General features: G+C 46.6%; 2 protein-coding genes and 2 long non-coding RNA genes across 12 annotated transcripts; 2 read left to right on the top strand and 2 right to left on the bottom strand.

Annotated features, from left to right (window-relative positions):
* The first annotated feature begins 5122 nt into the window (after positions 1-5122).
* Positions 5123-52563, top strand: CRHR2 (corticotropin releasing hormone receptor 2). Of its 6 annotated transcripts, XM_038557234.1 has the most exons (14): positions 5214-5232; positions 13976-14069; positions 17946-18130; positions 21209-21334; positions 35335-35420; positions 37283-37392; positions 37759-37876; positions 39661-39814; positions 40320-40380; positions 41842-41914; positions 48571-48656; positions 48838-48973; positions 49590-49631; positions 50934-52563. In XM_038557234.1, the coding sequence occupies exons 3-14, from the start codon at positions 17956-17958 to the stop codon at positions 51072-51074; spliced, it is 1308 nt and encodes a 435-aa protein (XP_038413162.1). In that variant the 5' UTR covers positions 5214-5232; positions 13976-14069; positions 17946-17955; the 3' UTR covers positions 51075-52563. The 6 variants fall into 6 exon arrangements, with proteins under 6 accessions (XP_038413161.1, XP_038413160.1, XP_038413165.1 ...); XM_038557233.1 differs by lacking the exon at positions 17946-18130 and having other exon boundaries at positions 5123-5232; positions 37286-37392; XM_038557232.1 differs by lacking the exon at positions 17946-18130 and having other exon boundaries at positions 5123-5232.
* Positions 23886-29165, bottom strand: LOC102153651. The gene is made up of 3 exons (XR_005369669.1): positions 28440-29165; positions 27297-27389; positions 23886-24818 (listed from the first exon to the last, which is right to left on the bottom strand). It is a non-coding gene; the product is annotated as an uncharacterized LOC102153651 (long non-coding RNA).
* A 14770-nt stretch (positions 52564-67333) lies between the features above and the next one.
* Positions 67334-111003, bottom strand: GARS1 (glycyl-tRNA synthetase 1). Of its 2 annotated transcripts, XR_005369665.1 has the most exons (18): positions 110776-110995; positions 101113-101214; positions 100239-100341; positions 99104-99245; positions 97289-97377; positions 96359-96435; positions 92788-92933; positions 90476-90625; positions 86364-86526; positions 84690-84854; positions 80191-80298; positions 79228-79373; positions 74714-74799; positions 72350-72459; positions 69865-69958; positions 68971-69161; positions 68165-68296; positions 67596-67613 (listed from the first exon to the last, which is right to left on the bottom strand). XR_005369665.1 is itself a non-coding variant. In XM_038557230.1 (17 exons), exons 1-17 carry the CDS (start codon positions 111001-111003, stop codon positions 67464-67466), a joined length of 2250 nt encoding a protein of 749 aa, XP_038413158.1. In that variant the 3' UTR covers positions 67334-67463. The 2 variants fall into 2 exon arrangements, 1 of the variants encoding a protein (XP_038413158.1); XM_038557230.1 differs by lacking the exon at positions 68165-68296 and having other exon boundaries at positions 67334-67613; positions 110776-111003.
* On the top strand, positions 110550-142498 carry LOC111098816. Of its 3 annotated transcripts, none has more exons than XR_005369668.1 (6): positions 110550-110715; positions 119778-119840; positions 127205-127359; positions 127452-127637; positions 137030-137219; positions 141293-142498. It is a non-coding gene; the product is annotated as an uncharacterized LOC111098816 (long non-coding RNA). The 3 variants fall into 3 exon arrangements; XR_005369666.1 differs by having other exon boundaries at positions 141840-142491; XR_005369667.1 differs by lacking the exon at positions 119778-119840 and having other exon boundaries at positions 141840-142490.
* The last annotated feature ends 304 nt before the right edge of the window (positions 142499-142802 follow it).

The raw sequence follows: 142802 nt of genomic DNA, 5'->3' as shown, positions 1-142802 counted from the left end.
CTAGCTTCTCAAGCAAGCCTTCTAGAACACAGACCCAACCCTGTCCCTCCCCTGCTCAACCCAAGTCCCTCTAAAAATGCCAGTCCTGGGTGACTCAGCACTTTGGTGCCTGCCTTTGACCCAGAGCATGATCCTGGAGTCCCAGGATCGAATCCCGCGTCAGGCTCCCTGCATGGAGCCTGCTTCTGCCTATGTCTCTGCCATTCTCTGTGTCTCTCATGAATAAATAAATAAGACCTTTAAAAATAAAATAAAATAAAATAAAATAAAATAAAATAAAATAAAATAAAATAAAATAAAATAATAAAATAAAACACCAATCCTCCAAAGTCACCCTTTCTTTTCATAGCTGCACACAATGACTTGACTGCCCCCAGCCCATCAGGCTTACAGAAAGTCTGGACTCCCTTCAACAGCTGTGGTTCCCACATATTTCCCTGGTTACATTTTACTCTGAATTCTACTCCTGTTCAATGTCTGACCCCTTCTGTGTTGGTTGGAATTCCTAGGGTAGTAAGTGACAGAGAGACCCCTGGAGCTAGCTCAAGCATCAGGGGAGAGCTGTCACAGAGTTCCCTCACTGGGGGCAGCAGCGAAGCAGGCTTCAGGCTGCACTAGCACCAGAGCCTGGAAGGCACCAGGACCTCTTCTCCCTCTCTCTTCCCTGCTCCCTGTGTCTGGAAGCTCATCCTCTCACTTGGCATCTCTTGGCGTCTCTCGCAGTTTCCAAGAGGAGCAGCCTCTCTTTGATGCAAACTTTTAAAGTCCCAGGGAAGGACAGTGATTGAGTCTGTTCAGATCATCTGTCCATTCCTGTACTAACCAACTGGGGTCAACTGGGAGGCCGCTCATTTAACTAGCCTGGTCAACGGCACTGGGCCAATCCACAGGGGCCCACTGCTGGTCAAATCACGCTTTTGGAGTAGAGCATGCACTCTCAGGGCAGACAAGAGTGCCCCCCCAAATTGCAAAGGCAATTTTTGGAGGACAGAACAACCCTGGATGTTATAATGCTTGGTGGCCCTCTAAAGAACCACAGTACATAACCAGACATCTAGCATGGCCAGAATATTAAAATTTCATAGTGGGGAAGGAAATTAAGGAAAAAGCCTAAAAAGGCTCCTTTCAGGAGGGGAGGGGGGCTGATGATGAAAAAAAATTGAGCAAGACTGTAGTAGAGGATGACACACATCTGAGAAGGATGAGACCATTCTGGGCAAAACAAAGAAATGTCCAGTCGCGCATCCAACTTCCTGCGGCTGCTGACCTCTCTCCAACCCTTTACCCTCACACAGCGCAGCATCCCCTCCTCCTGCCCAAGCCACATGACACACACTGGTGTGCACAGTGCCCTTCTTCTGAAGATGGGGAATCGGGGGGCTCATCACAGCCCCGGTTACTAATGTTTGCTGACCATTCACACCTCGGGGAGGCCCTTCCTGCCCATTGCCCTTGGACAGACGTGGTCAGCCCCACAGTCTTTGTCCCCTCTTTTCTCTCTGAGTCCCTAGGATAATCCCTAGCCCAGATCCTTCTCCGTCTTGGATGCCAAGCTAAATCGAGGAATTTCCACTGTTTGACTTTACAGAGCAAACCACCCACCTTCCTTCCAGACTACCTGCATTCGTCTTTCATAATCAAAAAGAGCCTTGAAGGCATTTCAAAAATAAAAAGGCTCCTCTACCCTGGAGCCTGCCCCGAAGAATACAAAGCTCCCAAAAGACCGTCTTGTATTAGCTTGCCCAGATCTCCGTTGTGGGCAGGCTTTCTTCCACCAGCACAGCCTCCGGAAGCTTCTGGACAGCCCAGAGGCTCAAGGGTTTTGTTTGTTTTTAACCCATTACATTTAGAGAGGTCAAGTTCAGACGTCCATGACCTTCCAGGCTCCCTTCAGTACCCAGGGGTGTGATGACGATTCCTACGCAGGGAGGACTCATGGGAAGAACTCCCAGGAGAGACTGGGAAGAGATGGGACAAAGCAGGACAGAGAAGACAAGTCAGTCCCACAGCAGTGAGATGCCAGGTCGCGTCCCAGGCTCCCCAGCCCCCACAGAAGCTTCTAGGGTTATTTACACCTAGAGTTCATCTGCCTCCAGCCAAAGGAGCACCAGCCAGTCAATGACTAAGCATGCCTTTGAGGGTTGGTGGGTATAAACTCCTGGGTACCTGGGGATCCCCACTCCATATAAAACACGGTTCTAGTTTTCCCAAGAGCACTCCAAGTCGGAGCAGGGGATTGGTCTGGAAGCACAAGGAATGTCCTGCCAGGGAGGAATGCAGCTGAGCGCCTATGTGTCTGCTCTGCAGACCCTCCCGGAACCAGAGTGGATCTGTGGATCTGGCTTCCTCGCAGCCTGTCCCCCATGCCCTGGCCCTGCACTGTGCCCACCCCACCAGGCCCCCAGCCCAGCCCGCCTGCACTGGGCCAGCTCCTTGCTTTTGCTCACCTCGACTCCTGCATCTGGAGTAAAGGTCTGCCCTTCTCTTTTGGTTTAAATCACTCAAAGAGCTTCCACAGCACTTTCCCCTAAAGTTCCCTTTGTCACTCCCTGAGCTGCCCCACACCTTGTACCATCCTTCAGCTCCCATCACAGTTACTTCTGCCCAGACCTCACAGACTCCACAACCTTTCCCTCTCCTGGCACACTCCCCACACTCCCCAGGCTGCGAAGTTGGCCTTGAGGTCAGAGCCTCTGCTCTGCATTGACGGACCGTTGTGAGGCTGGCCATGGAGATGCCCAGTGACGGGTGCTGAAGAGCACTGGTGGGCCCCATGCCAATCCATCAGCAATCTTTCTGAGTCTGCCCACCTTTCCAAGTCCCGCCAAGCAATCATCTGCCAAGAGCCCTCTCTGACCAAACCCATCCGACTATATCCAGCAAAGCTACATCCTATCGCAAGACTTGGAATGGGATTTCCACCCTGTCTCACCTTCAAGTGAATGGGGAGATCTGGTCAACTCTTCCTCAGTTTCTCCCAAAAAGATGCCCCACCACCCCTGGGGCTAGGCTCTGTTCAACAGAGGAGGGAGGAGGGAAGAAATAAACAGAGGAGGGGAGATGGGGGATCCACAGGAAAGGATCCCTGCCTCCTCCCCAAGCTGGTGGAAGCCAGCCTCAACTGCCCCAGGAGCACTTAGAGACCAGTCCACATTGAAGAAGAGCCCAGGGCTGACTCTGGCCTGTGAGATTTCAGGGGAAGGTCAGACTCCAGGGCTGGCAGAGTCAGGTCAGGTTGCCCCAGGAAGTGGGTAGAGGGGAGGAGGGTCAGAAGTACTGAAAAGGGTCCTAGGCAAAGAGACCAGAGTGAACACAAAGTACCTAAGTTTCATGAACTCAGGCTGCGTTCTCCAGGGCCTGTTACTACCTTGTCTGCAACCTCCAGGAAAAGCTAAATGCCCCACTAATTACATTCCTCAAATGCTTTCCCCTCACATTCTAAGATGCTGGAATGGCTGCTTAAAGCTTTTAAATTCCCTACAGCAGGCCCACATTTAGAACAGTTCCAAGGACTGCTGCGGAAGCTTCCAGGCCTCACCTCTTAAGCCCTGACCCAGCTCCAGGCAGGACCTGTTCTCACCCAAGGCCAATGCCCCTCAGCCCTGCCTGACATCAGGATCCTTGAGCAATTTACTGAATCATACCAATGTCTGAGGTGTCCACTCCCACCCCTCAACCTATAATCAAAATCCCTGGGGGTGAGGGGACTGGCCACCATGCATTTGTTGTCATCGTTGTTTTTTTTGTTTTTTGTTTTTGTTTTTTTTTTTTAATTTAGCATTTTATTTCACATTTACAGAAAAGGCAAAAGAATGATCACATATAGGGGCCCCTGGGTGGTTCAGTGGTTTAGCGCCGCCTTCAGCCCAGGGTGTGATCCTGGAGACCCGGGATCGAGTCCCACTCAGGTTCCCTGCATGGAACCTGCTTCTTCTCCCTCTGCCTGCGTCTCTGCCTCTGTGTGTGTGTGTGTGTGTGTGTGTGTGTGTGTGTGTGTGTGTCTCATGAATAAATAAATAAAATCTTAAAAAAAAAGACCGATCAGAAGTATACCACAGACCCATTGCCTACATTTACCAATAATTTACACATTGCTTTATTGCTCTGTGTGTATTTCTGAACTATTTGAACATAAGTCAGAAACAATTTGCCATTTATCCCTAGATGCTTACTTGCAGAAAGCAAGGATATTCTTTTACCCACCGTGGGGTTACCAAAATCAGGAAGTTCAACACTGATACAGCCCTATGATTTAATCCAGACTCCAGGCTCGAATTTCAATCATCCCACTAGTCCCTGGAGCCTGGCACAACTCCACAGATAATCAGAAGATGCCTTCAGGCCCCGACAGACCCACCTAAGCCACCCTGCACTGTGGGCCCGCGCGCCAGCCCCGGGGGCCCCCTCCTCCCTTTCTCCGTCCCTCACTTTCCAAGTTGGGGAGCTACAGACCGAGAAGAAGGAGAAGGAGAAGGAGAAGGGGAAGGGGAAGGGGAAGGGGAAGGAGAAGGGGAAGGAGAATAAGAAGGAGTAGAAGGAGAAGGAGAAGGAGGAGAAGAAAGAGGAGGAGGAGAAGGAGAAGGAGAAGGAGAAGGAGAAGGAGGAGAAGGAGAAGGAGGAGAAGGAGAAGGAGTAGAAGGAGAAGGAGAAGGAGGAGAAGAAAGAGGAGGAGGAGAAGGAGAAGGAGAAGGAGAAGGAGAAGGAGGAGAAGGAGAAGGAGGAGAAGGAGAAGGAGGAGAAGGAGAAGGAGAAGGAGAAGAAGATGGAAAAGAAGGAGAAGAAGGAGGAGGAGAAGGAGGAGAAGGAGGAGGAGAAGAAGGAGGAGGAGAAGGAGGAGGAGAAGAAAAGAAAGAAGAAAGAAGAAAGAAGGAAGAAGAAGGGGGGGGGGGCTGATAAAAGGCATTGACCCCAGGTGGGCAGGTGGACCCAGAGGCCGCCCCGCCGCCCCGCCGCCCGCGGCCCAGCACCTGCTATAAATAACCTGGAGGGGCGGGCTCGGGGCGGGGTCAGCCGCGGGCCGGGGCGCGGGGACAAGGGCCGGCGCGCCTCACCTGGGCTGCGGGGTGCGCACCGAGGGCCCCTGCGCGCCGTGGGGGGGAGGGGGGCGCCGGGGGCGCGGGGGGGGCGCCTTCCCGGCCGCCGGGCATGGGGGGTCCCGGGGGTCCCGCGCGCCTCCTCCACGCCGCGCACCCGGTCCTCGGCTTGCTCTGCCTCCTTCCGCCGCTGCTCAGGGTAAGTGCGGGCGGTGGGGGTCGGTGTGGGGCGCCCCCCCCCCCCCCAGCCGGGAGCTCGGGGAGGCGGGTCCCAGGGCTGGGTTAGGAGCTGGGTGAGCGACGTCTCGGGACTTGGTGGCCGCGTTGAGGTCGGGGATCCGCGTGTGGGATGGAGCTCCTGTCGGGATGAGGGAGGCAGGAGAGGGGACAGGAACCTGACACCAGCTAGGATGGGACCCGGAGCCCCTTAGGGCTGAGCGCAGCCTTGTGACCGAATCCCCAGCGAGCGTCTAGGACCTGCCCCTCCTCAGCTCCAGAAATTCCCTATCCCATGTCCGCTTGGTCCCCTCCCCCGTGGACCCCTCTCCATCTCCCCATCACGCCCTCCCTCGTCCCACCCCCAAAAGGGAACACCAGAGACAGACGTGCCCATCCCCATCATCTACCACCCTGCCGCTACCTTCCTCTCAGTGCCTTAAACCAGGCAATCCCAGTTCCAATCGAGCAATGGGACGGAGGAGGCCCAGGGAGGACCAGCCTAGCTCAGGGGTTCCAGAGACTGTGGGCAGGCCCCCACCCCCGCCCTATGGCTAGAGTCAAGATGTGCAGGTGGATACCTGGGTGGAGGATGGATGGAAACTATATAGAAAGAGTGAGGGTGAGGGTGGGAGGGAATGGTTCCCAGAAACAGGTGCAGGAGGAACCCACCTCTAACCCTCTCCCCGTCTTCCAGAAGCTCAGAGGAGGGACATCTGTTCCAGGTCACACTTCTCATGAAGTGTGACAATGTTAAAAGGGTTCAGAGAGGCAAGAGGGGCCAGAGGCTGCACAATTCAGGGGAGAAGAACCAGGCTAGAAGCCAGGCAACTTGGTCTTGTCCCGACGCTACCACACACCAGCCTCTGGGACCCTTTCCTGGGCCTCGACGTGCTCGTGTCAACGCAGACGGCTCATTTAACACTCATTCAACAGATAGACAGTGAGCATCCACTGAGTGTGGCAAAGTGGCTTTGCCGGCACACCTGACTCAAATCCCTGCTTTGCGGCTTGTCATGTGACCTCGGATATATTTTACTCACATTTTCTGATCCTCAGTTTTCTTGTCAGTAAAAGGCAGGTGACATCAGTGCTTGTTACCGGATAGAGCTGTCATGAGCAATGGCTGAGATGATGTAAGGAAAGCTCTCAGCACTGTGCCTGGCGCAGTCAACAGTCGTACCTTCAGCTATGCTTTCGTGCCAGGCACTATAGACAGAGCATGACGGCAGTGGGGGCGCTGCCCTCCCCAGGGTCCAGTCAGGTCGAAGAGGGGGCAGTCACTGCCCCCTATAGGCCCTGACACCTGCCACGACCCTTTAATGACATTGAAGGCTGTACTTGGGATGAGTAGAGGTTGTGGAGTGGGTTCACTACCACCTGCGGCCCCAAAAGCCCTGAGCTTTGAGCTTTCTTTGCTTCCTGTCACTCATTCTCAAGACACATGCCATCCAAGGGAGCCAGATGTTAGGCCGGGTTGCCCCCAACCGTCCCTTCGGGGGCCATGATGCCAACTGTATAAGCTGGTGAGCCAGCGAGGGCTTCTGGCGGCTGCCCCAGAGCCAGGCCGAGTTAGGGGTGGGGTTGGCCTGAGAGAGGGTCCCTTGGCTTCCGGGGGTGTCAGAACCGGGAACCTCAGAGGCAGCAGTCTGCATCCCCTTAGAGCCCACCAGACCCTACCCCAGGAGAGCCCAGCCTGAGACTGAAGACTGATTGTAAGTAACCACCCGGAGAGGATCTGAACTGTGATCTCTCTGGCCCTGAAGTGCAGGCTTCCTTGTGGTAATGGCATTTATTTCTGGGTCCTCATCCAACTACTCGAGATTTCTGCTCCCCGTGAAAAGAGAACATGGGACCGGAGCGGGCGGTGGGGAGGGCAGGCACCGCAGGAAGGGCCTGGCTTCCAGCCCTCTTGCTGATTGAACTGGCATTTAAGGAGGACCGTTAAGCAGTAGGGACCTAAGGGGGAAAACACTGGCCCATGGCTCCTGCCCTATAGAGTTGATGGCCTAGGAGGAGGCCCTGCAGGAAGAAAATAATGGTGAAGCATTGAACATGCATTTACAAACTCTGGTCTCTGGAACTGAGAAAAGTATGTGCAGGTTCTGAAAAATTCTGCTGGGAGGTGGATAGGACAGGGGTAGGGACAGGGTGGCCCTGGAGGAGAGCCGCGGGGAGAGCAAACAGTGGGGGAAGGCCCAGGACAAGCCCCAACCCTGAGAAGAGATGGTGCCAAGCTTTGGGGGGTCTGGTGGACCCCAGGGGGATCAGATTTCTGTCCCGAAAGCACGGGGAGCTCTGGGAGCTTCCTGGATAGGGGAGAGGCCTGCCCTGATTTGCCATTATGGGATTCCAGCTAGTGATTTATGGGGAGGACACCCTGACCCGGCCTGCACTGCAAGAGCCCAGGGGAGCTGAGCTTTGACCTTGGTGCTCCCCATTGTCCTCCGAGGCCTTTGGGAAGTGGTTTTCAGGAGGCAGCATGGAATCATGAAGCCTGTCTCGTGCACTAGGCGCTGGGCTCAGGGTGGGAGATGAGCAGCTCTTCGCAAGAGGAAACACGTTGGGTGAGGCTAAGTAACATGGCCCCTGGATTCTACACCTCCCCAGTCTAACCCTGTGAGCTACTTACCTTCCCCTCTGTGAGGACCCCACAACTCTATCAGCCCCTCTTGGTGGAGTCCAGCCTCTGGGACCTTTAGGCAACAAAATACTGTCACCCCGCCTCCAGGGTCTCAGCACAGCCCCTCTGTGGCCTCTTGCTCCAGGTCCCGCCCTCCGGTGGGGCCATCTGTGGGAGAAGGCCCAGCAGCAGAGAAGTCCCCGGTTCCAGAAGCCTCCCTGCAGCAGGTCCCTCCCTGCTGCACAGCCCTCCCCAGACCAAGGCCAAGGTCCTGCACCCCTTCCCCACACACCCAGGGTCTGCAGCTCGTGGGCAGGGGGCTCCAGGGCCATGTGCCAGAAGCTAATACATCTAATGACTTTTCCTAAAAATTCAACTACTTTCTGAGTAGTTGGCTAAGCCAATCATCTAATTTAGTCTGTTTTTTGCCACTTTGTTGATGTTTATGTACTTTTTAGAAAACCATTTTGTCTGAGAACATTGCTAACTTGCTTTTGTATTCATGATAAGTCTTAAATTTACAGCACTTTACGAATTATAAAACTATTCTCTACCCTCTTAGCTGTTACTTTCTACTTTATTTGATTTTAGCCATTATTAGGAGTCCTCAGCCAGTTTGTCAAAAATCACTTTATTCAAAATTCTAATTTTTTTAGGATGTCATTTCAGATCCACCAGAGGGAAGGATAATTATTCAATAAGCTTATTTTCTTTATTCTATTTAGCATCTACGTGGGGTTTACCGCATGCTCAGCACTGTTGTACGCACTGATACGCATTGTGTATTTTAAGCTTCAGAATACCTCCAGAGGATAAGACCATCATTACACCCATTTTATGGATTGGGAAGCTGAGGCGAGGTCATTTGCCCAAGGTCACTCATCTGGTAGTGGCAGGGTCAGGATTTAAACCAAGCAGCCTGACTCCAGATTTTCTTCCCTTTATAAAAATTTGCTTGGGATACGCAGACAAATACCACGACAAATCAGAATGCAGTGACTTTTAGGTCAACTGGACATTAGATGAATCGATAATTAAGGAGGTAATTTTAGACCTAGTGACCTGTTCTAGGGCCTCTTGCTGGCAAGTCCCTCCCCGCTTTCCTGGGCCTCTCCCCTCCAGTGCTTCCCCCATCCTCAGACATCTGTGAGAGGGCCCAGGGCTTGGCACAGGCAAGGGGGAGGCACGGAGAAGAGAGAGCCACAGGCTGCCAAAGATGAGAAAGAGCACACGATAAGGAGGGGCCTAGAAGTTTCTCCAGGTGAGTTGTTGGCTGTTAGAAGTGGTTGGGAGAGTGGGTATCTTCGGAAGAGGCACCTGCTGGAGCCCTCAAGGATGGGAGGACCCAGGGGAAGCTGCTAGGGCCCTTGGGGTCCTCACTTGAAGTCCAGCACCTGAAAAGTTAGAATTGAGTATCTAGTCTAGAAACCAGTGGGGAGGAATCCTCCCCCTCCCAGAGGAGTCCTCTCTGACCTTGGGTAGAGAGGGAGGAGGCAGGAAGGGAGCTCACCCCATCCCCCTCTGGTGACCAGCGGCCTGGCCACAGGACCCGTGGTCCCGTAAATCCCCTAGGCTTAGACCAGGGGCTAAATTTAGACGGAGCTTTGCAGCCAGACCAAGAGGGAGCACTAGGGCTGGGCCGACACCCTGGCTCCAGGGAGGTGGCACCTTTGAGGCCTGCCTGGTCCTTGGGGCACAGTTTCTGCCTGGACAGGGCCCAAGGTGGAAGGGCAGCTGGCATCCTGCCCCTGGCCTGCAGCCTCCTCCTCCCACCAGGGCCTCTCCCCTGCCCTTTCTAACGTGAAGGCTTCCAATTCCCGGCACGCGGAAGCTGGAACCAGGAACCGGGCTGGCCTCACGGTGAAAATTGAGAAAGAAGGAATCTGACAAGCAGGAAGAGCCCAGAACCTGGGGATAGGGGTGCAGGACTGTGGCCTCATCCATCCATCCAGTCAGCCAACAAGCACTTATTGAGCACCTGCTGTGTGCCAGGCTCTGGACCAGGAACGGGGGACCCAGATGTGAACCAGACAGATGTGGATGGCCTAGAGTCTCCCTGGGTAGAGGTGAGGGGTGACGGGTGGCTCTCTGCCCCTAGGACATCCAAGAGTTGGGTGCGGAAGCATAAGGGGTCCCCTGCAGAAGAGAGATTAATGGGGAGAGGAGCCTCAGAATCAGTTGTAGAGCCCTGCCCAGCTGGCTGGGTCTGCCTCCCCTCCTGTGGCCCAGCTCTCTGCCTGCGGGCCCCACTGTCCTGGGGAGAGCAGCCTCTTACTACAGTGGCCTCCCGAGCCCCACAAACGCCCTGTTTGGGACTGACTGAGACGCGCAGCATCTGTGGACCACAGCCTTCACTTCCTCCCCCAGGACCAAGTCATCTGAGTCTCTGACCAAGCCACAACCTACCAGACTGTCTGTGCAGTCCTGCCTCCGCCCCTTAGCTGCTATGCAGCCTTGGCAGGTGACTTTGCCTCTCTGGGCCTCGGTTACCTCTTCTATAAAATGAGGTTATTTGCAGCCCCCCCAGAGGCTGTTGTGAGGCTTGAATGGAGCACTTAGAGCTGTGTCTAGCACATTGTAAGCGCTGACTGTGCATTAAAGGAGCCTCTCCCGGCCCCCCGCCCTCTGCCCTGTTAATGCCTCAGACCAGAGGCTGGCTGCCCCCTGAACAGGCCCTGAGTTTTCCTGCCTCCAGCCTTTGTTTGCTCAGCTCCTGCCCCAGGAACCTCTTTCTGCTCTTCTTATCCTTCCCCCTACCTTGAACACAGCTTCCGTCCTTTTAGACTGAGCTCCAGCACCCAGCCCTCCATGGAGCACTCAGTCTCCTCACCCAGCATGCATCGGGCACTGCTGACCCGTGTGCCCCATAAGGGGGCTTCAGGCTGCATCCTAAGGTGCCCAGTGCTGGGAGGGGTGCCGAGGGCTAAGGGGGATCCGTGCTGGCTAGAGAGTTGGGGAAGGGGGAACATGGGGTTCTAGGAAGCTTTTCTGGAGGAGAAGGATTTGAGTTGGACCTTGGGGCTCCCCACAATGAGGCTTGAACCCCACCTCCATCTCTGAGTTCCCTATGGGACCCCTCCAAAAGTCCTTGACGGAGGTCACCATTTGACACATGCCTTCTACTTGCCAGGCTCCTGACCTACAGTAACTTGTTTCAGGTGCTCCAAGACCTTATGGGGTTTGTACTATCTGCATCTTAAACATGAGGGGAGCGAGGCTCAGAGAAGTTAAGTCACTTGGCCAAGGCCACAGAGCTAGTAAGCAGCATGCTATGGCCCCAAACATGGGGACGTTTACAGTCTACTGGCTCTGGGAGCTCGTGGTCTAGGCCTCGGGGTGTGACTGTTCAGGGCCCTGTCTCTGCTTTCCTTTGGCCCACTGTGTGCTTTCAGAGAGCCCAGCCTCTTCTTCCTCCTCCCTGCCCACCCAGCACCAGCAGCAGCAGCGGCAGCTCTGCCCCAGATAGGCACCTCCAGGCTGTGTTGTGGGTTTGAACAGTCAAGTCCACCCAACCAGCCCCTTGAAGAGAACGAACATCTTTACTGTGCCAGCTTCTTGGGCCAGTGGAGAAGTTACAGAAGATGGAGCCCAGATCTGGGCAAACCTCCTCTGATGGGCGCGCCCGAGCCGCCCAGGGCTGGCCAGGACACATCAAGGCTGAGCACAGCGATCCGCGCCCCAGTGCTCTGCTCAGCAAGGAGCCTCGGCCACAGCCTCAGCCCGGGGCGTCTGATGCAGGGACAGCCCCGGGATGCCTGAGTCCTGGCGGAGAATGACCCCCCTCCCTCTGTGGGTTCTCATCCTTGGACTGCCTGCCCAAGGATGAACATGAGCCATGGGGCTGCCATGTGGCGGCTGGAGGCTTTGAGAGAGGGAGCTTGCATCTACCAGGCCGAGGGCCACCTGAACGGAAGGGGCCCGCCGGCCACACCATGTGCCTCTGGGTTGAGCATTGCCTCTGCTGTGCCCCCCTGATGATGCTGACTTGCTGGAACTTTTGTCCCCCTGGGGAGGGCAGTGTTAGCTGCCTCTCAAACAAGAAGGGGCAAGAAGAGGGAAGGGAAGTGTGCGATGGGTCAGGCCTAGGGCCCACACTCCTCACACCCAGCTGAGGGTGGGCCTCGGAATTCTTCTTGGAAGTCCCTAAAGAGTGTCCTCTCCTCTTCCTAATGCCCAAGAAGCTGAAGCTGAGGAGCTCCCAGGAGCCCCCAGATAGGTGAACAGCAAGACCACGGCCCATAGTGTCTGTCTGTCATGCTGGCCAAGAGCCCAGAGCTCATGGGAGCCCTTTATTCACACACACACACACACACACACACACACACACACACACACACACTATTCACACAGTCACACATGCCACACCTGCATAATACATATCCCCCTACACCTTACACACACACACAGGGCACACTATACCTATACTACTCACACAACCACACGTGCTACACAAGCACACACCTCACATACAACTTACACACACACCAAGCACACACACGACACACGCCTCTCTCCCCAGCACCTCTCTCTGTACCCAGCCTCGTGGGAGGGAGAGCCAGCTGGTCCTAGGAACGGTGCCCCTGCTGCCCTAAGCCCTCCCAGGAGCCACAGGCAGCGTCTGCCCATCTGGCCAGGTGGGGTCAGTTACTAGGAGCTCCCGGCCAGCATGTGGAGGCTGAATGAGCAGCCTCCAGCCCCAGCACAGGAAATGGACCGAGCCAGATGCGGGGAAGGTGATGTTGGAGGCCTGTGGGGCTCTAGCCCTGGGGATCTTCTGGGGCAAACATTGACCCAGCTACCCTGGAGGGAACCTGTGATGGACAAGGGAGAGGGGAGGGGCTGCCCACTAGTGGGTGGTACCTTCTAGAATCCTGGAATCAGGAATGTCAGGGTTGGGAGAGGCACAAGAGTCATTTGCATACGCACTTATACATGCACAAGCACACAAGTGCACTCAGACATGCGTACTGGCCACAGAGCAGGAAACATGGTGGCCTTGGGAGGAATGGGGGACAAGAGTTAGAATTCTGGAGTGCCGTGCCCTCATTCCATCTCACACCATGCATTCCCCAGCCTCTCTGCCTTTGCATACGCTATGCTCTCTACTTAGGATGTTCTTCCTGGCACCAGCCTCATCAGCTAGGCAAACTCCTACTCAATCTTCAAAGCCCACATCAGCATGTCCTCCTTCAAGATGCTACTCCTTTCCGCAGCAGCAAATTGTTGATGCTGTAACAACGTGGTCACCCATCCATCTTTCCCACTAGAAGATGATCCCTCAGGAACAAAACCACATTTGTTTTATTCCTCTATATCCAGCACCTGTTTTCATGGTTTTTCCAGGTTATGGCATCCTGGATGGTCTTTAATTTTTTAGATGGAATTGCCATGGCTGCCACAACCATGTCTGTTCCCCCGTGAGTGCCCACATTGGCACAATGATCCCTTCCTTTTTCCCTACTGATTCCTCTGCTTGGCCCCAAAGTGCCACCTCTTCCAGGAAGCCTACCCTGTCTTTCCAAGTCCAGGTGAGGTATCTCTCCCATGTGGAGACATCCTCTGTTGCAACTGCCCATTTACCTGTGTAACGGGGAAACAGAGTTACATTGTCTGTGCTCCTCCCCTCCCTTCCTTGCCTTCTGAGTTTAGGAGATCCCTCTCTTGCTGGGACCACCCCAAGGACACCCAATGGGTCTCCCAACCAGGGCCAGACACATAGTAGGCATTCTACAAATATCTGTTAGGGAAACAAACAGCTAGTGGACACCCACCTGACTTTGCCGACAGAAGGACAACCGAGCACATCTCATCCTGAGGAGGAGAGCTTTGGGGACCAGGGGATGGGCAGCACAGATTCCTGTCTTGGAGGTCAGACTGCACTGGACCACTCCTAAGGCCTGGTCAGGGTTCCAGGCTTGGCCAGGCTGCCATCCTGCTGCGTGGCCAGGCATTTCCCTCCTCAGTTTCTCCTTTCTATACAATAGAGGTAAGGGAGGTAAGGGAGGTAAGGGATGAGTGATGGAACAGGGTTGGGGGAGCAGACAGGTGCTGTCAGTGGCTGGCCAGGGCCTGACCTCTGACCCTCATCCTTCCTATCTTCTAGGCTGCTGGGCCGAGCCAGGCGCAGATACATCAGCCCCAGTGGGCACTGCTGGAGCAGTACTGCCGTGTGGTCACCACCGTCACCAACCTCTCAGGTATGCAAGTCCACCGCCACCACCTGGTGGCTGGCCCTAGGAGATGAGGGTGGACCTCAGGGCCAGGAGGAAGGAGACAGCTCTCCTGGACCAGCCCAAGCTCTGGGGTTGTGGATAGTGACTGGCCTCCCATCCTGGCTCTCCTCTGTCATTGGGCTGGCCCCTTCTCCATTTGGGGCACAGGCCCTTCACCAACGATGAAGGACTTGCCTGGAAGTCCTCCTCCAGCCCTCAGCTCCCAGCTCCCTGCATCTAAAGGCAGCTGGCTGGGCTGGTGTTTTAGAGCCCAAGGAGGGGGTGCCCGGCCTGCTTAGAAACTTGAGCAAGCCAGAAGGTGTAGACAGCACTCTCTGGTTGCCGTGACTACAGGTGTCGCCTCCTGGTAAGGACCTGCAAGGCAGGGCGGGGGGGGGGGGGGGGGGGGGCGGGGGGGGGTGCTGAATCCTGACCCTCGAGTCTTCCAGCAGCTGGCTCAGAGTCAGGGTCAGCCCCGCAGAGCTCAGAACAGCTGTAGGCGGTCCTGGGATCCCAAGAGGCCCCCAGGCCCCACCCAGGGTCCTGGCATTCTCGGTCGCACCCACAGGAGCAGCAGGGAAGGAGGAGGGACGGGTGGGGAGGGGAGCCCGGGGATCTGAGCTGCTGCCAAGGCCACAAGGAGGTAAGGGTGCTTCCAGCGGTGGGAACCAGCACCAAATGCAGCCTGACCCCGGCAAGTTGCCTGCCTTCCTGACAGTGGAGTGGTCTAGAGTTCAGGTGCTGGGGTCAGACAGACTCAAGCCCGGGTCTTACCTCCTCCACCTCGAAGCAGCATGGCCCTGATGGGTCACCTAGGCCTCCTGAGTTAGCTGGGGGGCTGCTGCAATGCACCACAGACTGGGTGGCTTACACCACAGAAATGTATTTTCTCACAGTCCTGGAGGCTACAAATACAAGATCAAGGAGTCAGCAGAGTTGGTTTCTTCTGAGGCCTCTCTCCTTGGCTTGTGGATGGCCGCCTGCCTTCTCCCCGTGTCTTCCCTCTGTGTCCTAGGCTCCTTTCTCATTTCTTTTTTTAAGATTTTTATTTATTTATTCATGAGATAGAGAGAGAGAGAGAGGCAGAGACACAGGCAGAGGGAGAAGCAGGCTCCCTGCAGGGAGCCCGACGCGGGACTCGATCCTGGGTCTCCAGGATCAGGCCCTGGGCTGAAGACGGCACTAAACTGCTGAGCCCCCCGGGCTGCCCCCTAGGCTCCTTTCTTACATGGGCTGTGGTCACACTGGATGAGGGCTGGCACTCATGTCCTCATTTTAATTTCATTACCTATCTCAGGTAATTAGGTATAAGGTCACAGCCTGAGGTATTGAGGGTTAGGACAGATGGATTTAGGGGGACACAATTCAGGCCCAGGAGACCACCCAAGCCTCAGTTTCCTCCTCTGTCAGAAACTGGTCTCAGAGGCTTACTGTGGAGTTCAAATGAGAGATCATGGAAACACCCAGCATGGGCCATGTCACCCATGAGCCAGGAAATGGGAGCCCTCCCATTTCAAGAGGGTCCCAGCCTTTCCTTCACCAGAGTCCTCTGCTCTCAGAGGCAACACTGGTTTATCAGCAGACCCACCACCTTCTTCCTGCCTTGCCCTCCAGCGCATGGCACAGACCCTCGCCTTCCCCGTGACCCCTGGCAGGATGGCACCCCACCCTCCCCTCCTCAACTTCCCCAAATATAAGGCCTCCCCTGCTTAACTTATAATATCATTCATCTGTTTGCAAATGGGACACATTACATTGATATACTTTGGAAAAAAAATTTTTTTTAAATCGAAGAAGACAGTAAGTGTTCGCTATTCCACAACCTGGGAATTTTTTTTTTTTTTTTTTAAATATTTTTTTTTCAACTTTTATTTATTTATGATAGTCACAGAGAGAGAGAGAGAGAGAGGCAGAGACACAGGCCGAGGGAGTTTTATAATGTTTATATCCCCCAGGAGTTTACCGATCTATAGAGCCTCATGTTTTTGTTGTTGTTGTTGTTTTTTCACAAAACTGGGATGATCCTGTGTCCACAATTTTTTAACCTGCTTTTACCTCTTATAACTCAGGGTGAACACTTCTCCATGTCATTAAATATGCATCTGCCATATCACAGATGATGCTGCCTAGCAGTGGTCATGGGGACACATCATCCCTCATTCACCATGCCCTTAAATTGGGGTGCATAGGCAATTAGGATGCCCTTGGACCTGAGGAATAGTTTCTCAGATCCCCACACGAAACTGATCTCATTTTAGGTGTCCACTGATTAAGAAAATGCATAATGATTAATGTAAAAGTTCAGAAACAAGTAAAACCAAAAATCTGTTGTTTAGACATACATACATATGATAAAACTGAAAAACTCAGAGCACGGAATGATAAATATTTAAGAGAATGTTCCCCCTGGGGAAGGAGTATTTAGATAAATATGTAAGTGATTGGCAAGGATCTGGGTTTCGATGTGGTGATAGATTCCTTATATTTAGTACTACATCCGAACTTCCATAAATAAAAAACTAAAATAAAATGAAGTTAGGCCATGTTTGGGCTAATGATGACAGGTGGTCATAAATCAAAGGCTATGACCAGTTAAACTGTATGCCTCTGAGGTCCAGATAAAGGAGAATCACACATAATCACAGGGGACTTCAGGCAGGCTTTAAATGGATTATTTCTGTTTTTTTTCATCACAGAGGCACCTAATGGGGCAGAGATGGTAATGCACATTATTTATTCAGTCCATAGGCAATATAAGGACCCAAATGGATTCCAGGATCCCTTGAAACAAAATAATTCCCCAATCCAACATGTGCATGCATGCATGCATGCACACATCTATACACACACACACACACACACACACACACACACCAGGGCTGGTCAAATGGGAAGAGAGCCTTGGCCAGGAAGACAGAGCTGCTGCCAAGGCCTGGAGCCTTCTGATGGGTGCCGGGAACTAGCTAGTGAACATGACCAGCCCCGCCCTCAGGGAGCCATGGGCTGGTAGAGGAGACAGTAGAAAACCCAACAACCTTGGTGTGACATAGACCAGCCCCAAAAGATGGAGACCCCTAGGAGGGCCACCCAACTCAGACCAGACAAAGGAGGGGAAGGCCACGCTGAACGTTTGAAGGGCAAGAGGGAGTCAGCTAGGCTAACTGGAGTGAAGAGTGGCTAAGGGCTTTCCTAGCAGAGGGAACAGCACATGCAGAGCTGCAGAGGTATAGAATGGTTCCGGGGAATGATGAGTTGGTCCAAAGAGCATCTGAAGTTGGCAAGAGGGAGAGCATGAAGGACGGAGAATCTGGGAGAGTGTTCTTCGCAGTGCATAAGAGCTGAGCTCCATCCTGAGGGCAATGGGGAGTCACTCGTAGAGGAAGAATACAGTAATCTTAATTGCAGAAAAATCACTTCATCTGCCTAGTGGAACAGACAGGGAGCCGAGTGTGACTGGTGCAGAGGGGAAGGTGGCCCAGGGGGGTGGGAGGCGGAAGTTCCCTTTGTCCATCTGTAAATGAGAATGTGGGCTTGGAAGGTTGCTGAGGACCCTGCCTGGTTCCACGGTTGAACTTGAAAGTATCATCTTCCCTTGGTCATCCTCCACTGTGCCAAGGTAGAGGGGGATGCGTAGGGGAGGACTGTCGGGCTCGGGGGCACTGTCTCCAGCGCCACCAGGCAAACGTGGGGCACCCTCTGGCCTCTCCCAAGACTCCACACCCTCCGCAACCCCATTATAATTCCCAGTAAACCCCACAACCTTGACCCATAACTGCCTGTTCCTCGTGTCTTCAATCTGACCGAGCACAGCCCTGTAGAGAGGCAGAGACAGACTCTGTCCCCTTAAACCCTATTTTCCAGCTGACATGTGATGGACGGTGGGATGACTGAGAGAATGTGTGTGATGCTGCAAAGACACGTGACAGCAAGACTCAGTGTGTGTTTCCAGCACGCTCGGCGTGCCTATTCAGCTCTGCGCCGAAGGACCACCGTGTGTGTCCAAGCTCGCCTGAAACCGTCCACTGCCACGGCAGCTGACGTGAGAGGTGGGCCAGGGGCACCTGCCTCACCCCATGCTGCTCCTGACCCATGGCTATCTTCCCCAGCACCTGTCACGCTTCCCCAGACCTACTTGCAGCCTGTCTCACTGGCCTGGGGGTACACAACTATCCCAATACCTTCCCCCCAGTGCCTGGCCTGCAAGCCTATCTCCGTCCCAGACACCTGCCATTCTCCACTGCTTCCTCAGTTAGCGTTCTTGCTGGCCCAGACTTTGTTTATTTGTAGTGGGATTTAATCTAATTGAGGACATTTTTAGCTCTCTACAATCTCATCCTCGGTTACCTATCTACGAACACTCAAGTGAGCTATAAAGTCAACTTGTTCCAAAGCTGCTCCTTCAGTCCCCTCTGTGTCACATCTAGAACAACAGACAGTTACGCTCATCATAATAGGATCCATGTAGAAATGGCCCTGCGTCCCAGAAACCCGGGCACCTTGGGTCTGTGGGTCTGTGTGCAGGCCCAGCCTTTGGTTCTGCCACTGGAATAGTCACTTCCCAGAGGAATCTTTTGGACATGCGCTCTCCCCGTTAGGAGCAATCCAAGTCTCCCAGGCCATCCTACTCTGCAGAAAGCTGCATGTGAGGCGAGAAGTCATCGGCCTCCGGTCATTGGGCCCTCGCCACCCCTGTGCAGTGGCTCTGATGATAAGCACATTAATAACTTAGCTTGGTTTCTCTCTTTTCCCCTGTACTGTGATCGGTGTGTGGAGGGCCCTCCTTTGAGCATGAATGAGACTATTTCCCAGTGAAGACATAGGCTGACCCTGCCAGTCACACTCTAGCCTATATGGGACCCTGCGTGGTAGGGCTCAGCCTGGACCGGGGGACAGGACTATGCAGAGGTCGGAAGCTGAGGCTGGGGCTCGACTTGTCCTCCCCTGCTCCTGGCACAGGCTATTATGAACACCAAGGGATCTTTGCCTCTGCTGCTGCCCAGAGCTGAGCCAAGGGCTCTAACTGTCCATTCAAGAGGCAGAGGACAGACCTGGCTGGGTGATCTGCACCTGGTACCTGCCAGTCAGCTAGCCCTGGAGAGAATCCAGGGCTCAACCCTAGGCTCAGTGCTCTCTGGCTCTCTGGCTCTGCCTTGGCAATGACAAAAGCATTCCTATGGAGGCTGGGGACACGGGAGCACACAAAGGCAGCCCAGCCCACCTCTTCCCCGCTGTCTGTTAGGGCATAGTGCTAGTACAGGGTGCTATCGGCCTTCTCTGGCAGCTTTGTTTCCGGTGGAGGCCAGCACAGGGGAGGACAAGACTAGTTCCCCTGGGACCTCCAGCCCAGCTGGGTCCGGGCCCCAGCTCCCCCTGCCCTCTGAAGATAGGGACAGGCAGCACACACTCACACACACTCGTACATCTTCCTCAGTCTCTGCATCTCATAACTCAGAGCCAGAGACTCTCAAGGCTGGCAGGAGCCTCAGAGAACATTTCACCCTTGGCCCCCCAAAGAGGGCAAGAATTGGGGTAACATGCAGGGAGAGTAGCCATAGAGGCAAGAGCAGAACCCAGCCTGAGTTTGAGGTGTACCACACATACCCAGGCCCTGTCTCCTGAGCCGGGACCTCTCCCCCACCCTCCCTGACCCTCCCCCAACTCAGCTGGCGTGAGCAGCTGGCCCACCTTGGGCAATCCCACTGGAGCCAGTACAAATTATGGAGCCAGCAGTCCTGAGTGGGCCTGGGCAGATTCCTTCTGATGATGTGTAGGTCCGGGATCCCTGGGTGGCTCAGTGGTTTAGTGCCTGCCTTTGGCCCAGGGCATGATCCTGGGGTCTTGGGATTGAGTCCCACGTCAGGCTCCCTGCATGGAGCCTGCTTCTCCCTCTGCCTGTGTCTCTGCCTCTCTCTCTCTCTCTCTCTCTGTGTGTCTCTCTCATGAATAAATAAAAATCTTAAAGAAAAAAAAAAGATGTGTAGGTCCTACACACACACACACACACACACACACACACACACACAGGCATGGAAAGCAGTTCAGGCGCCCAGGCCAAATCAAAAGGAACAGAAACAGGTTTTCACTTTACTTCCGCTCGAGCTCAGGGCAGTAAGACCAGGGTATTTGAAGTCCTCCAGATAATTCCAGCCAATTTCTCCCCTAGATCCCCCCCCCCCCCTTATTAAATGACAGCCCTGTCCGCTCCCCAGTCACCCGAGAGGGAGACCTGGTGCTCTGCCTGCCTCGGGCTTCCACTCGGCCTCTCCAGCCCCTCAGCGGGGCAGGTTGTGCTCGGGCCTCTCTCCCCCAGCCCCGCGGCCTGGTCCGCGCTCCCCGTCCAGGCCACGGGCTCTCACTAGACGCTCCACGGCCTCCCGCCGCCTCCAAGCCCCTCGGCTCCGATGCATTTCCGTCCCACAGGGCCACAGGGGCCTTTCTGGAGCAGGATCGGCACGCGGCCCCTCGGCCCCCAGCGCCCGGGCTCAGAGTGGAAGCTCGGCCCCGAGCCGCGGGCTGGGGCTCCGGGGTGGGGGGCGCTGCAGGGGCTCGTCGGCGCGCGCGGGGCGGGAGCGCAGTCGCGGCCCCTGGCGGCCCCGGGGACCTGCGAGCCTCGATCCTCGATCCTCCCTCGATCCTCGGACGAGCGGGCGCAGCGGACTGCGGGCGGGGCCGGGGTGGGGCCGGGGGGCCCCGGGGGCGCGGCGCGGGGGGGCGCGGGGGCGCGGGAGGCCGGGCCCCGCCCCCTGGCGCCGCCATTGGCCGCGGCCGAGAGCGGACCCGCGCTCCGCAGCTGCTCTCGGCGGGGTCCGCTGGGGCGCCCGGCGGTCGAGGCTGCGGGGCGGGCGGGCCGGGCGCGCACCCACGCTGGCTCCGGGTCGGCGCGCGGCTCCGGGGCGCGATGGACGCGGCGCTGCTGCACAGCCTGCTGGAGGCCAACTGCAGCCTGGCGCTGGCCGAGGAGCTGCTCCTGGACGGCTGGGGGCCGCCCGCAGAGCCCCAGGGTAGGCGCCCCGGCCCCGCCCGGCCCCGGCCCCGGCCCCGGCCCCGGCCCCGGCCCCGGCCCCGGCCCCGGCCCCGGCCCCGGCCGGCCCCGCTGAGCGCCTCTCCTCTGCGCCCCGCTCCAGGTCCCTACTCCTACTGCAACACGACCCTGGACCAGATCGGGACGTGCTGGCCCCGGAGCGCGGCGGGCGCGCTGGTGGAGAGGCCGTGTCCCGAGTACTTCAACGGCGTCAAGTACAACACGACCCGTGAGTGCCCCCCCCCCCCCCCCCACCCGCACCCCCGATCCTCGCGGCCCGACGCCCCCGGAAGAGCGGCTCAGCGAGCGGGACGGCTCGGGCCGGCGTCGGAGACCCCAGGGCGACCCCGGGGCGCAGGCGTCAAGGGCCGCTTCTCCGCGCGGGGCGCCCCCCGTGTCCCCGACCCCACCGCCGCTCCAGACCTCAGCCGGACGGGGACCGCCCCGAAGGGCAGAAGGGAGGGTTGCCTTCCCTTGAGGGCAAAGCGCTCTGCTCTACTCGGGGTGCCTGAAGTTCCACACCCCTTTGTTTAACCAGTGCTACTCACGCCACGGTTGGGGGCGCATATGCTCCGTTCCCACCCCCCCACCCCCCCACCCCCCACCGTGAGTGCCGCCATCAGACTCTACCAGAGAGGAAGGAGGGCAGGAGCCAGGAAAGATGGGGTGAGCCCTTGTGTTGGGTGGGCGCATGCAGAGCGTGGAGGGTTCTGGGCCAGAGCGTGTGGGTGTCACCGCATCCCTACCTGGATGTCCCAGACTGGCCCTCGGGGCTGTGAGTCAGGGCTCCTGGGCAGCGTTACTCCCACTGTCCAGGTAATGCGTCGTGTCTGAATCAGGACCACCCCCCATCTCCCAGAGAGCTGCGCCCTCCTTCCTCCTGGCACATCACTGGCTGCCTTGCCATTCTGGGGAAGGCGGTAGCAGGAGCTGCCGGAGTCACAGAGCATCCAGGTGGGGTAATTCAGTGGGGGTGGGGGTGGGGGAGAGTCTATGCCCCGTGGAAGGTCTGATGGGTGCTTATAAGTCTACAGGAGGCAGTATGCACTGGCCCACCTTGACCGGCCACTCACATCTCTAGCCCCACCCCACCAGCAGAGAGAGGTCCTCCCGAGACCCTCAGGCCGGTGGGGGCTGCTTATCTGAGGCCCCTCTTCCTGGAATCATCATAGCAACCTCTCTCGGCAGGTCTGTGTCTGAAGAGCAGCACAGCTCTCCCATCACGCGCGCGCGCGCGCACACACACACACACCCCTGTCCAAACTCTCAGAGCTGAGGCTTTCATTAAAAGTGATGGTTAGAGAGCAAAATAGCTGTGCCTGCATCTGATGCTAAGCAGCACTCCCTTGTCTGCATCAGTGGAGGACTCCGGTGAGCCCGGGGAAGAGCCCTGCTCTGAGGAGTCCAGCAGCAGAGGTGCTCCTATTGAAGTGGGTGGTAGAGGTAGGAGAACGGCTGAGGAAGATTTCTGCATTATCTGAGGATGTGCTTAGATTAAAACAGATCTCTCTGGGAGGAAGTGAGGTCCCTGATCCAGGACGTGGAAAAGCAGAAGGAATGGTTTCCATGCTCCTTTCCAGGCCTGAGATTATAAAACTTCACTTTTAGGGTCCCGTGAGCTGGATCACAAGATTATAGGATCTCTGGTTCAGACTGGGCCTGGGGACAAAGGGCCAAGTGAGGTGATGAGGCATCTCAACCCCATAGCCGTGGACCTAAGGGAACTCTGCTCTGGTTCCTACCTCAGCCTCCTGTTCTCCCCACCAACCTGGAGCTCCCCGAAGGCAGGGCCTGGGTCTCTTCTTCAGAGCAGAGCACAGTGTTTCTTTAATCAGTTTATTAATCAGCTACTATGTGCCAGCCACCCCACTGTCATTGAGGCCCTCTGGCTCATGATTGCAAGAGACAAGAGAAGTACAGAGTGATGAATGCCCCGATGCAGGAGAGCAAGGGGGTTGTAGGCTGGGGGAAGGGGTCAGGCGAGACAGGGAAGACTTCCCAAAGGCGGTGCTGGAGCACATACCAAATCATGTCATATCAAGCGAGAGGCTGAGGTCAGGGCGCCACTGAGGTTGGCAAATATAGTGCCAATTAACTCCTGGTATCTAATGAGCAATTTTCTTCATTTAGACCAAAGTGCTGCCCACACTATAGCTGCTGGGGAACAGGAGCATGGGGTGCTGGGAGCACTGCCATTAGCCAGTGCGGCCAACTCAGGTGGGAAGAGCAGAGAAGCTAATGGCAGCGGAAATGTGGTGATTGTTCCCCCTGCCCTGCCTCCTCCTGGCCACTGCTTCCTCTCGCCCTGTTTGTCTTTTTGGTGGGAGCACGCAGAGAGGAAGACAGCTCCTCTGAGAAGCCTTGGGGAAAAGGAGCAAGGGTCTGGCTCCTCTTCCAGTTTTGCTCTGCTACAGCCAAACCCCCACTGAAGCCTCATTCTTTAGAGGGCCGCATTCCCGGGGCTAGATAGCCCAAGTCGTTAGGCCCGTGAACTTTCTTCCACTCAGCTGAGCACAGAGAATCTGCCACAAAGCTACCAAGCGTGGATCATAGTCCGGGTGCCAGCTGCCACGGAGAGAGCCTTGCACACGTGGTCCCACTCATCCCCACCTCCTGAGATATATACTGCTTTTATGCCCATATCACGGACAGGAAAACTGAGGCTCGGGAATCCACAGCCCTCACTCTTAATCACAGGGCAATACTGTCCTCCAGAAGAGACTCTGCTTAGGGATAGTTTTTTTTAAAAAGATATTTTATATATTCATGAGAGACACACACACACTGAGGCAGAGACACAGGCAGAGGGAGAAGCAGGCTCCACGCAGGGAGCCCGACATAGGACTCCATCCCTGGTCCCCAGGATCACACCCTGGGCTGAAGGTGGCGCTAAACCGCTGAGCCACCGGGCTGCCCTTGGGGATAGTTTAAAGGGACAGAAGAAGGACTCGGTGCCTCCACCCTGCAGGATGGAGGGCGGGGCTGAGCCCCCTGAGCTGGACTTCTGGGGACAGGTGGGATTTTAGGTGGGGACAGGTGAAAGTGTTAACAGGCATATGGGAGAAGATGGAATCGTGCTTTGTGGCTCGGGACTGGTGAGTGTTGCAGGGCACGTAGGAGGAGAAAGAAACAGATGAGAGCACACGGGTGGATGTTGGTCAGATGGAGCAGGGCATTGCCGAGGACCTCGCCTCCGTGCGGGAGGGAGCCTGGGGCAGAGGGGTTCAGCTTTGGGGCGCAGGGCCTCTACAGACAGGAGGAGGGGTTAGGAGGCTACTGCTCCTGACCCAAGGCAAATGGAGATGGGGGGCGGGGGAGAGGGGGGTGGGCCAAGGAGGGGACAGATGCAGGAGACCTTGGGTACATGGAATGCACAGGACTGGGATGGGATGGGGACACGGGAGGAGTCCGGGATGACACCTGGAAAATGCTGAGCATAGGTGGGGATATGTCGTCCCTAGGGAAATGAAAGGGACGTCTGAGGGCAGATGTCCATCCAGCACGCAGTTGGCTGCAAGGGGAAAGCCCGGGAGCACCTCCTGCTAGGGGCAAGGCATCCTTCGGTGCCGTGCGTGGTCAGCTAGCTGCCGCAGGGGGCAGGTTTGGAGGCCTTCAGAGCCTTGATAAGTTCCATCCACCAATAGAGACTATTTCCAGATGCAGGACAGGCAAGGGAAGGGTTGGGACTTGTCCATGACCACACACGCTCGTCCCTGCAAAACCACGATCAATGTCAGTGTGTCCAAGTTCCCTCCAGGCTCTCCCCACCACCCACGCTTCTCTGGCCCAGGCTCCATGTGTCTGTGCTGTCCTTTGACCTGCATTAACGCATTGATCAGCGCGCTGACCGTTTAATGGAGACGTGGTATTTGTCCTCCTATTGCACGTGGGGAAATGGAGGCACAGAGAAAAATTGACTTTCTGAAAGTCACACAGCTTGTGACAGAGTAGGGATTCTGACTCTCAGAAAGCAAGTGTGCTGGCTTCAACAGAGAAGGGGTTAGCTGCAAGGATATCAAGGAGTTGTGGAATCACTAAGAGGGCTGGAGAACCGGGTCTGGGGCCCCCAGCCAAGGGCTCAGGGCAGAGCTGGCCCAGTGAGGGGACCTCAGTCCCCCTGAGTCAGACCTGGCTAATGGATGGGCCACAGTCCTGCTGCCCACACTGCCCAGGGTGCCGGAGCTTTCTTGCAGTGGCTGCCAGGAGGCTTTCTGCCTGTCTCCACTTTAGGGACCGCCCCCCCCCTCCCAGCTCACTCAGGCCCCTAGTGGAGGCAAGTGCATCTGACAGGGTGGGAAAATGTGGGGGGCTCTAGGTCACACACTCTGGGTGGGGACCTGGAAGCTGAGGACTTGGCAGTTCCGGGACAGGAGGGGGCATCTGCCTCCCCCCAGGTTTCTCTGAGCCCATAGAGGATGCAGGTGCAAATTCTGGGCCACTCCAAAACTATCATAATGAAAAAAACAAAACAAAACAAAAAAAAAAACAAAACTATCATAATGTCTGGAGCAAGTCTGATCCCCTTCCTGAGCCTCAGTCTCCCCGTCTGCAAGGAGAAGGGAAATGGATGAATCCAGAGTAGGCAATATACTCCATTTCCTCCCACCTCCCACTCCCCTGTGCAGGCTCTGAGCCCATGTCTGCGTGTGCCTGTCTGTGCGTCCCCGTGTCTGTCTCTGTCTGTCTCTCTGTATGGCTCCCTCCTTGTCTTTGGATGTATTTTCTGTTTCCTTCTACGTGTCTGTCTCTGTCCAGCTTCTCTCTTGTTTTCTATCTGCAGGCTCTCTCCCTCCTGCCCTCCCTCATTCCTCTTCTCCAGCTGTCTTCCTCCCTCCATTTCTCCCTTCCCCCTCTCCCTCCCCTCCCCTCCCTCCTCCCTCAATCCTTCCGTCTCTCCCTCCTCCCATCCCTCATTTGATCCTGCCTGCCCCAGCACCTCCTCCTGCCAGGCACCTCCTCCCACCCACTCCTGCAGGCCCTCCTGGCTGCAAGGGGAAGTCCTGCTCCCTCCTGGACATGGCTCATTTTCCTCCTGCGGAATTACTAAGCCCAGCGCAGTTCAGCCTCAGTCTCTGGCTCTCAGGCTCCCCCCTCCCCATATCCTGTTGGCAACTACTGGGCTCATGTGTACTGAGGCATCTGCCGGGACCAGGGGAAAAAAAGACACCCCACCTGACCTAACCCCTTGGAGAGGTCTGGGGGTGCCTACTTCTCAGAACCCCACTTTAGAAACATGCTGAAGCACTGTCTGTGTTGGAAACACAAACTGAGGGGTCCCCAGCCAGAGGTATCTTCCCATGGGGTCTGTCTGTGCAGAAATCCCCTCTTCAGCACTGAGGGGACCTGGTAATAGGAAGGGCTGAGCCCTCCCTTCAGAGAACCCCAGGCCTACTTCAAGACCAGACTCACCCAAACCAACAGTCAGGGATTGGAAAGAGGGGCTTGGTGGGCACTGGGACATTCCTGGAAAGCTTCCTGGGGGGAGGTGGGAGTGATTCTTGAAGGTCTTGAAGCGGTAGAGTCATATTTGTGTGGTATGAGGGCATGAGCCTCAGGGAGGGTTCCAAATAGAGCCTCCCCTCTGGGCTGAGGAAGTAGAAGCTGGGAATGTAGAAACTCAGGTCTACATTCTCAGTCCCCAGTGAGACCCGTTGGTATTCTGAGACCTTGCCCTGAGGCCCAGGGGCAAGGAGTTAATAACCCTGTGTCAGGGTGGTTTTGGTGCTGGGAGAGAGAGAAAGTGGGCTGTGCCTGGCCGTCACTCAGGGTTTGGCTACGAGGAGGAGGAGGGAAGAGAGAGTAGAGTGGATACTCCTCTGGCCATCTGCATGCTCCAGAGCTCCCCAGCTGCAGGGCTTTCTGTTGGAGTCCAGCCCTCCCCTCCCCTCTGCTCCCCTGCTGCTTAGGGGTGGAGGATGACTGGCCCAGAAAGGAAAAAATACTTGCCCAGGGTCCCTCAGAAAGCCAGAGCACAGAATGGCCTCTGCTGGCTGAGAGCTCTTGGCCCTTGCTCTAGGATTTCTCCGCCTCTGCAGGGATAGGCCTAGGCGGCCGAGAGGCATGATGGTCCACCTGCCTGAGGAGGACCCTTCATCTCAGAGAGGACCAGAGGTGCAACCACTCCTGATCCCCCTCCCTCTCTTACAGGAAACCTCCAGCTGCTTACTGGTCTGTTTCCTGCCCAGGCTTACCTCTTATTGGGTTGGTGAGAGGATTGCCCTCTTCTTACTGGAAACAAGCTCTTCAAACATGCGGAACACCTGAGCCGTCCCAGGGCTTCTGTTCTAGAGGGAAAGAGAGAAAGACACTTTTTTTTTAAGATTTTATTTACTTAGTGCACTAATGGGCAGAAGGCAGAGGGAGAGAGAGAATCCCAAGCAAGCTCACGCCCAGAGTAGAGCCCAACGCAGGGCTCGATCTCACAACCCTGAGATCAATCATGACCTGAGCTGAAATCAAGAGTCGAATGCTTAACCACCTGAGCCACCCAGGTGCCGAGAGAGAGAGAGAGAGAGAGAGAGAGACAGAGACAGAGACAGAGACAGAGACAGAGAGACAAAGAGACTCTTGAAAAGAGCTCTCTGATAATTGCTCTTAAGTGAAATAGCACAGTCAAGATTATAAGACACATGGGAGTAGGTTGATTCCAAGAGGAGGGAAAGTAAGCTGGGAAGACTTCCCAGAGGAAGTGTTGTTGTATAGGGCCTTATAAAATTGGACCAGTGAGCGATCGCTGGGTGGCGCAGCGGTTTAGTGCCTGCCTTTGGCCCAGGGCGCGATCCTGGAGATCCGGGATCGAATCCCACGTCGGGCTCTCGGAGCGTGGAGCCTGCTTCTCCCTCTGCCTGTGTCTCTGCCTCTCTCTCTCTCTCGCTCTCTCACTGTGTGCCTATCATAAATAAATTTTTAAAAAAATTGGACCAGTGATGTGCCCACTGGAGGGTAGAGGGAGTGGAGGCATGAAGGCTTTGAATGCCAGTCCAGGGCATGGGCCGCAATTCTGCTGGTGTTAGCGCTCCCAGCCGCTTATCCATAGCCCCGTGGTGCAGGAACAGATATTCTGGTGCAACGCTGCTTGATTTTCAGGATGGGCCTTTGAAATCTAAATCCAGGCTGGCTGAGAACTCTAACCTTCCCCTCCCCCTCTTCTCCCTCCTAGCTCAGTATAGTTAGAGCTGCAGCACTCTTTCCTGCCCTCCCCACCCCCAAGCAACCACCTGCGGAGTCTGGAACCCCACAGCAAAGCCCCACCCCCAGTGACTCTCAGGGACCATCCCCAAAGGCCCATCGAAACCAGGTGCTCCAGAGTCTGGTGGGGAGCTCCTGTCACACACCTGCAGGGGTGCAGGTTGGGGTGAGGGAGAGCAAGAGGAGCCCTGGTCCCTGGATCTAAGTCCTGGCTGTGCCCTGAGTCACTGAGTGATGGGAGAGGTCCCCCTCATCCAAGTCCCAGTGCTCTCATCTGTGTGAGGGGGACAGAAAATATGGTGTCCCCATGAGGTGCTGTGAGGCCTCGTGAGGTTCCTGTGGACAGCTGGAGTGTTGTCAGCAGGGGGAGTAAAGAATAAGGCCCAGAATAAGGATGATGATGATGATGAGATGATGATGATGATGTCTTTGAGGGTCCTGGTCATGCCAAGGATGGTTGGCCTCTTTCTGGGCGGTGTGCCCTCTGTCATCTCTGAGCCACTGCAAGTCTGTGGCCCTTGGATGGTAGTGTGGGAGGGAGCAGTCTGTCTACACCCGGAGGGTCTGATCCCCAAAGGCCTCTGGAGCGAGGTAAAGAGAAGATCTGCCAGCCAAAGATGTCTTCACCCCACATTACTTCACAGCAACTATGGTTGAAAGCCTGTTCTAATTCTGGCCAGGCCACTGACTGCTTATGTCACTGTTGGGCAGGCCTTTCTCTTCTTTGGGGCAGGTGGGGGGTGAGCTTGATGAGTCTCGTGGTCTCCCAACCCTGACGTTCCTCCACTCCACAGCAGTCTATGGCTCAGGGGTCCCCCATTTGTTCGCCTTCTCCTGTTTCCCTGTGCTGGCCACAGACCGGCGTCATGGCGACAAGCCCATTGAGCGTTGCTAGGGATGACTGGAAGGAGGAAGCCCCGCACAATAGAGGCTGGAGGTGGGGGGTGGTAGGCACCTCCTCCCACTTGCGCCAACCCTGGGGAGGGCCGTGATCTCACACTGTGAGTGGATTCCAGTCACACCTCTTCCTTGTTTCCTGGGCCCAGTATGGGCTAAATTAAACTGCTCTGTACCTCCTTGACTCAGTTTCCCCAGTGTCTACTGTAAGTATAGACATTTACCCCTGCCATGCCTCCTTGAGGATGATGGGAAGGCATCATGAGTGAAAAGTCCTTTGGAAATCAAGAACTGAGGGTTTTTGGAGGCCCCAGTGGACAGTTGGGGCCCCAAGAGCAGTGTCCACACAGCACTGAAGAAATGGTTAGGAGTTCCCTGTCTCTCATCCCAGATGTCATAAGCAGCTGGCTCTGGGAGGCCCTTCCCAACCTGATGTTTGTGTTGATGCTGGCAGATTTCCCATCTCTCAGCCCAGCATTCCTTCTAGGTCAAGGTGGTTCGAAGCTTGGAGGAGCATCACCAGCTGCCACCCCCACCACCAATGGGCTGGGATGGGACGAAGACAGGAAATGTTCCAGCTGGGCCCCGGAGCAGGCCAGCCCTAGTTAGCTGCAGCAGCATCTGAGCAATGCAGGAGTTTTAGCTCAGGGACAAGCACCTTGTTTGGGAAGCTCAGGGGAATGATGCTATTGGCACCATGACTGTGCCACGCTTCCCCAAGTGGTATCTTCACTGGAGGCAAAAAGCAATTCATCAGGCCCTACAGCATTCATGGCCTTGTCCAGGCAGGCGAGATTTTTTTTCCATAAAAGATAAGAAAGATGACCCAAGACGAAGGGCAAAGGTTTCCCAGCAAGGCCTCAAGCCAGACAGGAAGGACATGGCTGTATCTGGAGTAGCCCAGCTCCCAGGACAGGTTGGTGAGGGGACGGAGAGTGGGAGACCTGGCCCCTCAGGCATTTTCTGTCCTGGGGATCTGGACGTGAAGTGGCCAAGACACTGCGGAAGTGGCACAAGGTGTTGGGTCTTCTGGAACAGACTGTGGCCGGGTGACCCCCGACATGTCACAGTCCTTTTTGGGCCCCTGTGGACCAAATGAGGGAGAAGCTGCCTCGCCCTCTTAAATTCCCAAGAGGATGCCTGCTGATTCAGTTTCCAGCTTGCTTTCCTGGGAACAGTCAAGGCTTTCTTGCCTGGAATCTGTAGGATGCTTGCCCGCAGGTTTACTGTTTCATACTGACACCCCTACTTCATGTGGGGTTGTACTTACAGTGGCAGCCTCCCCGTGGCCTTTGTAGGAAGACCCTGGGTGCCTCCTGCCTGTGTGACTGTTGTGCATTTGCTGTGCAGCTTGGCAGAGCCTGGGTGCCTCAGGGTGGCAGACTGCCTTCTTGGCCCACTCTGTGCCTCTCTCCTCACTCAGAGTTCCCTAGTCGCGCAGCCAACAGCACCACCTCAGTCCGTCCTGAGCCCCTTGTCTGCTCCCCTCTGTGTAGCTCTCAGGGAAGGGCCAGAGGATAAGGCGACCTAAGCCTCCCACCCTCCCAAGGGTGGACTAGGAGCAGCGAGCAGTGGAACCCTCAGGGAACTGGAGCAGCCTTGGAAGCATCCAGAGGAGCTGGGCCTTGAAAGAGGGTCACAAATTAGTGTGATCTTCTTGGACTGGGTGCAGGGCCCTGGGCTGAATGCAGGGTGGGAAGGCGGTGTTTCAGGAGCTCTCCAAGGTGCCGGCAGGTGCACGCCCCGTGGGGAGCAGGGAGCCCTATCCTTCTGTCCGCAGTGCTGAAAGGTCCTGTCCCCCGCAGTGACCTCATTCCTTCAGTAAATATTGCTTCTGGTACCTTCCCACCTCCCTGCCAGCCAGCACCTCTTGCCCTAACTTCATGTCATTCCCCCCACCCCGCCCCAGATATCCAGTGACCATTCTGCTGCCCCTCCACCAGTCCCACTCACTCCCCATGCCCGACCTGGGTCTTACACTCTCCCCCGTAACGTCCATCCAAAAATGGTCCCTCCTGGTCCCTGTCTCCCAAGCCTTGTCAGTTCGACTATCAGAGAAAGAAGTGCCAACCCAGGGAGCACTTGGAAGTGATATAGGGATGTTTGGAGTTGTCACATGGAAGATTGAAAAGTCCTACACAGCAGCTACTTGACCTACGTGAGATGCCGATCACATCTTTGCAAAAGGATGTACATTACTCTTACTGAGAGGAGAAACTGAGGCCAAGAGAGAAGAGACTTCGCTAAGGTCACTTAGCCAGCCAGCCAGCCAGAGACAAGATTACAGCCAGAATATCAGTCCCCATCTTCTCCCAACCAGGCTTCTGAACCACTTAGGTGACTGCCTGAACCAGGAACTCCTATCAAGAAGGGGCATCCGAAAGAGGGAAAGACCATTGTAATGCGGACTTTGGACAGGACAGGGCCACTTTGGGGGAAGAGACCTGGCATGCTGCTGGGAAGAGGGACCAGGATTCCTAGGCCACAGAGCCCTGGAAGAAAGGATCCTGCTTGCATCATCCTGCCATCGTCATCCAGACCCTAATGCCCCCAGCAGGCCACACCGCACACCGTAGGCATCGATCTTCGGCAGGGGCACTTGTGTTGCTGTGGTAACAGGCACTCCCTTCACTGCATCCAGCCCTGCGATTCTGGTCTAGCCACCTGCCCTCAGACTTTCCCAGATGGGGGGGACTCCTCTGTCTTACTCTCTCCTGTCCAAAGCTGTGCTTGAGGGCACAGTGTCCTCATTAGCCAGCTCCCCCGAAGAGGTGGGCACATCTGTCTTCCAGTCCTCTGGTACCTACAGTTCTATAGCCAGAAACTCATCTCCAGGCACGACTGGGCCCCCAGAGGGAAGCCCCTTCCACCACCCATCCCACATCTCAGACCCTGCTTTCCAAGGTTTTGGCACATCTGAGTTGGTTTGATGCAGCCCATGAGTACCTGATGGCTAATTCCTAGGGAGGATTCAGAGACTCCCATATGGTCTCTGCCTATCTGTCTGTCCCCAGGAAGCTTAAATTCAGTAGCAAAGGGAAAAAAAAGAAAAAAAAAAAAAAAGATCAGGCCCCAAAAGATGGAACCCATAGTGAGTTAAGGCAAATGCTCTAAAATTGATTTTTGGTTTTCAGACTATGGGTCATAGCACAATAGTGGATTGCGAGGTCGGTTTAGTGAGTCATGACCAGCATTTATATATAAAATAAATAGAATTCATTAGAATAGAATAGGAAGAAAAATAACATAGCTGTGGTCAAGATAAGATTTGCTTTGTGACACTGGCCTCATTAATGTAGGGCGTGTGTGGGGTGGAGGTAGGGGGGGTGTTGGGGGGGTGTACTGGATTGTGACACCAAATGGATGTGTTGGTGTGGTTCAAGGACAGTAGAATGTGAAGGCCCATGTTTCAAGAGATGGCAAGACCTAGAGGAGGCATTTAGAGGAAAAAAAGAAGAGATTGCTTAAATGCCTAGGGTGCTGGGGAAGCCTTCCGGAGATGGCACTTGAGTTATGAGCTGTGGTTTAGAAGATAGGTAAGAGTTTGTCAGGAGCCATGGGTGAGAGCGAGGAGGGTGCTTCAAGGGGTGGTTCAGCACAGAGCCAGCTCTGAGCCAGGCCTGCTAGGGTCAATATCAAGTGCCGTGTGGAGTGATGGCAGGAGGCGGCTGGATTCCAGAAAAAGAAAGCCAGGAGACAGAATTCATATAATTTGGCACCCCCGAGGGCATTGACCTGAGGGACTAGAAAGGTCTCAGATTTGCAGCTTCTCTGTCCTGACTCCCTCCCATCCCCAAGCCCACTCCATGGTTGGTAGCATCACGGGAGATCATGCTTGGGAAAGTATTCGTGTCCTTGGGTAGCCCCGCACTGATCAGTGAGACCAGACTCATACACCTGAACAACTTAGGTCAGGTTATGAGCAAGGGATGAAGTGTGAGGCTTAGGCTAGCAGGGCTCCGGGGTGGGCTGAGGGAGTCATGAGAGAGAAATCTGTGAGATGGGAGCAATCAAAGAGGCCTTCCTGAAGGAAGGGGCTTAGCAATGAACTTCAGGAAAGCTGGATAACATCTATGAACACGTCCCTAGAAGGTAAATGTCCTGCCCTTTGAACCAGTCGGGATCAGGGGTCCAACTGGACCCTAAACCCCTATCAGTGATCCATTGTTCATTTTATAAAAGGTCCAGCCCTCCCAAAGTCCCTTTACGTGGGTCCTTTCGACTCACCCTGCACTCTGTCGTTTATCTCAGTAAATCACTAACCCTAAGCATCAAATTCTCCTAGCACATAATCTTTCTGTAGTGACACTGAAATGCACTTAGGTGACCTTCTCCTTCTGAGGAAGGAGAACACCTGAGCGGATGTGGGTGCCGTGGTGAAGGGCAGGGAGCCGGTGTGCTCACGTCGGGGTCTGAATCGCTAGGGCTCCCACCAACCAGGGCCAGGGCGGCAGCAACACGCCGGTTGACAACCCGGGATTTGAAAAATCGAGGAGCTCGGAGCACCAAATTAAAAAACAATTAAGCTAATAGAATCTCCCCCCCTTGTTTCTGCTCCTCAGCAAGTGCTCCCTTAATCCCATTGCTTTGAACTCACTGTCAGCGCAACAGAAGTGGGTTGTTGTTTTTTTTTTTTTTTTTTTTTTTTAAGTAACTTAATTATTTCAGAACACAACTGTTTCCAAAAGCAATCTAAGGCTCCCCCTCCAGCTCTGTGACTTTGTGCTCCGGGAGCTCTTTATTTTTATTAGCTTTGTATTATTATACATCTAACATCAACCAGAAGGAAAACCCACCAACAACCGCCCATTAGCCCAAAAGCCCAGTACCAATCACCCCCAAATCACGGATCTTTCAGAATTTGTAGTGAACTGGGGCAGGTCACCTAATGCGCTAATGGCACAAATCAGAGGCTGGCAAAGGCTCTGGAATTCTCAGGTGAGAAGGGTTCCTCCTGGCGAGAGCCTTGAGGGTGGGCCACCTGGAGGTGGTGGCCTAGGACCCTGGACTGACAGACAAGCTGGGATTTCAGGAAAGGTAAGCATGAGCCTTCTGTGACCCTCCTGCCTGCCCTGCCCAGGGGACCTGCGCTCCTGCATGTCCCACGTGGGTGCTCTGAAGCGTCTCGGTGCATACCCTGCTCCCATCAGACACCGAGAGACACCACACAGGCCCTCCCGGGCCGCCACAGCTCGAGGTTGGCACACACCCCGTTTCCCCGAGTGTCCCTCCTTCCTGTGTGCCACTGCTCAGGGGCCAGGGCTTACAACGCGCAGCCAGAAGCCAGACCTTCGGGATTTGCATCCTGCCTCTACTTCTTCTCACCTGTGTATCTTTTGACCAGTAGGTTAATCTCTTTGTGCCTCAGTTTCCCCTTCTGGAAAATGGGTTACTGTTAATCATGGGGTTGCTGGAGGGATGGAATGGACGAGCGTACCTAAAGGGTTTGAAAGTCTGGTCTGGTAAACACCCACTCTGAATGGTATAGCTGTTGTTAAAACAGAAGTGTTAATGCTGGTGGGGAAAAGTATGGATCGCATCGGTATAAAATGAGAGAAGAATGGAAATTATTCAGAGCGCCGAAGGCAGCAGATCTTCAGCCACAACCCAGGGCTCCAAGGCAGGTTCAGTTTCGAACAAAATTAAAGAAAGTACACAAATTGCTCATCAAAGATTGTATCCAAAATGGGTTTTATCATGCCTTTGAGCTACCATGTGCGGTAAGCCTTTTGCACTATTTTTTTTCTTTAAATATTTTATTTATTTATTCATGAGAGACAGAGAGAGAGAGAGAGAGAGAGGCAGAGGGAGAAGCAGGCTCCATGCAGGGAACCTGATGTGGGACTTGATCCCTGGTCTCCAGGATCACACCTTGGGCTGAAGGTGGCGTAAACCGCTGAGCCACCCCCAGGCTGCCCCATAATTTTCAAGTAAATGTCTTTCACATGAACTTTTATTTTTTTTTATTTTTGTTTTTTTTCTTTCTTTTTTTTTTTTTTTTCACATGAACTTTTAAATGTGTGTTGTGTTTCCTGGCCCAGAGAGGCTGAGAAGTATGAACCTTGTCCTGTGGGCACCAGGGAGCCAGAGAGTGATCTGGAGGAGGGGAGTGACCTGCCTCATGGTGCTTGGCCTCTTTTGTAGGGAATGCCTACCGGGAGTGCTTGGAGAATGGGACGTGGGCTTCACGGATCAACTACTCACAGTGTGAGCCCATTTTGGACGATAAGGTGAGTGGCCCCACCTGCCCCAGCTGTGGTCCTTGTACAGGTATCAGGCCTCAGGTCGAGCACAGAGGATCCCAAGAGTGACAGAACCAGGCCTCGTGCAACCCAACCACACCTTTTTGCACTGCTTCCCCTGCCTCCGTGTCCTGTCCTCTGCTCAGTGACACCACAGTAGAGAAGGGGGACTCACCTTTGGGAGAGCTCTGGCTAACAGAGGACACAGCCAAGATGGCATGTGACACAAGAAGGGGAAGACGGTATGACCGGTGTCCCAACATCGAACGGGCTGTGTGACTTCCTTCCTCCCCTGGGCCTCAGCTGCTCCATTGAGCTTTCTGATTCTATGAGTCCACATGGAAACAAGCACAGCCTCCAGAAGGGTGGGACCCGTGGGCATCTGGGTCCTGCTCGGACCTCAGCAGCACCCTTGCTCTGGAACTGGGCCCCACGCTGCCTGCAGTGCCAGCCTCCTCCCCGCTTTTAAAAATTTATTAAAGATTTTATTTATTCATGAGAGATGCAGAGAGAGAGGCAGAGACCCAAGCAGAGGGAGAAGCAGGCTCCTCACAGGTCTCCCGATGTGGGACTCGATCCCGGGACTCCAGGATCACTCCCTGAGCTGAAGGCAGGCGCTCAACCACTGAGCCACCCAGGCATCCCCAGCCTCCTGCCCCTTGAAGCTACACTTCATTCCTGACCCAAACTGCCATAGCCCACCTCTACCCTCCTCCCCATTCACCCATTACAGCCCCCAGTGAGGCTGCGACTTTCCCCCAGAAAGTCCAAGTTCAGAGGAAAAACGTGTAGCTACCCTGAGAAGGCGATGCTACAAAATGTGAGCCAGAGGGGGTCTGCAGTGGGGCCACAGCAGTGGCCAGTGGGATGGGCCATAAAGAAGGAGGCTCCCGCCAGACCGCTGCCCTCCCGTCTCCACCGACAGCCTCTCTGAGCAGTGGCAATCCGCAGTGGGCATGGGGTCGGGGGCAGCGTCGCGGAGATCACGAAAAGGAGACCAGCTTTTGTGTGGCGTTAATCTTGTTCTTAACTTCTCTACAGACATTGTGCCCCCTCGTTGCTCCCCGGGCACCCAGGGACCTCCCAGAGCTTGCTGCGTCTGCAGCAGGAGGGCAGGTTGGCTCCGTAATACAGATGTCAAAACTGAGGCCCAGAGATCTAAATCCACTTACCCTCAGTCACTCAGCCAGCGAGGGTCTGAGCAGAGATTAAACACAGGTGTGACAACTCCCCGTCCAGAATTAAAATGACAGTAGAATCTAGATAGCCACACCTCTGGCATATCCCAGAATGCGGTGTGTCCAAACCTGCCCCCAAATGGCATGTCAGGAGGCCTGAGTGCAGCCATTTAAATCTATCAAGAGAGATGGGGTGAGCACTGGGTATTATGCTATATGTTGGCAAATTGAACTCCAATTTAAAAAATGTAAAAAACAATAATAAAATATTTAACAACTTAAAAAAAAGCAATATATCAAGAGGGATCTCTGGCTGGCTCAGGGGTTGAGCATCTGATTTTGGCTCAGGGTGTGATCCCAGGGTCCCGGGATCGAGTCCCACAACGGGCTCCCTGCATGGAGCCTGCTTCTCCCTCTGCCTGTGTCTCTGCGCCTCTCTCTCTCTCTCTCTCTCTCTCTCTGTCTCTCATGAATAAATAAATAAAATCTTAAAAAAAAATCTATTAAGAGCTACCCATGGCCAACAGGAGTGAGCTCTAGGAGCCAGAACTGGTAATGACACTTGAAGCCACTTCTGCCTCCAGGGTCAGGCCGCTTAGGGTGGCCACAGCCCCACCCTCCATGTGCCTCATGCCTCCATCTACTTGTCTGCCTGCTTGTCTGTCTGTCCAGCAGAGGAAGTATGACCTGCACTACCGCATCGCCCTCGTTGTCAACTACCTGGGTCACTGCGTTTCAGTGGCTGCCCTTGTGGCCGCCTTCCTGCTTTTCCTGACCCTGCGGTGAGTCCACCCCACCCCCTGCTGCTCTTCCCTGGCCCTCTCCCCACAGCACCCCCTTCACCCCTCCCACACGTTCTTGCCTCCACTTGGGGGGGCCCTGAGGCCAACGGACAGAGGGGTCTGAGGAGGTGCCAGGGCACTGACCACTGGCAAGCATGCAGGATGCAAAGGGGGAGCTGGCTCTGAGAGAGCGCCCCAATGGCCACCCTAGGGGGAATGTGGCTCCTGCTGCAGCCCTGCCTTCACCGGAGGCTGAGTCTGTACCTGGCCTCAGGGGACTGGGTCCCAGCTGTTTCCTGACCCCAGGCAGGGCCCGTCTCAGCTAACTCCCGATCCTGGCTGACCCCTGACCTGGGCCTCCCACAGGAGTATCCGCTGTCTGCGGAACGTGATTCACTGGAATCTGATCACCACCTTTATCCTGCGAAATGTCATGTGGTTCCTGCTGCAGCTCATCGACCATGAAGTGCATGAGAGCAATGAGGTCACTGGGCCGAGGCTTGGGGCTGGGGGGCTCCGGGCTCTGGGGGCACCCACCTCTCTTGCCCAGTCCTCAGGTGTGGACCCGTGCCTGAGCTCACCTTTACCCCAATCATTGTCCGTCTGGGAAGGGCTGGGGGGCAGGGTACTGCTGGGCCTGGGTCTTGGGAGCTGCACAAACCTCAAACCAGATTGGTTTAGCCTGTCCCTCTCTCCTGGATCTTCTGAATCCAGGACTTCCCAAAGACCCCTTAGAGAAGAAGAGGCTGGAATTAAGCTCTGGTGAGCTTTATCTCGATTCCAAGGAGAGACTTATAAGGATTATTTTCCCCATTATATAGACGTGGAAACTGAGGCTCGGGGAGGTTATGTGACACTATAATGATCCCTCCACATCTAAGCCAGCAAGACCTTGAGCAGGCCATCCCGCGTGTTAGCTACCCACCCTGGATTTGTGTCAGCTGCTGTTGTAGTGTGTCCAGTCACTATAAACCCCGAGACTAATGAGGCCAAGCACAGAGTCCTGTGGCACACCACTAGAGACCTCTCAATACATTTTTCTTTGATGGACCCGAGCAGAGACCCAGCCTGGTTTGACCCTTAACCTGGCCCCACATTGAGCCCCGCTACAACATTAACTGAGTTCAATCCCATTTGGGGTGGGTGCCCTGCAGCCCAGTATTAGCTTGAACTGATAAAATTGTCGCTTAACTTGGAGAAAAGGCAGGGTTGGGAGGAGGGGATCTTTAGCTTTCCACCTCAGTAGGACTTTCTGAGAAGAGGAGACAGACAATCAGGTGGGGCCCAAGACCAGGGATGGGACCACAGGGGAAGCCCCAGAGGCAGAGACCAGCACAGCGCAGGAGCATCTGACAGCCAGGGCTGGATGGAGGGGAGCTGCGCTGCCCACGGGGCAGAGAACTCCCATCATAGGGCTCCCTTGACCATGTTCCCATATCCCAACTTCAGCTCTGAGGGTACCCTGGGGACGAAGCCTGGGGAGAGATGGGCAGGTCGGATCTGTTGCACAGAGTTCTGGCTTTAATGCAGCCCTGGCCAGGCTTTGCACTGCCCGCACCCCCATCTCCCCTCTGCAGGGTACTTGGGACGGCAGCCCTGCTCCAAGGACAGGGACAAAGACAACTGGCAACAACGCTGATTCTCTTGGTGCCTGCCTCAGCCAGCCTTCATCTCCCATAACCGCCCATAAGACGGCATTACTAGTTTCTCCGTGTCCCATTGAAGCTCAGAAGGGTATAGTGACTTGGCCCAGGGTTGGTGAGGCTCCATCCAGAGCCAGCAGTGATCATCCTAAGCCCAGAATCTTCCAAAACTAGAGAATTTGGAGAATCACCTCTCTGGCTGCAGCTCACCTTCGTAAACCCTGTGCTATTATTTATATAACACTTTTTTTTTAATGACCTGCTACTCTTTTTCTACATGAAATGTCATATTTCATCCCTAAATGGAAACCTGGCTATGGGTTGAAGGTGACTCAAAAAGTGGACAACGAAAACACAACAGTGTTTTTCGGTTCTAGCCTCTGCCTGCAGAAAGCTCAGAGCCAGATTCCCTCTTTATTAAAAAAGGAGATTAGAAAGGGCTGGGACGAAGCCAAAGGAGGGACCAGTGCAGGCTGGCGCCTTACGTTCATCCCAGACAGTGAGAGAATTGGTGGTGGACGAGGCTTCCCGGAGGGAAGTGGGAGGGTATGTAACGCGTGTCCATGAAGCGACTCCTGGCCGTTGCCCGTGCCAGGCAGCCCCTGACCCCCACTGCCCCATGCAGGTCTGGTGCCGCTGCGTCACGGCCATCTTCAACTACTTCGTGGTGACCAACTTCTTCTGGATGTTCGTAGAGGGCTGCTACCTGCACACGGCCATTGTCATGACGTACTCCACTGAGCGCCTGCGCAAGTGGCTCTTCCTCTTCATCGGATGGTGTGAGGGTCCCTGGGGGCCGCGGGGCCTAGTGGGGAGGGGGCACTGCTGACAAGGTCACCTCCCTCCCATCTTGGATCCAAGGATAGGTGCACAGCCCTGCTTACCATCCCCAGGACAGTCTGAGGATGCAGCCGCTCCTTTCCATTGCTGGTGAGGAAGAAGCAAGTAGTCCCTGCAAAAGAACTTTTACAAGTAGCCCTCCTGTCCTTGCCTGGAAAGACCAATCCAAAGACCTTTGTCTCTGGCTTTGAAAGAGAAGCTGGCCAGCTCCGCTTCTCTATCAAACAATCTCAGGAAATCATGCTGTCCCCTCATCTGACCTACTCAGAGGGTATTTCCTAGGTCGCGGGGTGGAGGGGGGCGGGTAGGATCAGGTTGGGGCCATGGAGAGCCTGCAGTTGGGTGATTGGTCCCAGGCTCCTTGTGGTCCCCTCACCTATGTTCTATAAGAGGGCTCTCATCCGTCTGTCTGTCCACGAAAGCCTGTGTCTGTCCTCCTTTCAGGCATCCCCTGCCCCATCATCATTGCCTGGGCCATTGGCAAACTGTACTATGAAAATGAACAGTAAGTAGGACCGGCCGGCTATGGGGGTCAGAGGGATGTTGGGAAAGGTCAGCCAAGGGCTCCAGCCAAGCCATGGACCAGGAATTGAAGCCCTACCTGGACAGATTTACTTTCCCGTTGTCCCTATACTGGAAAAATATCCCTGGAACTCAGAGATCCTCGTGTGGTAGGTGTCAACTTTGTTGACCTGAGTTAGGAATCATGGTTCTTTTAAGTCCCTTTAAGTGCCTTTGGCCTTCTGTAAGGCCTTCTCCTAGGTTGGAGTGGCAGGTCAGGCAGCCCAAAATGGCTGGAGGCTTTCAGCCTAGAGCACCTCCAGGGCTGTGTCAACGAGCCTTTCATAGACCCCTGGGCCAGGGCAGCGGGCCCGTGTTTTATTCTGGCATCCCAGTCTCTGTCCCATCCTGGGACCCTCCCTGCACCAGAGATGTTGACATTAAGGCACACCCAGATGATAGCAATTCTGGCCATGGGGGCGAACCAAAGAGTAGCTGGGCAGTTGGGTGCCACTAGCTGAAGAAAGAGGGGACGAGAATATCAGTCTCTGGATACAAATCTCCAAGGGATCTCCAAGGCTGGAGAGAGAGTGGATGAGATTTGGGAGCAGGGACAGAACTGGGGTGGACTCTAAGAGTTTGGCATTGGGAAGACCTCCTAATGATAAAGACTACCCAAGAATAAGAAGGCTACTGTGAAAGGTAGTGAGCTTCCTGTCAAAGGGGGTGTTCAAGCAAAGACCAGAAACCCTAGCGCTGGGAGGTGCCAGGAGAGATTCCTGTCTAAGGCAGTGTGCACTGGATGACCTCTAAAGTTCTGGAGGACTCGGTCAGAATTTCGCAAAGTCTACGTGGCCCTTCCTGAGTTGTTGACAGAGCCAGACTGTCCTGGCCCCCACCCTTCCCCTGGTCTCTGAAGCTTCTATACCCACCAGCATCCCCAAGAGAATAACCAGCCTCTGGCAGCCTCAGGCTCCCTTCACTAGGTGAATGAGGCTCAGCTCAGAGAAAGGGTTCAGGGCTGGAGAAGGCTCCTGCTTCTACACCTGCTGCTTTGTGCAGCTGAGTGCCTGACAATGCAGGAACAGGTGGTACAGGGTGGTTGGGCCCTGGGCCAGCAAGGGGGGAGCCTGGCTCTCCCTTGATTCATGAGCCTCCTGCATGCCCAGTACCTGGGTGCAATAGTCTGGAATGGGGTAGGGGAGTGAGGAGGAAGGGGGAGGAGACCCAGGGCCTGCCGTGAGTCCATCTGGGGAGACCAGACCTCCATGTAGGGCAAAAGGCAGCCCACGGGGGAGTCAGGATGGTCAGAGGGGCCTGGGCTGTCCACCCAGGCATTTGGGGAAGGCACAGCCCTAGAGATCAGGTCTGAGGGAGGGTCAAGCCGGAGAACCCTGGACCCAAGTCTCCTGGGGTGCCCAGACTGTGGCTCAGCAGGCCACTTACAGCCACCCCATCTTTGCAGGTGCTGGTTTGGCAAGGAGCCTGGCGACCTGGTGGACTACATTTACCAAGGCCCCATCATCCTCGTGCTCCTGGTAGGTCCTCAGTGGGGACTGGGATAGGACTAGGCAGCAGGAGGACAGAACAGGACCCACCCGGCAGAGATGCTGGGAAGAATGTGGCCCAGAGTGGTCCCCTTGCAACATTCTGGACACACCTTCCCCACTTCCTGGCACTACTGCCACCCGTCCCACTGTCCCTACTCTGCACCCCATGCCCTGGAGCAGCCCCCTCACCTCTGGCCTTTGGACCTTTCTCTGAGCAGAGAATGGGTCCGACAAGCAAATTTCTAGTGCCTCCCACATCTGATGTCCCCTTGCCAGGTGCTGAGACAGCCAGGCGAGGGCGCAGCTGATGGCAAGAGAAGGGTGTGTGGACTTCTGTCCGGCCCAGACCTACATCCCGCTTTGCCCCCAGTGACCCCCTCTGGGGCCTGGCCCACCGCCCCCAGCCTAGAGCAGGTGGTACCAGAATGAAGCGTAATGAGCAATTGTTCCTTGTCCAGCTCCCCGCCCTTTGCCAAATGTATTTGCGTTTAAGGTATAATTGCCATGGCGTCTTTAATCCACAACGAGCTTTAATTAAGGTAGAGTTTAAGTAGAGGCTGCATTCTGCAAAAATGAACCCATTATATATCATACATTTTAAAAAAGAGACATGCAAAAAAGCCCTGTAAGAAATTGGCATTTACGTAAGACTTATTTCAGGCTTGGTAATTTCAGGCTCCTGTATGCACCCGCTTCCTTAAAGGGCCACCCGCTCCTTGTGGTATACACAGGAGAGAGAGGGAGAGAGAGAGAGAGAGAGAGTGAGAGTGAGCGAGCACGCCATTCTCCTCTTGCACACAGCAGGTGCCTAATGGGGGTTCTGTGGTCTACCTTGGACACAATTACTGTTTATCTCTTTCATTTCCTGACTCCCCCTTTTAGTGCCTTTTTCTGGGATTCACTTGGTGTATATGGACTGGAGATGACCAGGGCGGGCTTTCTACCCACTGCCTGAAATTGCACATCAGAAACTCCCCCTCATTTCAGAGGCAGAAGCCTGTCCTTGTCAGCAGTCGGTGAAGGGCTGGGGGGTTCTGGGGTGGGGGGAGGTAGTGATCGTCCTTGGAATCCCAGCTGCAGTGAGTCACTCATCCCCACCCCCAGTGTGAACGGAAACCCCTTAAGACCCATCCCCTCCCAGCCAGCTGCTGAGAGCCCATCCTGCAGGGATAGGGCTTTTCATGAATCTGGGACCCGGCCAAGAAGGCCGGCCTGGGCGGGGCGGGGCGGGGCGCCCACCACCCCACAGTAGAAGGGAGGGAGCCGCTGGCTGCAAGGAAGTTGGGCAAAGTGAGGAAGTGAACAAGGGAGGCAGGAGCACTGGGTGTTATGCTATATGTTGGCAAATTGAACTCCAATAAAAAATAAATAAAAATAAATAAATTTAAAAATAAATTTAAAAAAAAAGAAAGGGAGGCAGGCATGGAGGGAGGGCTCCATGGGAGCACCCACTCCCTGCCTGCTCCTCCCTGCCCCTTTCTCTGCTGCCACCCGTACCTCTCGGCCCAAGCGCCCTTTGCAGTCCCCTTTGGGCCCACACCCGGCTCTCCTACCTACCAGGCTTCCAGGTCCCCACCTGAGCCTGCCCAGAAGCTCCATCTTCAAAACTTCCAAATCTCACAGCATCAATGCCTCGAAATAGGAATTATGATCCCCATTTTACGGCTGAAGAAACTGAGAGAGATGAAACTACCTGCCCACGGTCACCGCTAATAGCTCGCTAGCGGAGCTGAGACGCAGGGGCAGGTCACCCACCACCGGCCTGTCCTCTCGGTCGGGCACCTACTCAGTACCCGCCACCCGGCCCCTCCCCGATGGTTCACAGCTGCATTTCTGCTGCTGGAAGACACGAACGAGCTTATTTCTGGGTTCCAGGAAGTGAATTGGCTGGCTCAGTTTGCAGGAGGCTGTTGTCACTGTGTTGTCATGGGAAAGGCATGTGGCACTTACTGGGTCCCGCTCTGGACCAGGCGTGGGGCTCTGTGCTCTCCACGAGTATTTAACCTGTGCTCACCTTCTGAGTCGGGCCCTTTGGTGTCCCTCGTGGACCAGCGAGGGAGCAGCTCAGGTTGGTTAATGAAGCGGCTTGCCCAAGGCCACACGAGTGCCAGTGGCCCAGCCGGAATTAGAGCCGTGTGACAAGAACTTGGTGCCAGGCGTTCATTGGCAAGGTGGTCCCCAGAAGCAGGGTGAGGGATGGGAGTGGAAGCCAGGGCCCCCGGGGAGGAAACCAAGGTGAGGTGATGAGCTGGCTTCTGTGGGGACAACCCGGGAGAAGAGTCTCAGGATGGCTCCCTGCTGGAGGCCTGGGAGCTGGGTGACTCATCCACACACTTGATGCCTCATCAGTGGAGGTGGCCCTGGGGACACGAAACTCGCAGAGTTCCAGGTCCCCGTGTTGTGAGGCTGAGCTAGCTCTCTGGCACCAGAGGAAGCCTGAGGCTGAAAAGTGTCCCTGGCGGCTGCGGAGGACCATCAGGGGCCCCTCGGCCCTGGCTGGGCTCCTGCAGGTCTGCTTGACTGAAGTCTGCTCTGCTCCGAGCTTTCTCCCAGCAATGTTCCAGCAGCTCCTGCTCCACATGCAGATTCCAGGGTCCCCACCTGCAACTGGGAATGTCTAGGGTGCGCCCACAATCTGCATTTGGACCAAGGGCCCCAAGTGCCTGGGTTGTGCACACTCCATTGGAAGAACCGTGATGTCAGGGCCCTGCCAGACAGGGATGTGTGTTGTCTGGGCTTTCTCTGTGGCCCCCCACCCCCGCCCCAGGGCCCTGCACACAATAGGATTCGGGACCTGGGTGTGTGAGGCTTCACCTATCTAGAGCATGCCAACAGGAGGAGGAGGCCCAGGCACCCAGTGAGGACCAGCCCCCGGGGACCATGAACTGGTCTGGCTCCCAGGCTTCTGGAGTCACCCCCAAGTCCATCTGGTCAAGCCACTGGACTCCACAGAAGCCCGTGGGACAGACAGGCTGGCCATGTTTCCCTGAACTAGTGAATGTGCAGGACGGGAAGGTGCAGGAGGTGGGGAGCACTGAAAGGAGGGACCTGGGCTGGGTTGGCAGCACCCCAATAAACCTGTCCAGTACCCTGAACTGGAGGCAGCAGAGGGTGTTTCTGAGGCTGGGAACCATGTCTGAAGCCCAGGAGGCAGAAATAGCAGTCCCCTTTCCTTCTCCCTGCCTGCCTGCCTCTGCACAAGCCACAGTGAAGTTTGACGAGGGTCTCCCATGAGCACCATGACTTAGCAGGTTCCCTCACCCTCGCAAGGGTGAGGAGGACCCAGGGTGCTCGGGCGCTTGTGAGCTTGGTCTGTTTATTTTCTCTGCCTTCGTGGGAGGCGATGTGCCATGTGGCATCCTAGAATAAGCACTGGTTGCAGCCACCTGGGATTTATCCTGTGACCCTGGGGGACCTCCCTGCTTGGAGCCTTGGTTTCTCACCTATAACCCGAGGATGCCAGTCCCTGCCTCATGGGGTCACCTGGAGGACCGGTGGGCCCAGGACGTGTGCTGATAGCCCTGGAGCTCTGCCTCCGGCAGTTCCTCCTGGCACCTAGAGCCACAGGTTTGGATCCTGTGCTGATGGCCTTGCAATGCTCTCCTGAGCTCTGGTCACCCATCCCTGGCAGTATGGCCAATGCCTTCCCTCTGCTTCTTCCATCTGGCCCGGATTTCATGAAGTCCTGCAGGAGCAGCACAATGCCGGGGTTAGGAGAAGGACACTGAGGCCAGCTACCTCAGTTCAAATCCTGACACCAGTGCCTCCTACCTCTGTCGCATGGGCAAGTGACACAGCCCTGAACCCTAGTGTGGGAATCTGTAGAATGGGAATAATGGTCATTCCAACCGCATAAGGCTGCTGCTTGAGGAGTAGCCATGAGGTGGTTGGAACAAAACCTGGAGTGATGTGAGTCCAGGGCTGAGTTAGGCACCACTAAGCCTCTCATGTCTGTCCTGGTAGCAACCATAATGTCCAGATCCCCAGTCTGAGCTTGACACACACTGCCACCTGCCAGGCCAGGGCTCTGACCAAGCTGGGGTGCTCCTCCTCCACAGCCTTATTAGGAAAAAACGAGCTAGTGGGAACCCGAGCTGCCAGCATCAGAGCTCCAGGAAACATGGGGCAGGAGCATGGCTGGACTTCTCGGGAGAAGTTTGTCCAGGGGGTCTGGCCTTACCCTTTCACCCTGCACCCTCTCTCCTTGGCATTGCCAGAGCTCATGCTACTCGGGCTGCCCTGGGAACATTGCGGGCTGGGAGGGCCTGGAACTGCTATTCTAGAAGGAGGTAGATAGATATCACTGCTTGGGCTCATCTCAGCTCAAGGGCCATTTCTCTAGGCCTTTCTGGCTCTTCCCCCCAGACTACAAAATATCTGGGAGCAGGGACCTGACACATGGCAGGTCAGTTCACTGAATGGATGAACGGATGGCTGGCTGGCTGAAAGAACTAGGCTGGACAAGGCTAGGGTACAATAGCCAGTGCTTCCTGCAGAGCTGGGATTTGGGGTGGAGGATAGAGAGAGGTCCAAGAGCGGGGAGCTCAGTGTGGGCTGTGTGGCCCGAGGGTGCCCTCCCAGAAGGAGAGGGGAAGGCACCTATGGTAGGGTGAGGTGGAGAAGATGCTGTGAGGGGGCGGCTGAGGACCATGCTCATGAGGAAAGAGTGACTTCCAGGTGGCACAGACCCAGGCAGAGTCGGAGGGCGGGCAGCAATAGTGACTGCCTGCCTCACACGGGTAGAGGGGATAAGGCCTTGTCTCCCAGGTCCTCCGCACCAGCCCCTGTCCCTGCTCTTGCCTCAGCACATGGAACAGGACCCAGCAGCCAGGAGGTGCTCTGCAACTTATTGACAGAGTGGATGCCTGGGTGGTGGGTGGATGGGTGAGTAAATAAATCGATGAATGGATTGGGTTGTTTTTTTAAAATATTTTTTAAAAAAGGTTTTACTTATTTATTGATGAGAGACACAGAGAGAGAGAGAGGCAGAGGCACAGGCAGAGGGAGAAGCAGGCTCCACGCAGGGAGCCCGATGTGGGACTCGATCCCAGGACTCCAGGATCACGCCCTGGGCTGAAGACAGATGCTCAACCGTTGAGCCACCCAGGCGTCCCTGGATTGTTGAATAGATGTTTAGATGGATGGATGGTTGGATGGATGGATGGATGGATGGATGGATGGATGGATGGATGATTGAATGAATTGGTTAGTGGGTTGATGGATGATGAATAAATAGATTTAGTGCAGGGAACGTGGCAGAAATGAGAATACATTTTGATTCCAACCGATTCTACTCTCACAGAAGTCAGAAAGAATCAGAAAAGGTCAAGTATTTTGTACCACTGGCACAAGAAAATTAGGATTGACCTATGTGTTATGGTGACCTTGTGATCCACGGGAATGTACCAGAAACCCAGGAACTAGAAATTGGATGAGCCTTAAGAAGAAGCAGGGTGCAGCAGGCCGCCCGCCGCCCGAAGGCTTCCCGCCCACCCCTTACCCCGGGTTGCCCAGGCTGTGGTTGAGGAGAAGTCTGAGCCCTCCAGGCCCCCAGAGCATCCTCCCGCAGAGGCCACAGGGCCGTCTGCCCCATGATTAATGTCTGCCAGTGCCTGACCCCCCTTAGCGTGGGGTCCAGAACCTAGGAGGGCTTAAGAAGTGATGGATTCTTGGGACAGAGCCTCAGGAGGAATTTCTGTGTGTGTGTGTGTGTGCACATGTACTCGCATGTGTTCATATGCATGAGCCAGCAGACGCCCTCTGACCCACGGGCATTTCCTCGGCAGAGATTCCCAAGAAAGGAAATCTCACTTTCCTGTCCACTCACATTTGGTGATGGATGTAGAGAAACGCTGACGTGCCCGCCTCCCCAGATTCACGCTCACACACACTCACACAAGCACAGGGAACACCCCCCCCCCCCCCCGCCCCGAAGCATTTGGAGGGCAGCACACAGTCACACAGACAAGCCGACGCCGGCGGGCAGGACACTGGCAGGCCCTCCGTGACCGTACAGCAGGGAGCGACTCGGGGGGCCCCATGGGCGGGTCCCAGGAAGACACTGGGTGCATCGGCTCTGATACTGAGGAAAGGCTCAAAATGAAGATAAATGAGGCCCTTCCAGGAGCCTTGGAAGCAGCCCAGTGGCTCATCCATCTTCATTGGCTCAGACATGTCTACAAAGCATTTTCCTGGGTGCAAGGGAGGGATGGTGGGAGATTAGTCACTCCCTCTGGCCAGGCTCACTCCACCAGGGTGGAAGGGCCTCAGGCGACAGTGGGGACGGTGCAGCAGACAGGGCGAGGGGTGGTGTGGAGCCCCGGCCAGCTCCTGACGCAAGCCTGAGGGGGGCAGGGGGCGAAGTGGCCTTGGTGCCCTCGTTCACTGCCTCCTCGGAGGCTGCTATTCCCCCCTTGGGTCTGGAGGTGGAGAAGCAGGCCCTGGAGCCCTCAGGTGACCGGGAAGCCAGCAGTGTCTGCCCTCCTGGTGAGGCAGAAGCAGAGGCCTTGGGACCCCAGGCAGGGGTGGAGGGGACAGGTAGGACAGATGTCTCATGGGACATGGGGTTACAGGGGGAAGTGGCCGATTTTCAGCCCATTGCCCACCTCATGGTCCTTCCTTTTCCGCTGCCTCCCTCCCTCCAGATCAATTTTGTATTTCTCTTCAACATCGTCAGGATCCTAATGACAAAATTGCGAGCATCCACCACCTCAGAGACAATCCAGTACAGGTGAGTGATGGGGCCTTAACCCCCAGAGGACAGAAATGAGAGAGGGTATGGGGCGGGCCCTCTACATCCTCCCAGTCCTCACCCAGGGAGCTCGCTCGGGGTTCCAGAAGAAACGTCCCCCCGAGTGAGGCCCTGCCTGCAGGTGGACTCAGACCAGTCTTGTCACCCTCTCACCCCCCAGGAAGGCGGTAAAGGCCACCCTGGTCCTCCTGCCGCTCCTGGGCATCACCTACATGCTCTTCTTCGTCAACCCTGGGGAGGATGACCTGTCGCAGATCGTGTTCATCTATTTCAACTCCTTCCTACAGTCCTTCCAGGTGGGGCGTGCGACCAGAGGGGGCTCCTTCCTGACCTGGAATGCTCAGGCGCCAGTGTCTCAGGCACAGAGACCTCACACGGGACCATGTACACATGGTTCACCCTGAGATACAAGCGCGTGCTCACACTGAACCTGAGCCCTGGGCCCTGGTACCCGCACCCCAAGGTTCAGGTGGGATCGCCCCCTGACTGAGTCTCCGTCACCCTAGCCCACGCCTGCTGGTGGCCAGCACCTGTTCTGAGGATTCCTCTTTTTTTTGAAGATTTTATTTGAGAGAGAGGGAGAGAGAGAGTGAGCATAAGCAGGGGTAGGAGGAGAGGGAGAAGCAGACTCCCCACTGAGCAGGGAGCTTGACAAGGGGCTCTATCCCAGGATCCCGGCATCATGACCTGAGCCGAAGGCAGACGCTTCACTGACTGAGCCACCCAGGTGCCCCTATCCTGAGGATTTCTGACAGCCTGTCCCTCGAAGTGGGCCCTAGTACCCCCGCACCCTGAGGGGTGGCCTCTCCCTCCCCAGCTCTGAGCCTCTGGGATCCTGGTCCCACTTTCGCAGCAGTCCCTGCAGAGTGACTCCCCAAGCAGGTCACTGACTCCTCCCTCCTTCCTTTCCAGGGTTTCTTTGTGTCTGTCTTCTACTGCTTCTTCAATGGAGAGGTATGAGACCAGGCCCCAGGGCGGCCCTCGGTTTCCACTCCAGGGGAGCCGCCCAGCCTTTTGGGAGTACCTGGGTCCCTGGCCCTGCTCAGCTCTGCCCTGGACAGGGGAGGGGCAGGCCTGAGAAACCACCCACCCTCGGGAAACAGGAATCCTGCCTGTGGGTCTCACTCCAGTTTAGGTCACCTGTGCAGGCCGGGAACAATGTGCCAGCACTTCACAAATGCACTTGGAGAGCTGAGTGAGCAGGGGAGCCCGGGCTGCAGGGGCTCACAGGAGAGAGAAGCCAGAGCACAGGTGGTCACAGGGGAGAGCATTCCAGGAGCAAGTCAGGGATGAGCCGTGCGTCCAGGTCCTCGTGGACCTAGGGAGCAGGAAGGACACCAGCACATTCCCCCACCACAGAGAAGACCGCACACCTTGGGGCAGGTCCAGGGCACGAGGCACTGCCTGGTTAGCTCACCGAGCCCAGAATCTTAGTGTAACCAGCTTGGGAGAGACGCTCACACAGGCCGATGGTGGGTGAGGACACACAGTGGGTTATGGGGCAGAGAGTAGACACAGCCCCAGGTCCTGAAAGCTTCCAAACCCTCGAGAGGACCGTCATCCTGAGGCGCTTCCTCCACCTGTGCAGAGGGTGGCAGTGGGATGGATGTCTGCACACCTAGGTCTCTGTCAGTGAAAGCAGACCCCAGTGGGAAAGTCCAGCAGCGGAGACTGGCATGGGCTGGAGGGCAGGGAAAGGAAGAGCTGCTAAAGCAGACAGTGCCCTGGGGCATTTATTCTGCTCAGCCACGTGCCAGGCTAGCATGTGGGGAGGGCGATCCGTTTGCAGATGTCTTCAGTTGCGATACAGAGAGAATAGTATGGCACCAGCGACCAGCAGCGGTCAGGCTCTGACGGGAACGGAACTGTGCGCTCTCCGTCTAGCAGCGCGGACTGCGGCCAGGGAGGCAGGGCCTGGCAGCCGGGGCAGGGGGCTGGAGGAAGGGCTTTCGGGAGGGAGAGAGATGCCAAGTGTGCAGGAGGAGCACACAGTTCAGCACGTGCCCGGGAGAGCGAGAGGCAGATCTGCGAAGCTGGTGCTTCCGTCCCACCATAAAGAGGAGGTGCTGGAGGGATGAGGACGGAGGGCATGAGCTTCTGGGGAAGGACCTGCCTTGAGAACCAGCCAGTCCCTCTCTGGGCGGGAGGTGGAGGGCGGGAGGGCACCCCAGCCTCCCTTTGAGGGAGCAGGGGAGAAGGCTCCCAGTTCCCAGGACCGGCCCAGCAGGCCCAGCAGAGCCTCTGCCTCCCCTGCAGGTCCGCTCGGCCGTGAGGAAGAGGTGGCACCGCTGGCAGGACCATCACTCCCTCCGAGTGCCCGTGGCCCGGGCCATGTCCATCCCCACGTCGCCCACACGGATCAGCTTCCACAGCATCAAGCAGACGGCCGTCATGTGACCCCTCCGTCACCCTGCTCTCTCATCGCTCCACCATCAGGACAGCTTCCCGATCGATCGTCATGGGGTGGGGGCGCCTTTCCCTGGGTTCACCTTGCCACCTAGCGGCTCAGGCCCTGGTGGGGGCGGAAGGGAGGGGAGCGATCAGCTGGCCAGTCCTGCGGCTGGAAAGACGTGCGTGGCCGGCAGTGCAAGGGTCCCTCAGGAGCCAGGACCGGCTGGGCCCAGAGTGTCAGTGCAGAGGGAGCAGAGGGATGTCACAGGGACCGCCCCCAACAGAAGAGCAGGTCACAGGTCTTCAGGCATTTGCCCCACTGTAGGCCCATCCGCCGATGAGGAAACTGAGGCCCAGAGCCAGGAAACACCTGCCCAAGTCACATAGCTGATTCGAGGCAGAGCTGGGGCTCCCCTGCCCGACAATTTGTGGGGACCTTCCCACCAACAGGGGTGACGATTGGCCCTGCTCCCTGCTCAGGGCTGCCTCCTGCAGTTGTTGGGGCGCGGGTCACAGCAGCTGGAAGTAAAGGAGGAGTTTGGCTTCATCCCAGGGGCTCTCATCTACACCCCACCCTGGACCAGGCCATCTCTCTGCCCCTCCCCAGCCATCCACCTGTCCCTGGGGTCCTGGGAAGGATGCTGCTTCCCATCCCGGGAGACCTCGGCCTCCTCCACAGACTCGGGGCCTCGGGGAGGGGCACGTGTGGAGGAAGACACGGCTAGGCCAACCGTACGCTCTCAAACCAAGCAGCTACATAAGTGCAAGGTGAGGTGAGGAGGAGAAGCATGGTGGTTGGGGGCAAGGAGAAGGAAACCAGTTAGGTCTTTGGGGACTCCCAACTCCCACCCCAGACTGGGCTTCATTTCGGCCTCCCCTTCAGAAACATCTCTGCTCTCTGTGAAATAAACCATGCCTCTTTGGAAACAGCCTCCCCTCAGGTCAAGGCGACCAGGCATTCGAGGGGCTGCGGTGGCCAAGGGTGGGCTGGATCCGTTCTCCTTTGCAGAGCCCATGGCCCTGGCCTAGGTCTGGTTCTCCTCTCTGACCCGTGTGTCTGCAGGCCCGTCCCTGATTCCCCCAAGACAGTATCTGCCCCTCCACCCCAGCCTAGAGGGCTCTAATTCAGCATAGAGGAGAGGAGAAGTGCAGCTCACCCAGCACGCCACAGCCCACCCCAAAGGCCAATGCTCCGAAATCCAGAGGCCGGTGTAGACAAGGCCCCAAGGTGTCTAGGACCGACAAGCAAGACATTTCCAGGAGAGGGTGGGAGTAGAGGAGAGGCAGACTGCATCAAGTCAGGGTTCAAAGGGCTTTTGCTGCAAGGAATACCCTCAAAATACTCCTTTTTATAATCATGTATCCCATGTTGCATATTTTTCAGTTGACACCTAATTTTTTTTTCTTTACATTTTAAAATTGGCGAGAGAGGTGATTCCCGGCTCTTGGTAAATATTTACGTTTTAAAATAAAACTGCCACAACACTTTAAAATACATCATTCAGAAACCAAACACATCAGTGATTTAATAGCCACCTTCTTTGGTTTGAAAAAACGAGCTAACCAGCTCTTCCTCAACGGCTGGAAATCTTACATTGTTCCTTTTCTCTTTGAACCTGTATCTTCATTCCATTTCCCCCATCGAATTTTTATCCTAGTACAGTTTTTCTATGGCTGGAAGTCTGTCCCTGCTCACCTGATCATACATCTCTGCCACAAAATATGTTTAGAAATTGAAATGGAAATATTTAATTTTCTGTGACCAAAATTTATAAGTTTTTTTTAAATCTTCTGGATTGAATCATCACGATTATTTTTGATATAAAACATAGGGTACAATTAATTAATACAACACAGACATGAAAAGTTTTTGTAAGGCAAACGTTAAACCTAAAAAGGGAAATTTATTGAAAACACATCTTAATGGGTTGGATAGGTATTTGTTCACGAATCTGTGGGTGAATATTGCTGGAATGAGTCAGGACTCGGCATCTGGTGGTTTTGTTTTTTTCTCTTTTGTTTCCATTTTGATAGCTCCACTTGGTGACAAACGTTTTCATGTAAGTAAGTAGATGTCACTCAGGTCTCTGACCTCCTCCTGAGATATATGCCAAAAACTGCGTGGCGATCTGTCATCAAAATTTGTGGGTTAGCCCACCACTTGACTAAGTCCTCTGTAAATTTGCCTGAAAAAAAAAATTGAAAATGTAAAAAGAAATTGAAAACGTCAGAGGCTTGGCTGCCCCAGGCAGGCGCTCGTGCCGTCTTTCACTGCGGGCAGCTGGGTGCCACTGGCAGGGCTGAGCGGTGCACCTGAGGGTCACACTGCCCGGCCCCCCACTTTTCTTCTGTGGGCAGGAAGGCAGTGGGGCTCCCTGACTTTGTGCTTTCTTGAGACACGGAACTGACTCTCGTGTGTCTTGTAAAGCCTCCCTGTGCACTCAGAGGCGGCATTCTGGCTGCTTCCATTGGCATCATGGGGGATCTTGCAGAGCAAGGAGCTCAGGGCTCACCAGAGCAGGTCTGGGGCTTCGGCACCAGTCCCCCCCCCCCCCCCCCCCCCCCGTCACTGCTCCTCGCATGCGGCTCCTCACCCCACGGCCCTGTTTCCCGGCCTGCAGAGCATCAGAGTCCCTAGCCTTTGCTCAGCAGGCACTTTGGCCCCGTCCCTCTCTAGTGCAGAGAAGGCCCCCTTGGTCCTGTGCAGACTGACCATGCACACCCACCCCCCAATCCTGGGGCCCTCGGTCATGGGCTCGGGCTCTGAAATGCCACCAGAGCCATTAGGCCCTCTCGGGGGGCCGCACTGGTTAACCTCATTAGGCACCTGCTCCTCCCGGCCGTGCCAGCCCTGGCGAGCATCTGCTTCAGCGTGGCAGTCCCTCGCTGAGCTGTCTGTCCTGGAAGGTGGCCTCATTGGCAGACTCTCCTCCTTAGTAGGCAAGCTCTGGCACCCAGACCCCTTGGGGGGGTGAGGGGAGCCCTGGACCCTCCTGTTTAACCCTTTCACGGCCCAGATTTACAAAGCTGAGGAAGGCCTGACACCACAAGAGGATTCCTCGCCCCAGCCTTTTTTCTTTTTTTTAAAGATCTTATTTATTTACTCATGAGAGACAGAGAAGCAGAGACACAGGCAGAGGAAGAAGCAGGTTCCTTGCAGGGAGCCCGATGCGGGACCTTCGGCACTGGGCCGAAGGCAGGCGCTAAACCCCTGAGCCACCCGGGGATCCCCTCGCCCCAGCCTTCTGGCCCCACTCCCAGCGGGGCCCCGACCCCCTGGCCTGTCAGCCCAGTGCGCGGGGGATGAGCCGCGGCAGGTGCCGAGCATCTGTGGGGTGGGAAGTGGAAGGTGAGAAGGACGCGGCCCTGCTGGAGGGTCTGTGGTGCAGGCGCCACCCGAGGCCCGACGCCACGGGACCCCCGGTTTCCCGAGGAGGAGGCGGGCTAGCAGCGGAGAGGAACGTGGACGGAGAGAGGAATCCGGGGCTCCCGGACCCCGAGCACCGCGTGAGGACGGAGGTGGCAGAGACCCGCTCGGAGGCTCACAGACACGCAGGCAAGGGCTCCAGGGGCCGCAGCGGAGGCCCAGGGGACCGAGAGCCTGCTGGGCCCTGCCGAGGTGCACCCGGGCCCCACGATGGGCCACGCATGGAAATCGCAGCACAAATAACCATGACGGCCCTGTCCCGAGAAACGCAGGATCTACTTGAGAAGAAATAGCTCCCAAACGGTACCAGGTAAAAGCAGGAGAAAGGCTGGGTCTTCCAGCGTCCGCTTCCACCTGCTGTGGGGAGGAGGAGAGGGCCAGAAAGGACTAGAAACCCCTCAGCGGGGATCCCTGGGTGGTGCAGCGGTTTGGCGCCTGCCTTTGGCCCAGGGCGCGATCCTGGAGACCCTGGATCGAGTCCCACATCGGGCTCCTGGTGCATGGAGCCTGCTTCTCCCTCTGCCTGTGTCTCTGCCTCTCTCTCTCTCTGTGTGACTATCATAAATAAATAAAAATTAAAAAAAAAAAAAAAACCCTCAGCGTCTGCGCTGGGCCCCTTCCTCAGCTCCTGCGTCTTCCACATGGCCGAGACCACGCCCGTGGGGGCCTCCAGCCACACAAGTTTCGGGGCACCCAAGCACCCCTTGCCCGTTTGCCATAGTCCAGGGCATCTACACCGCCCTATGAGACAGGCAGACTGGAAAGGGGGCCCAGGGCCTACTGCTCTTCCTTCCTGAGCATCTCCAGGGCCCTGTGGGTGGAGGGGGCGCACAGGCAGGGAGGCAACTGGATGGGAAGGGGGGCTGTCCCACACCAGGTTGGCCCCTTCACAGGCCTAGGGCTGACGCGGGGCGTCCCGGAGCGGGGGGGCTGTGAGGCACACGGTGGGGGGGCCTTTCCTAGAGGGACACTTCCGCCAGGGTCAGGGAGACGTCTGTGGAAAGGATGGTGTCTGCAGCCAGGGAGCCTGGCCAGGGGCCTGCTGCTCTGAGAACACGCCTGCGGGGCTGCTCTGCGAGAGCGGATTTGGGGACCTTCATCTCCAGACTGGGTGGGATCTAGGGATCTGCACGTTAACAAGCCCCTCAGTTGCTTCCGTTGCTGTCTGGTGTGGGAGCCACTGAACAAGGGGACATCTCGTCTCTTCTTTCCAACACACACGTACTACTCTAGGAAGGGAAGGGGAGTGACCTGACCTGCTTTTCTGGAAACCTGTAATGGAAGGCCTCAAGGCGGTGGCCTCGGGTTTGAGTTTCCCCCAGATTTGTTAGTAGGGATCTCTTCTTCCTCCTCCTCCTCCTCCTCCTCCTCCTCTTCTTTCTTCTTCTTCTTCTTCTTCTTCTTCTTCTTCTTCTTCTTCTTCTTCTTCTTCTTCTTCTTCTTCTTCTTCTTCTTCTTTCTTCTTTCCTCTTCCTCCTCCTCCTCCTCCTCCTCCTCCTTCTTCTTCCTCCTCCTCCTCCTCCTCCTCCTCTTCTCCTCCTCCTCCTCCTCTTCCTTCCTTCCTTCCTTCTTCCTTCCTTCTTCCTTTCTTCTTCGATTTTATATATTTATTTGAGAGAGAGAGAGAGCAAGAGAGATGGAGTACGCAAGCAGGGGAAGGGCAGAGGCCCAGCCTGAGGGCATCTCTCCACATGTAAGCAGAAAATTGGAAGGTGAGGGCCTTTACATCCTTCTAAGGCTCCCCTGCAGGTGTCCACCTGTTAATATCACACTGCCATGGGGCCCATGCCTTGATGGGCCCTGACTTCCTACCGGGTGGAGCTAAGGAACCAGACCCGTGGCCTGGCTGTCCAGGGTTGTGCCCACGGTCCTGTCCCCAGGGGAGTGGAAGCACTCTCCCAACCGCATGTCCTGGCTTAGACAATTGACTTTAGGATCACCCTACTTAAACCTCACATTTGCCTAAGGACGAAGCAGGAGCCAAAAATGTTGCTTGGATAAATGACTGATGAAAGCCAGGGCCACAGGAACTCCAGAATGTTAACTACTGCACTTTGCAAAGAGAGCCCAAGCAGGGGGACCTTCCGAGGCAAAGTCTCTCATCCAGTCTTGATAACTGCTGCTTGGACAAATGAGTGAGCAGGAAGGGGCATCCATCCCTCTGCTTCTGCTGTGAAAACAAGAAAGTAATTAATTGTGCTTCCTAATTAGTTCTGCGGGGCACCAAGCGAAGCCTTCTCTGGCTCCCGAAGCCCAACCGCACTCACTAAACAATCCAGCATCACAGATCCCCATGGAGGCACCTCTGCCCAAGAAGATAGAGAAATTCAAAGACTCTTGTCCTTTCTTCTTTCCTCCCCCAGTTCTGGTCTCCAGGTCCTCTGGAAAAGGCTGGTGGTGGACCCATGAGCAACCCCGCAGCTGCCCCCTCTCTTTATTCTTCCAGCTTGGCCCAAATACCTTGTCCTTCTGGGGCTTTCCAAAGTGTGCATGATGGAGTCGGTGCCTCTAGTCCTTGTGCTGATGAACCCCCTCAGCCCTGTGTCTCCAAATCCATGTCAGTTCTCGGTTTGAACCAGATTTCAGGCTAACCTACACCCCACACCCTCAATGCGCCACACCTAAATGTTAAGGTCTTTATGACATGGGATCATTGCGCGTGAAGGTCAAGAAAGAATTCTTGAGATGTTTCCAAAAGGTGCTTTTATTAAAGCATGGGGACAGGGTGGTGGGCAGGAAGAGCTACATTTGTGAGTATGAGGAGTGATGGATTCTGTTCTCTGTAGTTAGTGGGGGTTAGGGATAAGTCTCTAAGGAATTTGTGCACATTAAAAGTGAGGTTTAGGGCATCTTGGAGATCCTGCTCTTGTCAAGAGAAGGTTACCCTGTCTCTTCTAGTAAAACACCTGTCACAAGAGCCTTTAAGAATGTCATGTTCTGGGATCCCTGGGTGGCGCAGCGGTTTGGCGCCTGCCTTTGGCCCGGGGCGCGATCCTGGAGACCCGGGATCGAATCCCACATCGGGCTCCCGGTGCATGGAGCCTGCTTCTCTCTCTGCCTGTGTCTCTGCCTCTCTCTCTTTCTGTAACTATCATAAATAAATAAAAATTAAAAAAAAAAGAATTATAAGAATGTCATGTTCTACATGTCTCAGTTGTGCATCCGTGGGCCGCATGCTGTATATGATTTATTCTTAGTTGTACTTCTCCTCCCTTTGTTTCCCTCAACGTTTACCATTGAAGGAATGAGGGGAAAAAAAGGGTCCTTCCTTGGAAATGTGATGCATTCTTTCCCCTACCTAGAAAAATACAAATATATAAAACATACTATGCATTAAATAGTGCAGAAGATTTCTTTGGAAATGCTCAAAAGAACCACAGACCCAAATTTAAAAGCCCATGACCTCAAGATAAAATAAAAGTGCTCTGAGGTAGCTGATGAGTTTCCTCCATTGGTGGTGCTCAGGCCTGCTTGTGTGTTAGAGGCGCTGGGGCATTGTGCGTCACACGGGTTTGTGAGCCCTCTCCAGACCTCCTGAAACACAATCCCAGGGGGTGTGAGTTCGCACTTTTAACAAGCACTCCAGGAGTGCTTCTCACATAGGAGGGCCCCAGGAGCCACCAGCACCCTCCTTCCTTCCCTGGCACACAAGGCCCTTGGCTCCCCGTGTCTCCTGCAGTGTGCATCCCTCCCCCGCAGGGCACAGCTCTCTACCATTCCCCGCACCACCTATTGTCCATAGGCTGGGTCTCCAGCCAGAGCCTTGTCAGCCCCAGCCCTGAATTGCCAGTACCCAGGAAATGTCAGGGTGCCCAGAGAGGTTTCATGTGAACAAAGGGTTCCAAAAACATGAATCTGAAAATCACTGAATTTACACAATCTTAGTCTCTTGGGCTCTCTCCTCTTGGCAGTACCCAGGATAGGAAGGAGCTTTCTAAGTGAGATTGCTAGAGGCAGCTTCTACCCAAGCACGATGGAATGAAACAAAGACAGTACACAAATGAGTGCAAACAGTAGGGCCAGATGTGCCAGGGCACTGGATTTGGAATTAGGGGGTAGACATTCCAGAATAAGCCAGCTTTTACACCAAAATACTAAAGGAGAAAGGAAAGAAGTGAACACTACCATGTGCCTCTGCATGGCAGACAGGACTAAATGTTTTTTCATGTACTTTCTCATTTAATCCTCTTAAAAATCCTGCAGTGTAGGGACGCCTGGGTGGCTCAGTGGTTGAGCATCTGCCTTCGGCCCAGGGCATGATCCTGGAGTCCTGGAATCAAGTCCTGCATGGGGCTCCCTGCGAGGAGCCTGCTTCTCCCTCTGCCTGTGTCTCTGCCTCTCTGTGTCTCTCATGAATAAATAAATAAAATCTTAAAAACAAAAATATTGCAATATAGAAAAACTCATCTTATAAAGAAAAAAAATACTAGCTACTCTAAGCTACCAGTTCTTTTCAGGACGTCTAACCCAGACCCAGGAACTCTTGTCTCTAAAGGGCCTTGAAGTCTCAGAGTTTCTCTGCCTCGAACCTCTTCTCAGAGTCTACGCATTTTATAAGAAATTTAAAATTTACTGCTTTCATTTTAGTTATAAAATGCTAGTGATACTCTTAAAAATTTAGTAATTGTCTTAAAAATATTTCACCTTAAAACACCCTTTTCATCACGTCAATGGAAAGATAGTTTGATAATACAAAGCATTAGCTGAAGTTCCTCTAACATATCCCACGGGGTTTTGAGATTGGAGTTTTGAGATTTTGTGTCCACTACCGGTTAATACTACATTTGTTAACCTGCCTTCGTACTATCTACTCGATGACTGTCGGGCTTTTAGACTTGGGGACCTGCATGTTGAGCCAAGAGTTGAGTTATGGATGTGCCTTAGGGTGCTTATTCCAAAATAAGCCAGCTTTTACACCAAAATACTAAATGTGGGAACTACCCTAGAGAACATTCTTTTTTTTTTTTTAACTTAAATTCAATTAGTCAACATATAGTGCATCATTAGTTACAGATGTACAGGTCAATGATCCATCAGTTGTGTGAGAATATTCATTCTTTAGTCAAATATTTATTGAACACCTACTGAGTGCTAGGCACTCCTCCGGGCATAATGGGCATATAGCCGTGAATAAAACAGATCCAAATCCCAGACCTCATGGAACCTACATTCTGACGGGGAGGGTGAAAATTAGACAAGATAAAGAAGGAAAACATACTATAAAACGTTAACCATGGGTGCCTGGGTGGTTTAGTTGGTTAAGTGTCTGCCTTCATCTCAGGCCCAGGGTCCTAGGATCGAGCCCCGTTTGGGGATCCCTGCTCAGTGGGAAATCTGTTTCTCCTTCTCCCCTGCCCCTCCCTCCCTGCTTGTGCTCTCTTGCTATGTCTGTCAAATAAATAAATAAAATCTTTTTAAAAAAAGTGTTAACCTTTAAAGAGGACAAAATAAACGAGGAATGGGATATAAAGTGCGTATGTGTCTGAATGCGAGGGGAGGAGGGCTTGGCTGGGGAGGCCCCATTAGGGTGACTGTTGGATCACCCCAGTGAGAGCGGAGGGAGTACCTGTGAGCATCTGGGGCCTGGCAGGAAGTGTTACAGATGGAAAAGCCAGTGCCAAGGTCCTGCTTCTGTGTGTGCATGCATGAGTGTGTATGTGTGTGTAGGAGGTTGGGGGGGGGGGACCACTGAATCTGGATTTGAAGGAGGAATGTGATCACTTCAGCCCCTATGTCAAAAATAGACTATGAGACAGAGTTCAGATAAGAGTCTTGCAATAAACCAGCAGGGAGATGATGGCCAGACCAGGGTGATGGCCCGATCTGAATACCCAGTGAGGATGGATTTGATGGCCTGGATGTGGCATATAAGAGAAAGAGCAGTCATGATGGGCATCGAGGAGCTGTTACTAACTGACAGGTCAGGTTTGCAAGCTTGTTTCAGAATTTCTTTCAGAAAAATGAAAGGTCTAGTCTCAATTTTTAAAAGAATGTTAATAATTTTTTTTTTAAAGCTTGTGGGTTTCTTTTTCCTTTCCCACAATTTCACTGTGCTTAATCTCACTATCAATTAACTTGCACTCAGATGCAGAACAGTGGGTTTTGATGAACTAAAAAAGGTTTTAATTAGCCTAAGTTGTTTTAGTTAGCATAATCGCTTTTGCGTTGATTGTTGATGATTGAGTTTTAAGACTTAAAAAATGCAGACATTGTCTGGAAAAATTCTACACAGGCTCACTTCTGTACCAAGTCCAGAACATTACATGAGGGGGCAGAGAGCTTTGGCTCCCAAAGAGAGAAGGGCTCTCTCTTTTCAGCCTCATGTTCATGAAACTTCCATTAGGTTCAGGCTCAGGCTCTGGCTTGGGACAGAGGCATGGAGGGTTACAGCAGGGCCATCACAGCTAGATTCTGGAAGATTCAGTTGGGACTGGAATGCACATTATATCTAGTACGGCCCTACCCACCCATATCCTGAAAGCTCATGGCTCCATGAGATCACCCATGGACACTGAAATCCCACTGCATACTTACTTGCCCGCCCCACTTATCTAATTGTCTCACCAGTATGGGTTCTTTTTTTTTTTTTTTTTTAAGATTTTACTTATTTACTCATGAGAGACACAGAGAGAAAGAAAGGCAGAGACACAGGCAGAGGGAGAAGCAGGCTCCATGCAGGGAGCTCGACATGGCACTCGATCCCTGGTCTCCAGGATCATACCTCAGGCTGCAGGCAGTGCTAAGCTGCTGCGCCACCGGGGCCGCCCCGGTATGGGTTCTTAATAAATTCGTATTTTCAAGGGAAAGTGTTTTTGGGGGAGTAATGGATCCAGCATTTCACATAGTAAGAAAGTTCACAACAGTAGGATAGTAGTGAAAACACCAAAAGGAACCACAATCTCTGCTGAGGGATCCCCCCCCCCCCCCCCCCCCCCCCCGCAGCTCATCTTGACTACATTGCCCTGCCCCAATACATACATTACAGAGTCTGGGCTCCCACAGAGTAGATGGACATTTGCTAATTCAAACAGACTCCTTTCTCTTTGAAATCCAATTGCACATGATGAGGACTGATGCCTCTCAAGTCAGTGTCCAGGGCTATAGGTCTGCAATCTCCTCTCTGCCTAGTTTGGATTGGCCTTAGATTTAAAAATCAAGGCAGAAATGGCTCACTCGTTGGCTTTTCCTCACTTAACACAAGTGCCAGCCACCCCACTGGGCTCTGCCTAGAGCTCTGCTGACAGAGAGCTTCTTTCTTTTTGAATGAGGATGTTGAGTTTCTCTAATGGTCAAGGCTTATTGGCTTTAGGTTATACAAATTGCTGGAGGTGACACTACCTGTATGTAGTATCAGAGCTCAATTCACATGTGGACACAAGAATTCAGGCCAAGGACAGAAACTTTCCTCTCAATCAGCTCGCATGGCAAACTTCAAGGAGTGAGGGAAATAGACATATACTCAGCTATTTCATGGGCACATTTGCTAAAAATGGAACCCATTCTGTTCAACCAGCTTTCAGAAAAGGAAATAAGCCTCAAGGATGGTAGCGAAAGGACCAACTGACAACTCAGCTCTCCCCTCTCCAAGCAAAGGCCCTCCCTCATCGTTCCCCTTATCATACTTCCCTTAGCACCCATCATAGCACTGTACACCACAGAGCTGTGTACAGGTTTGTGCCCTAACTGCCTGGGCCGCTGACTTGGTTCTTGGACACAAGCCCTAACCTGGGCAAAAGAATCTGAAATGGTTTCACAAATGATACCTAAATGGTTTTGGTAAATCTAGGTATCAAGGCAAACATGCTCTGAAAGAACCTCCCCATGCTGAGTAGAAACTGTGTGTCCTTCATGGTACATACCCCCAAATGGGCTAATGTCAAACAGCAGAAGAGATAAAAGCAGGAAGATGAGCAAGTGCCGAAGTGCCAGAGCAGAGAGAACAAAGCAGGGAGTGGTAACGGGAGCGGAGAGGAATGGGGGAGGACAGAAGAGGAAGATTAGCTAGCTAGGGGACTAAGCAAAGTCAGTGGTTGAGGACAGAAACTGAGGTGCATGGAGACAGAACGTAGTTCCGTAGCACACGGGGAGTATACTAATAGTCTTCTTACCCCTTCTCTCCTCTGTCAGCAGTATCTTCCTTAGGGAGATATCTACAGTTTTTCTTGAGTTAAGTCATGACTGATAAAACTAGACTTCTTAACCGGGCTGAGAATCAGCTCTTACAAACGCCAAAAGATTGGACAAGGAGGAAAGGTCTTCAGTTGTAGGGCAAAGTTATATACAAATAAGCGTTTCCAATAGCAAGAAACTATTTACACCTTGTAATATGGGGCTGAGTCCAACTCTGGTTTAGTTAGGATAATGACCAGCATGGGAAGTAAGTTAGTAGGCTTCTCCAGGAGCTCCATCCCTTACAGACCTACGAACCGATCCAGTTAGCCACAAAACCAACTTCTAGATTCCAAGACAGTGATCAAGCTGGCTCTAGGTCGAGCTCAGCCATGTTGATTCCAAGAGCTCAAGCTTTTCCGACCCTCGAGAAGGGAAGTTCCCACTGCTGTCAGAGAGCATGCAGATATCCCCATCCAGTGAGGCTGAATATCCTGAGACACTTTTCTAAAGGTAAGATTTTCTCAGACACTTCAAGACACTCTTTCTCAAGTTCTCTTCATCTCTAGTCACAAAAGGAGAAACTAGCAAAACACAGATGGCAGCATAATGTGTTTGACTTTGAACGTGGTTCAAAACTGGTCCTGCCCTCTACTACCTGAGTGAAACTGAAAACGTTTAGCTTTCTTTTACTTTTATGGAAAAGGACAATAATAATACTTAAGTTACTGGAGGGGTTAAAAGACATAACCCATAGGAACCCTCTTTGGACATGGCTTGTCACATGGTAGGCACCCTACAAACGTGCCCTTCCCTCTGTAAACACTGTTACAATTTCACTGAAGTCTCTGGACAGAACCAGAGCTGGCCGGGCAAATGGGTCAGTTGAGAGGAATTCATCCCCCAACACAAGGTAAGAGAAACAGAAATAAGCTGTAGAGATGCTCAGGGTTTGTGAGAGCACATTTAGAGACCTCTCAGTGGAGTACCACAAAATCAATGCCTGCTAAATTCACCTTTTTCTGGAAACTTTGATGTTGGCTTTACCCCTATTGTCAGAAGAAACCCTTTATTCAGGAGGCCCTTCCCCAATTTGGGTGGAAGTGGGGAGCAGTCCTCAGTCTCTTTATGGCTTGGGCTAAAGCATCCGTTACAGTGGTGGTTCTCAGCGTGCTTTCAAAATAATACCGATGCCCAGGGCCCATCTTGGAGAAACTCATTAAACTGGTTTGAAGGGTACATAGACATGGGTATTTTTTTTTTTTTAAAGCTCAAGTGATTCTAATGTGCAGCCAGGGTTAGTATCATTTACTGTGGCAACAGGTTTCCAAAGATGTGTCCTTGGGGCACCTAGGTGGCTCAGTGGTTGAGCATCTGCCTTTGGCTCAGGTTGTGATCCTGGAGTCGAGTCCCACATTGGACTCCCCGCGGGGAGCCTGCTTCTCCCTCTGCCTATGTCTCTGCCTTTCTCTCTGTGTCTCTCATGAATAAATAAATAAAATCTTAAAAGAAAAGATATGTCCTTTAACATGCTAAGAAGATACACCATCTCGCTGGGAGAATAGCATGTCACAAACACAGGAGAGCTCCTGGACAAGAGGACAGGGTCATGGGCTGCTTCCTTCCAACAACTCCTGTCAAAGCTCCCAAATTCTATCCCAATTTCCAAAAGAGACTTTAATTCCATCTGCAAGATTTTAACACAATTACTGCTTAGAGGCAGCCTGATAACCAAGAATTACTGAAGAGGCAACAAGAGTTGAATTCTGAAGCACAGCAAAATTGTTCATCCATTCACTTATTGAATCAACTAAATTTCTTTGTGGTGTTGGCCAAATGCCAAAATAAAACCTGCCTTAAACAGACTATCAGCAAAGATGCTGGTGCAAATTTCTTGAACATGAGCAATGCTATCAAAAACCTCTCCATCCTAGCCTCAGCCCAAATATACAGATTAATAGTTCTCTTTGGTGACAAAGGGTTAAGTGCAACTCTATCCAGAGATAATTTGTATTTATTTCCAGGGCACCTAGTTCTCTTATGAAAGATTCCATTAGCTGAAACAGTTGCTACCGTTACCCTATGTTTATATTGATTAAGGAAAAAGCAAAGGAAGGTCTAAAATGAGTGCATTTCAAGTGATTTATTGAACAAAATAATTTTGCAAGCTGTTGTCACAGAGATCATCTGACATCTCTAGTACCATCTCATGCAATTAGTAAGATCATTTCTATATTTATATGACTTAGCAATGAATTCCATTTCTGGAACATTCACCTATGTTCAGGATTTTACTGTTATGAGCTGTTAGGCAGTATTAAGATTCTGGACTCCTGCAAAAGTCAGGCACAGACCACTTCTCTGGACACACCTCCTCACTGTATTTGAATGCCCCGAATTCCAACCTAGGTTTTAAAGAAACTACTGTGTTCCTATGCACATTCCACAGAAACCAGTTTGAATCTGACCCTTCACCATCACTATTTTTGGAGAGTGAATAAAAAGGGGTAACTTCTCGGAGACAGTGCTATTTATCTAGCTCTTATAGAACTAGCCCACGGTCTGATACATACAAATACATAAATGCTATAAAGGCCTCATAGAGCATCAAGCCAGAAAGACCTTGGCTTCAAATACATATTGAGCTTGAACAGAAGAGAGGTGTATGTGTGAGCATGCACACACATGCACAAAACTCTTCATTCATAAGATAGTTCTTCACCTGCTTATGCTCAGCATCAAGCACATGTGGCACAAACAGAACCAGTGAGCTCTGCTTCTGGCTCCCATTCCCCACTCAGGTAATCAATCACTCTAGGGACAGCAGGTGTTCTCTCAGGAGAAATCATGCACTGGCCCTAGGGGAAGAATAGAGAAGAGGAAGGGAGGGCTCCCAGAATTAATATCCAGCACTGAACTCATGACAGATGTATTTGCCAATTTAAAGTGAAGACAGCTTTAGTTATAATCCCTTTATGATCCAAAGTAGGCAGTCACACTATGTATTAAATGTGTATCTTTACCGGTGCCTGGGTGGCTCAGATGATTAAGCCTTTGGCCCAGGTCATGATCCCAGGATCCTAGGATCAAGTCCTGCATCAGACTTCCTGTTCAGCAGGAAGCCTGCTTCTCCCTCTCCTGCTTGTCATTCCCCCTGTTTGTACTCTCTCTCTCTCATGCTATCTCAAATAAATTAAGTTTTAAAAAATGTATCTTTACTATTAATGAGCTCATAACAATGTGAGGTGGTGGTGACTGATTGGCTATGGAGGTACTGGCTGTAAAACGAAGTAAATGAGAATAAGCAAAGCCCAGCCCCAATGTGAGAATGCTAGACTATGCAAGTAAGGAGCTTTAAGAAATCTGAGGTGAGGGCACCTGGGTGGCTCAGTCAGTTAAGCATCTGCCTTCAACTCAGGTCATGATCGGGCATCCTAGATCAGCAGGGAGTCTGCTTGTCTCTCTTCCCTGCTGCTCTTGCTCTCTCTCTCTCTCAAATAAATAAAATCTTAAAAAAAAAAAAAAAAAAAGAACAAGGTGAAAGGAATCCCTAGAAAATGAACACTCAGTGTACTCAAAATCTAGTTCCTTATCAGTTAATAATGAATGCTTTAAAAAGGACCAGACAGAAGAGAAATAAGCTTCAGTAAAAAGCTTTCTTCCCCCAGAGATTCATTAAAAAATTCGACTCATCCAAAGTCTATGTATTGAATACCTACTACTGTGGCAGACACCATCAGAGAAGAGATAAAAATGAAGGGAATTCCTGGGAGATCCACTATTTCAATTGTTCTTCATTCCCAAGACAAAAGAAACATTCTGGATACTACCCTGCCCCTACCTTACGCTGTCTGAGAGGAGGCTGAGACACTAGATAAAGTCTTAACTCTAGAGAGTTGTTCAAATTTGCACATCCTTGAATGTTTTCCTAACAAGTAAATATATGTGTTTGAGTGTTCTATACAAAAACATAATAGAAGTAAAGTCCCTCAAATCTGAGCCCAAAACTTCTAGGCTAGAATCATGACACTGTGATGGTTGAGAATTACTAAGTCAGACAAGATGGGTGGCAAGTTCAACAACTGCCAGAGCTACTTGCAAAGCCAAGACAAGCATGCCCTAGGATAGCAGGCTTCTGCCAACGCGCACCCCCTCTTGGAGACTCAGAAGAGCAAAGTCCTCTGTTCACATAACATCATGGCTGCCAGCCCTAAGCCCCCACTGCAGCATGCTTCCTCCTCTTCCTCCTCCACTGCTCCTGCGCCACCCATCCCTACCTCAGCTTTTCCTAGAAGTGGTTCCAGCTGCTGAGAGAATGCTGTCTCTTTAACACAATGCATCACTTTTTTTTTTTCTTCAATGCATCACTTTCTCAGAAAAAGAGAAAGAATAGAAAAGGCAAATCTAGAGAGACAGAAAGTAGGTAAGTGGTTGTTTGGGGCTGGGGTTGGAACGGACAGTGATGCTAAGTGCACATGTGACTTCTTTCTGGAGTAATGGAAATGTTCTAAAATTGGATTGCAGTGATGGCTACACAATTCTGTAAATACAGTAACCATCACTGAATCACACTTAAAACTAGTGAGTTTTATGGTATGTAAATTTTACCCCAATACAGCTATTGATGAAAAAAACGTATTAACTGCATTTAACATTAAGCCATGAGTATGTCTACCCAAAGGTGGAAAAATACAGCTTTGCTGAAAATGCAGAAACATGAGCAAATGAATTACAAGTTTTTCAGAATTCCTTCAACTTTAATTATGGGGGTCAAATTAGGCAGCCACTGAGGATAAAATGCAGTCCTCAGGAGTAATTGCAATGCTGTTTGTAAAGTGGACATAAGAGCTACTTTTTCATTAGGGCAAGTGGTCGTCAGATGTCGCCAAATTCGTTATTCCTCGATTGCCAGTCTCTTGCCCTTCAAAGACAGGATACCTGGCCTCCACATCGGCCCACGTGATGCTGCCATTGGCCAGATCGCAGACCACACTGGGCAGTTCAGAGACCTGCGGGAAAGGAAAGAGAATTGCAAGAATCAACAAACTTAATTAGACTGCCAAAAAGAAGAGTCACTCTGAACTCAGGAGACCTTCTAGAGAGCCAAATCAGTGTGTAAATAATGACAAGATCCCTCTGTAAACTGGTCCCCACAGAATGTTTCCCATCACTCCTACTGAAGCCTCCTTACTTACTTATACTCACCTCTTTCCCAGTCCTGCGGTCATGCTTTACTTCCAGCCCAAAATATCTACCAGCAGCCCTGGATAACTTAATTCTCCCACAAAGCCCCTCCTAGTTATTCTAAATCTCTGTCACCTGAAGCTACTTCATGTGTGTTAAACTTTAACTCTTAGAAGAGGAGCTGGTCAAGTAACACGAGTGAGGGAAGGCTGGCAAACTGGAGAGCCCTGAGCAAGGGGACCAGCTGTTCCTTAGCCATAACCAAATATTGGTTACTACACAGCAGCAATTCTTAAACTTGTACATAATCATCCAGAGGTCTTGCTGAAACAGTCATGTCATGCCCACCCTCATGGGTCTCTAACCTCCCACCCACCTCTGTTTCTCATTCAGTAGGTGAAGATTTTGCTTGTTTGACAAAATCCCAGGTGATATGAATGCTGCTGGTTCAGGCACCACACTCTGAGAATCACTATCAAGTGGGTATGTAGGTTCAGAGTAGCCAGATCTGGGTTTGTAAAAAGAAAAACCAGAAATCTTTGACTTCCGAATTAGAATATAGACTCCTTTGGAAAAAAAGCATTCTTTCACTTCTGTTTTCCTATTATTAACTCTCTGTAGAAAGCTGAGCACATAAGAGGCACTCTAAATAAAACCTCTGCTCAAAATTAATAAATTAGTCAGGCAGTTGTCAATTAAAGTGGGTGTTCTTTCCTTTCCCATCTCCATTAACCCTCCCCATTAAGTAAAATTACTGAAACATTATTGGCTATTTTGAATGGATTAATAGGAAAAGCTTATACATACATATGTATACATTTGTATAGAAATATAAAGATAAATATGTCTAAGCCCACCAAAGCCTGCCAATAAAACTATGGCAGCAACCACTCAGAATTGTATTTCTCTTACCCAAGTAAACAAACAGCTATATAAAAGCAAACTGCTGGAGAATGAGCCCAGAGTGAGCCAAATGGTTATAAAACATTAGATAACTGTTAACGGGTATTTTCGTAATTAAACCAAGGGGATTTGGGAATCTGTGCTCTGATATCAGCCTATGATTAAAATTCAAAAGGGGAAAAAAAGGGAGGGTGCATACAAACAACAAAATCCGGGTCAAGTCAGAAGGAACCAGTAGACATTTCTAAGACTAAAAATGCTAAAGAAAACGCCAACCACCTCTGCTCTAATTTGCCGCATAGAGTCTCGGTCCCGCAGGGTTGCCGTGTGAGGGGTCTTGTTCACTGTATCGAAGTCAATGGTGATGCCAAAAGCCACGCCAATCTCATCAGTCCTGGCATAGCGTCTTCCAATAGACCCAGAGGAGTCGTCTACTTTATGAGAGACGCCGTTCCTGGTCAGGGCTTCAGCTATCCAAAACAAATTAAGTAAATTTAAAATAAAAAATGGAGAAAGTCCCAATGTCATTTAAATATTGTCACACAAGCTCAGGAAATTTGTAAAAGGGACCGAGACAAGAGAGCAATAAGTAACAACTGCAAAAGAAAGAAAAACCCCCAAAGTTTACTAAGTGCCTTGCTGGAGTCCAACCCCTCACTCCTACCACCATCTCACATAGGAGAATGAGTATCACACCAAGGGTCAAGGCCGGAAGGCCCTGTCCAGACTCCCTCACCTCTACTTGCATGACTCCAAGCAACTCAATGAACATCTCCCATTTCCCGATTCTGAAATAAGTGGGCCCCACCACACGACCACTAGAAGCCTGTTCAGTGCTGTGGGAACAGTGGATGTAGATCTACTAGGGTTGTTAACACTGTACTAGGATTCCCCCAATGAGGGGAGCAGTGCCAAGGTCAAGAGGAGAAGTGAGGATACTTTAAATCTGACCCTTGGTTCCTATCTTTGACTAATTCAAATGCTAGGAGAAAACATTCTGAACATGCATACTCTCTCTTTTAGAAATAAGAGCAGAGGCTAAAATCACTTAGATTTATTCTTTATTTAATATGTATTTCTATTGAAAAAAAAAAAGATACATTTCCTAAAATTCAGATTCAGTCTACTTGACAGTGTTCCCCTGGAGATTATTACCCAATTGGATTTGCTTACATAATTCCTTGACAAATGGCATGAACTCCTGGTTTTGACTCAGTGGCAGGACCGAACACTTGAATGGAGCTACTACAGCAGGGAAACTGAAGAACTGCATGTTTTTAAAAAGAAAGAAATCCAAAGGTGTTAGTTTATAAACATTTAAACATTATGTCCAAACTGTATTATCAAAATACCAAAACACATGATATGAAAAGCAGAGTAACAAAAGAGAAGAAACAAGATAATCAGGACCAGAAGGATCTGGTTTTCAGCTCTAAATTCAAACTGCCTTAGTGAACTCTGGATCTTAGTCTCTCCGTCTAAAAGCAGGTACCTACCATCTGCTCTACTTACTTCACACGTCTGCTGTAAAAAGCTGAATGATGTGAAAGCATTCAGAAAGCTACCATATAAGATGGTCATTTTCTGGTACCACTTAAAGCCTTACGTCTTTCTATGGAGACTGCTAAAGACCCTCTCTCCAAATCACCAAATAATAGGTGGCAATGCCAAAAAACAAAATCCCATTCTGTCCTTTAAGAAATTCAGCATAGCTGAAGGATCTGTGAGTCTTAGTGACCAGGTAAAATAAAAAACTTAAATAATTTGCAAATGCATATCCAAATAGTATGAAACAAAAAGAGATGCTTTATATACCTGCATTGAAAAGTACAACCCATCTAAACTGCTCCTGAAATAGGTTTCAGAGTTACTCAGAAATAAAGAAAGCAAAGGTACTCTGTGGAAGGCAAACTAGTCTTCCACTTTGAGTCAGAAATAAAAGTTGAAGCCAGTTTTTAAATAATATTTGTATAAAAGGTCCACAGGAAGGCAAGAATATGGAACTCAGAATGACAAAGTCCCATAAAAATCACTGACATGGGTTCTAGCTGAGTCCCTCAAAAGCCTCATTAGCCTTAAATGCCAAGCAATGGTGACTACCCACTGTGAGTAAACCCTAGAGTCCATGGCTTCCTGAATCATACAACATTCAGAATTCCACTCCTCTCTTCTATCTGGTGAGAGAGAAGCGAGGACCTACCTTTATAGAAAAATAAATTTTTTAAATGACTTTTTAAATCTCACTGACAATGTTTTTATACCAAATTTATAGGAAAATGGATTAAGGGACTAGGTAATAAAAAATTAGAAGCATTTTTTGGCTTCCAAGAGCCTAATCAAATTTCTCTTCATGAGGGTAATCTCTATACAATTCATAAAACACTGTCACTAATTTATTCTTGATTAGGCCTTATAAAATCTCTATTAACATTACAGTTATATCAATATTGTTAGATTCAAAGAAACTGCTAAAAGATTTTTAAAAGACCTTTTTATTAGAAAAATAAATAGAAAAGGTTCGAAGCAAACTTGGTATCTAAAAAGAATACTTTCGTATGCTGCCATTCCTCAGGAATAACCATGCCTATATTTATTTACATGTTTGGTGTCTAGACCAGGTTCTTACTGTCTGTTGAATGAATGAGGAGCTTATTCCTTAAATGTCAGGAAATAAAGATGCAATTAGGGTAGAGAATAAAACAGTAAGTTTATTAGCTACATTATTACCAAGAGTATATCAGATTTTTTAAAATACTGGCACCAAGAACGTATCAGTCTATTCTTCAAGGTTAAATGTCCTAGAAAGATCTACAGAGTTGATGTCTCACATCATATACACTCATCTGTAGAATGGTTGTGCAGATAAGAATGTTTCATTCACTTAATTTGGCGTATACAACCTCTCCACTCTAGCCAGTCTTCTGATTTTCCTGGAAATCTGTGCCTATAAATTAAAGGAGTATAATTTCTGCAGGCAGTGGCAAAGTGTGAAAGGTGGAATAAGACACAGTGAAGAGATAAAGTGGAAGGCAAGGAGCAGTGAGTCAGACGCATCAGAGCCAAAAAAAACAGTTTGTGGGAGTTAATGAAGACTTCTTAGAAACATTTATCTTTAGCAGTGCTTGAATGCTAGGAAAGGCTATACTCCAAGTACTACTGCCCAATTTACTATCTGTCGATCTCTCACTTGGTATTCTTATAAGAAAAAAATATAGATCCTTGGGTTCAGTCCTGTGAATCAGGATCTTTGGACTAAAACGTTTACCCCTAAAGTCCTTGAATTTTATGTAGTTTGAGAAAGTTCCCTTAAATGCTTCATCCTCTTCCTCCCAATTTTCTGAAAACATGAGTATATCCAGAAAGTGCCAGTATCTTTCATTGAGGCAATACAGATAGTTCCCCCAAAGTAGTATGTTCTGTCTCAGATAAAGAGCACCAGGCAACTGTATCTAGAAAAATCTACATATCCCAAAGCTCAAATGAGCTAACATAAGAATGTAAACAGCAAAGGAGAGAGGAGTGTTCATACCAGTAGCGCATGCAGTAACTAACCAATCACTAACTAACCAATCATTTCAGAGCCTTACTAATAATGTACTTCAGTAAATTTCATTCCCTGACACTATGAGAGAATAGTGCAATATCCAAGACAACTTACTGTTCTCTGCTCATCTCCCTCACGCACATGGAATGTATGTTCAAATACCGTATACATGATCCTGCCCAGTCCAAAGGAGGGTTCAATTACATTCGGAACAACCTCTTCCACTGAAAAAAAGATAGAAATCCAATTAACACGTTCTCTCAAACTCTACATAATGCATTGTGGGTCCTCTCTCAACAACTTATTAACACTAAAAAGATCTCTACATCTTTTTTTTTTTTTTTTTTAAAGATTTTATTTATTTATTCATGCGAGAGAGAAAGGCAGAGACACAGCCAGAGGGAGAAGCAGGCTCCATGCAGGGAGCCCAACGTGGGACTCAATCCCGGGTCTCCAGGATCAGGCTCTGGGCTGAAGGTGGCGCTAAACTGCTGAGCCACCCGGGCTGCCCCAAAGATCTCTGCTCTGCATGGACTTGATTGATCCTGTACATCAGGACAAAGAAGTGAGAACATTCCTTAAAACCGTCTGATAGGAAAAATGATGCCTTTAAAGAGAAAGTTGGAGTGAAAAGATTTTTCATCAAATGTTTGTTTATACAACATAAAAATGAAACAAGGTAGCAGAGCATTCCTTCCATAGTAGACCACATAATGTTATGTATACCAAGTATACCACAGTTGGTAAGCTATGAGCAGCAACAGCCAGTCCATCATCTGCCTTGCCTTGCAGAAAGCATTAAACCTCTCAAGCTTTTATAACACTTTGCTAGAACCAAAAATCTACCACCACAGCTGGCCAAATTAACAAAAACAATTCCTATACACAATAAATATCACATGCTTTGTGTTTAACTTTTTATCTTGCTATCCTGATGAGAACTCTTTAAGAGAGCCAAATTACTGCCATTGTACTTCCAAGGTTCTGGGGTCAAGAGGCCCTCAGAGAAGAGTTTGCTCGGGGATCTGCACTCAATCAAAGACATTTACCAGAGGCCTCACAGAGGAGAGGCTCCACCTCTGGTACACACAGGAAATGTATTAATTATTACTTATTATTTGGAAAGGAAGGAGTGCTAAGCACTAGGTCTAAGATAACTAAAATGATTTAACTTTGGACAGTTTGTTTCAAGGGAAATAAGATAAGTAGAATAAAAAATTCACATATGTGGAAGAAAAGAGCGGCTGTTTCCTTTGTCTGTGATATAGAGTAAGAATAACATCTTAAAAATACGGATCCCTGGGTGGCTCAGTGGTTTAGAGCCTGCCTTTGGCCCAGGGCGCAATCCTGGAGACCCAGGGTTGAGTCCCATGTCAGGCTCTCTGCATGGAGCCTGCTTCTCCCTCTGCCTGTGTCTCTGCCTCTTTCTCTATCATGAATAAATAAATAAAATCTTTAAAAAAAGAAAAAAAAAACATCTTAAAAATACAACCAAGGCATCCTCTGCCCATCCTTTTGGGTCACCCAAGCAACGGTTAAGTACAGTTCTGAACCAGCTGTCAGGATGGTGGTTAAAAGCCCCAGAGAGGGGCACTGGAGTGGCTCAGTGGTTGAGCATCTACCTTTGGCTCAGGTCATGATCCCAGGGTCCTGGGATTGAGTCCTGCATCAGGCTCACTGCAGGGAGCCTGCTTCTCCCTCTGCATATGTCTCTGCATCTCTTTCTGTGTCTCTCATGAATAAATAAATAAAATCTTAAAAAAAAAAAAAAAAAAAAAAAAGCCCCAGAGCAAGAAGGATCCCCTTGCTTACTCTGATCACTGCTCAGATTGTTTTTTACAGCTCCCTGAAGCCTGGCTATAGGGCAGACCAAAAACAAACAGAAAAGTAGGCATGCTCTCTCCATGAGCAGTAGCTTCTCAAATACCCACCTACTACCCCCAGTTTCCAGAAGCTTCCAGCCAGCCACAGTTAACCATAAGCATCCTCTGTATATTCTCTGAAACACTCATGTTCCAATTCATGTAATTTGTTCTTCAAAAAATAATCACCTCCTTATCTTTTAAAAAAGCATGAAAGATCACTAATCTAAATGACTTTTTAACAGATTAATTTGCCACAAAAGACAGAAGGGGTGAGTTCTCTCCTTTGCTTAAAAAACAAAAGGACATTTCCTTAAAATGGAAAAAAAAATGGTTTTAATCAAAGAGATATTCTTCATATGTACTTAGGGCCACAGGAAATATAAAGCTGGCATTATGAACTATCTTTCAGTATTAATACAATTAAGTTTTTAAAAAGGCAGAAGATAATGCCTTAAACATATTCATAAAATTTAGAGTTGTGGCACTGAAGATTTATTTTTCTTCTTCAAATTTTCTGTAAAATGGTTATGTCATTAAAAAAGAAAAAAAAAACAACAACTTTAAGGAGTAATGACCTTTTGTGTTTGTTTCTTAATTATTTTTACAAACTTACCATGTAGTGTTTTCTGGAATCTCTTCACACTGACCATGTCTTTTGTTAACTGAAATGTTTTCCCCTCAGTTTCAACAGTGAATTCCCTACAAAGAAAAACACATAATATATCAGTGAAACATGCATCCCTATGCCTTAATTTAAAGGAGTTTTTTTTACCAAATGCTAAACTGTTTTCATTTTAAGTGTAATACAGCTTGGTCAATATTTTTATCCGGATAAAAATAACTGAACTCAAATTTAAATTATTTGGAACACCAACTTAAGTATTATAAGGAACACTAAATTAAATATTATTTTAACAATGACATCAAACAGTATTCTGGGAAGCACCCAAAAATGTGACTAGTTTTATAAAGTTCCACAAGTGTCTCAATGATTAATTCCTTTGGTTTTGAGATCAAAGTAAAGTCGAAACCACTTTTTTAAAAAATTAAGTTTTAGAATAATTAACATAAATTTGTCAGAAACCGGTCTGCTGGCAAAAGGATCACCGTTTTCATTATTGTTCTAACAAATGTAAAAATGACCAGCTTGTCATCTTATAGAAAGTAATCTTAAAATCCCCAGACTAATTCAATGTAATTTGACACCTACATTGATAAAGAGCAGCTTGCAGAAGTTTAATGATTTGGGTTGATATGTCAATATAAAACATTATCCCTCTGAAAATCACGGACTATATTATGCTCATATCCTGAGATATGCCCATTTCATTTGTAAGAATTCACTTTTATCAAGTGCTTCATGTAATACCTGTATTTCAGTTTAGGAAGTATTTCCTTATGTTTTGATCTGTTTGGATTTGTCTTGGCTCACAAGCAGCTCAGTACCAGGAAAAGAGAGCCCTCGTGTGGTTGTCTTTAAGCTGTGTAGCTGGTACACTGCACTGCATTTTGCTAGTTTCTAGCACTGATAAGCTTGTGCATCATGAATGGTTCTCACTGATTTTGTCTATTTTTACTATTTTGTCTGAGGTTGTAAAGACATTAAAATTTACATAAACATTTTCATATATATTCTGTGAGTACAGTTTTAGAGTAGGTAATAGTCATAAAAAAGCTAAAATCAGTGAAGAGACGTTATTTGAGAATAAAGGTTTTTGACAGATAATGATATCTAACTAGTGCTCTAACTTGCCCATTTTAATGAGATTTGATGTTGTTTTAGCATAAATAGATGTTAATTCTGGGAGACCAGAATGCTTTAAAATTTTCCTACTTAAATGGCTGATTGTATCTTCAACTTGTTACAAACTTTCATATCACAGAAGTTCTTTTGACAAATGTATGTGCACATGCAACCATCACGCTCCATTTCAATCTTCTTCATTCCCAAACAGACGTGCTTCCTTCCACTATAACCTAGACTCATCTTTCCTAGTTTTACATATAATCTTTTCTGTCAGACTTCTTTCATTTTGGCCAGATATGAAGTACTTCATGGTTAGCAGGCCATATGCAGTCTCTCCCATGTTGTCTTTTTAAATAACACTTTGAAAACGCAAACCTCAGTTAGAGGGCTATTCAAAAATACAATATAAAAGACTTTACACATGCACTTAAAAAACTATACTCTTCGGCTATTAGATATTTTTTAAATGGCAATTAAGTTGGTTATAAATTTATACCTTCAAACTCCTATCATTTTGTTTTGTCGGCTTACTCTACCAATTACTGAGAAGGGTGTAGAAATCTCTGACTACAATTGTGGATTTGTTTATATTTTCTTCCAGTTCTGTCAAGTTTGCTTTATAGACTGAGGCTGTTTTTAGTTGCATAGTTAGAATATGCCTTCTTGATGAACTGATTTTTTTAAAAGACTTTTATTTGAGAGAGAGAGAGAGAGAGAGAGAGAGAGAGAGAGAGAGAGAGCAAACGAGCAAGCACACAAGAGGGGCAGAGGGAGAGGTAGAAGCAGACTTCCCACTGAGCAAGGAAGCTGAGCCAATGTGGGGCTCAATCCCAGGACTCCGGGATCATGACCCAAGCAGAAGGCAGATGCTTAACTGAGCCACCCGGGTGCTCCTGAGCTGATCCCTTTAACATTACGAAATGCAACCCTTGTCCCTAGCAATTTCCCTTGTTCTGAAGTTGACTTTGTTATTAATACAGCCACTCCTATTAATTAATGTAACACTCATCACTCATTTGTATGGGAAATATTTTTTGATTTTTTTACACTTAAACCTCTTTGTGTATTACAATTACAGTCAATTTCCTGTAAACAGCACTTAATTGGGTCTTGATTTTTTTAACTAGTCTGACAATTGATGGCTATTAATTCAAGTGTTTAAATAATTGCATTTAGGGCAGCCCCGGTGGCACCGCCTGCAGCCCAGGGTGTGATCCTGGAGACCCTGGATCCAGTCCCACATCAGGCTCTCTGTATGATGCCTGCTTCTCCCTCTGCCTGTGTCTTTGCCTCTCTCTCTCTATGAATATATAAATAAAATCTTTAAAATAAATAAATAATTGCATTTAATATAATTATTGACACTGCTGAGTTTAAATCTCCATCTCAGGAGTTACTATTTGTCTCATCTTTTCTTTGTGTTTTCCTTTCTCCTGCCTTCATCTGCAGTATTTTTTTATTATTCTATTTTATCTTCCTTATTGGTTTACTAGTTATAGCCCTTTGGTTTCCTTGTTTTTTCCAGGTAATTGCTCTGGAGTTTACTGTATATACTTTTTCAAACTTATCATAGTTTACCCCCCCCCCCAAAGAGTATCATGCCACTTCACATATAACGTATGCACCTTACAACAGTATGCTCTCTCAATTCTTTGCTCTCATTCTCTGAGCTGCTGATGGTGTATGTTTTACTTCTAGAAGTTTCACAATACATTGTTAGTTGTTTTTGCTTTCAACAGTCTACCATCTCTTAAAGAAATTAAGAGATGTCATTTTAAATAAATTAAAGAATGTTATTTATATTCACCCACATATTTATCATTTCTTTGAGTAGCTAGATTTCCACATTTCTGCCTGAAGAACTTCTAACAGTTCACCTAGTATAGGTCTGCTGGCAATGTATTCTCTCAGCTTTTATTTTATGAAAGTATTTTGCATGGTAGAGTGCTATGCACTTTAAAAGATCTCAATCTCTTGTACCATGGCTTGCACGTTTTTTGACAAGAACTCTAATCATTATTCTTATCTTTGCTCTTTTTATGTAATGAGTCTTTGTTCCCCTGGCTACTTTAAAAACTTTTCATTATTGGTTTTCAGCAATTCTTTTTAAAGATTTTATTTATTTATTCATTAGAGACAGAGAGAGAGAGAGAGAGAGAGAGGCAGAGACACAGGCAGAGGGAGAAGCAGGCTCCAGGCCCAACGTGGGAGTTGATTCCGGGACTCCAGGATGAGGCCCAGGATCGAAGGCAAGTGCTAAACCACTGAGCTACCCAGGGATCCTGGTTTTCAGCAATCTGATTCTAATGTACCTTTCAGGTGGTTTTGTGTTTATTCTGTTTGAGGTTGAACTTCTTGAATTGGCTTACAGATGTTATTACATTTGGAAAATTTTGACCTATTCTATGTATCTTTGGATATTTTCTCCATATGTCCTCTGTGACTCCCAATTACACATGTTAGATTGCCTTATATTGATCCAAAGGACATTTTTTTCCCACTCCCTTTTTTTCTATGCTTCCCTTTGGATAGTTTCTATTGCTATGTCTTCAAATTCAATGATCTTCCTTCTGCAATGTTTAATCTGCTGTTATCCCAGTTGGTGCATTTTTATTTGCAATACTGCCGCTAAATTTCTGCTGGTTCTTTTTTTTATATATATGTTTTAATTTGTCACTTCACATGTTCATGTTTTCCCTTACATCCTTGATCATATGAAGTATATTTATTACTGTTTTAACATCCTGTGTGTTTATTCCATCACGTTCGTCACTTCATGTTTCTTTTAACTGACGTCCTCAATACGGGTCAAATTTTTGTGCTTTTTCATATGTTTAGATTTTTTTAAGTAGGCTCCATGCCCAGCATGGAATCCAACATGGGGCTTGAACTCATGACCCTGAGATCAAGAGTCAGACACTTAACTGAGCCACCCAGGCACCCCTGTTGAGAATTTTACTGTTTGTCAGACAGTAAATTTTACATTGTTTAGTGCTGGATTTTGTCATATTCTAAGAATACAATATATCTCTATTGTTTTTATATTCACGCTTAAAATAATTAGAGACTACTCCAAAGCTCAAAAGAAGAACAATGACTGAGAGACGTGTCATTTTTAATTATTCTTCAGTCACTTCCTTAGACAAGTCCTCTCCTCTAAGAAAGTTATCACAGAAAAAAAAATATCATTATGGTTCATTTCAAATCTATTTCCAGGCTGTAATGCCAAAATTTCAGCAAACTGCTGAGATTTAAATATAGCCAAGAGATAATACTTACCTGGAAAAAATTTCTAAAGAAACTGATCTCACCCTTTCCAAACCTGCAGAGAGGACGTATCTAAATGGAGCCCACATAAAAGCACACATTTTAAATCTTACCCTTTTTCATTCAGTAGTTTCTCCATTTCTGTAATGTAACACTCATCACAAACAGCCAGGTACTCCAGCACCAGCTTTGCATCCTTCTTATACGCTTTACCAATTGCTCCCTTACTGGGTTCAAACTGAACAACATTGACAGTTTTGTATGAAGTAGTCAAGGAACCCAAAAATAGAGAATTGTCATGGTATTTTAGGAAACGATCTTGAGAACAATCCATCATCGAGTTAAAATGACTAGTTCTCTACTGGCATCCTAGATACTGTTTATAATGACTTCAAATGTAAGATTAAATAACTACTGACAAAAGCATTCAGACAAACCTCACTCAAAATAAGTAAATGCTGTCAACAAAGACTTCTTCAAAGTTACAGTGAGATAAAAGGGATATTATATCTAATCAGCAACATAACCCGAGACACAGCATAATTACCTCTGCTAACTATTGCTGATTTTTGAAATGTCCCAAACACAACAGGATCTACTTTCTGTCACTGGCCTAACCCTAAGATGAGCCTACAACATCACTGCCTGGTAAAGAATGGAAACTTCGACTTTGCTGATTTACAGATCAAGTGAGCTAAATTATTATGTCATCTACCATAGAATGGCACTTATCTTTTAGTAAAGAAAGGATTCACCAGGTGCCCTTTATTTAAAGAACATGTAGGTAGGTACAGGTGTGGAGAAATGCATTGTGGAAATAGTTAAGAATAACTGGCCAACACTCAGAAAGATGTTCAGGGCACTCTTCTGAACATGCTTCTTTTAAAAACCAAATATTGAGTGAGTGTGCCAGATTACAAAAAAAGAGACTCAGAAAGGAGCAATAAGATGGGTAGAATAATAGGTTTAAATAAGTATTACTACAATATCCCAAACATCTCAATAGACTTGGACTTAACCACTTTCAGGATGTTTGTACTTTAGTCCTAAGTTGCTGAAGTGACCAGAAAGGATATGGGCTCTTTCAGAGGTTTCTCAGCTACAAGTGGGACTTTGGTGGCTCGAGCATGACAAGAAAGGTCATAACAGGAACGATCAGCACATCCAACAATTTCAATCCAGCCCTAGGAAGACATAATACATAAAAGCACTTATTACTTATGATGGGCTCATTCATAGATGCATGCAGATTATAATTCAATTATAATATCTCCACTCAACTTTTGTAAATGTTTTAAATGGGAATAGTTCTATACATTAGGCAGCTAATAACCCTATAAAATATAATTCACACATGTACACAAAGTTGTCTTATTTTCTAGACTTATTTTGTCATATTGTGAATATGGGGGTAAGCTAATATATTCTAAGATTCAATTAAGGAAATAAAATGTGAACCTAGACAAACACTAGTAGATGCGTTTCAAATCTGTGACCATGATTCAAAATTAACCTGGCAAAAACCACCACTCCCTTTGGATGAAGCATCTATTGCATTCACAACTTGGCATCACCTGGTTGCGCTAAATACACACCTCAGTTGGCCATGAATAATGTGGGCTTTTGTGTTCAATTCCATTTCCTTCCCAACAAAAGAAATCTCAATAAAGAGCAGGTAACATTTAAGTCAGAATAAAACTTAACAGCATTACCACCACATAGATGTCAGGTTCCATTTCTCATATGATACTTTTCAAAAGCACAATCTAAACTTTTTTCTCTCTTTTTTTAAAGATTTTACTTATTTATTCAGGAGAGACACACAGAGAGGTTGAGATACAGGCAGAGGGAGAAGCACACTCCTCGCAGGGAGCCCGACGTGGCACTTGATTTCCAGACGCCGGGATCACGCCCTGAGCCAAAGGCAGATGCTCAACCACTGAGCCACCCAAGTGCCCCTAAATTGTTTTCAAAGACCTGTAAGAACCTGTTATTTGAGTAAGAATGAAAGAAATAAAAGGCTTATTTTAGTAGATATCTAGTTAGTCCTTCCCATGATTATTTGTATTTTGCCTTTGACCCAAAGGCATGTATGAAAAATTACAACTGTCACAACTACTAAGCTTTCCAAGCATGGTACCACATAGGGTGCATCGATGAAAGAGGGCAAATAAAAACCTCACAAGCTCAGAAACCCCAACACATAACAACAAAACAAGAATTAAAATTCAAGGCTAGGGATCCCTGGGTGGCGCAGCGGTTTAGCGCCTGCCTCTGGCCCAGGGCGCGATCCTGGAAACCCGGGATCGAATCCCACGTCAGGCTCCAGGTGCATGGAGCCTGCTTCTCCCTCTGCCTATGTCTCTGCCTCTCTCTTTCTCTCTCTCTCTCTCTGTGTGACTATCATGAATAATAAAAATTAAAAAAAAAATAAAAATAAAAAAAAATTAAAAAAAATAAAAAAAAATAAAATTCAAGGCTAAAAACATGTACCTTGATCATCTAACATTCACTGAAGATGTTAACATACTTATAAATTAAAAGGAAAAATTATAAAAACACATCCAAGAATGGCAAACAACTCTGGAAGAGTGGTTACCCCTAAGGAAGAAGAGAAGGGTGAAACATTACCTAACTTTTTTTCCATTAAAAGAATAACATATGGGGCAGCCCAGGTGGCTCAGCAGTTTAGTGCCACCTTCAGTCCAGGGCAGGATCCTGGAGACCCAGGCCTGAGTCCCATGTCAGGCTTCCTGCATGGAGCCTGCTTCTCCCTCTGCCTGTGTCTCTGCGTCTCTCATGAATAAATAGTCTTTAAAAAACAAACAAAAAGAATAACATATGAAGCACAGAGAAGTGTTCAAGTCCTTTTGTTGAATGCACAGACTGTCTAGTTTTATTCACCAGACACTGTTCTCTTGATGGAGTGCTTCAGATGGGGGAAGGAAGCTCTTTACCTGTTTCATTTCCCTGATTTAAATGAGTAAGAAACAATTCTCCTTTGCTCCCTTAGGCTGCGATGGAACAACTTTAACAGGGTTTTGGCATTTCATTTACTTCATAAAACATGCTCAGCAAACTGCACCAGTTGTTCACAGTTTGGTAAACTGTTAACAATTACAACATTTTATAAAGCAACTAGTTAAACTCAGTATTGTGAGGACTTAAATAATAAAAAGTCTTTAAAGAGACTTCTCCCCTCTCCTCAAAAATTCCTGCTATTTTTGAGCTTCTGGTTTTGTGTAGTTTTCTAGTGACCTTACATAAAATGCTGTAGCATAATCTCAATGCTGGGCCCACATTTTCTTTTTTTTTCAATTTTTTCTTTAATTAAAAAAAAAAAATTTACAACTGACATGAAACATCGTTAGTTTCAAGTATGCAATATAATGATTCAGTATTTGTATATATTGCAAAATGAGCGCCATAAGTCCACTTAACATCCAGCACCATATGTGGTTACAGAACTTATGGGATTTACTCTCTTAGTAGCTTTCAAATATATAATACAGCATTATTAACTATAGTCATCGGGCTGTTCTTCTCATCTCCAGGACTGAGGCATGGACTGGAGTCATTTCTGACTCCCATTACAGGACGATTTAGCCACAGCAAACCATGACACTCAGAAAGGATGAGCAGGAATGTAGCAGGTTCTATTAAAGCAACGTAGCACAATAGTTAGGAGCAAGGGCCTGGATGGAGACAGTCCTGGTTCATATCCCAGCTCTACCACTCACTGTGAGACTCAAGCAAATGTCTTACCTTCTCAGCACTTGTCTCCTCAGAAATAGGATCTAGGTTGAGGATTACATAAGATACTACATATGAAGCAATTAAAATGGTAAGCAGAGCCCCTACCAATTATACAGGATGAATGAACAAACAAATGAAATAAATAAAATGTAATCCAGGCCACATTCAGAATCTCAAATGAGATAGCAAGAATCTACACCTGCTTTAACCAAATTAGCGTCAAAGCAAACTAAGAAAGGGAACTGGTATGAAACAAAGAGAAAATAAATAATCTTTTCTCATACAGCACAGAGTATTTTATTGGTTTGACTTGCAAGTATGAAGAAATCCCAGAAAATCTAAAACAAGTGAAGAAATTAATAGTCATCTGTAATTAAAAAACTACTACTACTATCATTTTGGCATATATATATACGTCAAGCCAGCCTGTGAGGAAAAGAAAGTAACAAGAAAAACTTAACAGACTATAGAAATTCCTTCCTAAATCCACAAAAGAAAAAGAATACATTTAAAGCAACATCAATAAGAGCCACTACAGATATTTGCATACCATTATGCATGTATACATGAGTGCATGTTTATAATGCATGTAAAGCCATCTAGAACAGGGGCTGAAAAGCCCATGGGGCTACATTTTAAAGAGTTGTAAAAAAGAACTGACAAAAATCTGCAAAGCCTAAAATATTTTTACTATATTTACTATAGAAAACAGTTGCTGATCTAAAAGAGACATGAACCACTTTCGGGAAGATGTATATAACTGAATATATAACTGAAGTTTCACTTTCTACATAATCTTCAGAATAACTTTTTGCTTTTTATTTACAAAAATGAGTCCCTTTCTAAATGGCTGATTTTTAATTTTTAAAAGTGAATCTGTTAAAAGAAAGTCATTTTGAAAAGTAAAGAGTGAAACCAAGGGCATATAGGAATGAATGATTATTTTAAGTCATTGAGAAGCCTCTCTAGCATCAAATAAGGGAAATGCCAGAAGGCTCTCAGGCCCTTTGTTCCGATGCTACCTTATTCCCACTGCCACCAGGGCAGAAAGCATTTTCTACATCCAAATGTCTTTGTTTTTTTCTTCTTTTTACTTTTTTAAAAAAAAAAAGTTTATTTTTAGTAATCTCTATACCCAATATGGGGCTCAAATTCAGGACTCTGAGATCAAGAGTCACACACTTTTCTGACTGAGCCAGCCAGGTGCCCCTCCTATGCCCAAATATCTGTCAATCTTAAGGTCCGGTATGAATGTTCATGTTTGGGAGGTGGGGGGTGGTAAGGTATAGCGAAGTGGTAGCCTGGAGGTATTCTCTGAATTATTATTAAATACACAGAATTTGAGAAAAGGTAACTCCTAAACAAGAGATCATAATCTACTAGTCTATCGATAAAACCTAATAAAGAAGCTCTCCAAACGAAGAGCACCATGTCTGTCTTTACTCATCCCTACCACCATTTCCAACATTTGCTAGTGTCCTTGTCAGGAAGGAGGCTACACCATCTTAGCTGCACCTGGGGATACTACCCAAAACACTGCCTATCCCAGAAATGTACACACCAGCACTGCCCCATCACTGACCATCCCCCCCACCTTCGTTCTCTGTTTGTAAGTCTATAAAGGACTCTTGGGATGCAAAAGTAACCCCTTCCTTCTTAGAAGGCAGGCAGCAACTGCTTTTTCCATTTTGTTTGGGAAAAGACCTCTTTTCTCTTTGTTCCACTCTGACATAAAGCACACAAAAAGCAATTTTGATATCCATGCTCCTAAGTTAACAGTGTGAAGATCATATGCTCACAACCCTTCCATTCTCCTTACATAGGATGTTTTAGATTCGGCATCCCAACAGTCACAGGCATAGTGGGCCATCTCATTCTCCATGTGCTGGCGGAAGCGGAGCTTATCTGGAGATACTCCAACCTTCGTGAGGTAGAGGTAGATGCGGCCAATGAAGTAGCCTAATACTGAGTTGTTAATCACACCCTAAAAATCAACGAATAGACAAGTAAATAAGCAAGCAAACATGCAAGGACATAAAAAGGAAAAAACACATTCTCTCAAAGATCAATGTACCATTTTCAATTTACTCATAATCTATTGAAAAACACAAGGTAAGCTAATTTATCCAGCTTTGAGAACAATCTCAAATACCCAGAATGTGATTGTGGCTATTTTTAAAGAGGTTACTCTCAAGTAAACTAACTGATAAGAACAGAGTTATTCAACATCTTTCTGCCACACTCACTGGGTCAGCAAAATTTCAGCCCAATACTTCTTATCTTCTGAATCTATAGTACTAAAACTGACATTCATAATAATGACCCTACAAAGAGAGAGAGGCGGATTTATTTCTTCTGAATTAACAAAAGTAGTAATACATGTTGAGAGGAGTTCAATGTATCCTCATCCACTGAAGTTTGTGCACCTCATACTGTATGTCATTTTATGATTCCAGGACGAGAAGGATCTTAGAAATCATCGAGCCTCATCTCCAACCTGCTACAGGGTTGCATTTCATTTTTGCATTTCTGCAAAATGGCTGGCAAGTCATCATCCAGCCTCCAGTGGAATATTTTCAGGAGCAGGAAGTTCACTGTTCCCTGGGGCAATTCATTCCATTCTCAGACAGCAGCTACTATTAGAAAGTTTCACTCACTCATTTATCTAGACAAATGATTAGAGAAATTCTATTCTATGCAAGACTTAATCCCAACTGCTATGCGGAATACAGGAAAGATTAAAACCCAGAGGCCTTGCTTTCTAGGAGTCAAAATGTCTCCCCAAAAGTAATACATGTTGATAAAAGTTGGATTGACAGGGCACAGTTCAGACCAAGATCTTTTTTCCAAGTGATCTGCTAAATATTTTTTTCATGTTAGCTCCCTGGACTGCAAATTGGCATGTTCGGGTAATTTCTTCCCACTATATTAAAAAAAGGGGGGGGAGGGGGCGCCTGGGTGGCCCAGCGGTTGAGTGTCTACCTTTGGCTCAGGGTTATGATCCTGGAGTCCTGGGATCGAGTCCTGCATCAGGCTCCCTGCAAGGACCCTGCTTTTCCCTCTGCCTATCTCTCTGTCTCTCATGAATAAATAAATAAAATATTTTTAAAAAAATCTCCTCCCCCTATAATAATAGTGTAGGATAAATATGGTCTAAAAACAAATACTAGGGGATCCCTGGGTGGCTCAGCGGTTTAGCGCCCGTCTTCGGCTCAGGGCCTGATCCTGGAGACCTGGGATCGAGTCCCACATTGGGCTCCTGGCATGGAGCCTGCTTCTCCCTCTGCCTGTGTCTCTGTCTCTGTTTCTCTCTCTCTGTCTCTCCTGAATAAAAAGAATAAAATCTTAAAATAAATAAATATAAAAACAAATACTATATAAAAAATAAAATGATCACTAAAATAAATATTTTGTCATCCAGTACACAGAACTTGCTAAGTGCTGTAGGCCCTAATTAAGAATAATCTAAATGAAGTCACTGGTGGAATCTTACCTGATCAACAGCGTCTCCTAAGCGCATTTTTCGAGCAGATTGTCCACTGACTTGGGCTTTTGCTGAATACAAATAAAGGTGGAGGTCTGCCACATTCTGAAACTTAGGATGTTCCTTCTCACTGGGATCTACAAAGTGCTCAATTTCTGCCATTGTGAACTCCCTGGAAGCAAAAACATAAGGAATAAAAAATAAACAAGACCCTTATTTTCAACTTTACTCTACAATGATATAGGCCCTCATACTACAGGAATCTCTTATCACCAAACAAGAAAATTGTTTCCTAAGGGAATGGCAAAAAAAAAAAAAAAAAAGGTTGGATTAAGTTTGTCTGGGTGGCTATAATTTTAAACATATTAATGAAAACTTTACAACTCACTTGAACAGTATTTTAAATAAATGTAATACAATCAAGCGTCCCTCAAATATTAACTCTTGTCTAATGACAAAGATTCTTTACTTGCCCAAATGTCAGTCTCCTGAACCTTTCCTTCTAGGCCCATCTATATACTTCCTTGTAAAATTCAGTTTTAGCAAGAACCCTAATAAGTTATTTTATTTTTAGATTTTATTTTTTATTTATTCATGATAGACAGAGAGAGAGAGGCAGAGACACAGGCAGAGGAAGAAGCAGGCTCCACACTGGGAGCCCGACACAGGACTCGATCCCAGAACTCCAGGATCACGCCCTGGACCAAAGGCAGGGACTAAATCGCTGAGCCACCCAGAGATCCCGATAAGTTAAACTAGAAATCCCCTCTCACCCCCCCAACCCCCCCACCCCAGCTATGTGATCACCTCTGATATCTTTTTTGGGTCCGTCATCCTCCACCATCCCCTAGGTGGTATCTGATCACTCTGGCCTGTGTCCAGCAAGATCCTATTAGGTTGGTTTAGCCAAAAGCCCCCTTACCTTGGCCCTGATATTCCCTTTTAGTAATTTTCTAACCACTGACTCCACTCACCCTGAGCCTTGGCTATGAATCCTCTCTTGTCTATACTATATTCAAAATTGAGCCCTGTTCTATACCAATCTCTTCTCCCCTACTGCAATAGCATTAAATAAAATCTGTTTCTACCACCTTAACTATTGTCCATCTGTTTTTCCTTCCATACTAGTCACAACAACAAAAGATTATTACTTTAAATGGAAAATAATTTTTATGGGCACCTGGGTGGCTTAGTTGGTTAAGAATCTGCCTTCAGTTCAGGTCATGATCCCAGGGTCCTGGGATCGAGCCCCAACATCAGGCTCTCTGCTCAGTGGAGAGCCTGCTTCTCCCTCTCCCTCTGTCCCTTCCTCATCCCTTCTGTGTTCTTTCTCTCGGTTGCTCTATCTCAAATAAAATTTTTTTAAAATAAAGAAAATAATTTTTAAAGAAAAGCCTGATACAGTTTTTAAATATTAGGGAAACTTAAATGTTAGACACAAAAAAGAAAAGACATACTGGATAGTGACTTCCAAATAAAATGATTTTCTTTTATAGCACTAGCAAGTCTTTATAAATACATACTAAGTGAAGTTCCTGATATTTCCTTTTCAAAGAATGGGAAATTAAAAGTGAAGTGAAATTGTTCTTTAGAGCTTTTATAGTAGTTTGGTTTCTTACTTTTTATTGCTCTGAACAAGTAAATGACTGATAATGGCACCATACAGCTGGCTTCTTTAGAGTAACAGCTTTTTGAATAAAATGTTATTCAAGGCAGAGGACATAAGACATGAATTGAACAGGCTTGCATCAAGCTAACTGCATAATGATGAAATAAATATGCATATAGTAATGGTTTCCCAAAGAGATTTCTCTGAATGGCAATTAAGTAGCTATTGGGGGAAAAGTATTTTAAGTTAATTTTATGAGTCAAAATCAAATCTCTCTTCTTTTAACGCACTCCTCCACACACATTTACTAGTGCACTTTCATGATTATCTCAGATGTTTTAGAAGTAATGAAAAATTGCTTAAATGGATTCTAAAAATACATGAAATGCATTGCAAAAGAACTCTGATTTTTAAAATTTTTAATAGTATTTCTTCTTTGGTCCTATAGCACCTACGTCTTGTCTTTCAACCACTACCAAACATCATATGTGTGCAGAGAAATATGATAGAGACAAAGAAGCACAATGTCTGTCCTCACATAACTTATAGCCTGGCTGATAGCAAAAGAACATCTAAAATGCAAGATATCAAATCAAAATAAGGGCCCTGCCCAGAATCCCCAGATAATCTGCTGCCAAAGCCTTTCCATCTGTTCTGTCAAATAATCCCAGCTCACAGACAGGAGATGGAAATCAACACCAATGGTGATTTTACCAGCGGTCTCTTGTCTTTAGTTCAGAGACTATACCTGAGCTGTGGAGAACTACAATACATATAGTCTATAAGACAGAAACAGCCAATCAAAATAAAAATAGATTTTTAAAAATTTCACATGAACAGTCTAATACTCCCAACCTAAATAAAAGAAATCATAGCCATGCAAAGACTAATCACTGGACAACTCTAGAAATCAAGAAAGAAATCACAACACTAAACAAATCCTAGCCTTATCTGTGGAACAAAAACCATGGGCATACTAGCTCATGGAAATGAGTGGACTTCTAGTCAGGATCTTACAGATGTATGTAACAAAAAACCAGCCAGAATCCAGACAGGATGCTTTAAAGTGAAAATGGCCAAGGAATAAAATATCAAGAAGCTCCACAGACCTTTTACCAGTTACCTCCTAGAATCACTCCTCAATTCTGAGCTGCTTTGTCAATTTACCACTTTCTAATCCTCAGGCCCCAGGTTTTGCCTTACTTCATGGTCCTTCTGTAACTTCCAAGAGCTGCTCTATATTATATAAATCCTCTCCAAAACACTGGCTTTAGACAAAGTCAGCCTTACCGGGCTTCCTTGGTATTTTGAAAGCATGCTTGCAGACACTACTGGAACAGATGGAAAGCAAAAAACAAAAGGAAAAAGAGTGACAGAAAAACCCAGATGCCAGGAAGTAGAATAAGACTCAATCCTGACAAGTTTTTCATTGTTATTATAGCTGATTCAAGTTTTTGAATACCTCTTCCATCCGCATGAAGGCAGAATCACTCCCACCCCATTTCTCTAAGTCGTGTAAGGTCCTTCCTTCTCTGTGCAGTCTCCCCTTTCTTGACCAGAAAGCTGACCAATCACAGGCCTGAAGAAACAGTTTGGTCAACACATAGGGGTGTTTCCTCAGCAGGTGTCATGGGGATTAAAAGATGAAGCAGATGCTTTGGGTGCTTTGATGTAGAGTCAGTGGCTGGGATGTACTATGACAGAAGTCTGTGATTATACTGAGTAAGAAAAGAGAGGAGATGGGTGGGGTGATGGAGCTGTAGAAAATCCTTCTGGAGTCTAAGATAGTTAAATTTACCTATGTATCTTATTTTTTATATGGAATTTATTACATCAAGAGATGCTATCTGTAAGAAAATACAAAGAAATCACAAAAAGCTTAAGTCATAAGCAGCTAAATCATAGTAAATTTCTAAAGAAAACTATAACTTATTACTAATATGCCCTCCTACACATTCCTGGATACATCTGGCAAAGAGAGGTTATTAGAATAGAGACAGGTTTCTCGAGAAGCAAGCCTGCTAGCTGGCCTGCCACACAGGCACCTCAAGTATCTGGAGGAATGTCAACTGGTTATGGAAACACCCTTGGCCCAACTCCAACAGTACTGTTTGCCCTGGACACCCAGCTTGACTCTCCCCTCATGACCATCACCCTGTCCTCACCTCACCCTAGAGTTACATACATCACCACTGCCAGAAAATGCCTTGGTTTAGACAATCAAGATCTTGCCATCCTCCAAACATGTGATGAACAAGGGTGAAAGATCATTTTGAAGCAGGTGAGAAACGTGATCTATTCTTTACCTTCCTTCCTTTCCCTCCAAGTTCTCATTAGTTACTCACAACTACCTGATGTCCCAGAGATTACAAACAAAACATAATCTTTTGGACCAAATAAATACATGGTCATGCAAAAATGAAGCAGAATTGTTTCAACATAGAAAGCTTCCCTTTTCCACTCAATGCCAAGCTCATTCAAGAATTTTACTGGAGAATCATATGGGCAGTACCTGACTCTGATCAGTCCAGATCGAGGGGAAATCTCATTTCTAAAAGAATTTCCAATCTGAGCAGCAGCAAAAGGCAACTTTCCTTGGTTGAATTCCAAAAGTCTCTTGAAATTCAGGAAAATCCCCTGTGCAGTTTCTGGTCTCAAGTACCTATAAATTTAAATAAATCAGACTGTTAGAAGGAAAGAAATTATGTTTTCCAAAAATCAGAAACTCTAGATACAAATCCTAAAAGTCCTAAATATACTAATTTCACACAAAACAGTACCTATACTTTCTAAAGAAAAGTTTTAAGAGTATTTTCCTTGGGAGCAAACATTCTCAAGCAAGTGTCAGAGCATGAATCAATCAACTGGTATGACAATACTACTATTAGAAATGTCTTTTATTTCATCAGTCCAGTTGAGTCAAAAGTCAAATACCTCTCTCTTAATGTCGCTAAAACCTAATTTATCATTTACATGGAGGCAGACAATAATTCAGATTCTTCTGAAAATAAGACTAAATATATGCCTTTTATAACCCACATATTAGAGAATAGGTGGGTGGCTACAAAGAAGCCAGTATAGGCTCACACTTAACATTAGAGCTCACTCATCACAATCATCACAACAGGCAAATTTCAACATTTTCCTTATCATTTTCTCCTTTGGTAATTCTACATTTCCAGCCAGAGGCTTCTTCTCTTTTTCTCCATGTTTTAAAGATACAACCAAGCAAATAAAACATGATAACCATTGCCCTCTTCTCAATTTTACAGGAAATATTCTGTGCAAAAATATCAATTAGGAAAGCTTTCCCAATAGCCTACTTCAAAATAAATATTTTATGAAAAGAATTTTAAAGAAAAAATAAAATATAGTTGTACCCTCTTCTCACTCTAACACACCAACTCCTCATTCTGGTGGCCCTTTCCAGATTTCATCCAAAAGAAGTATAACTACAGTTTATATACAATTTTTTTTTTAAAAAAAGCTGTGAGATTTTCAATTTTTATTTATTTATAAGTAGACTCTACACCCAACATGGGATTTGAACTCATGACCCTGAGATCAAGAGTCGTATGTGCTATCAATTAGCCAGGTACCCCTATGTGCATGATTTATAAGAAGAATGTATAAAATTATGTATTCTTTATTTTTCCATTTTTGAAATAATCACAAAAATTTCTCATATTTAACAGTTGCAGAGTATTCTACTAAAATGATCCACTTTACTATAACTTATTTACTCATCTCAAGTTTTTGGACAGATAGGTTATTTGTACTTTGAATCTATATAGTCTTGATAAACATAGCTTCCTTTCCTTTTGAATTATTTCCTTAGATAAATTTCCAGGAGTGGGATGATAGGTCAGAGGGTCTGGCCCACTTAATGACCTTCTGTATGTACTGCCAAAATGAAAGGCTTATCTTTGGACTCTTTCTATAAAATATCCCAAGTCAACACAGTGTGTGACTAAAATAATTCCAGTAATACATTCTGTCAAAATTTTTACCATTCTTCCATTTCTACTCCAGAAAACATAATCTATCTAGATTCATCTAACAAAAGCCTACCCCTACCCTCTACTACCCTACAATGAGACTGTAAGAAAAAGATCTCAAGTTATAAAGTGAAATACTTTGGCTAAGTTTGTTAACATGGAGAAGGAATCTGTAAATACACATTCTAGTTCTGGATCATACCGTAAACAGTTTAACAGCTTTCTTTACTGTTAAAACCACATCTTTTAAATAATAAGCTAAATCTAAGTTGTTCAATATGGTAGACCACTAGTGAAATGCCTGTTTAAATTTAATACACTTCAAAGTTGAGGTCCTCAGAAGCACTAACTCCATTTCAATGGCTCAACAGCCATATATGTCTAGTGGTTACCATACTGGATAGTACAGATTACAGAACATTTACACCACTGCAGAAAATTCTATTGGACAGTGTTGATCTATACTAAATGGTTCCTAAGTCTCCTTCAGCAACAAGTTCAGTGACTTTCAAATCATTCTTCAACTATCTCTCCTGCCCTATACAGCTATCACAAGACATAATTATCACAGACCTGTTTATTTTGTGGCAAAAAAAAAAAAAAAAAAATCACATACACACACACACACACAAATTTCATTCAGAAATAATCAGAAGGAATGCATTTAAGAATATATGTCATTATTTCTCCTTACTATACTTATCTATACTTTCTATATATATATATATAATTTTTCAAAAAATTTCCTTCATGACTGATTTGATGTTTACTTTTTATTACAAGCAATTTTAGTAATTTCATTACATAAAGAATAAGTGATACATACCCAGGCATGTTTCCTCCAGGCCCAATGAAGGTCTTGAACATTAAGTTAAAAGATACTGGAGGGGAGAGATCATTTCCAGTATTGGGGGATTTTACATTATAGTTCACAAAAAGATCCCCAAGTTCTTGCTGTCCATAGTTATCAAGCTAAAGGATAGGCAGAGAAAATAACGTAAAAGACAGGAAAAAACAGAGCATAAAAGTATTGTATATATAAAACCCATCCATCAAGTCACCCAAAGTAAGAACATCCAAGTTAATCTAACCTTCAAAAAACTCAAATTAAAACCATAACCAGCTCACACACACTTTTCACTTATCAGTTTTACCATTTACCACTCTAGAGAAATGGAGTATCTTTCTGGGACTGAATATAAAGCTACTAAATATAAAGCTCTTAGAGGTAAAAATTATTTCCTATTCGTGTCTACTTATTCCAGTGTATTTCAATTTTTATACAATGGTAATCATCGTGAAACCCTCTAAAATGGTGCATGACCTCCAAGTCAAAAATTTCAAATGATTATGACAAACCATTTAATACTGAACAATATTTAAAAGTTAAAAAACAATCTCCTAATAGAAACAAAATCGATAAATCAACTCAAGACCATAAGAATGGAGGCTCTGGAGTCAGAAAAATGTGGATAAACTGCCCAACTCTACCATTTACAGATTGCGTGACTCAAGAGTAAATTCTTACCTAACTACTCTGAGCCTCAATTTGCGTATCTGTGAAATAGGGAAATAGAATCTACTTTACTATGAAGATTAACTACATAAAGTACTTAGCATAGGGCCTGGCACACAGCACATGCTATACCACTTACTGTTTTGCCAAAATATCTGATTGGGCCTATACGCCTGACTACCAAATTATAAGTAATGTAGACATAAAGCAAAATTTACTGATGTAGAAACATCACTAAAATAATGCAGTCAGCTAAATCCAGATAGTAGAAAACACTAAAGAACAAATGTCTCAAAAAAAAAAAAGAACAAATGTCTCAACTTCAAAAAATAATTTTTTAAATGAAAATGAAGGAAAATTAGAGATGAAGAACCTACAGATTGCAAGAGATTTAAGAATTATACCAACCACTCATAAAGTATGGACTTAATGTGGATCCCAATTCAAACAGAAAAAAACTGGTTAACATTTGAGAAAATGTAATACAATGATGTTATAGATGTACTTCAAAATAATCCTGGAGAAAACGACAGGAAAGCAGGGAAGGATTCAACAAAATCTGATAAAACTGTAGCAGGTTCATGAGTATGTAAGTATTTAATAAACTATTTTCTATTTGTATATGTTTTGAATTTGTCATAACAAAAAGCTTAAAAAATGACTTAATAACTGGTACATGCAGAGATGGGTCAGCACAAATGGACAGAGAAGAAAAACAGTTCTGAGCTGCTGAATCCACATAAAGGAATAAATAAAGCTCTTCCTACCAGAGGGTGAATCAGTGCCTTTTAAGAAAACCATCATGCTGCATAAAGCTGAAAAGGAATCATAGGCACTAACAGGTGGAGAAAACACTATCATTTGATCAAGCAAACAGATGGGCCTTTGGCCATAAATCCACCAGGGCCATTACTGAGTACTAGACCACAGTCTCCAAATTTTCAATAAAAGTTAGTTACATTGACAGCTTGTACGTACATCTGATATGGCAAATCAAAAAACAGATTGCTCTCTGGGGCACCTGGGTGTCTCAGTTGGTTAAGCATCTGACTCTTGATTTCAGATCAGGTCATGATCTCAGGGTCATGAGATTGAGCCCTATTTTGGGCTCCTGCATTGGGCTACACACTGGGTGTGGAACCTACTTAAGAGTCTCTCTCCCTTTCCTTTTGCACCTTTCCACACCAGCACATGTGCATTTTCTCTAAAAAAATCAAAACCAAAAAAACAGATTGTTCTCCTAAGACCATGGATGTGTGATGAGACAGTCAGTGTTCAAACTATAAATGGCTTAATAAACCAGCTAATTACTTCCTGCTCTGACAACTGACTCAAAAATAAATGAAACTGTTAAGATCAAAAACACATATTCACAAAATCTTAGTAAGTCTAACATTATAAATGGGAAACAGTAATTTAGAGGTAATTAGCAGGGCTTTTCATTTCTTCTAATAAAGGTCATGCCTTTGGGAAAGAAAGGAAATGAGAAATGAATGTTCAGCTATAATGGTGTCAAAATCCAAGAATTAATTAACTAAACTATGAGCAACAATACTAAAGCAATGAGCTTCAAGCAAAGGAAAAATATACCTCACAAGACGAAAATAAATTGGTAGATGAGTCAACAGCCAAATTAAGAGTTTCTTTCAATTTAAATGAGGAAGGAGAAAATTTCTTAGCTACTGTTTGAAAGCCAGATATCACAGGGAGAAAAAAATCAGCATATTTTTAGAAAATAAGGCAGCAGCTGAAAAATACCCAATAAACTGTCATGAAAAAAAAAAAAAAAAAGCAGAGATAGGGATTCCTATATATAGCCTCACCTATTTATATACCAATATAAAGAAAATATTTATAAATACAGCACGGGTTTCTGTGTGTATGCATGTACATTTTTGCCCAAGTAAATAATATTTAAGAGGTGAGACTTGGTGGACCTCATGATCAAACATGGTGTTGAAGAAATGTACTTTGCTTAAACGGATACATGAGGTGACAATATATATACATGGACCTGTGCATCTTCCTGGGGAAAAGAGGTGCAGTTTTCATAATATTCTTTTTTTTTTTTTTAATTCATGAGAGACACAGAGAGAAAGAGAGAAGAGAAAGAGAAAGAGAAAGAGAGAGAGAAAGAGAAAGGGGGGGGGGGGCAGAGACACAGGCAGTGGGAGAAGCAGGCTTCCTGCTAGGAGCCTGATGTGGACTCGATCCCGGATCCCAGGATCACGCCCTGAGCTGAAGGCAGGCGCTCAACTGCTGAGCCACCCAGGCATTCCTCATGATATTCTTAAAATGACATGTGACCTAAAAAAGGATAAGAACTACTTCTGATATAGAGGGTATTCCTGCTCTTGGTAAAAATCAGAACATTATTTCTATGGTCTCTTTTAAGTCTTCCCTAAATTTTGCCAACTTAAACAGAAGTTAAAAAATTTTTAGTCTATAGGAAAAGCAGGGGGCCTGCTCATCATGTTCTAAGAATAATACCATGTAGCCAGGGTCAGTGCAACCAGAAGCAGACAAAGTGGCTGATGAGACAGTGCTCAAAAGAGATCTGCCCCAAAATCTCCACATCAAGACTAAACACTATTCATAGTGATGCCTCTGGTTTTTGCTATTAAATCCAGAAAATTGGTTTCCAAGGAGACAGAACAAATTTCATGCCTATTTACACTGAATTGCTAGTTTGGGGTAAAATAAAGTGTTAGTCACAAAAAGTAGAGAGAGAAGAAAACAAAAATTCAGAGAGAGACAGAAGGTAAATTCCCCTTCCTTACAATCGTGGCCTGGGTCAGCACAACGTGGAATTCAACAGTCACTAAACACTGAAAGACAACACCTACCTGAGTTGCTATGATAACATCTCTAAAGTACTCACCTGAGCCAAGACACTTTCCATCTCTGATTTCTTCTCAGCAGAACACTTCTTATCAGACATCAATTTCTGTAAATGAGCTATAAGAACAGTGTTGGTACATGTCAATTTCAATCAATGGATAAAAGGACAATGTACTTTGAGTTTCAGTGCTGGAAAGGTAAGAAAATGAATACAAGGATAATGTTCTTACTTTATATAAATTCCATGGCTGATTTTACAGGGAGAATCGTGATGCTACCTTGATTCTTTTGCTAACTTAGAATTTCTAATTATCATATACTACTTTTTGTTAAATAAGGGACTTGGGTTGTATAGGCATACCTTGGAGATAGTGTGGGTTCAGTTCTAAACCACCACAATACAGCAAATATTTCAATAAAGCAAATCAAACGAACATTTTGGTTTCCCAGTGCATATAAAAGTTGTTTGCACCATACTGTACTCTGTTAAATATGCAATAGCATTATATCTTTAAAAAATGTATACTTTTATTAAAATATATATTACTAAAAAAAATGCTAACCATCACCTGAGCTTTCAATGAGTCCTAATCACTGAACACCATAACAAATATAATAATAAAGTTTGAAATATTGCAAGAATTACCGAAACATGAGAGAGACAAAGTGAGCAAAAGCTGTTGGAAAAATAGCACTGATAGACTTGCTTGACAAATTGACCTTTCATTTGTAAAACACATAGTATTATAAAGCACAGTAAGTGGAGTGCAATATGAGGTCTGCTTGTATGTTTAATTACAATCTATGCACTTTACTCTGTGTTATGCCCAAAAAAAATTTTAATAGAAAAAATGAGTATACACTCTGCCAAAGCAAGCTCATAGAAAAAAATGAGAAAAGTTTAATCTAAACCCTTTGTTTTGATCATTTTTACTTGGAAGAACATTTATCTGAAGTGAAAAAACCATACCTTTTAAAAGATGGTCAGCACGAAAACACTCTCCATTTTTTACGTCTTTCACCATGAAGTCTGCAAATTTGTCTACATGGCCAGAGGTCCTAAGTTAACAAATGCCAAGCCAATTTGTTATTTTCATACAAATTAATACATACTTTACCTCCTAAGACAATAGTATACCATGTTTAAATAGTATATCATGCATCTGTGTATATCAAAGATGGAAGCTCATATATATATATATATATATATATATATATATATACACACACATATATATATAGTGATACATCCATGGTAGATAATAATTTAGGCCAGAGAAAATTCTTCCTCAAATCTATCCCCACCCTTTCCCCAAGCTCTTCCTTTCCACAGGAAAAAGACTTCAACTGGATTACACTCTTTTATAAGCTGTCATAAAGTACGTGCTATCTTACAGAATCAATTAATTCAAGAGTTAAATCAATTAATTCATTATGTAATGAATTAATTACTAATGCTTAGATCCCATTACTAGTGATCTAAGCAAAGGTCAAAATCATGGGGAACTTGACTAGGAAAGAATTCATGATAAATTCATGATAAATCTTAAGGAAAGCGTCTTCTGCCACTGAACACTATATGGACACTGGTATTATCTCTTACACAGTTCCTATTAGTGGAGCAAGTAGCTAAGGAAAAGGTTGTCTTGATCTTTTAGATCCATCATCAGGAATTCATCTTGTTTTTATTGGCTGAAATTACTGAGAGAGCCCAAAGGATCTAAACAGTGAAAATGGGCTCTTTACCAGGCAGCATTAAATGAAATGATGAGGAGCACCTGGGTGGCTCAATCAGTTAAGCGTCAGCCTTCAGCTCAGGCCATAATCTCAGGGTCCTGGGATCGAGCCAAGAATCAAGGTCCCTGCTCAGCAGGGAGTCTGCTTGTCCCTCTCCCTCTACCCTTCCTCCCCACTCATGAGCACACTTGTGGGCTCTGCCTGTCAAATAAATAAATAAAATATTTTAAAAAATACAATGAAGTGATGAGAGATACAAAATGTAAGAATTCTTCTTCTTTCGTTTTATATTCTACAAATCCTGCCCTGATTTCAATGTTAGTAGGAATGACCTAAATTTCTGCACTAACACTTCAGCACAAATAGTAATTATAAGTGTATACACACCTTTGCCCAGAACTTCTAAAAACTTAGAGTAAGGAAATAATCACATATACACAAAATCCATCAGGATGTTCAATGGACTCGAACATCAGAAACAAATTATTTTTAAGATTTGAGAGTGAGCACGCACATACATGAAAATGAGGGCAGGGGCGGGGGTGGGGGGAGAGAGACACACCTCACACAGGCTCCCTGCTGAGCACAGAGCCTGACGTGGGGCTCAATCCCAGGATCTTGAGATCATGACCTGAGCTGAAACTAAAGAGTTGGCCGCTTAACCAACTGAGCCACCCAGGTACCCAAGGAACAATTTAAATGCCTACAATATGGTACTAGCTAAAGAAACTGTGGTATATCTATGAGAAAATATTATGCTGTCATTAAAAATGCTTTAGAAGAATATTAATATTTAATGATATAAGTAAATGTTCACCTATATTACATTAAAAAAGCAGTGTGCTAACACTGATGTATATACAAGGACTTACAAAGAAAGAAGACAATAAGGATAAACACAATAATTTTGACATGGCTGTCTATAAACATTAGGTGTATATTTTGTTTTTCTTTATACTCTACATTTTTACAATGAATATGTTTAGTAATCAGAAGTTACTTAAATACACATATTAATGAATTTCAGCCGCCAAAGTAGAAATCTTACTTTAAAACTGGCTCAGGAGTGAGCATGGTACAATCAATCTCCAGGATCTGTTCCTCTTGGATAAAGTGCTGCCTCCAGGTCTGAATAATATTGTTCTTCAAAGCACATCCAACTGGCCCAAAATCATACAGACCACTAACACCTATAAAATATGAATAAGGAACTTTACCTTGTCACTGTCAGCAAATGAAAGCGAGGAGACATGAGAAACTGTAAAACTTCACATATTCCCTAAAAAGGTATTAAGGTCAATAATTCAAGCCCCTCAATATAGAAAAGCCTTACTTCCAGCTAGCTACAGAAGTAAAATTAAAAACTCTTGCTTCATTTACTATCTCCATATTAAGAATTTCAAGTAGGATTAGTAAAAAACTAAAGGGAAAAGATGTTCCTCCATATATGAGAAACAATGAAAAACAGACTACAGTTTTCTGCCATAGAACTAACTTGTTGCATCAGCTGATAACAATGATGAATTTTAGCACCCAATTCTCTAATTTATTCTTGGATATATGAGCCACTATATTTAAACCTCAAAAAGTTAAACATTTAGAGATCTGCTTAACCAAACTCGAATCAAGTTTCAATGGTAAAGTACTGAAAGTCTAACACCGGTATAATGATCTCCACTGACTATGAAAGATACTACTGCACATTTAATCAATGAATTATCTTTGCCTATACCTTCATACAGTGTTCAGAAGGATGCAGATTTACCTATATATCCATGAAGAATGTTTTCTCCTGACAGTTGCCATGAAGAATAATCTAGGGACCCTGGCTTATCACTCCCCTTGTGTGGAGAGGCACAGTATAGTAGTTCAGTGTTACAACGGCCCCTGACTGCTCCTAAGAAGAGTCTATCTGATAGGCACAGGAACATATTAAATGCTTACTACTTGGCCTCCTAACAATTCCCTACATCCTAATGGAAAAAAGCAGTCTTTGAGAATAAGTAGAGTAGAAAGAAATAAACAGATTTTACACCAAGTGGCCAATTTTAAACAAACAAGGGCAAAATACTCTGTTTTATGTGACCTGATACAATTAGGTATCAACTGAAAAGCCAAGTTTTTTTTTATTTAAGAATATTAAACCAACCAACAACATAACTGCTCTATCATTAATCCCCTACCTCCATAAATAGCAAAAGCTTGATCGTAGAAAAACCTCCTTTTCAGGGTATCTTCCATTTTTGCTCTGTCTACAATGTCATCTTTGGGTTGTAATGCTAGCTCCTGTAAGGGATTTTTAAATAGAAAACGTGTGATTAGGGATGAGAAGAAATATGAATTTATATATGTGAATTCCATTGATTCCATAGCCAAATTCAATATAAAATTTAACAGACAAAATTTTGATAACTTTAAAAAATAGAATCCTTAGGGTTTTTTCCCCTTTTAATTACAGAAAAGATACCTTTAATTATTTAGGAATAGGAAGACTAAGCTTACTTAGATGCAGATACTGATAAGCAGTATCTGAATTTTTAATGGATCACTGTAGTGAGACTTGGAACTCCAAACTATTTCAGTTTGGTGATGGGAGATTTATTGTTTGAAAGATTTGAGAAGAGGTATCAGATAGATACACCCTTTCCTTAAAAGAAAAAATATTTAATACATAACCATTATTTCCAAGCATAGAATTCATAAGGAAGGGCAAGAACAAAACAAAATGAAACAAAACGAAGAGCAAACACAATGCCTTCCAGGGAAATTCACGAAGTGTATCAAATCCAGGATTCTGGGGAGGGGTAGGTCAGAAGTCATAGAGGCTTCACAGACAACGTGATGTTGTAAGAGACGTGATGTTGTAAGAGACGGTGTGAAAGCATGAGAAATCTGCCAGGTAGAGGAGGAGAAGCCATGCTGGCTAAACAGAGATAAAGCAAATGATACTGATACTTGCTCAGAAACTTTTTTAGGTCTTTCCCACCTAAAGAGATTAAATAAAGATGAACAATCCTGTACCTATTTACATTCCCCTTTTAGGATCCCAAGACTCACCTTTGCTTCCAGAACCCTCTTCCGGGCTTTGAGCTCAGCTACAGCTCTGTCTACATCTACTTGGGGTGCTTTATCTTCTTTCAGTTTTCGTACAAGATCTCCCTAAGTCAACAAAGACAGTTTATATTCAGGATTGGTTTCAAAAGTCAAAAAAGTAATGAATGTGTTTTTAAGCATGTCTTTTTAAAAAGTATCTGTGTAAGAATGTTTATTATGTGAGATGTCATTATAAATAACTGAAGGTCTTTGCCCTTAGCATTTATAATCCAGCAAAATACACAAAGTATACAAATAACTATGTTCTAAGGGTGATTAGTACTAGTGTGCTTTTTTCTTTTTTCCTTTTGAGAGAGAAGACAGGTGGAAAAGGAGGAGAGGAAAGCATTGATAAAAACTATGAAACAAGGTTAGTACTGAGAACACAACCAATAAATAAACGACTCTCCCAGGCGGCCTGGGTGGCTCAGTGGTTTAGCGCCACCTTCAGTCCAAGGCATGATCCTGGAAACCCCGGGATAGAGTCCCACGTCGGGCTCCCTGCATGGAGCCTGCTTCTCCCTCTGCCTGTGTCTCTGCCTCTCTCTCTCTGTCTCTCAGGAATAAATAAATAAAATCTTTAAATAAATAAATCAATAAACAAACAAACAAACAAACGACTCTCCCCTCTCCTGAATCTCTCTCCTACCTACAAAAACAACCCTTTTGGTTTCCCACCTACTTTGACCATTTCTTCTTAGTCACAACTGACTCATTCCTCTGCTCTTTTCTTGGTAGAATTTTTCCTTGCTAATTACTCTAGAATACCGCATTCACTTCCAACAACCTACCACCTGTATACTGATTCCCATACTCATGGTAATGTGGTGAAATAAGTAATCTGAAAAAGCAAACAAACAGAACATTACCTACATGACCTAGGAAACTTCAAGTCGAGAAATTAAAGTTGTCAAATTGATAGAGCCTTTGAGTTCCCAAAGGAAGTAACTGCCCTCTAGAGAAGCAGACCTTCCACACAGGCCTTTTAGGATTGCCACAGATCAAGGTAACCAAAATAATAAGCACTCAATTCAAAATTTAAAAACCCATTGCAGAAAAAAGCCACTATAGGGGAGACTCACTGGAAATGACAACAGAATTAGACCCTCGAAAGTATTAAAATGATCAAATACAATTGTTAAATGCTCAGGACATTAAAAAAAAAAGTCAAAAACAGGAGCAAAGAACAGACTATAAGAAACAATCAGGAAACTTGCAAAAGAACTGCACAGGTTCAGGTCTAAAAGAGACAACAAAAGGGTGAGGAAGGGGCAAAATGGGGGAAAGGGAGTGGGAGATAGAGGCTTCTAGTTATGGAATGAATATGTCACAAGAAAAAAAGAGCATACAGAATACAATCAATTGTATTACAATAGCATTATATGGTGACAGATGGTAACTACACTTGCATAGCATAACGTATAAACTTGTCAAATTACTACTTTGTACACCTATATAACGTGTGTCACCTACACGTCAAAATAGGTAAATAAATAAATAAGCAAAGAGAAAACGAATCACGTAGATCATCTAGAAATAAATCACTGAAATTAAAAACTCACTGGACAGGTTAAATAGCAGATCAAGGTTTAAGAGAGAATTAGTGATTTACAGTACAGATCTAAAGAAATTATCCATGCGTAATCCATTTAATGGAGCAGAGAGACAAAGATTTAAAAATACAAACAGGGCAATGAGACAGAAAAAAGACAGTCTGACACTCATCCAACCAGAATTCTCAAAGAAAATAAAGAAAATCCATAAGAGGTTCTATTTGAAAAGATAATGAGGGATGCCTGGGTGGCTCAGTGGTTGAGCATCTGCCTTCAGCTCAGGGCGTGATCCTGGAGTGATCCTGGAGTCCCGGGATCAAGTCCCACATCAGGCCCCCTGCATGGAGCCTGCTTCTCCTCCCCCTGCCTAGGTCTCTGCCCCTCCCTCTGTTGTCTCTCGTGAACAAATAAAATCTTAAAAAAAAAAAAAAAAAAAAAAAGATAATGACTATGAATTTTTCTATAATTGCTCAAACACTTGAATTCTCAGATTTAGGAAGCACCATAAAATCCAAACAATATACAAAACAAAAACCTATATCTAGACAAGTCTGTAAAACATTGTATTTATGAGGAATTAAAGGCTTTTTAGAGGTTTTATGCCCTCTAGCTAATTGTGAAATCCTGAGCAAGCTGATACCTTTTTGAGCTTCTTTCCTCAACTGTTCAATACTCACTGAACTGATGACAATACTCACTGAACTGTTATAGAGTGAATAAAACAATTTAAGTACGATATTTTTAATAGTACCTAACAAACAGTAGACACAAAAAATTATAGTTATCATGCTATAAAACACCCCAACTTTGAAGTGGCTGAGTTACTTTTCAAATACTTCAAATCCAACTGGTTTATAACTAAATTATTTTTCTCTGCCCTACACTTGTTCCTTCTTTTCCTTCTTTTAAGTATTGCCTTCCATTTGTTAACAACAACCAAATCTACCATTTCCCAAACAAGAAACATCAAGTTATCCTTCTTTATCTCCAATATCTGGTCATTTTCAAATTTCAATCTACTCTCTCCCTTTTATACCCCAAAATGAGATTGCTAAAACATTATAAGGTTCTCATCCAAAAGTGTCTATGCTAAGATACACCGCAACCTACCCTAATTCATGTCATTTCTCTCCCACCTTTGTAAATCTTTTCACAAGCACAAAGCATTTCTAATTTCGTGACTGTTCCTACTCCCAAGCCTTCAATAATGTTTACTTTCAGGGTAGATATTTTGTATGAATTTCATTGTTGGAGAATAATGGGGAATTCCAAAATATCTGATGTAAAAGGGGACACTGCGTGTGTCAAATATTTGTTGACTGATATCACAACCTAAACCTAGCAAAGTACAAAGCACTTATGATGCAGTAAATATCTACTGACTTATTTCTTTACTCACTCAGTGGTTCTTTTCCTTTCCTCTACCTATCAGAACACCTATCTTACAAATGTTCACTAACAGAGCTTTTGATGAGGATAAGAACTCTGTGAGAGCCTTTGTTTTGAAAAGCAGCAAATGGTAGTTCTTTTTGAATGTCTGAAAGAAGCAAGTAGTTCTGAATATCTATCCTCCATGTGTCAAAGGTTAGCACTCCCACACACTTAATCTACCTTCTCTTTTGAAACTTCTAAGAGAACACTAGCAAGCAAAGCCACAAGGAAGGAAAATTTTTAAATAAATTTCCCTAAAACAATTTTTTGGGGGTCTTTTAAGGTTCCAGCACAGAATACATACAACAAAGAAAGTGTAGCTATTAAAAAACAAACAAACAAACAAACAAAAAAAGTACAAGTGTAGGAGTCCTCACTAAGTTAATCCTCTGTAAAACGCAGTAAAGAAAGGAAATAATAAAAAAAAAGAAAAGAAAAAAAGAAAGGAAATAATCATGCTTATCCTAAATAACAGAATAATTAAACCATGATTTATAATGATCCAATCCTGAAAACAGAAGAATTGGAGGTGATCTAAAGATGGAATACAGATAGAGTCCTATTTTCTAATTCTTTTTCTCCCTTCTCTGTTCACCACTCAATTATATTTTGGGTTGTGCTTGCATGCATGCATTGGGTGTGCTGAATGAAGGTGACATGAAATATCATGACTATCTCTAAACCACCCTTAAGATAAAGTTTAGTTCCTGGATAAATTCCTACCATAAAGACATATATTAGAACTAACAGCCTGCAATCATTAAACAGAATAGCTATTACATAAATCATTCCAAGGGATCTTCTTCACAGATCCTTCATATATATCATGGTACATATTCAGCCAGCCAAAAAAAATCAACAAGAAAACATTTCCTCATTAATTAGCTTTACTTACACATATGTAGGTAGAAAACTCTTGTTAAGATTGAGTTCATCTCAGATTCCCAAATGTTTTATAATCATTGGCAGAAACTTCATAAACTTTTCATTTTCCCTTTGTGGATTAAGCAAGAGGTTTAGTGGGCACTCTTAGTCTAGAAAATCAAAGCAGAGAAAAATCCAGGGTTCTTCACCCTAAGTCTTATTACTACTACAACAACGACGTGAGTTTCATCTGTCTTCCCAATCAGAGCAAAAGAAAATTTGAAATACTAAAACACAAGTAATATTATTCACACATCTATTCCTACCATTAGCGTGGAAGACAGTAAATCACTACAAAAGACCTCCCAAGAAAGCACTAAAAAGGCTTTTCTAGCATCCTATCTCACCAAATTCAGACATCAATCCTCCCCGAAAGGTGCAGAATGTTATCAAACTGGCAATCACAAGAAAATGTGAGCTCCATGCCAGCAATGTTTTGGTAAAACTAGCATCCCAATAAACTACAATCATCCCAGAGCAATACCTAAGTTAGCAAGAACTTACTCACTATATGTACTGTTGGCAGCATTCTCAGCACTTCACATGAACTATCTCATTTTAATGTTTTCCTGAACAGCTGAACATCAGCTAATAGATCCAAACTCTAGAAATACAACTACATTTTTTTTTAAAGATTTATTTACTTATTTGAGAGAGAGAAAGAGAGAGCTGGGGAAGTGGGGCAGAGACAGAAGAGGGAAGGAGATAATCTTAAGCAGACTCCCCACTGAGCCCGGAGCCTGACACAGGGCTTGATCCCAGGACCCTGAGATCATGAGCTGAAATCAAGAGTCAGACACTTAACCAACTGAGCCACCCTATAGCCTACACTTTTAGGGCTTATAGGTGCCCTGTAGGCTAGATTTTTATAACTAGACACAGCAACACAAAAATATACAATGGTATAAAGAGACCCAACCAGCAATTCTGCAAAAACGTTTATCTTGACAGTTTAAAAAAAAAAAAAAAAAAAAGGTTTACAACAAGTTAAAAAAAAAAACAAAGGTCCTTCTTGGCTGCTTTTCTCCACATTAATTACTATGGTAGAGCATCAAGCAATATCCACCAAAATCATTTGAGTGACCTCTTAATTCCAAGCAATGAAACTGAAACTATATCACCAAATCTCTACACCAGTTCCTCCCTAAATCTCCAGATCAAGTGAAAGTCATCTCAATAGATCCTGTTTGTATTGAGACTTGAGATACATATTTCTTCAGCTACAGAATCTCACTTCCTGTTTAGACAAAGCTGGGGGTGGGGAAGCATTCTTGACAGGAAAGTGTGATCAACACAATTAAATGCTGAAGATAGGTAAAATGATGATCATTGAAAAGTACCTGTTAGGGTTCCAGACAAAGGCAGTAGTAGAGCCAAAGGCAGAGAGCAGTGGAAAAAATGAATAAATGAGAAATGAGAAAGCGGAGACAATGAGAGGATAGGAGAAAACACTGAGCTGTAAAGGGAAAAACAGGCTGAGGGGAATGGGAGCTTGTGGGGGGCTGCATTCCAGACAAGGGCCCAAATCTGTCTTCATATAAATCAGATACTTCCATTCCTCTAAAACATCAGTTCCACAATTTCTTGGTCTTAGAACCTCTTTATACAGTTTAAAATTACTGAGGATCCCAAAAAGTTTTGTTGTTGTGGGCTATTTCTACCAATTTTTACTATATTAGAAATTAAAATGCAAATTTAAAATATTAATTCATTTAAATAATAAAAGCCCAATATGTGCCAATGTGCTAACAGTAACATTTCTGTGAAAATAATTGTATTTTCCAAAATGAAATAAAAAGTGAGAGTGGGTTTTATAATTTTGCAAATCTCTTTATTTCTAGCTTAACAGAAGATAGCTAGATTTGCATATCTGCCTCTCTTGCAATATACCATTTTAATGGTGAAGTATACAAAGAATATCTTAAGTTAGAAAAGGGAGAGTTTTAAAAGCTTTTTGAAATAACTGTGGATATTCTTCTTTTAGACTATACCAAAATTCTGACAAGTGGTAGTTTCTTAAAGGTTATTTCTAAAAGGTTACTAGCAATGTGAAATTGGAAGCTATACCAATGAACTTTTTATACTCTGTTATATTAAATCCATTAATGTATCTTAGACTCTGAATAAATCTTTTACCAATACTTGATTCTATAACATCATGCATTGATCATTTGGAAAATATTAGATAACTGAGTTATGTAGATCTTCTAGATACTGACCCATTTATTACACTATATCAAAAAAAGTACATTTGTTAATAACACTACTCATCCCATCAGAAAAGTCTGTTAAGTACTGTGAAGCTGCTAAGCTCATGCAGCAGCAGGTAAGGTTTCCAAAATTCTAAAATTAACCAAAAACCTGATTCAAGTATTGCCTACAAATACTATCAGTTGTTTTCTTGAAATCACAGGCACACTTCACTCATTTTTCAGAAAATGAATGCTTAGTATCCAAAGTGAATTAGACAAATAGTGTCCCATGAAAATAAGACAGTTGAGCTTGCAACTCAATCATACAAGTGTTTTTCCTCAATCATATTTCTGTATGCTTTATGCATATTTCCATTTTGTCACACAGAACACCAAAAAGGTGTATGAACAAAGGTCTGGATTTAATAAAATTAATAATTTTTGCTGCTCCATCAAAGACACTCTAAAGCAAAACAAAAAACAAATACTAAGGGATCCCTGGGTGGTTCAGCGGTTTAGTGCCTGCCTTTGGTTCATGGCGTGATCCTGGAGTCCCAGGATCGAGTCCCACATCAGGCTCCTGCATGGAGCCTGCTTCTCCCTCTGCCTGTGTCCCTGCCCCTCTCTCTGTCTCTCATGAATAAATAAATAAAATCTTAAAATAAATAAATAAATAAAACCTTAAAAAAAGACTGCTCCTTTTTTGAGTTATAATCTTTTTTGTATTAAAATACAATTTCTTTATAAAAAAGGGGGAAAGTAGATGGTAGTCTGAGGATTATACTAGTTTTTTTTTTTTTTAATTTTATTTGGTTAAAAAAAATCTTATTTGGCAAAATGAAGGCTGGCCACACTGCTAATTCTCAACTTTTTTAAAAATAACATTTTATTTTATTATTTAAAGATGTATTTATTTTAGAGCGAGAGTGAGAGCACAAGCCAAGAGAGGGGCAGAAGGAAAGGAAGAGGACCTTAAGCAGACTGAGCATCAAGGAGCCTGACAGAGGACTTGATTCCAAGACCTGAGCAGAAACCAACAGTCAGATGCTTAACCAACTGAGCCACCCAGGTGCCCTAATTCCCGACTTTTTTTTATAAATTCAGTTGCCCTGGGTGCCTGGCTGGCTCAGTTGGTGGACAATGCGACTCCTGATCTCAGGGTCCTGAGTTCCAGCCCTAAGTTGGGGATGGAGATTATATATAAATATATATAAATTATATATACCTTAAGTGCCCCAGGGCGCCCTTGATCAAACAACGAATGTGTTTTCTAGATGCTCTGAAGCCCTCCTACAAGTTCCACAACGAATTCTCCATGAAATAACTAAGAAAATGCCATGGGAAAATACATTTCGATCAATTAACAAGCCAAACCTTTAAAAAGCAACAGCATCCATGTAGTCAAGCAAATTTACATAAAACAGATGCCACTAAGAAGACCGGTTGTTAAGTGCCTTAAAAATCCCACTCCAAGAACATCTTCAATGGTGCAAACTTCACAAAGAATAGATGTCAAATGGATAGATGTGACAATGTCTCATTTCCTCATAAGCAACACAAAAAGAAAGAAAAGAAAGAAAGAAAGCTAGCTTTAATTAGATAATCTTTAAATTCTCTTCCAGGGCAGCCCGGTGGCTCAGCGGTTTAGCGCCGCCTTCAGCCCAGGGCCTGGTCCTGGAGACCCGGGATAGAGTCCCTCATTGGGCTCCCTGCATGGAGCCTGCTTCTCCCTCTGCCTGTGTCTCTCTGCCTCTCTCTCTGTGTGTGTCTCTCATGAATGAATAAATGAAATCTTTAAAAAGAAAAAAAAAAGAAAGAAAGAAAGAAAAAGTTAAATTCTCTTCCAGCTGACACTGGAATCTGCAATTCAATGTTCCAGGTAGCTAACCGATACACGTGTGGTCCTGGAGAAAGAGAAAAAGAACTCTAACTTACAAGAACTAACTTACATCTTCAGGGAAAAAAATCTGAAAAGTTCTCAAAACAAAACAAAAAACCGGAGCCAACATAAACAACACACTAAATAGTAATCACATCAGAAGGTCGTTGCAGGATCAAAGTTTACTTCAGTTAACTAGCTCCACAGTCTTACTACAACATGGTAAGGACACTTTTGCGCTGCAGTTTCAGGCTAACGTGGCAGAGGGAGGGGTTTGGGTGTGTGTTTTTCCAAATTAGATGTAGTCTCCCTCCTCAAGTAAAGGATATGGGGTGGGGGGGAGGACTGAGAGTTACAGAAAGGACAAAGGAACCACACCTCATTTTATTTGGGTAGATTGCCGTGGAGGGAAACAGAAAACAAGCATACACGGTAGTCTGATACCAACAACAAGGAAAAATTAAGCTTATAATGAAATTTCAAGACAAATACTTATTGGATCACAGGCTCTAAGTGGAGAGAAGTCGACATCACAAAGTGGCAGAAATCTGCTTAATTTTTGGCAACTCTGCTCAAAAAAAAAAAATCATTTCCGAGGCAGGGTTCCACCCTCCAGAGCTAAGGCAAGTTATTGCATCAGGCACTCGCGCGGAAGAAACCCCGTTTGGTATTTTACTACTAGGTCACCGACACCCGAGTCCTGTGCCAAGTTTTTGGCTTTTTTTGCCTCACTGGATGTGAGCATCCACTCGAGCTGATCTTTTCCCTCGTCCTCCCTACATTCCAATATTCACGCCGCGCCCTAGGAAAAGGAGGCCTGTATTCAATCATCAAGCCCTCCAGCTCACGAAACTTCCTCCCACCCAACCCCCCCCCAAAAAAAATCAAAACATTTCAAAATGTTGTATAAGGAGGATGGATGGCTGACTTCGCCCAGGTAACTCAGCAACATTTTACAGTCCTCCCAGGTTTGCGATGCGTAAAGCTCACTCAATCCCAAATCGTCTGTCCCTTGGGAACCCGGAGAAGATGACAGGAGCGAGCGAAGGGCGACCAACTCCCATCACGATCAGAGAGAGAAGTTGGGACACCTCCTCTCCACGTTTCAACTTATTTTCTCAGCCTCCTATGTGGCTGAGACCTAAGCACCGAGTGAAGGGAGATGTCAAGGAGGAAACGCTTGATCCAAAGCATCCTGACGATTTAAAAAAAAAAAAGGGGGGGGGGTGTCCAGCAATAAGAAGACAGAACCGACAGCTCCGCTGTGACCCGGGATGAATCAGGACCTCGCCCCCCGGGTGGCACAAAGGGTACCGCAGAGGCCGGAACCCTGGAGCGGGGGATACTGGGCTAGGCCGGGGGTGGGGGGAGCGCGCGGGCTGCGGCCCCGCCCGAGGCCGGAGGGGCGCACACGCGGCCGCGGGCCGGAAGGAGAGCCGAGGGCGAGCGGAGGGCCGCGGGGGGTCGGAGGACACCCCGAGGGGGCCCGCGAGGAAGGAGCCCGACGCACACGGGGACCCGAGTCCAGGGCGGCGGAGGCGACGAAGACCCTAGGGGACCAAGGGCCACCCGCGGATGAAGGAGAGAGGTACCTCGAGGGGGGGGGGGGGCAGAGCCCGGGCCCCGGGGAGCCGCGGAATGCCCGTACCTGCTGGCGCACCGCGAGCCTGAGAGGGGCCAGCACCTCCTCAGCCCCGGCGCCGTCCATGCTGCTGCTCCGGGCGGCGGCGGCGGGGAAGGAGGCCGCGGCGCGGGCGGGCGCGCTGAGCGGCCGGCAGGGCGGGAGAGGAGCGGGCCGGGCCGGCAGCCGGGACGGCAGGGACAGCAGCAGCGCGGCGCGGGCGGCTCGGAGCAGCGCCGAACGCGGAGAGGGCATGAGCCGGCGAGCCTGGGCGGTCCGGGGCGGGCGGGCGGGCGGAAGCGGTGCGCAGGCGCGCAGGAGCGCACGCGCGCAGGGCCCGCCCCCTCCCACGAGCATGATGAAATCGCCGCGTAAACGCCGCGGCGCGCGCGCAGCCGCACATTCCGCACCCCACGACGCGGCGCCGGCTCGGCCGCCCGCAGATTCGACACGGGATGCGCCACCCTCTCTACCTTGGGCGCGCTGGAGGGCGGCGGGACCTCAGGGGACACCCGGGCGACAGATCTGCACGAAGATGGGCCGGGCCCCTCGCCAGCCACTCCGGTAGAGCGGACCGAGACGCGCGAGGACCTTCGCAGCACATAGGCTTGGGGCGCGGATGCTGGGGCTCGCCCGCGGGAATACACACGTCTGCCCGCGTGAAGCCTCCTAACACATCAGGGACGGAGAGTCCATGTTGCTCAAGCCCTCATGCTCCTCGTGTGAAGGCACAAAAGACGTTAATGATTTGCCCATTTTAATACACACCCCACCCCTGCCTCGACCTCATGGGAAGGGCTTTTTGGAGGTGAGCCCTGAGCAACCTTTGCAGGGTGAGCAGGATTTGAACCAGCAGAGATGAGGAAAGGCAAGAGGCAAAGAGAGGAGGAAAGACCAAGAAACAAGATAATGCAGGGAGGGGAGTGGAGCTGAGCATCCAGGTGCCTGCGATTCCCTCCGCCCCCCTCCACCAGGCCTTGCCTCCGCACACCTGCCGCACCTGCCCCTGCCGCACCTGCCAGTCCTGTGCTCGGGGCTCCCCCACCCCAAGTCATGGATGACTTGCCAGACATGGCTTTCTTCCCTGGCTTCTGACCCCAAACGCGGGTCAGCAGGCAAAGCTGGAGTCCCTTTCCAGAGAGGGAATAGGAAATTAAAGAAAGGGTTGGTTTATGGAAATAGCATTGTGCACAACCACTAGGATGTCTAAAATGAAAGTGATAGAAAAATGCCAAGTGAGGCTCTGGGACTGTCCCACACTGCTGAGAGGACTGTGGACTGATACAGCCGCTCTAAGGAACTGTTTGATGGCGTCTACTAAAGCCAACCATACACACATTGCCTGTGACCAAAAGTTTCCAAATTCCCAGGAGTTTGGGAGAGAGTAGACAGGCTCACCAGAATGGGGTTGCCTGTTGCCTTTCCCAGTACTATCGAAGTCCATATTCTCTTCCTGTTCCCATTCGTGGTTCTGGAAAAGTACTGACAGTTGAGCATAAGCAGGGCAGGTGCAGGAGAACCTTCTGTAATATTAAGCAATTTGTACTTTTAAAACTTTTATGTCAAGATTTGATATTTATCACAATTATTTGGGTTTATTTTATTTTATTCTATTTTACTTTAAGACTTCGTAATTAATTATTCACAAGAGAGGCAGAGACATAAGTAGGCTCCCTGTGCAGAGCCTGATGCAGGACTTGATACCAGGACTATGGGATCAGGACCTGAGCCAAAGGCAGATGCTCAACCACTGAGCCACCCAGGCCAGGCGCCCCATATCTGGCTTCATTTTAATAGATAATTTTGAATTTAATGTTTTTAAAGTTGGAAAACAACTTTAACTTGTACATATACTTTTATTTACATTTTTATTAAAACGTATTCAAATTCTGTGTATTTTAAATATAATTCCATATGTATTTGTTGTACTTTAGATCAATAATGTCTCATGGGTTTTCTCGTGAGGACAGTCCCAGCTCTAGTCTCCAAATCTGTTTTCCCCCCTCCAGTGCATCTCCCTACTGCTGCCTCAGTGATTATTTCTAAAAGGCAAAGCTGTGCATCTTGCTCATCTGCTCAGGACACTTCAGTAGGTCCACATGGCCCTTAGCAGAATTCCCTAAGTGGTTTCCCATAGGAAGCTACATCTACAAGACAATAAAAATAGGTTATATTCACTGAAGGTGTACTATGTACAAATTAACATTCTAACTCACCTCTTGTAAATTTATTCACAATCTGATGAAATAGACTCTGTAGTAATTCCCATTTCATAGGTTCAAGATTCAGAGCACTAAGATATAAGTAACTTGGCCATGGTCATATAACTACTGAGTGGAGGACCAGAATGTGAGCTGGGAGCAGAGGCCGTTTTAACATGTAACTTAATGAAGTTCGGTTTGTCTCTTTTCTTTTCCTTTGCTCATTTATTTTGTTTCTTAAATTCCAAATATGAGTGAGACCATGTGGTATTTTCTTTCTCTGACTTATTTTACTTACCGTTATACTTTCTAGCTCTGTCCTTGTTGCAAATGACAAGATTTCATTCTTTTCTTTTTATAGCTGAATAATATTTCATTGTATATATATCCACCACATCTTCTTTATCCATTCACTTATTAAGGGACAATTAAGGGACACTTAGGCTGTTTCCCTAATTTGGTTATTATTAATAATGCTGTGATAAACATAGGAGTGCACATATCCCTTCGTATTAGTATTTTTATATTTTGGGGGTAAATACCCAATAGTGTGATTATTGGATCATAGAGTAGTTCTATTTTTAATTTTTTGAAGAACCTCCATACTATTTTTCACAGTGGCTACACCAGTTTGCATTCCCAACAGCAGTGCAAGAAGGTTCCTTTTTTTCCACATCCTCACCAACACTTGTTTCTGGTGTTTTTTATTTTAATCATTCGTCTGTTGGCCATCTGTATGTCTTCTTTGGAGAAGTGTCTATTCATGTCTTCTGCCCTTTTTTTAATTGCATTATTTGGTTTTGGGGTATTGAGTTGTATCAGTTCTTTTTTTTTTTTTTTTTTTTGTATTTTATGCTTTAGGGAGAAAGACTTTTTTTTTTTTATTGTAGCTCAGTTTGCCAGCATATAGCATAACACCCAGTGCTCATCCCATCAAGTGCCCCCTTCAGTGCCCGTCACCCCCGCCCACCTCCCTTTCCACCACCCCTTGTTCGTTTCCCAGAGTTAGGAGTCTCTCATGTTATGTCTCCCTCTCTGATATTTCCCACTCATTTTCTCTCCTTTCCCCTTTATTCCATTTCACTGTTTTTTATATTCCCCAAATAAACGAGACCATATAATGTTTGTCCTTCTCTGATTGACTTATTTCACTCAGCATAATACCCTCCAGTTCTATCCACCTCTGGAGGCAAATGATAGATAGTATCAGTTCTTTATATATTTTGGATACTAACCCTTCATTTGCGAATATCTTCTCCCATTCTGTAGGTTGCCTTTTAGGTTTGTTGATTGTTTCCTTAGCTGTGCAGAAGCTTTTTATTTTGATGTAGTCCCAATAGTTTATTTTTTCATTTATTTCCCTTGCCTCAGGAGGCATACCTAGAAAAATGTTGCTACAGCCAATTTCAGAGATTACTGCCTGTGCTGTCTTCTAGGATTTTTATGGTTTCCGGTCTCACATTTAGGTCTTTAATCCATTTTATTTTTTTTAAGATTTTATTTATTTATTAGCGAGAGAGAAAGAGGCAGACGGACTTGATCCCGGGTCTCCAGGATCAGGCCCTGGGCTGAAGACGGCGCTAAACTGCTGAGCCACCCGGGCTGCCCTCTTTAATCCATTTTAAATTTACTTGTAAGTCATCCAGTTTCATTCTTTTGCATATAGCTATTCAGTTTTCCCAACACCGTTTGTTGAAGAGACTGTCTTTTTCCCATTGTATATTCTTTTCTGCTTTGACCATATAATAGTGGGTTTATTTCTGGGTTTTCTATTTCTGTTCCATGGGTCTCACCCCGAGATTGTTTTCTTGATTTCACTTTCTGCTGCTTCATTGTTGGTATATAGGAATGCAACATGGGGCGCCTGGGTGGCTCAGTCGGTTAAGTGTCTGCCTTCGGTTCAGGTCATGATCCTGGGTCCTAAGATGGAGCCCTGCATCAGGCTCCTGCTCAGCAGGGAGTCTGCTTCTCCTTCTGTCCCTCCCCCCCACTCATGCTTGCACTTGCTCTCTCCCTCTCTGAAATAAATAAAACCTTAAAAAAAGGAATGCAACAGATTTCTGTACATTGGTTTTTATATCCTACAACTTTATTGAATTCACTTATTGGTAGTCTTTTGATGGACTCTTTAGTTTTCCTATAGGTGGATTTCTCAGATTTCACTACTGAGTGTGATGTTTGCTATGGGTTTTTCATGTAAAGACTTTATTATCTTTTTTTTTAAGATTTTACTTTTTTATTCATGAGAGACACAGAGAGAAGCAAAGACATAGGCAGAAGGAGAAGCAGACCCCTGTGGGAGCCTGATGTCAGACTTGATCCCAGGATCCTGGGATGATGACCTGATCCGAAGGCAGACACTCAACCACTGAGCTACCCAGGTGCCCCAGACTTTATTATCTTGAGATATGTTCCCACTAGACCTACTTTGCACAAGATTTTTTTTTGTCACAAATGGATATTTTACTTTGTGAAATGCTTTTTCTGCATCTATTGAAATGATCATATAGTTTTTATTCTTTTTCTTATTGATGTGACATGTCACACTGATTGTTTTGCAAGTATTAAACTACCTTTATCCCAGGAATAAATCCCACTTGATTGTGGTATATGTTTTTTTTTTTAAATATAATGTTGGATTCCCTTTGTTAATATTTTGTTGAGGATTTTTGGATCTATATTCATGGGAGATATTGGCCAGTAGTTCTCTTTTTTGTAGTATCTTTATCTGGTTTTGGTACCAGGGTGATACTGGCCTCATAGAATGAATTTGGAAGTTTTCCTTCTTCTTGTATTTTTTTGGAATAGTTTGAGAAGAATAGGTATTAACTCTTTAAATGTTTGATAGATTTCTCCTATGACGGTCTTCTGGTCCTGGACTTTTGTATTCTGGGAGTTTTTTTGATTACTGATTCAATTTCATTGCTGATAACTGGTCCATTCCAATTTGCTATTTCTTCCTGCTTTCATTTTGGTAGGTTATATGTTTCTAGGAATTTATCCATTTCTTCTAGATTGTCAGTTTGTTGGCCTATAGGTTTTCATAGTATTCTGTTACAATTGTTCATATTTCTTTGGTGTTGGTTGTTATTTCTCCTCTTTCATTAGTGATTTTGTCTATTTGGGTCCTCTCTCTCCTTCTCTCGCTCTCTCGCTCTTTTTTTTTTTTTTTTTTTTAATGAGTCTTGGTAGAGGTTTCTCAATTTTGTTAATCGTTTCAAAGAACCAGTTCCTGGTTTCTTTGATCTGTTGTATTTTTTTAGTTTCTATGTCATTTATTTTTGTTCTAAACTTCCTCTTGCTGGGTTTGGGTTTTGTTTGTTGTCGTTCCTGAAGACTATTCTCAGTTTACATGATTTTCTTTCCTCTCCTTTGCTCAGCTTGGTTACTTTCCAATACTCTGCCTTCCAGTTCATAAATTCATTCCTCTACTTCATTTAGCCTCCTACTTATTCCATCAAGTATATTTTTTATTTGATTTGCTGTGTTCTTGATCTCTGATTGGTTCTTTTTTATCTCTGTGTTAAGGGTCTCACTGATGTTTCCCTACTCTTTTCTCAAGTCCAGAGAGTATCTTTATGATCATTATTTTTAAATCTCTATCAGACATATTATTTACATCCATTTCACTTTGGTCTCTTGCTGTCGTTTGATCCTGTTCTTTTGCTTGGGAGATATTTCTCTGTCTCCTCATTTTGTCTTTTTCTTTTTGGTTGGTTTTGTGTGTGTGTGTGTGTGTGTGTGTGTGTGTGTGTGTGTGTGTGTTAGGAAAGTCAGCTACTTTTCTGGTTTTTAACAATAACAGCCTTATGAAGAAGAGGTCCTGTAGTGCCCTGCAGTGTGGTGTTCCAGTTCCCCAGGGCGTGGCACTTCAGGGAGTATCTCCTAAGTGTGTTGCCTGTGCTCTGCTGTTGAGTTTTCTCCTCTTTTTCCTTCATCCAGTTATTTGCAGAGGCTCTCTTTGCCTATTGTGGGGAGTGTTTGGTCCCCAGCAGGAATGGGTTGCATTTTATCAAGGTGTGGGGTGGTCTGCTTGTGAAACAAGATATACACCCACTGCAGCTGGAACTGAGATCTTGCAAAATGAACAAGTCTAGAGATGTGTTGTTAGCCGGATTTGCACAGGTCTGGTGAGCATAGATTAAGGTGAGCGTGACTGGAAAAGGCAGATCTGTTAGATGGTGTTGGGGGGTGCTGGTGCAAGCAGGTTAAGTAGAGAGTTTTGTTGAGGTTTTGCTGCCTGCAGGTAGCCATTGTTTATGCTGAGGGGCACAAGAGGAAAGTAATGCCTGCCAGCTCCTTTGTTCCTAGAGGGGTCTCCCTGTGACCCTTCTCTCTCTAGGCCACACTTTGAGATAAGCAAATCACTCTCCCTCTCATCTGCAATCACCTTCCCTCTCATCTACCCCTGGCATTTTTTAAACTGATAGGTCTATGCTGCATCTGCATAGGCTGTTGTCATACTATCTCTTTAAGGATAAGGAGTCCACTTCCTAACCCTCTCCAGGCTCCCCCAGAGCTGAGCCTGCAGATTTTTAATTTCTAGGCTTTAAATCCTGCTGGTTGTAAGAACCCATGAAACTGTCACCTCTGTCTTTCAAAAGCAAATGTTGTGGGGATTTATTCTTCCTGTTTATGGGCTCTCTGCTGTGATAGTCTGTTTTCCGTCCTTTTCCATGTCACTGACTTCTTCCCCGTCTCAGATGGCTATGGTCCGTTTTGCTTCCAGACTGCGTCTTTACCCTTCCTGCCTTCTTTGATGAGGCCTCTTCTCAACCTTTGGTTGTGGAGTTTGTCTGCCAGTCTTCAGATTGTTTTCAGGGTTATTTATGCTGCTGTGAGTGTTACCTAGTTGTATGCTTGGAACAGGGTAACCTTATGGTCCTCCTGCTCTACCATCTTCCCCAACACTAATTGTTAAATGGAAGAAAGCTCACAATATTTATTTCACCATTGATCAGATACAGTGCTTGTGTTGCAAATAAATTGACTATATTAGTGTAAGGCCATTTCTGTGATCCTTGTTCTATTCTAGTGATCCATCTGTCTGTCAACCTTTATGCCAATATCACACTTTCTTGACTGCTGTTGCTTTAGAGTAAGTCTTGAAGTCAGATAATATACATTTTCCATCTTTCTTTCTTTTTCAAAATTGTTTTTGACTATTCCAGGTCCTTTCCATTTTTGTATAAATTTTAGAATTGATTTGTCAATTAAAAAAATAATTCGGGAGAAATGACAGCTTAATACAGGCTTTGGGTGTCTTTTGTTAAACTTATTTTTAAGTGTTTTATTTGTTAGCTCTGAGTGTTAATTTTGTTTTTCAATGGTTTGTTACTAATGTTTAGAAATATAATTGATTTTGTATAGTGATCTTTCATTTACTAATTTTAGTAGTTGGGTTTTTTTTGGTAGATTCCTTGGGATTTTCTACATTAATGATCATGTCATTTGTATATAGAATCAGTTTTACTTCTTCCTCTCCAATCTTTACACTTTTTTTTTTTAACTTGCCTGGCTGTATAGTCCACGTCATCTTGTACAATAATGAATAGAAGTGGTGAGGATGGGGTACCTATCAGCTCAGTCGGTTAAGTGTCTGCCTTTGGCTCAGTTCATGATCCAAGGTCCTAGGATCGAGCCCCACATTAAACTCCCTGCTCAGTGGGGAGTCTGCTACTCTCTCTTCCTCTTCCCCTCCCCCGTCCCTCTCTGCTCATACTCTCTCTCACTCACTCTCTCTCAACCAAATAAATAAAATATTAAAAAAAGACTTATTTAATTTCCATATATTGAAAACTTTAAACATACACTATTATATTTTTATTTTTGCTTTCTAGCTTTATTCCCATGTGATTAGAGAAAAACATTTGAAATTTATCAACTTCAGTAAATTTTGTGACCCAGCATATGGCAGTACCTTGGTGAATGTTCCATATGTACTTAAAAAGAATATGCATTACATAGTTGTTATGCATAACATTTTATAAGGGTCAGTTAGATAAGGTAGTTGATAATGTTTAGATAAGGTGGCTGTTCAGATCTATGTCTTACTATTTTTTTGTCTAGTTCTATAAATAACTGAGAGAGGATGTTAAAGCCTCTGATAGTAAATTTGTCTATTTTTACCTTTTGTTCTCTTGTGTTTGCTTCATGTATTAACTTTATTAGTCACATACACATTTATAATTGTTACATCTTTTTGCTGATACTTTTGTTATTATAAAATGTTCATCTCTAAATATATCTCTATCTTTAAGTCTACTTAGTCTCATATTAAGATAGCCACTGAAGCTTTTTTATAATCAGTGCCAAGGGCTAATGAGGAGCTGAGTCCTCTTGCCATAAGCCTTATGTGTGGACCACCTAGGAGTCATGCCTTCCAGCCCCCATCCAGCCTTCAGATGACTGCAGCCCCAGTCAACATCTTGGATCTAACCATATAGGAGAAGGTCCTGCCCAGAACCACCTAGCTGAGCTGCTTCCAAATTTCTGATATATGGAAAATGTGAGATAATAGATGTTTGTAGCTCTTTAAACTGCTGAGTTTGGGGATAACTTGTTACACAACAACGGATAACTAATACAGGGTTCTTCCCTGAACTGGTTGTACAGTCCCTTTTTTTGAGAAATGAGTGACCAAACTGCTGGCTTTCAAGGAACCTTCTGAGGCTTTGACAGTGATTGTCACTGCAGTGAGAATAATATACTCCCTGAATCTTTTTACTACAGAAAATCCAGGTACCTATCATATTCAGTAAACATTTATCCCTTTACCTAAGAAACAGAAAACTCCACAGCTTGATTTTCTGGGCCTTTTTTACTTAGGTGCAGGGAGCTACAGTGGAGGCTAAAGCAGAGAGATGCCCTGAAGATGATTATAAATATAGGGTGAGTGAACCTGGCCTGTGATCCAGGTGGTCTGGCTTCCATAATTCTCTTGCACTGACTCTCCTTTCTGGCCCCTAAACCATTGACAAAGTTTTGCGTCAACTTCCAGCCTCCCTTAGCAAAGATTTGTTTCAGCCTCTGTTATCCAACAACAAGGATGTAAGGATGTTTCCTTGAAACCTTAGTGATAATGTCCATGGCTAAGGCAGGGTAATTTATTGTAAGATTAATTTCTGTTTGATTTCACTGGCGTAGAAGCATCAGGAAAAAAAGAGAACAGCTTCTGTCCCCTTCCTCCTTGATTCCCAGGGCATAGGTAAAGGAAGATTTAATCTTCTAAAACTCTGAAATTAGGAGCCAGGGGATGATCTGCACTTAAGGCTTGTACAGTGAGAAGCAGAAGTGGCTAGAGTAGTAAGATTTTCTCTGAAATGAGGAATAGACATCTATGGACCCATAAGAAATGGAGACCAGCAACTGTTCCCAAAAACCATCTGGTCACAGTGCTAGGGTCTCAGTGAGAGGTGGTTAATGTGACACCGATAGGGGGACTGGATCCAAGTGCTAGGACTTGGCTTTGAAAGGATTCTTTGCTCCAGCTTGGCACAAAAGTGACCAAACTGTTGGCCTTCAAGTCACCCCCTAAGGATTTGGACAGGGAATGTCCAGTGGTGAGGCAGTGTCTCCACTAAAACTTCTGTGATGCTTAAGAGCCCTGATGCCTGTCACATAGTTACTCAGTAAACATTTACCAAGCACCTACTCTGTGCCAAACATTGTTCTAGATACTGGAGGAACAGATTGAACACAACCAACAAATTTCCTCTTCATAGGAACTTAGATGCTTTGAAACAAAGTGCACAATATGAAAGTAAGCTGGTTAGGGATGCCCGAGGGGCTCAGTCAGTTAAGCATCTGACTCTTGTTTTTGGCTCAGGTCATAATCTCAGGTTCCATGCTGGGCCTAGAGTCTTCTTGAGATTTTTTCTTTCTCCCTCTCCATCTGCTCCTGCCCCCCATTCATTCTCTCTCTCTCTCTCTCTAAAATAAAACAAATAAAATCTTTTAAAAAATAAGCTGGCTAATAAATAATTTCAGATAGTGATAAGGACTCTAAAAATAATAAAGCTGGGAGGGGCACCTGGGTGTCTCAGTCAGTTAGGTGTCCAACTTTTAATTTCAGCTCAGGTCATGATCTCAGGGTTGTGAGATCAAGCCCCACATCAGGCTCCACGCTAAGCATGGAGTCTACTTGAGATTCTGTCTCTCCATCTACCCCACTCTCTCTCTCTCTCCACCTCTCTAAAAAGTAATAATAATAGGGGTGCCTGGGTGGCTCAGTCAGTTAAACCTCTGTCTTCAGCTCAAGTCATGATCCCAGGGTCCTGGGATAGAGCCCCACATCAGTCTCCCTGCCTGGCAGAGATCCTGCTTTCCTTCTCTGTCTGCTGCTTCTCCTGCTTGTGTTCTCTCTCTCTCTGTCAAATAAATAAATAAAATCTTTAAAAAATATTAATAATAATAAAGCAGGGAAATTTGGAAAAGCATGATATGGGATGAGGCTAGTCTTTACATAGATGGTCAGGTGTCTCCAAGCAGGTGACATTTGATCTGAGATAATAGAGATAACAAGGAATCAGCCATGAGAAGCTCTAAAATAGTGGCATGTGCAAAGGCCCTGAGGCAGGGACCTACTTAGCTTGCATAAAGAATAGTTAAGAAAACCCATGTGTCTGTAATGTTGTGAATGAAAAGGAGAAAGATATGAAATAAGATCAGAGAAGTCAACAAAGTCCAGATCATATAGATATTATAGGCCATGATTTTTAAAAAATGCTATTTATTTCACCTGCAAGGGGGAGTTGCTAAAGCATTTTAAGCAGGGGAGTAAATGGTCTGACATCTGTTTTAAGATGATCATTTTGGCTGTGTGTGAAGATTGGGCTGGAGTGAGACTTTCCTTTGGGGAGTTCTGGAACCATGCTGACAAGAGTCCCCTGTACTCGTGGAGCCATTTGCCATAGTGTGTGGGCTGCACTCGGTCCTTGGCAGGGAGAGCCTGCAGGAGGCATGCCTCAGCACCAGCTCTGTCATAGATTTCCAAGGGCAGCAGGAGGGGTCCTTGGTCAGCGACACTCCCTGTAGTAGGAGCTCTGTAAGGCACATTTTGATGGGGCCTCACCTCCCATCAGGTCAACATTTAACTCAGGTTTTTTTTTTTTTTAAGATTTTATTTATTTATTCATGAGACATACATACACACACAGAGGAATCCTGGCAGAGGGAGAAGCAGGCTCCCGGCAAGGAGCCCAATGTGGGACTCGATCCCAGATCTCGGGATCACGTCCTGAGCCAAAGGAAGATGCTCAACCGCTGAGCCACCCAGGTGTCCCAAACCCAGGTTTAGATTTAGTTTTGTCTCGTCCCTCTGGATCCTTTGAGTTCCAGCCAATGGAACACAATTGAATTTGCCGCATGCTACTTCCCAGCCTCACCTAGCGGAACTCCTGTGTGCCGTCCTTCTGCCCTTCCCTCTCTGTTGGCTGGAGATTGTTATCCACATGTTAAATAAAGACAGCAGAGCCTGGTCCCTGAGTAACTGTGTGAACAGAGCCCATTGCTCCACCTTTTCCTGATAAGCTCTTTAAACTGTTGACAGGAGCGAAAAGTAAATCTCTATTGCATTTGAGCTGTGATACATTCTGGTCCATTCGTTAGAGCCACAAGCTCACCAGAGTTACTACACTGCTGTGGGCCAGCTATGAAAAAGATGGTAAAGAGACCCAAGACACAGAAGAAGGGGGAGAGATCAAAGAGAGCATTTGATTTACAGAAGTTCTGTGGATACATGAGTTTTTAGGAGAATGGAGTTGGCCTGTACTGGGATCACTCACGGCTGATGGGCAGTTATCCTGTGTGAGTGGACTGACTGTGTGAGTGGTCCTGGTACCTTCTCTGGGCCAGTATCTCCCTAGCTTTCTCATGCCCCTACTTGCAGTGAGATACCCACCCCTTCTCTTTTGCCTTCTTCTCCTGCTGTTTGTCTTCCCCTGCTCCCAGAGCTCCAGCCCATGCCTCTAGGATCCTGAGGGATGCTTCCCAGACCTTGGTAAGAGGGAGGAGTCTCCTGTCTAAGCCCAGCTCTTCCCCTAACTCTGTCTTTTGTTTTCAACAAGGCCTTTCATCTCTCTGGCCTCAGTCTCCCTCTCTAAACAATAAAGGGGGGGCAGCCTGGGTGGCTCAGCGGTTTAGCGCCTGCCTTCAGCCCAGGGTGATCCTGGGGATCCCAGATCGAGTCCCACGTCAGGCTCCCTGCATGGAGCCTGCTTCTCCCTCTGCCTGTGTCTCTGCCTCTCTCTCTCTCTCTCTCTCTCTCTCTGTGTGTGTGTGTCTGTCATGAATAAATAAATAAAATCTTAAAAAAAAAAATAAACAATAAAGGGGGCTGGACCTGCTGACTTCTGGCCCTTTCCCACTCTCACTATGGGTTTATGAACTTGTGACTTAGGGAAACACGTCTGTAAGAAATGGAAGGAGAGCAGGTTCCCCTCTGTCCAGCAGAGGGGACCAGTTCCTCACAAACTAGCATCTAGGAAGCGATCGAGCTGTCAGGTGCTTGCAGGCCCGTCCTTCAGAGGCTTTCAGAGCAGAAAGGAGCCAGAGGTCTGAGCATGAGAGAGCCCCGGCACCAACATGGTGAGCTCATGGAAGCCCGCCAAGCCCTTCTCCGCTCTATGAGAAGTCATTCAGGCCCGTCAAGCCTCTCCTGCAGAGAAGGGGTGGGGCAGTCACCAAATATTCGTGGGGCTCTGACTTTGCCAATTTGATGGGAAGGAGGAAGCTTATGTAAGCTAGAAAGACAAGACAGGCAAAAACAGACCAACAGGAGGATCCCTGGGTGGCTCAGTGGTTTGGCACCTGCCTTCAGCCTAGAGCCTGATCCTGGAGTCCCAGGATCAAAAAAAAAACAAAAACAAAAACAAAAAAAAACAACAAAAGCCTCACCAAAGCTTTTACTCCCAGATTGACAAGTCTGCAGCAGAACGGGTCTTCAGACTTTGGGTTGTAGTTTGAATTGTGCCTCTTCAGAACATCAGGCCACCTCAGAATGTGACCTTATTTGGAAGGAGGGGTCAGTGCAGATAGAATTAGTTGAGTTCATACAGGAGTAGGGTGGACCCTTAATCCAATATGACTGGTGTCCTGATAAAATGAGGGGAATTTGGACACAGAGGGAAGATGGCCATGTGAAGATGGAGGCAGAGGTTGGAATCATGCCACCAGAGGCCAGGTAACCCCTGGAGCTGCCAGAGGCTGGGAATACCTCCCATAGAAGCTTCAGAAGGAGCATGGGCCCTGCCAATGCTACGAGCCTCCAGAACTGTGAGATGATACATTTCTGTTGTTTAAGTCACCCAAATTTGGGGTACTCTGCTATAGCAGCCCTAGCAAACCAGCATACTTGGCCTCTCATCTTCCACGGCAGAGGCGGTGCATTGGCTCCGTCCCACCTCTGCAGCAGGATTTGTCGGATTGCACAGCGTTTGTTGCTGCTACTGGTTTCAGTTTGTGCACCGCTACTGGACTGCTCTTGTGGGCATTTGAGCTGCAGTCCCTACTTCATACTTCCTTGAGGAGATTGGGAGAAAGAGCCCCTCTGCCTCCTCCCAAAGGCCTTTCAGATGGGCTATTTGTTCCCCCACTGGGCTTCCTGTCCACACAGGGCAGCTTTGATGCAGAGAAGGTTCTTTATGTTGGGCAAAAATATGCCTCCCTACAACTTTCGGCCTGCCAGTCCTTGCTGTGTACTCTAGGGCCACAAAGATCCCTCTGTATTCTCTGCCTTTAACATTTCCACACAGGAGCCTTTTAGCCTTAAAAATTGTCTAATCCCAGATCCCTCAGAACGTCCTCATTAATATGGTTTCCTGATGGCCACCTTACCTAGACAATTCCAGTTGTTAAACTCCCCCCTGTAGTTAGGGACCAAGACTAGACATGATACACCTGGTGTGTGTTCTAACCAGAATCAAGGGGCCAAGAGCATCACCTTCCTGGTTATGAATTCAATACCTTTGATGATGCAGCCTAAGGCCACTTGAAAGACTATGACTATTACGATTTCAGGAGAGGGATGAGAAATGATAAGTTCCTTGGCCACCAGGAACACTTCCACGGATACAGAGGTGTGTTGTGAGGATGATAAACTGCCTGCCGAGGAAGGAGTGATATCCGTCCAGGTGCTCAAGCCAGAATTCTTGCTTCTGAACTTGACCCTTTTCTCTACTTTTGCTATCGAATATAGTTCTTGCCTATTTTATTTATCTCTAAGTCTCTCTGAAATCTGTTTCTTCTTTCCCACCACCCCGTCATCTCTTTTAGAATCCCTGCAATAAGTTTCCCTGTCTTCACACATATACACACCTACCCACCCACCCCCATGTTTTCAGGATAAAGCTCAGTGTCACTAGGGCCTGTGTCCCAGCCTCACTCCACACGCATCATATGATCCAGTCTTACTAACTTACAAGAGGAGTGGTCGTTCACCTTTGGCCTCTGCATATACTCCTACCTGGAACATTTTCTTTCATCTCACTTTCCCCACCACACCTCTAATTTCCTCAGTCCCTCCCACCTAGCACATACCTTCTACCAGGAAGAGTCCTTGGATACAAATAGGATCCCGTTCAGGTCAGGCTTGCCCCAGTGGCAGGACATGTATTAGGGCAACAGCAGGAGGACTCACAGAGTCAGCAGGAGCCTAGAGATGAAGCTCAAGAATGAAATTGCTCTGAATGGCCAAGAAGCAAAGGCCAGTGTACGAGTTAGGTTATGAGACTGATGCGCTGCCTGCTGCGCTAAGAAGGCATCAGGTATGTTAGTTAGGACTTGCCTTTGACCATAAGTCCTAGAGACGTGAAAAACAGATACAGAACAATAAGTGCTCTATTTTTCTACCACCTAAAAAGAAGCTCAAAGAACATGGAACAGCCCAGCATATTGGTAGCCTTCCCGGCAGCCATGTGCAACTTCTGACATCTCATTGACAAGAACTGGGTCATTCGATGTGATGGTTAATTTCATGTGTCAACTTGGCTAGGCCATGGTATTCAGATATTGGGTCAAACAGATCTGGATGTTGCTGTAAAGGAGTTTTTATATAAGAGCAACATTTAAATCAGATTGGTCAAGTGAACCTCCATAACGTAGGTACACCTTACCCCATCCATCAAAGGCCTTCGGAGAAAGAGGCCCTCTGAGGATTTGGTCTATGGGCTGTACTTCGGAAGCCTCGGTCTGAGGTTAGCAGACAAGGAGATAGAAAGTACAGTGTAAGGGGCCAAAGGGGAGGGGAGGAAACTAGTGTGAGAGCAGAGGGGGATCTGGGCAAAAAGGAGCCCTTTACATCTTCCAGGGACAGATGAAAGGAGAGTCTTTGTTGTTGCTCCACAGTTTACCTGCATGGAAAAAAAGGGTGAAAAGGTCTGTTTAGCTGGAAAGGTGTCTCTGCCATCTCAGGGTGGGCCCAGCATCTGTCCTGCTGGCCAGATGCCAAAATGCATTCAGCTCACTGTGATTTGTTCCTCCTGAAAACAGCAGGTGGAGAAATCTCTCTCTCAGCACCATGGCAACCAGATCTCATTCTCCTGTAACAGGAGAATTGGCAAGTGCACCCCTGCAGGTGCTGATCCATTAGTGTGCAACTATGCTCCTTTCAAGGCCAGGCCATGGGTTGAGTGGTTGGAATGCGAAGATGCATAAACTGAAGCCCCCACTTGAAGGGAGTACAGAGGCTGGCAGAGGAGATGGAGATGCACAGCCAACTGTATACTAAGGAATCCAGAGAAGGGATGGACCCAGTGTTGCCCAAGCAGCTCCTCCTCCCTGGGACCCAGGAACTGACCTGCTGGGCTTCTCCGAAGAGCTGAGCTTGACTTGAATTTGAGTCAGTCACAGTTGGTCAAGGCCCAAAGAAGAAACCAACTTGGGAAGGGCTTCCCCCCTGCTGAGACTCAGACACCCCTGGGGAGACATTCTGTGGCCCTTCTCCCTCCCACACACAGGTGCAGTTTCAGAGAGCACAGGTCACTCCAGGTTGCTGTTGAATTTGATTTGGATCATGGTTGCATCGGTTTGGTTAAGGAATGTGAACAGGTCTCTGATTGCAATACACGGCTTCACCCAAGGCCACGTGGGCATCAGGAGAAGCAGGTGAATTTGTATCAGTTGGGTAGACACAAGGTTGTCCCAGTCGGGTGTTTGAGTAGTGTTCAGAGGTATGTTTGGGGATGCTATCAGAGCACCTGGCACAGAGGAATACTCAAGAAACGGCCATGACCTTGTGAATTTTCCTATTTCCATAGTGTGCAGACAGGGATGACAAAGCCCACAGAAGGGCAGGTGGTAGCAGTAGGGGCCCCCTGGCCCAGGCAGACCTTGTGACTGCTCCCAGCTTAGCGGACAAGGAACACAGCAGTTGCACCTCTGTCCTCACAGCTCAGCACCTGCAGGATCCAAGGTATGTCCTCCCCGGGTGCTGGGGTTACTGCCGTCCCTCTACCCCACAGAATCAGTACAACCCATTCTAGTACCTGTACCTTCATCTTTCAGTCATCCCTACCGCGCATCCAGACCTTCTGTCCAGAAGGGACAAGTGCAAGGATGACAAGGACGTTTTTGCATCATGTACAGAAACCTACTAAAGAGATGTATGGGTCACTGCAGGAGCAGGGCTCTTAACCAAGAGTCATTCATCTTTGTGATCCAGGACCATCTCAAGCCAAAGGGAAAATCCAGGTAGCTGAAATAGAATTAAGTTTGTGTCCTCTCAGTCCATTTTGGGGTCCCTTTTTAGCTTGTAGAGGGGGAAAAAAAAAGCATCATGACCAGGAATGGTCAGAGTAGAATCCCAAATTTTCAAAATAGGCTTATATGACTCACCACCCCCTCTTGTCATTACTTGGGAAGCACCAAGGAGAGATGATCCCATGCTAGACCTGGCACATTGAGTGACTGTTAGCTTGAGCTGCCATAACAAAATACCACAGCCTGGGTGCCTTAAACAATAGACATGTACTTTCTCATCCTTCCCGAGGCTGGAAGCCCATGATTGAGGTGCTGGCAAATTCATGTTCTGGTAAGAGCCCTCTCCCTGGCTTTCAGGGGACTACCCTCTCATCATGTGCTCACATGGCCTTTGGTATTATCCATGATCCGGTGTCTTTTCCTCTTTTTGTAAGGACACCAGTTCTACTGGATCAGGACCCCACCCTTATGACCTTAATTATACTTCTAAAGGCCCTCTCTCTTAATACAATCACATTGGGAGCTAGGGCTTCCACCTGTAAATTTAGGGGGGAACACAGTTCAGCCCATAACAGTAACCTCGATGAGAGAAGGAGATAGGGGTAAAGTTAGATGTCTGTAAGTTAAGTTTGGAGGAGACTATTCCAATGCTGGATAATACCACATGCCTGCAGATGAGAGAGCATGGCAGGACCATGGCATATGGTAACAATGGACCATCTCTTGGGTGGCCTTTGCATTATTAACCATAGGCAGTATGGAAAGCTGAAAACAAAATGCAGTTTTGTTTCAAGGGCTATAAGGGCACATGTGGCTTATGGAGCTGTGTTCTTAGTGCCTAGAACGGTGCCTGGCCTCTCACATGTGCTCAGTAAATTAATAGTCACTGGGCTTCTTTGCCTATTTCATTCTTTTAAACTCTCTCTCTCTTTTTTTTTTTTAAGGTTTTATTTATTTAATCAAGAGAGAGACAGAGACAGGGGCAGAGACACAGGCAGAGGGAGAAGCAGGCTCCATGCAGGGAGCCTGACGTGGGACTTGATCCCGGGTCTCCAGGATCACACCCTGAGCTGTAGGTGGTGCTAAACTGCTGAGCCACCTGGGCTGCCCTAAACTCTCTTATTTCCATTTTATTTTGTGGAATGTTTGTCATTCTTGCCTTCTATGTCCTTAATATTTTCAACAATGTTTTTTTTCTCCCTTGGGCTATTTTCCATTTTTCTTTATTTTCTTTTTCCACTCTTTTCCTGAGTTCATGTTTCACCTCCTGATATCTTACCATCTTTTCCCTGTACTCTTTCTTCTTCTTCTTTTTTTTAAAGATTTTATTTATTTATTCATAGAAACACAGAGAGAGAATGAGAGGCAGAGACACAGGCAGAGGGAGAAGCAGGCTCCATGCAGGGAGCCCGACATGGGACTTGATCCCAGGACTCCAGGATCACGCCCTGGGCTGTAGGCGGCGCTAAACCGCTGCGCCACCCGGGCTGCCCCTGTACTCTTTCTTCTTAACGGCAAATCCCTTCATGTTTTTTAAACGTCCGGCAAGCATTTGGTTGAAACTTTTGTCTGCTCCGTGGCAGCATTTTCCTGGTAAGGGTTCCACACCTGTCACTTGTGTTTCCCATCCCTTTCCTGTGCTTGGAAAGATCCTTTGCATTTTCCTTCTGATGATTCATCTTTGGACAAGTAGAGTTTTTCCTGAACCAGTATGCTGAGGGAGAGTCATGTGAGATGGGGTCAGAGCAATGCTCCTCATTAGCCAGAATTTTCCTGATGACCCAGGGTTTACATATGAGCTCGATCAACCTTCACTTCTCAGCTTAGGCATGTCTGGGCAAGTTTGGCAACCCAGAGATGCTGGCCTCTGCCAAGGAGATTTGCATGATTTGGTTTTCATTTATTTATTCGTTTGTTACCTGGATGATGAGAGAAGTTTAAGTCCCAGTGCCTGGGGGCAGAGAGAGGTTGGGAAGATAGAGTGTCTGCAGTCAGCCTCCCAAGGACCAGGTTTGTAGCAGTCTGGACAGAGTTACTGCAGGCAACAGAAAACAGAGGTCTTCAGCTTTGGGGCCAGATGCTCATGTGAGAGAGGCCACAGCATCAGAGAGGGCAAGAGCTTCCCCCCTCTCCTGCCAGGATCAGGAGCTCAGGAACATGGGCTGAGAGGAACACAGTCCTGCTTTGGAATCATGTTAACTGAAATCTTAAGTTCTAGAGGACAGAAGCCAGCTGACCAACATGTGCAAGCACCCAAGCTTTTCTTTCTCCTTCCACCTTCTCCACGTTTCCAGTATAGCTGTCAACAATAAGACCGCCCTTCCCACGTCTTGCCACCCCTGGACACCTTCTGGCCCTGGACCCAAGCTTGGCCTAGAACTTTTGAAGACCTAGTTAGGAGTCTAAATATTTGAACATCTTTTTTTTTTTTTTTTTTTTTAAGATTTTATTTATTTGAGAGAGAGAGAGCACAAAAGCAGGAAGGAGAGGGAGAGGCATGCTCCAAGTGGGGAGCCTGAGGCAGTGCTGGATTCCAGGACCCTGGGATCATGACTTAAGCCAAAGGCAGATGCTTAACAGACTAAGCCACCCAGGCATCCCAGTCTTTGAACATCTTAATCAAAGAAGAATCTATTGTAGATCACAAGATCAAAGGAGGAATTGAGTATCCAACTCTATAGATGGGGCCCTGCCTCAGGTGGCTCAGCTAGAAATCCTCTTTGGACTACCCTTCACATTCAAAGTCCTGGAGAGAGAATCTTATCAATAATGTGAGAAAATAACTAAAATACACCAGCTGCCAAGGACTTATGTCATCTTTTTCATTTTTGCTTTTATAGAAGAAACACCAGTGCAGTATCATGCTTGAGCCTGTGCTCCTTAGAGATTACCTGACCATTTCATTTATTCAGTTAAGATCAAAGGAACCAAATGATAGCAATGGCCATACTTAATTGTCAAGAACCCTATACTCTTTACCCTGGGTAAAAACCAACCAACCACTCATTTCGCTATGGGTTTCAAATTAAAATGTGGTATTCCTTTGGAAATGTCCGTTTCCTTTTGTAATCTTTATGTAATAGGTTACCGTGGCTTTGGGGTCTTCATTTAGTTACTAAAAAGATTTGATCTCAACTCAGCCCCATCCATATCACCTACTGGTATGAGTTACACTGCGGAGCTCAGATGAAATGCTTGCTGAAAACCTGCCTAAACTCAACTCAGCAGTCTAAGAGGAATTCTGATGGGAAGGATTAGGAGAGGACTAAATTTGGGGAAAATTCAATTAAATCAATAAAAGGATTAGAAATTGGACCTAAATAAGAAAAAGGAATTCATGGAGAAGAAAAAGATGTTGCATTACACAGTCAAATTAAAACCCGAAGCAATTACCATTGAGATTTTTTGTTCAGGAAATGAATATCGACTACCTACTGGGTGCCAAATGATGTACTTCATACTAATGGTACCAAAATAGATAAGACGTAGGCCCAGAACTCATTGAGCAGTGGAAAAAGTCTTTGTTTCTGAGGAGTCATCAGGAACTGGGATCGGCAATCTATTTACTTCATATATTATATGCTTATTGAAGAGAATTTGGGAAACAGAGATTTAAAATTGTCTCTAATGCCACCAGCAGAAATAATCACTGTTAATGTTTTCTGTAGGTATATGTGGTTATAATAAACACTGACATTGATTAAATGCATTCCATGTTCCAGACTCCCATTTCATCATTAGCCCTATGAAGTGGGTACCATCGTCATCCTCATTTTACATATGAGGAAACAAGTTTTGAGATTAATCAGCTCAAAATTACATGGCAGAGGCAGAATTAATCCAAGGCTTATCTTGTTTATTCTCAAGCTCTCAAGCAGCCCAGGGACCAGAAGAACCCCACAGCCAAGGCTTTGTCATCAGAGGGGCAAGGCAGTTCTGAATACAGCCCCCTGGCTGCAACTCAGATCTGACTTTCAGAGGACAAATGCCCAATTCCTATGGAGAGAGAAGGGCTGAACTAGCTGTACTGTCTAAAAATCAAAACAAAACAAAACAGAAAATCTTGGTCTCTTTGGGAACTCTACAAGTAATGCAAGGGGCAAAGAAGATTTGTCACCCTGTGGGAGCAAGGCAACATATCAAAAAGGCTATGCCTGCTAGTATAGTGCTGCCACCTGGTGGAATTGATGACATAGGACACTGTGTCCAGCAAGACCAACCCTGAAACACTCCCTGGGAGGAGAAGAAATACATGGAGAGAACTTTACAAGAAGTTGAAAGTCTTGCATTAGCAGTTAGGGACAAGAGTTATAACTGCTAATGTCACCCCCTAATTCTCTCCATTTCCAGATAAAGGGATGAAGAAACTCAGATTCTATATATTTTCCTATATATAATCATAAAAAATATTTTCTTCTATACTTTATTCTAATGAAATTACCTCTGATGTTCACACACCTTAAATACTAAGTAGATCTACTAGGTCATTTTCAGGAGTTGGTTGGCCAGCATCTAACATCAAGAATAGGGCACAGAGTAAGTGATCAAAAAGTGCCATCTGGGGACTCCAGGCTGGCACAGCTGGTAGAGCATGCAACTTTTTTTTTTTTTTCTAAGATTTTATTTATTTATTCACAAGCCACACAGGGAGAAAGAGAGGCAGAGACACAGGCAGAGGGAGAAGCAGGCTCCATGCAGGAAGCCTGACGCAGGACTCGACCCCAGGTCTCCAGGATCATGCCTTGGGCTGAAGGCAGCGCTAAACCGCTGAGCCACCCCGGCTGCCCAGCATGCAACTCGTGATCTTGGGGGTTGTGAGTGTGAGCCCCATGTTGGGTATAGAAATTTTTTTTAATTTAAAGTAAATAAAAAAGTATTGGGCTCCCCACAAGGAGCCTGCTTCTCCCTCTGCCTATGTCTCTGCCTCTCTGTGTGTCTCTCATGAATAAATAAGTAAAATCTTTAAAATAAAATGAAATAAAATTGAAAGTCCTAGGGGCTCCAAAGGAGCACAGTATGAAAATTACTGTCTCTGGATGATCATGTGAGTCATTGAATTGACACTGAAAAAGATAACTAACATTCTTAAGGAAGATTTTGAAAAAAAAAAAAAGAAAGTTGTGTTTAAATTGAACTTGGATGACCTAGTCAGATCTCCTATCGATTTAAATTAAATCTAGAATGAGGAGCCCCTGTGTCTTTCCTTTTCAATTGAATTTCTCATTGATAGTCAGTTAGCAGGGGCTTCTTGTTTAGCATTTTGCATCTTTTTTGCTTTCCACACTGCCACACATCTAATGAAAGAAAACATTTAAAGATTATTGGGTTTAAATGAAGTTCTGGAAAAAGCAAATTTAATCTATGGCAGAAAAGCAGAAGAATGGTGGCTCCCTCTAGGAGGAAGGGTGAGGGTAAAGATTTGCTGAGAAGGAATACTGGAACATTTGGGGATGATGCGGGAATGTACGTTTGTCAAAACGTTAATGGATATGCACTTAAGATTTTTCTCATTTCATTGAATTTAAATTTCACATTTAAAATATGTGAATACAGGGACACCTGGGTGGCTCGGCAATTGAGTGTCTGCCTTCGACTCAGGGCACGATCCCGGGGTCCAGGATCCCGGGGTCCAGGATCAAGTCCCACACCCGGCTCCCCATGGGGAGCCTGCTTCTCCCTCTACCTATGTCTCTGCCTCTCTCTCTGTGTGTCTCTCATAAATAAATAAATAAAATCTTTAAAAAAATAAAATATGTGAATACATACAATGGAATATTATTCAGCCTTAGAAAGAAAGAAAATCCTGTCACTTGCTATTATGAGGATGAGCCTTAGGAACATCATGCTAAGTGACATTAGCCAGTCTCACAAAGGTCTTGTAAAGGCGTAACCTTAGAGCATCTGCTCATGGCAAACTGACCATCTCTGATTTTTGCAACTAGGAACTTAACCTAACAACCTTATCTAGGTGAGGACACTACATAAGTCAGGATCTGGCAGGAAAAGGTGACTCAAACAAGGTAACTGAAGAGAATTTAATAAAAGGACTGTTCAACAGAGATGCGAACAGGTTCAAGGGATGGCTCCCCTCCACCTGGACTCCACCGAGGTCTCCACCCTTTATGTAAGCTTGTGCTCCAGCCCTCTCTGTGTTCCATCTTAGTTCAGGTAGCCCATACTTAGTCCCTCTGAGGGTGGAGGTGTGGGCTCTGTCAGTGGTTGACAGTCCCAGTGAGCAATCAACTTACCTGGGGAACCTTTAAAATACATCAGTGTCTGGGCCCCGCCGCCAGAAGTTCTAACTTAATGGGTCTCTGGTGCAGCCCGGGCATTGGTACTGTTTAAAAGCTCTCAGGAGATTCCAGCAGGCCCAGATCAATTATTTCAGACTCTCAGGGATGTAGGCCTGGGTATTTTTTCGAATCTCCCCAATACAGCCAGAGCCGAGAAGCTCTGCTCTGTTTTCTATCAAAATCTGTTGTTTTAGCATAAACTTGGGGCTCCGTTATCCTTAGACCTTCCTTTCAAAGTGGATTTCAGAAGCAAAATAGTTCAATTTAAAAATTGAGCATCGATTTATTTCATCCTAATAACACCACTTGGGGTATTGTCAGTATCTCTGGCCAGAGCAGAGTCAAGAACAAGGGAATAGAGAAAAGCAACATCAATATTTCAGAGCAGCATTTTTCACTATAGCCAAAAGGTAGTTTCCACTGACAAGTGGGTGGATAAACAGAGTGTGATGTGTGCGTGAATGGAATACTACTCAACCTTGAAAAAGAGGGAGAGTCTGACACACACTACAACATGATGAACCATGAGGACCTCATGCTGAGTGACACAAGCCAGCCACAAAAAAGATAAATACTCTATGACTCCACTTACATGACGGACTTACATAGCCAAATTCATAGGGACAAAATAGAAGGGTGGTGGCCAGGGGCTGGGGGAGGGGAGAACAGGAGAATTGTTCAACAGGTCTAGGGCATCAGTTTTGTTTTGTAAGATGAACAGAATTCTAAAGATGGGTTGCACAGCAATGTCTTAACGCCATACCTAAAAATGATTAGGATGGTAAATTTTATCTGTACATTACAATTTAAGCACATTTTTAAAGCAGGAATGTTTAACTAGTTCACGTTATACCTTTGTACACACATTAGACAAGAGAAACTCAGTCTTCCTCCTGCCCCACCCCTAGGCTTGCTCTGGATACTGGGGAACAAATCTTACTATCTTCCTTTCTTCTTAACCTGGCCTGGTGGGAAGATCCGGCTGGGCCTAAGAACATGAACTAACTGGAAAAGGAAAACAACTTCGCAGGCTCCTGCTAATTCTTCATGTGGTCAGCGAGGGTGTCCAGAGTGAGAGGCTCAGCTGTCCAGAAGGAAGCCAACAAGGACTCTGTCGTGGGAGGGACAACCTGGGGCAGGGTGGAGGAGGAGAAAAGTGGAAGTAAAACTTCTCTGCATAATAAGGCAGAAGGAAGAGGATGTTATTGCCATTGGTACTGCTGTAGGAAAGTGTTTTTCATTGACATGGATCCCTACTCTACTGTCTCTGAGCAGTGTTTATCATGCGAGCTGCATATGTGGGCTTCTGGCCAAGAGTCACCCTCAGAGGGGCTGGGGAATCCCAGGGGAAAGGGGGCCCTGTGATGTCACCTGGCCCTGAGGAAGAGAGCTCACAGGGTCTGAGGGACTCGGAGCAATGCCCATCCTGGGCTCCTTTGCTGGAGCTCTTTGGCCACAGGATTCTAAACGAAACTCACCATCAGCTTTATTTACCATCTTCCACTGTGTCACTCAGGGTAAAGGTACAGATACTAGAGCAACAACAGCCTGTGTAAGCTTCCCTGGGCAGCCTACAGAACCGAAGAGGGTTAAGTTTGAGAAACCGAAAGTGAGGCTGGAGCTCCTTATGCCCTCCAGAGGACTCTTATATTGTATTTAACATTTTCCCCCTTTCAATCCTAGGAACAATAGTTAGCATCTACTTTTTCTTCTGTGAAAATCAACAAGGACCAACCAAAAGAGATTATTTATTCAGGGCTAGCTATAGCAAAGGAGTCAGCCACCATCACACATTTTGGCAGACTCAGAAGCAGACAGAGGAATGGGAAAGCTTTATCATGGAAAGAAGGGAAGGCCATGTCCATGCTCCTGTTGGAGGCTGTTGGCAGGTGCAAGCTATAGGCTGCCTAACTAGAAGTGGGGTTTTTTACGTGACTGGTCAGGAACGTATATTTGCTTTACATTAGGGGCAAGAATTAAGGAGGCTGACAGTTATAAATAAAGTGCTGACCATTTGGGTCTAATGGTTACAGCAGTTCTTGCTTGACTTCCTGGACTGGGTGGTAGAGACAGAGGTCTGACTTCCTACAAGTCTGACTTACAGAGAGTAGAGTGGCTGCCTGGGATGGTTGCTGCAGGGTGTAGGTTAGAGTTCTCTTGCATATGTGACCTGGCCATTGTCCATTCGTATATTTAGTCTCTCCCTACCAAACCTTGAGGTGCTTCAGCCCGATAGTCCAGTGATGGTGGATTGCAGAAATACAAAAGCTGGGCAACCGAGGGCAGTGCAGCTTTCTTTGCTCCCCCTCTGCTCAGGCCAAAGTGGCAATGGCAGTATCAGATCAAAGGGGATAGTGGTCCAGAAGTTCCAGGTGTGGCTACTACCAGGATGGAAAGCAAGGAGTGGCAGGTAACAACAGGGAAGCCACGTCCACAGTGTGAGCCAGCTCAGAAGTCACAGTGACAGCCCTTTCCCAAATGTAGAAGAAGAAGGTCACCTTGACAGTAGAAGGAAGCACTCCAGTTCTGTTGTCTAAAATAAGGGTATTCCTAGAGAGTGCAATCCTTTGATAAAATCCCTAATATCCCTGAGTTTTTATTTCAGAGTTTGCCATTGAAAGTGACGTAAACCAGTCAATACGTCCTAGCATCAGACTTGTAAACAGCTTCTTTGCTTCCCTTCTCCCACATTCAGTTGGCCCCAAGCTCTAGCTAGAAATCTTCAAATTTCTGAAGGTCTCTGAGGGGACCCTTGGCTGGCTAGGCTGGTTAATTGTCTGCCTTTGGCTCAGGTCACAATCCCAGGGTCCTGGGACTGAGCCACACATCAGGCTCTGTGCTCAGTGGGGAGCCTGCTTCTCTCTCTGTCTGCCACTCCCCCCTGCTTATGCTTGCTCTCTCCCTTTCTCTGTCAAATAAATAAAATCTTTTTTTTTAAGCGTCTCTGAGAATCATCCTCTCCCACCTGACCCCGTAAGATTTGGTTATGATTCTCATAGGGCTTATGATTGCTGTATGGTTTGTTGTATTCATATTAACTTCCCTTAACCTTCACCAGACTGCAAGCTCTCTCTGTTTTATCACCTGCAGGGCTGTTATAGGCATTACAAAGACACTAGCTGATCTGTGTCTCTGTGACAGATGAACACCTTCATTCTCCCAGTCTGTACAGAGAAGCTTTTTCCTTCCAAAGCAGAAGACAGGTGCTGGAGGACACAAAGACCAGACAGGCACCACCTCAGGCAGTGAGAAGAGCAACCAAATAGTTAAATACAATGTGGTAAGTGCTAAGTAAAGGACTGGGAAGTCCCAAGTACCTTGGGAACGCAAAAAAGGAGGTGACTTGCTTTGATAGGCAAATCAGGCTTCACAGAAGAGCTAATGTTGGAAGGATGACAGGAGATTCTCCTTGCAGAGAAGGGGTGAGACATCCAGGTAGAGGGAGAGGTTTGGGAATGTAGATGGCAGACAGGTGGAGGGCTGGTGGAGATGGAGCTGCCCATCTCCACAGGAACAAGGGTGTGAAGGACCTTGTTTGCCATTTCTATAGGCATTTGGATTTCATTCTAGTGGCAACGTAGAGTCTATGCAGGCTGCTAAGCAGAGGAATGTCAAACATCTGTGTTTTCTTATAATTTTGGCATCCATGTGGCAGATGGATGGGGATGCCCAGTTAAGAGACTGCAGATTGTAGGGACCTGAAGTAGGACAAATGATGAGGGTAGAAAGGAAGAGTGGGCTTAAGATGTATTAAGGAAGCAGAATTAGTGGGACTTGGGAAGGGGATGTAGTTTTGGAATGTTGGTGAGGTCCAGAGCCGATGGCCAAGAAAGAATTCTTGTGATGTCTTTTGTGCAAAAAAGGTGATTTTATTAAAGCACAGGGGCAGGACTCATGGGCAGAAAGAGCTGCTACACTGGAGTTGTGAGGCATGGTTGGCTAATGATATACTTAGGAGTTGGGGGAGCTGAAGCATTTGCCTTCAGCTCAGGGCGTGATCTCAGAGTCCCAGGATCGAGTCCCACATCAGGCTCCCTGCTGGGAGCCTGCTTCTCTTTCTGCCTGCGTCTCTGCCTCTCTCTCTCTCTCTCTTTCTTATTTTATTTATATATTTATTCTTGAGAGAGAGAGAGGCAGAGACACAGGCAGAGGAAGAAGCAGGCTCCATGCGGGGACCCCGATGCGGACACAATCCCGGGACTCCAGGATCATGCCCTGAGCCAATGGCAGGTGCTAAACCGCTGAGCCACCCAGGGATCCCCTCTGCTTCTCTCTTTGTCTCTCATGAATGAATAAATACAATCTTAAAAAAAAAAAAAAGATAGTCGGGAGCATCCTGGAGGAATGTTACCCTCTGCTTGCCTCAAGTGTTTGTCAATGGGCTGCAGGTTATAAGGACATTTAACTTTATCTACCTTTCCTTCTGCCTTTGTTTCCTATGTCAGAGGGAGTGAAACAGAAGAATTGAGGGTGCTAGGCTCTTATTTTAGACTACTGGATTCGTGATAAGGAATTATAATTGAGAGGTTCAGTGCTGGTTTATGATGGGCATGCCCGGGGAAGGGGCACCAGTGGCCATTACAGAGAGGAGAGCACACCACATACACTCCATAGCCGAAATCACAAGGTTTCTCTGAAAGTCTGTAAATCACTGAAATTCTCTTCTGCTCCTGCGGTGCAAACTGCTCTCCTTGGTAGTTTCAGGCAGGCAGCTTGCCAACAGGCACAAAGGGAAGTCTCGCTGTACTACCTCCTGTGTGGAGTTTGCTTTGATAACTCTGCCCTGCCTTTATTCTCTAATGGTCTGTGCTCGATTGGTCTCCCGCATATATGAGTAAATATCAGCTGTGATGAGTGTCTCTGAATTATTCTTTGATAGTTATTTCTGGAATCTACATTGAGATCAGTCCACCTTAGTTCCCATGTTGGAGCCTATATGTGGCATCTCTTCTGGACACCTTGAATTCTGAATTGTCCTTCGGCCCCTCTGGGGATCTCTTTGGGTGACCATTAAGATTTATGACTCCTGGATGCTAAAACTGGTCTCTGAGTAGTGCTAGATCCACAGTAGCTGCCCCCTTTTTCCTTTCCCCCATTGGTGGAAGAAAAGCCAGTGGTTAAGCCTTGATTATCTCTGATCTCTGTCAAGTGGCAAACAACTGGGAGCCCCGTATCTCTTTGGATTTTTTTGTTGTTGTTGTTCCTGTTTTTCCTGAAGATTCTAATATTTGGGAAACCTGTATGTATGCCTTGAGATCACAAGACAATGGGTTTTATCAAGCACTTGCCACCCTCAACTATAAAGCTGAAAATTCAGTTATGTCATATCCAACACTGTTGATTTATTATATTTTTTGACTATTAATAGAACCCTTTGTGTTCTTTGTCTTATGCCCTATATTTACTTTTGCCAGTTCTCTGAGTATCTATAAATGAACAAAGCCTTATCCTTCCTTGCAAAGGAAGGAAATATTTTTTAGCAGTTTGTTAATAATTATATTTCTTTTGTATTTGTAGAAATTTAAAAAAAATTTTTTAAGATTTTTATTTATTTATTCATGAGAGATACAGAGAGAGAGGCAGAGACACAGGCAGAGGGAGAAGCAGGCTCCATGCAGGGAGCCCGATATGGGACTCGATCCGGGTCTCCAGGATCATGCCCTGGGCCGAAGGCAGGCGCTAAACCACTGAGCCACCCAGGGATCCCCCCCAAAAATTTTTTAAGTAGACTTTCTGTCCAGAGTGGAGCCCAACACAGGGCTTGAACTCACAATCCTGAGACACTTAACTGACTGAGCCACCTAGGTACCCCATATATTTGTGGAAATCTTTTTAAGCAGCTTTATTGAGAGGTAATTCACATACCATGAAATTCATTAATTTAAAGCATAAATATAGTAGGTTTTAGTATAGCCACAGAGTTATGCAGCCATCACCACACTTTTAGAACATGTATTCTCACCCCAAAGAGAAACCCATACTTATTAGCAGTCACTCCCTTTTCTCCCTAACAGCTGTGCCCCTACCCCTACCCCAAGCCCTAGGCAACTACTAATCTATTTTCTCTATATATAGATTTGCCTATTCTGGGTATTATATTTCATATAAATGGAATCATACAATATGTGGTATTTTGTGACTGGCTTCTTTCACTTAGCATAATGTGTTCAGAGTTCATCCATATTGTAACCCATACCAGTACTTTATTTCTTTTTAAAACCAAATGATATTCCATTGTATGGATATAACACATTTTGTTTATTCATTCATCAGTTGATAAGCATTTGAGTTGTTTCCACTTTGGGGCTATTATGAATAATGATTCTATGAACATTTGTATATAAATTTTTGTGTAGACACGTGTTTTCATTTCTCTTGGGAATATTCCAAGGAGTGGAATTGCTGGGTCATATGGTAACTCTATGTTTAACTTTTTTGAGGAACTGCCAAACTGTTTTCCAAAGCGGCTGCACCATTTACATTTCCATCTGTAGTGTATGAGGGTTCCAATCATATCCTCCCCAACACTTATTACTGTCTTTTTTGACGATCTTAGTGGTATGAAGTTGTATCTCATTGTATTTGGCATTTCTCTGATGGCTACTTATCTTGATCAGATATATGATTAGCAAGTAGTTTCTCCCATTCTATGGATTTTTTTTCCCCACTTTTTTGATGGTGTCTTTTTTTTTTAAGATTTTATTTATTTATTCATGAGAGAGACAGAGACATAGGCAAAGGGAAAAACAGGCTCCATGCAGGGACCCCAATGTGGGACTCGATCCCAGGACTCCAGGATCATGCCCCGAGCCAAAGGCAGACCATTAACCACTGAGCCACCCAGGTGTCCCTTAATGGTGTCTTTTGAAACACAAAAGCTTTTAATTTTGGTGAAGGCTAATTTATGTTTTTCTTTTTCACTTGTGCTTTTGATGTCACATTTAAGAAGAGTTGCCTAACTCAACGTAATAAAGATTTACTATTTCTATCTAAGAATTTTACAGTTTCAGCCCTCCTGTTTAGGGTCTATCACCATTTTGAGGTGATTTTTGTATATGATATGAGAAAAGAGTCCAGCTTCATTCTTTTGCATGTGGATATCTAATTGTTCCAACACCATTTACTGAAAAACCTATACTTTCTCCCATTGAATTATCTTGCTAACCTTGTTGAAAATCAATTAACTACAAATACAAGGGTTTGTTTCTGGACTCTGACTTTATTGATCTGTAAGTTTTTCTTTACACCATAACCACATCGTCTTTGCTTTGTAGTAAGTTCTGAAATTGAGACATGTGAATCCTCTGATTATATTGTTTTTCTTTTTTTCTAAATTATTCTGGCCACTCACAGCCGCATCCCAGGAGTCCTATCAGACACCTTTTTTTGGTTGTTAATTATTGGAGATTAATCAGCCACAAGACTTTTTATGTCATTTGTGAACACCATAGGTTATATCTAATTCAAACATGCATTATCTTCTATCAAAGAGGAGGGAAATGTATACAAATAAAAAAGAAACAATTGAAATTGGTTTTTCATGACCTGGAAAATAAAGAACTCTAGCTGATATCAATTGTTTAAATATACTGAATGTGTGCTTTGGGAATGCAGATGGAGTAGGAGTAATTGCTTCTGGCTTCTTAGAGCTTCATGACACACCATGAAATTTTTTTTTCCACCCCATGAAATTGTAAAAGTTCTGAGTACAAGGCTCTTTCTTCTTCCATTCTCTACCCGAAGTAATAGGGAAGTTCAATAGAAATACATGCAAATGAGCCCTGTTAAGGTATGAAGGAACTCCTATCTCATCAATTCCTCCAATAGTTACCTAGCTTTCCTGACAGTTCGATATTTTCAATGTACAGATATGTGATGGTTAATTTTGTGTCCATTTAAGGGGTGTTTGGGAATGAAATGAACATTTAAATCTGGACTATCCTCCAAAATGTGGATGGGCCTCACCCACTCACTCGAAGTCCTGAAGAGAACAGAGAGACCAGCCTCCCTGAGCAAGAAGGAATTCACCAGCAGACTGTCTTTGGACTTCACGTGCACCATCCACTCTCCTGGGTCACAAGCCTCTGGGCCACATTGAAGATTTGGACTTACCAGTCTCCGTAGTAGTGCAAGCCAATTTCTTGGAATAAGTCTCTCTCTATATGGACACATCCCATTGATTTGTTTCTCTGGAGAACCTTAATGAATACAAGGTATAAATAATTTCTAAACAAATGGATTGGTATATCTTTGCCTACCTCCAGAGAGAATTTATAAATTGCATTATAAAACACCTTAAAATTAAAGGTGCCTCTATTTTGATTGACTTATAGAAACTAATTGTCTTTTTTAATTGAAGTATAATTGACATAACATGTTATATTAGTTTCAGGTGTACAATACAGTGATCCAGCAATTCTGTAATTTATTCAGTGTTCATTACATTAAGTGTTCTCTTAATCCCCTTTATCTATTTCACCCATCCCCCATCTACCTTCCCTCTGGCAACCATCAGTTTGTTCTCTGTATTTGTCTGTTTTTTTTTTCTCTTTTTTCTTTGTTTTGTTTCATAAATTCCACATGTGAGTGAAATCATATATATTTGTCTTTCTCTGTCTGACCTATTTCACTTAGCATAATACCCTTTAGGGGGCAGCCCCGGTGGCGCAGCGGTTTAGCGCCACCTGCAGTCCAGGGCGTGATCCTGGAGACCCTGGATCGAGTCCCATGTCAGGCTCCCTGCATGGAGCCTGCTTCTCCCTCTGCCTGTGTCTCTGCCTCTCATTCTCTCTCTGTGTTTCTATGAATGAATGAATGAATGAATAAATAAATAAATAAATAAATAAAAATACCCTTTAGGTTC

This window comes from Canis lupus, chromosome 14, assembly GCF_011100685.1.
Source record: "Canis lupus familiaris isolate Mischka breed German Shepherd chromosome 14, alternate assembly UU_Cfam_GSD_1.0, whole genome shotgun sequence".
Classification (NCBI taxonomy): Eukaryota; Metazoa; Chordata; class Mammalia; order Carnivora; family Canidae; genus Canis; species Canis lupus.
The sequence above is the reverse complement of the archived record's forward strand: the minus strand, read 5'-3'. Positions and strand labels throughout refer to the sequence as shown.

What these genes read in the sequence shown, in the direction of transcription:
- GARS1 (XM_038557230.1), bottom strand. Translation starts at nt 111,003, where the DNA reads ATGCCCTCTCCGCGTTCGGCGCTGCTCCGAGCCGCCCGCGCCGCGCTG. An exon ending in ACTCCTGAGCCAGTTTTAAA is followed by an intron (nt 97,378 to 99,103) that starts GTAAGATTTCTA and finishes TTGTTAACTTAG; the next exon opens with GACCTCTGGCCATGTAGACA. An exon ending in TGCTGACCATCTTTTAAAAG is followed by an intron (nt 96,436 to 97,288) that starts GTATGGTTTTTT and finishes CTGTTCTTATAG; the next exon opens with CTCATTTACAGAAATTGATG.
- CRHR2 (XM_038557232.1), top strand. Translation starts at nt 5,146, where the DNA reads ATGGGGGGTCCCGGGGGTCCCGCGCGCCTCCTCCACGCCGCGCACCCG. An exon ending in TCCTTCCGCCGCTGCTCAGG is followed by an intron (nt 5,233 to 13,975) that starts GTAAGTGCGGGC and finishes CCTATCTTCTAG; the next exon opens with GCTGCTGGGCCGAGCCAGGC. An exon ending in CCTTCCTACAGTCCTTCCAG is followed by an intron (nt 48,974 to 49,589) that starts GTGGGGCGTGCG and finishes CTTCCTTTCCAG; the next exon opens with GGTTTCTTTGTGTCTGTCTT.